This window comes from Rattus norvegicus, chromosome 18 (genome assembly GCF_036323735.1).
Source record: "Rattus norvegicus strain BN/NHsdMcwi chromosome 18, GRCr8, whole genome shotgun sequence".
Lineage (NCBI taxonomy): Eukaryota > Metazoa > Chordata > Mammalia > Rodentia > Muridae > Rattus > Rattus norvegicus.
Genome location: NC_086036.1, coordinates 51665426 through 51809604, shown reverse-complemented (window position 1 = coordinate 51809604; position 144179 = coordinate 51665426). Strand labels below are relative to the sequence as shown.

The 144179-nt window shown below is 40.1% G+C and overlaps 2 long non-coding RNA genes across 2 annotated transcripts; both read left to right on the top strand.

Annotated features, from left to right (window-relative positions):
* Nucleotides 2647-16612, top strand: LOC120098226 (uncharacterized). Its single transcript, XR_005496340.2, has 3 exons — nucleotides 2647-3428; nucleotides 9203-9423; nucleotides 13273-16612. It is a non-coding gene; the product is annotated as an uncharacterized LOC120098226 (long non-coding RNA).
* A 12754-nt stretch (nucleotides 16613-29366) lies between these two features.
* On the top strand, nucleotides 29367-97013 carry LOC108348854 (uncharacterized). Its single transcript, XR_001842197.3, has 7 exons — nucleotides 29367-30535; nucleotides 66872-66948; nucleotides 67032-67106; nucleotides 70056-70139; nucleotides 85284-85321; nucleotides 88375-91035; nucleotides 92106-97013. It is a non-coding gene; the product is annotated as an uncharacterized LOC108348854 (long non-coding RNA).
* The last annotated feature ends 47166 nt before the right edge of the window (nucleotides 97014-144179 follow it).

Sequence of the window (144179 nt, the reverse complement as noted above, 5' to 3'; positions counted from 1 at the left end):
AAATTATCTCTTGGTGGCATGCAGTTGTCACCCCAAGATAACTAGAATATCTGCTATCTTCAGTTCCATAAATCCCATTAATGTGATATTATAAGAGAACCAAAAGAGTATAATGTCCTGTGAAGCCACGAGGTGAAGGCTTTGCCAACAGTTATCACTGGGAGGCAGAGGACTGCCAGAAGACTGATGTCATGTATGGCCGTTTCTTTAAGTTGCTTCCCCATCATGACTACTAGCTGTAAGTGACATTCTAGGGCTTGGGTCATTTGCCCCAGTAGAATTCTGATTTTCTTGCATAGCAAACTAGAGTTATGCAATAATCTGTTACAAATTTTCACCCTTTATATTCACAGAGTCATGATTGGATTTAATCCCCCAGCTTGCTTTATTAAGCTTGACTTGCATCACCTAACAGGAGATGCTAAGAGGAGAGGCCAATCCTATGCTTGTGACGTCTATCTTTTTTTTCTCCATCTTTATTAAATTGGGTATTTCTTATTTACAACTCAATTGTTATTCCCTTTCCTGGCCTCCAGGTCAACATTCCCCTAACCCCTTCCCCTCTCCTTTTATATAGGTGTTCCCCTCCCCATCCTCCCCCCATTACCGCCCTCCCCCCAACAATCACGTTCACTGGGTGTTCAGTCTTGGCAGGACCCAGGGCTTCCCCTTCCACTGGTGCTCTTACTAGGATATTCATTGCTACCTATGAGGTCAGAGCCCAGGGTCAGTCCATGTATAGTCTTTAGGTAGTGGCTTAGTCCCTGGAAGCTCTGGTTGGTTGGCATTGTTGTTCATATGGGGTCTCAAGCCCCTTCAAGCTCTTTCAGTCCTTTCTATGAATCCTTCAACGGGGGTTCCGTTCTCAGTTCAGTGGTTTGCTGCTGGCATTCACCTATGTATTTGCTGTATTCTGGCTGTGTCTCTCAGGAGAGATCTACATTCGGCTCCTGTCAGCCTGCACTTCTTTGCTTCATCCATCTTATCTAGTTTGGTTGCTGTATATGTATGGGCCACATGTGGGGCAGGCTCTGAATGGGTGTTCCTTCAGCCTCTGTTCTACACTTTGCCTCCCTATCCCCTCCCAAGGGTATTCTTGTTTGTGACGTCTATCTTGTTCTCTAGGTTGTCAATTCATTCATTGTTACCATTGGCCAATACTGTGTTTCTCATATAAAGAATGTGTAGAAGCACAACCAAAATGGCTTAAATATAAGCAACTCTCCTTTTTCTTACATTTAATTAAACACAAATTTTGCTGGGCCTTCATAGTTGTTGACTCTTCAGGGTTAGAGATCTCAGTGTCCAAGGTGTGGAGTAGAAACTGGAATTCAGTAATTTTAGGGTCTCAAATTCTTATGCCCAATAACTGTGAAGTACAAATATCTGATATTCAAGTTTCTGATATTCTGGTATCAGAAGGATACCAGAAACAGTAAATTGTAAGTAAAGACTGGTGGGAAGCAATATAGAGTTGGCATTCAGGAAATGACAGCCTAGCAGCACAAAAGAAAGTATTACTCCTACTGCCCAACAGAATAGTCCCATAGAGCATGGGTTCTCCACATAATGCACTAACTGGCAGGACCTATATATGTATGTAAAGGGTGCCGTAGTGTGTTTTGAAATTAAGTAGCATGATACCCTCCACTTAATCTTTTTTTCTTAAAATTGTTGACATTTTAATTAAAATATAACTATGTAACGTTTCCCCTTCTCTTCCCTTCCTCCAATCCCTCTAGTGTCCCTTTGTTTAACATTGTTTTGGCTCTTTGAATTTCTGTGGTTGTGTACAAATGATAGGCCTGAGTTTAATATCACTGAAAATTTGCCGTTCAAAGTGTGGTAGAGGCTGTCTTAGTTCTGTAGATTACTTCAAATAGCACGGTGATAACAATAACCATGCTTCTAATCAATGAATTCAGGGCAGCTTTCCATTTGTGACTTCAATTTTTCTCTCATCAATGTTTCATAGCTTTAATTATGCACATCTGCTATCTCCTTTAATAAATTTACTCCATTTTATTTTACTTTATATCTTTATGCTATTATTAATGAGGTTTTGAAATCCCCCCCACAGTCCATTGCTGGTATGTTGAAATATGTATGATTCTTTATCTTAATTTCATATATTCCAACTGTATTGAATTATAAAAGAGTAATACAATCAAAGATAAGTTTACTTATATCGCTCCAATTTTTATGACTTTTATTTCTTTTTCTTGTCTAATTGTTCTTACGAGGACATCTAATAATAAGTTGAATAGATGTTGGAAGAGAGGCTAGTTTAGTTCTTTTTTTTTTTTTTTGGTTCTTTTTTTTTTCGGAGCTGGGGACCGAACCCAGGGCCTTGCGCTTCCTAGGTAAGCGCTCTACCACTGAGCTAAATCCCCAGCCCCTTAGTTCTTAATCTTAGAGGAAAAGATTCCATTGTTGTTGTTTACTACGAAGTTAGCTGGTATTAACATTATTACATTAAGGTATTTCTTGTATATAATGTACTGGTGGAATGTTGAATTTGCCAAACATTTGTTTTTTATTTACTGAGATAATATGATTTCTATTCTTTATTCTGTTAATACTGGTTGTCCCGTTTATAAGTGTGTCTCTATGGAAACATCTTCACATTGCAGAGAAAAAGTCTTATTTGGTCACGGGACATGGTGATTTTCATATATTGGGTTTAGCCTTCTAGAATTTTATTGAGAATTTTAATGTTTATGCTCATACGTTATGCTATAAGAATCAAAATGGCATGGTGCCAATGCTAAAGCAGATCTGTTATCCATCCATCCGTCCATTCATCCATCCATCCATCCATCCATCCATCCATGAATCATCGATATCTACCTACCTTCTATCTCTTATCTATCTCAAACCTGTTTATCATCAATATAATTATTGTAATTCTAATAAACTAGAGGATGATAAGAATTACAAAAATCTTACACAAGGTTTCCTGTATTTATATTTTAGTTGTTAAAAGATATAAAACAAACATTTATAATTTGTGTATACTCATAAGCCCAAATGAAGTTATATGTATTTCTATCGTGTCTTATGTCAAAGAAGAGTGAGACAGTTTCAGTTTTTTTCAAGAAAAACTTTTTAAAAATATTTTTGAACTTTAAGGGATTTCTAAATTTGGAAACATGCTACGTGAAAGAATTCATTGTTTTTATTCATCATTCAAATAGTGATAAAGATGCATATGTATAGGAGGGTATGGATTAGAGATAGTTGTACATAAAAGAGACAAAAGAAAGATTCCATCAAGTCCAGCATGGAAATGAGTTTATTTTGGTTACTTACAGGAGCATACGAGACTCAAGGCCAGTTATACCACTGAAAAGTCTCAATCCACAGTCAACCTTCCTTCTCTCGCATAATCTAAATCCAGGATACTGGAGTGGCGACTGGAAACTCATGTGAGGCTCTTAGGACTTTTCCTTCCATAATTCCACAAGGGAATAGTCATGAATGTGATATGGTAGAAACATACATGAACATGTGTGTGTCTTTTCACAACGGAAACTTCACATAATATGCTGGTTTCATTGACAGTCATTTGCCAGGTGGTTCTGTTTCCTTGATAACCCTGACCAATATGAGCATGGTTTCTTTTATTATAATGTTAATTACTAATGTAAACTTTTTACACTTCACACAATAAATATGTCTGTATCAACTTAGCATCTATCCATCTATCTGTCTGTCTATCATCTTTCTATCTAATCTATCATCTATCAATCTATCACCAATCTATCTATTGCCAATCTATCAACTGTCTTTCTGTCTGTGATGATTAAAGCATGGCTGCAAACATTTTTGGTGAACTGTGAAGCAGGGAGAGTGATAAAGATGTAAATAGAGTCCATTGTTATGCAAATAAAACCAGTCAGGACATCTGCTAGGAAGGCTGTGATTGGCTGAGAGTTGAACTGAAGAGCTGAGTCCGACTGCAGGGACAAATGAGAATGGGTAGTCCTGAGTCCAGATGAATGAATGGATGGATGAATGAATGAATAAATGAATGGGAGTCCAGATGAATGAATGATGAGTGAGTGAGTGAATAAATGAATGGGAGTCTGAATGAATGAATGGGAGTCCAAAGGAATGAATGAATGAATGGGAGTCCAGATGAATGAATGATGGGTGAGTGGATGAATAAATGAATGGGAGTCCAAATGAATGGATGAATGGGAGTCCAGATGAATGAATAATGGGTGAATGGATGAATAAATGAATGGGAGTCCAAATGAATGGATGAATGGGTGTCCAAAGGAATGAATGAATGATTGGGAGTCCAGATGAATGAATGATGGGTGAGTGGATGAATAAATGAATGGGAGTCCAAATGAATGATGAATGGGAGTCCAAGGATGAATGAATGAATGAATGGGAGTCCGAATGAATGAATGAATGAATGGGAGTCCAGATGAATGAATAAGTTACTGGATGGGTGACAGGTCTAGATGTGTGAACACAGGCAATGGCAATTAGAGTAGGCTGTGACAATACTGATAGCAAGCTGAACTGAATGTTCTGGGAAACAAGCTGGGAAATCACTGCCTGTTGGTCCCTTGACACACCCATTGGATGGACAGATCAGTGACGACATCTTCATTGCAGTGTTGGGCATCCACCTCTTTATGTGGTGGGTCTAGGTGAGGAACCATTTCCTTCGTCTGGTGTGTTTCTAAGCTCTCAGGCCTGCTTTTCCTGATTGGACTGTATTACACTGCTGTGTTCCCACAGTCCATTTCCACTTGGAGGAATAAGTTGCTTATCAGCCTGCCTCATGCCAGTGGTACCAGACAGTGCCTTTTGCATGTCCACTCAGTGCAGACTCATCCTCTGTCTTCAAAATGCAATCCAAAGCTGCCCTTGTGATGGAATCTCCCAGGGCAAAGCATGATTCTAAAAGCCACTGTTTTACTTAGTAGGGAGTAGTTGAATCAGGGCAGGGCTTGATTTCCAAACTGACATGAAGATTTTCATTACTAGGCTGGGAGATAGCTTAGTGCTTAAAGGTGCTTCGTGCTGAGGGCCTGGATTTGATTCCCAGCATCCACATGGTGGCTCACAGCTGTCTGTAACTTCAGTCCCAGGGGATCAGATGTCATTTCTGCCCTCCAAGGGCACCAGGCATGCATAGGGTATACGGACATATATACAGGCAAAATACATACATACATACATACATACATACATACATACATACATACATACGTGTGTGTACACTTGAAAATATATTTACAATACAGAAAATTATCATTTGTATTATCCTACCTATTTCATTGCTATGGCTGCTGGCCAAGCTCTTCCACAGGCTGTCACAGCTGCTCTGCCTCATGATGCTTGTGCCAAGTCCAGAGTACATGTGCAGTCTTCCTTCATGCTAGATGAAGGAGATATAGATAATTCTAGGATGCTTTTAAGAAATTGCAAAATACAGGGATGTAAGTCTTTTAGGCTATAGGTTTGGCTCCTGTGATGGAAATATAAATTTCTATGCTATTTAGTATAGGCGTTAATGCAGGACACCTATGTTACACAACAGGATTTATTTCTCTTATGCAAGCTCTTATGGCTATATCATTCTCAAACTCTGTGCTCATCCTTGCTTTGTTCTCCCATTAGAGCAGAGAATTAGAATGATGCTTCAATGGTTTTATTCTCATCCATGTTTCCCTAAATAATATTCACCTTTCCTAACATATGTAGCCTAGAGAATGGCCTATTCTCATTTATATGCCCTGGTCCTACCTACCTGCTAATGACATTGGGAGATGCAGTGTTTCTTTTGGGGTCTTCTTATGCCCCACAGAAACACAGGAGTTCTGTTGTGTTAGGAGCTTGGAACCAATTAAATCTAAAAGAGTTTTATTTGTACAAAGACTGATAGATGACTAGGAAACACTCAGGATCAGAAGTGGTTTAGAGAGCGCTACCCAGGAGCAGTAGCAAGAAAGCCTCTATGTGTATACTGCATGTGGATCAAAGAGAAACCACACAATGGGCTACAGGTACTGTGTGCTTGAGTTGTGCACGAGCTGGTTGTTGGGGTTTAAATCTTGGCTTGTGTCCAGATAGAACACACCAAACCAACTAGTTTCACGTGGAAAGGTTTAATGAGAGAAGAAGAGTAGAAGAAGAGAGGAAAGCCTGGCCATGAGCACGTGGAGGGGAGGGGAGGGGTATAGGAAGAGAAGGGACAGGGAAGAGGGCAAGAAAGGAAGAGCAAAGAGCAAGAGAAAGAGGAGGGGCAAGCAGCCCCTTTTATAGTCAGGCATACTTCGCTGTTGCCAGGCAACTGTGGGGCGGAGCATGCCTGTCTGTTGCCAGGTAGTTGTGGGGGTGGAGCTTAGACAGAATACCAACACTGGTCAGTTGGATTCCTATGAATGAAACTTGGATATTTATCACAGTGTATACACCTAAGTTTAGCTTCTGTTTGTATACTAAATATGGCTATGATTTGCTATATAGGAACTCAGAGCATAAAGCCAACTCTTTAGAAATAACTGATCTCATGCATATTCAATTTAATTGTTCTTATGAAAGGAAAACAGAAAATTAGGTATTTGAGGATGCTCAGAAGTCTATTCTGTAATTATTATGGCCCTAGGTCCTACCTGCCAAGACAAAGGGCCCATGAGCTAGAACTTGAATGAATGAAGTCACATTTCAGTCTAAAGAATCTGCAAGAGGTGTGGGGGGTGCTGACAGGTCAGTGTCATGATCTGGGAGCAGGGAATAAAGTAGTATTGTAGAAAAGTCATAGGGTGGGATTGAAAGACCAAAGTGGAAAAACAACTGGATTTGTGAGAGTGATTGCAAGCAGACGAAAAGGTGCCTTCCCAGCTCTTGGTAGTACTGTACTTTACAAGTGCACCAAGGGTAGCTGCAGAAAATGCCTCAGCAAATTTCGTCCTCAGCTATGTATGCCTTGGTGTGCACAGGCTGAGGAGCGATCAAATCTTCCGTCTTCCAGGAGCACCACAGTAGTTCAAGGATGAGCTGAGAGGGCTCTGAGTTTAGAACTGGCTGGAAGAGAAAGGAGGTGTGTTATTCTGTGTAAAGAGCTGGTAGGCCTTAGTCATGGTTCCTTGTATGGCGGCAAATGAAGTACCAGAGTCTTAGATGCCTCCAGGGTTTTAAGTCTCCTTGGGTGTAGAGAGAGAAGACTGGAGGGAAGCCAGGTTTTGCGAGTTTTCAGTTTTGGTTTGAAATGAGAGTGCATTGTACAAGCAGGAACGTCAAGAAGGAAATTGGGGATTCAGGGCAGGAGAGGTGCAGGAAACTTGAAAACCATAAGATGATCCCAGCGTTAATTAGATGAACTGGAATAACTGTCTCGAATAGAAACCTGAATGGCAGTGAGCATGTTCAATCCCCACAGTTCTTGTGATTCTCTTCACAAGTTTCTGTGCTTGGGGACAAACACTTAAATGAAGACGTTTGTAGACAGAAGGGAAGAGCAAATTATAGCTAGATGGGAAGAGGCAGGATCTCGAAGGCAGTTAGGGTAGAGGGAGAGGGGAACAAAGTCATTACCACCTCTAGTTTCCTTTCCTCGCCACACCCTAGGGGTGGAGGAATCCGAACTCTGCTCAGTACCGCTCTCCCTGACTGATTCGAGAGGAGCAGCAGGAAGAAGCTGGGTTCCCAACCTTCGTCTTGGGCTTCGGCATGTGCATGGGTCTAGGACCGTGACTAGGATGTAGAAAAGCTTTAAAATACCCCCTTTCCCTTCAGAAGGGAATTTTAGTTCCTAAAATAACCTGTAGACACCTTGATTAATGGGGACCAAACATAACAATGCACAAAGAGAAGGCATGCTACAAACATGAAGACCCCGAGGAGTTACAGAGGATACAGACTACACCGAGCTGAAGAAAGGGATAGGGACTTGGGCTTATGGGAGAAAGGGAAGTGGCTGCAGAAAAGGGAAGACTGAGCATGCTTACTGCTGCCAGACCTACCTTGCTATACTGTGAAGTGTTTTAGGGGAAGGCCACCTATGTTAATCCCTGTCCGGGCAAAGTATTAGAGCCGCCATTTTGTCTTCCTTAGAAAGGATCTTTTCTAGTTAGAAGGGAAGCTACAGGGCAGTGAAATCCGTTAGCATCTTCTCAGTATCTGCTGGAGTAGATTTCCATTGCCATTATAAATTTCACTTGCAAAAGGACAGCCTTACAGAATTAATTCTGTCTGCAGTGTCTCTGAATAGCAGTTTCGAGAGGTGACAAGAAGATACATAGAGGGGTCACGGTGTCCCAAGAGATAGATTGCTCACTTACACATCGTCTCTTCATACTTTTCCTCCCTGAATGGAAACATTTGACACATGTGTTATAAACCAGGAAATTTTGCTAGAGAAAATGACTCAGCAACCAGTTGTCAATCATCCCAGTCTAAGACTGATACTGAAACATTTATAGTCAAAACCCCTTTGCTTTTGAGTCCTAAAAATAAAAAAGCCAAAACAAAACAACAAAATACACAAACAAATAAACCAAAATGGAAAAAAATCTAGAATTGTTGCAAACTTAGTTTTTGGAAATTTATGACCAGAACTCTTGTTGGGGTATTTACCATCATTTCCATATTTATAAATCAAAATTTGTCCAAATGTTGCTATATTGTATAAATAAAACATAATGTCACTGTAGAACCCAATGGTAATGGTGTCTATATCTGAACATCTGTATTGTATTATATCTTGAAATTCCTGAAATAAATCTTAATACTTAACTATTTCTGTCTTTGGGGATGTTGGAAGAAGATGTTGTTTTGTACATATGATCATGATTCATTGGTGTTGCTTGGTGAGTGCTTTGGTATTTTCGAAACACTGAAGGATATAAATGCATGTGTATGAGTCTGCTGATGTATATATGTATGTGTAGGTAGATAGATGATGATGGACAGATGGATGGATGGATATCTTGAGACTAAGAGCTCTCCTGTTGAATTCTAGAGAAGACGATCCAGCAAACCCATTCCCGAAGCCAATCCAAGGCTTGCAGAATCACTAGGGACATTCATAAACTGATTATATACAACCTTACATCATGAGGACAAAGTTACTGGGTCTCTAAAAGAGCGTTTTTTGATCATAGAAAAACTATCCACAATCTGAGAACTGATGTGATCTTATAAGTTACCCACACTTACTATTCTTTTTTACTTCCAGGGCTCAAGGTGTCCTTGGATGCAATGTTTAGGTTCTTTGTGTCTTGAACAATGAACTGGACAAGACTCACGCGCACATACACACCAGCAGTCATACCAAAAGTAAAGATTACTGAAGGCGAGGAAGAAAGCAGAGTGCACGTGCCACAGGACAGGACCAGAGGTCCAGGAGGAAGGATGTGGCTCGAACCTTGAGGTTGTCCCCCCAACCCCCTCCCACAGGTGAGGGTGTTAGGGAGTTCTTTTATGAATTTGGGTGAAGAGAAGAACCAATCCCCAGAAGTATGGATAGGATAGACCCTTAACTTGACTGACATCTGGAAAAGGATGTACATCACATACTTTTAAGCACACGGACAACCCATTGCATATATATGAGATGTTAAATAGGCTTTTCCTGGTAAGTCACTTTAAGGACAAATTGGCAAGCACCGCATTTGCACTGAACATCATTTAAACTGGCCTTGTTAGTCTCCACTTTCACCAGGAAGTGCCTGATAAAATTCCTCACAGGAGGGATTTATAAAGCCAAGAGCAGGTTCCTGGACACTAGGCTATCCCTGGGATTTCCTCAATGCCATTATACAATACCCAGTGTCTCACACTCTTCTTCTGTGCTCTGCTTTTCTCTTGCCCTTGAGAATTTATTTTAATTAGCTTACTTATATTAACTTTAAGATACTTAATTGATCCTTATTTTAAATTTTATGTATTAGCACGGAATGAATGCTCGTTCATTATGGCCTCATAGAAATCAACCTGCTATTCTGAGAAATTTTGGAAGGGGTAAGACAGTGCTTGCCCTAAGTGCTGAAACCTATGGTTGTAATGACCATACAATGAGATCTGTGGAGAATAATAAGTTCTGATGTAAGTAAAAGCTGATGCGGAGCGAAATTTAAGAAACGAGATTACTTAGTTGTTCAGAGTTCTCATTCTGAAGAAATTTTTTGTTCACAAACTGGTTTTCACAAGTCTTCTGCCAGCGCCTGACTTCAGGGTTTCTATAGCTGCATATACACACATTCACGCCTATTGCGTCTCTGAGAATCCTACATGAAGAGCATGCGCGAATGTCTGGTAATAACCAATACGGTTAAGTAGCCAGTGACTGTAAAGAATAAAGCTTATCTTGCAAATTCTCCCTTCTGTAATTCTCCCTGACCCTGAAACCACACAAATGCTGGATTTGCCAGAGATGAAGCAATGCGGGCACCATGTGTTCTGGTAACATCGGAAGAGAACTCTGCTCAGCCTGGCATTCTCTTAACATATCAACATACAGGCTTAGGCTTTCTGTGGCTGGAAGTGTTTGGAGTAATGACTTGATATTGCCGAGGGGGAGACATACCCGGAATTGAGCGGAAGGTTTAACTTCACTACTTACACAGCCACACATGGTAGAGCAGACACTTATCCTAGGCGGAGGGCCACTCTGCTCTCTGTGAGTGGCTTACACTCGACTTTCTAGACGATGCCGGCAAGAACACCGCCACGGCTCATACTTCAGTAGTCAGATTCCCTGATGCATTAGGGCTACGCAAGGGGTGTGCTACGCTGTCTGCCTGCAGTGTGCCTGGTGCTGCTCTTTGTGTCGTTCGTCACTCTTCTGGTGCATGTTACATTTCATAAGCACAGCAGCCCGTTCAGACCCGCATGATGACTCTTTATAGGCCTGGTTAGGTGAGGTTTAAATTCAAGTCCCTGCAGCAGTCTGAAATACACTGTTTGCTCCGTCCCTAGCTTAGGCCTGCTTCCCTGGCAGTTCAACCTGATGTATTATTACAACCACCGAGAGTCATAAATTTTCTGACATCAAGACAGGAAGAGCTTTCTATCCTCTTGTTTTGTTGAGCCAGCAGAGTCTACAAGAAAGGCTTAGGGAGGGGATAGAAAAATCCCCCCATCTTAATATCCCGATTCATTTTTCGATCCAAAGCATTTGGCTCCTGATGTCCTAGGCTCATCAAGCAGCTGTGCTGTGTAGGGGGTGAATAAATTAAGACTGGTTGTGGACTTGACCATGAACTAAACATGAGAAAAGTTTCTGCCTTAAAATGTTCTTGGATAATAAGGATTTTGCTCAGAGAACCTATCTCCCTGTACATTTTTTAAAACTACAAATGGGCTATTTGAAACAAAAAGATTTCTACAAATTGACTAATTGAAACAGAAAATGATTTCAAATGACATAATTAATATTTAACTTACTTTCAACTACTTCAACTAACCTCCCTAATTTTTGTGGAATCATATTATTAAAATTTAATACAAGGAATATACTATTTTTTCTCACAACAAATATTAGCTCTGAGAGGATGTGTGTCTCTACATCCTTTAAAATGTTGACAAATGACTGATTTCTTATTAAAATTTTCAATTCATTTAAAAGTTTATTTGTTTAGCATTATATGTACATAAATATAGAGGGAAGAATCTTTAATCATTTCCTTTTAATTTTTATGTCAGTGCACACACACGCACTCGTGTGAGTGTGTGTGTGTGTGTGTGTGTGTGTGTGTGTCATGCATGTGTATTTGTGTGTGGGGTATATGTATGTGCATGTGTGTCTATGTAGTGTATGCGGTGTGTGTGGTATGTGTATGTATGTATAATGAATTATGTATGTATGTATGTATGTATGTATGTATGTATGCATGCATATATGTATGTAACTCACAGATATACAGTTGCCTGTAGAGGTCAGAAGAAGGCATTGGCTTCCCTGTAACTTAGAGTTGCAGGTTGTTATGAGCTGCCTGATGTGAGGTCTCGGAACTGAACTAGGGTCCTCTGAAACTGTAGAACGAGCTCCTAACCTGAGTCAGCACTCCAGTTTTCTTAAATAGTTTCTTGAAAAATGTTTACGTCTAATTATTTCACAGACTCCAAATATGAAGGTACTTTTCTCTTCTCTCTCTCTCTCTCTCTCTCTCTCTCTCTCTTTCTCTCTCTCTTCCCCCCGCTCTCCCTCCCTCCTTCTCTTCCTCTCTTACCAGGATAGTGCAGAAAATTATCTGATTTCCAACCTATTTTTAGTTTAACTCTAAAGCCCCACCAGACCCACTTGACTTCAACGTTTGACCGCAAGCGATTATGCCAAGGCCCTACAACGCTTGCAGCTTTACAATCCTGTCCCATTGCTCTGCTAAAAGCCTTAGCGGCTTGGTTGTCCTCAAGTAGAGATTCAGATTCTCTGACATTCAGCATGTCCCCAGGGAAAAGAGTTGCAGATGACGAGTTCCACATCTAGAACTTTCCACTCACACCGAGCTTAGTCCTTGATTTCTTCTTGTTTCTCTAGCCAAGAGGCCCATCAACAGGCATAGGGATATACCTACAAGTTCACTGGTCGTTTTTGTAGAGTGCATTTCTGCTGGACACCGTTCCATCTTTCCCTTAAGCTTTTCACTTAAACCAAAATAGTCTTCCTAGTTTACAATATACTTCCATACCCAACTATTGTATGATTACTATGGGAAACTTCAAAATGTAAATAAGAAAACTAGAGAAGTATGTTTGCTATAATAAACAAATTATTTTGTTTATCTATAACTATATATCCAATTAACTTTAACCTCACAGACTTGAAAACCATTTTTCTTCAACTCACAATTTTGTGGGTCTAAAGTATCAGGTTTGGGTTTTTTTAAATGGTGGTCTATTGTCATTCCCAAGGGAATCTATGTCATTTTCTTCTCTCTCCAAGCTAATTCTTTTGTGAGACTTGTTTTCTCTCTTTCTTTGTTTCTTTTTTTTGTTTGTTTTACTATGTGGTACCTCACAATCTCAGGATTTTAGTGACGTGAATTTCTGACAGTGTGGCAGCATATATAGAGAGTTGTTTCCCTTGCGTAGCAACACAGGGCTCCATCAGACAAAGGAGGAGGCTGACCATTGTTGGCTTAGAGTTTTCCAAACCTACTTTAATAAGGGAACTTAAATGCTTTACCCTCCCTTCTAGCCCACCACTCACCAGAATTAGTGAAAAGAAAAGGTTAACAAGGCAAAGGAGAATGTGGACCTGTTTAGGAAAAGTACATTTAGGGTAAATCCAATTTTTATCATCAGGATATCAGCAGTGACATCTCAGGCCACTTGCGAACACCATTCTTGAATCAGCAATGGCAACTCTATTCAGAAGAGTCTTTCTGTTTATGAAGTCACAACCAGGAAACAATGACCAGTGAAGAAGGCAAGACAAACCAATGCTACAGTGTCATCATCCAAGCCCAATGAAGACCAGCAAAGCGTGGTAAGGCGAACCAATTCCACATAGCATTGTTCATTGTCTGTTCTACCCTTTCCAAACATCATGTGTTCTCTCAAGTGTCTACTCTAGCAAAATGACACATACTCGTTTTCCACGAAGCTTCCAGAAAAACGCCACATGTCTGTTAACAAAACATCCTCTAATAAGGCAGTTTCCAGAAAAAAAAAATCACATGACACAACTGAGTCTCCACTGAAACCAAATATTTCTACTTTAGACTATCCCTTTAAAGACTGGTCTCAGAAATAGAGGATGCACTCATGGGTCAGCCTGTTTAGTAAGAAGGGGAAGAGTCAGCTTTTTCATTAGAGGAGTATCAGCTTTCAATTGCCTTTAATCTGCTGTGCATAGTTTAGAGAATTAATTTTAATCTCTTGGCATTAGTACAACAAAGTGCCTCTGATGGGCTAAATTTACAAAGAAAAACCAGTTCATTTAGCTTAGGATTCTAGAGATTGCATGGCATATCCCTTAAGAATCTATTCCCTGAAGCACCACATACTTGAATCATAGAATGTGGAGAAATATTCTGGAAAGAAGCTTCATCTCAATGTGTAGATTTACAGTGCTAACAGGCACATTCAGGCCATCAGAGAAGAAAAGCAACCATCACTATCACCCAGCCATGAAGCCACAATAATTACTGGCCTGACAAGACATGCTTACTCATGCAGTAGCATCATGGATGTTATGGAAGTACCAACCACTTTCTGATCGGACTTCAGTCTCACTCCACAATTTTAAGCCCATGCTCAACACCACAATTGGGTCATGAAATCTGTGCTTTGACAGGTCCTAGGCCCTAGGGGAGAAGGTAAAACTATTATTTTATTAAATGGACATAGTATTAAACTAACTCCTAGTGACTTATAATTTTACCTATAGATAATGAATCTCTCAACCCTGATCAGAAAAGCTTCTACTTACAACATTTGGTGATTAGTTTAGCACAGAGACTCACAACTGATGAACATGCAAAGAATAAGAGAATGGAGAAAGATCAACCCTAAATCGAGCAATACATTCCATTCTTTCCTCCAAAGGCTTGGGGACCATCGTAGAAGAGTGAGTGAAAAGAGAATAGAGACAAGATGGTAGTTGACTACAAGGGACCAGCACTCCTGTACACAGCAGGGCAGCTGCTCATATGAATTCACTGTGGTAGCATGCACATCTGTGCAAGCTCATGCCAGACGAAAGCCAAGCAAGATGTGAGCTGGTCACACAATCCCTTCTCTAGCTGTGCACTTATTGACAATTGTTATTTGCTTAGAGAGGAAGTGTCTATTTTCTATAAGAGCCTGGCCTCAGGTTAGACAATTGTGTCTCATTGTAAGGCCACATGTCTAACAATAGTTGAGAAGCACAAATTAAAGTTGATCAGAAAACAAAACAAAAAGTGCAAAGTTGGGTGACGAGGTAAGGCAGCTGGATCTAGGGAAAGTTAGGAAAAAGGATAAATAAGATTAAGACACAAATTCTCAAAGAACTAGCAATAAGAAAAAGAAGGGAGGCATGGGATTATAATAGCAGCCTTTTGTGTAGGAAGAGGTCAAGGCCAGAGAATGACTTAGAATCTAGACTCATTAGCTTCTTTCCCTGGTGCTGTGATAAAATACTCTGACAAGGGCAGTTTCAAAGAGACAGGGTTTATTCGGCTTATAATTTAAATTTCAGTCCATTGTTGTAGTGAAGTCAAGATGGCAGAAACTTGAATCAATAAGTCTTTTCCATAATTAAGAGCAGAGTGGGAGAGTGAGAGAGCACAAGAGCGAGATACACACACACACACACACAAACACACAAACACACACACACAGATACACACACACACAAACACACACAGAGAGAGATACACACACACACACACACATACAGAGAGAGAGAGAGAGAGAGAGAGAGAGAGAGAGAGAGAGAGAGAATACACTCACACCAGTGCTCAGCTTCTGTTCTCTGCTCTTAGAGAGTCCAGTAGCCTCTGCCAGTGAAATAGTGCTGCCCACAGTGAATATATTAAAGTATTAAAAATCAGCTTCCACAGACATGCCAACAGGTCAACCCAACGGAGATGACTTTCAACAAGATTCCTTTCCCAGTTAATTTCTAGATTTTCAAGGTGACAATTTAAAATAACCATGGCAGGTTTCTTATAACACTTGTCATGAGAATTGGAGGCCCCATGACAATTACCATTGAAGGGAAGCACTCTAAATGACCTAACAACTTTCCACCAGACCCCTTCTTTCAAAGTGCACTGGGGATCAAGCTAAATCACAGAAAGCCTTGGAGAAGAAACTACACTCAAACCATCACAGTCATTATAACATTGCAAGACAAGGTCCATATGAATATAACAAATAGTTTCTTTAACACATTGCTCAGTTTTTAAACATATATTCATTTAATTATGCACACGAAACACAAATACATGTTTGTTAGAGGAGAAGTGAATATACAAAAAAAATAAAACTTCTTCTAGGACCCCTTTTCCAATTGCTCTACTTTCTGGGATCAAAAATAGAGGTGGGATGGGATAGGGGGTTTGCAAAGGGGAAACTGAGAAAGGAGATAACATTTGAAATGTACATAAATAAAATATCTAATAAAAATTATTAGTACACTACTGTGTATCCATCTGCAGCTTACATGTGAATTTACATGTCTGCATATCTCTTACCGTGTTACATTTGGTTCTGATATATTTGGTACTAGATGCATGCAGAAAACATGTACAAAAAAAATGACAGTAGGAATGTCCACTCTGTTCCCAGTTACTCCTATTTGTTATCATTTTTTTGTTTCAGAAAAATATTAATTTTCCAACTGTAAATTGATGAAATATAAATGCTTCAAGCTTCCATTTCCTAAAGACCATTTTGCTTATCACCAGTCATAGGTTTATACTGCATGACAGAAATGTAGATAGGTGATGGGTCTGTAATAACATGAATGTCAACAAGCTCGATTTCACTTTAAATGCCATTTGTAAGCATTTAGTGCTAAATATTTCCCTCAAAACAAGTGATTCCTAGTTTTTAAAACTTTAATAAAAGTCTTATGATTTCTATATAAAATGATTTTGTTTTTAAAATTTTCATATATATATATATATATGAATGAAACACATAGAAGAAAGCAAAATTGTTAATAACGGTACTTATTTGGGGTGGGGGTAAGAAGTTTGCACAGATTCAATAAGTATGTGACATTCTGGTCAAAAGAGAATTGTCTTTGCCACGCTCAAGAATAAGAACTGTATCTCTATCTCTTTGTGTCAAACATAAAGTCTAGACAAGAAAAATGGCTTCCGTTTTCTCAGCAGTCATTAACTGAAAAGGTCTAATGAAAGAATGGTGGGCCTGTGTGAGTTCTTCCGAAATCCATGCTGGGTGTCAAAAGGCTTGTCTTGTACCCATTACCATAGCTGACCACTTCGACAAGAAGCTTCTCTGAAAAGGCTGAGATCCACACATATATAAACATATTCAGAAGAAAGTTTGACACATCCTTTTTGGTAAAACACTAGTAGGCTCACCTCTAGACCCGTAGGCTTTGGCCCAGGTTTACAGTAACCAGCATGAATTCTGTGGAGTGAGCCCAAATTAAGTCGGAAAGTCTTGGTTATCCTCCTAACAGAATACCCACTATTGTACTAGTGGGAATATCTTGCTTGGCAAATTGGAGATTGTAGTACAGAAGTTACACTACTGAGTAAGACCACTGATGGTCCCCTGATCCTCACTGAATTGCATAGCAATTTCAGGCACCGTGAAAGCCAGCCCACAGGGACATAGCTTGTGGTTCCCTTTTAGTTTGATGTCTTTATATTCTGCATTAAAAGTGTTGCATCTCAGCAAGTGGGATTTGCTATCTAGTTATGAGAGGCCAGCACGAGCAATGGCAATGACCTGTATGTCTTCTCTTGCTGGGACCCCCCCCCCCCCCAGGGCTTAGTGAATATCAGGCAAGTATTCTACCAACTGAGACACACTCTGTTCTCCAGAACTGTTCTTCACCACAAAGGCACACTGTGATGACTCTTCCTCAAGTCACATACATCTTTCCTAACACTTGGCCACGTATCTTCCCTCCATTACTGTGATTTTATAATATGATGGGTCTTTCACATCCTATGTGCCGTCGCTTTAGATCAGTTTGTTTCCTTAATATCATATCCTTAATATCGTATCCTTAAGTTCCACTCTTGTTACTTCATGTATCGGTAGCTTTCTATTTTGTTCCGAGTAATATTCCATCCCAGGATATGCATTATTTAAACATTTACCAATGGAAGGACATCCTTGTGGTTTCTAGGTTTTAGCTGTTTCATACATAGCTGCCATGGCCTGTCAAATCCAGGCTCTTATGTGGGTGTAAGGTTTTACTTCTCTAGAATGAACGTCATACGATTCATTTTCCAATTCTGTCATCAAGCTATGAAGTGGAAACTTCTGGTTTCTTTAGAAAGTTAGGTACAACAAATGATGTTTTGCTGGGGCACACAGGTAAAAGGGTGGTTTGCTGAAGCAGGCACAGGAGAAAGGATGGTATGCTATAGCAGACACAGGAAAGGACACGTGATGTTTAGCATGAATATAAATACAACCCCACAGACAGTGGCAGTGTGAGCATTGGTCTGCCTTGCTTCTCCTCACTAGTCTTCAATGACTACATGAATGTATTGGTTCACTTTACATCGTGTTGAGATTTGCTTGTGGTGACATCATATAGAAAAACTCGCCCAAGAACTTCATGAGAGGTTCTGTGGCCTCTTGCTGCTCCTGTGGTCTACACCATTGGCAAGCCTCAAAATGTCTTCTGGATTGAGCTGCCCATGCTGACTCATGTGTGGCGTCTGCTGAGTGAACTGGACTAACAATAGAGATTGGAAATGCTCCAAAGAACTATTTCTAAATAGGTCCCATTTAGGATACAGTCCTCCCATATTCTAATAACTTTTCTTTCCCACTGCCTTTGGTGGGTGGTGGGTTAGATGGGAGGCCAAAGCCTTACTGAAATCATAAAAATAATATATGCTTACAAAGTTGCTTGCTTTACTGCTGTCAAATATTAAGATTCAAAAATATATTATTAGTGTATTAATTACACTGTTATGATCAAACATTTGGACTAAAATCTCAAGGAAAGAGGTTTTTTTTTTAGCATATCGATAGATATGAAACAGCCAGGGTCCCTCATAGCAGGGAAGGCATTGATTGTATGGATGCAGAAGCAGATTTGCTGATTCCATTTTCCATCTAGTTATGAGAGAGAAAGAGGTGGGAGGATGAAGCTCTAAATTCCCAAAGCCTGCTTTTCCTGCAGTGGAAGACTCCTTCTGCAAGGTGTCCTTTCAGCTGTAACCTCTCCAAACACCTCCACCAATTTGGAGACCAAGTGTTCAAATACTTGAGCAAACGGAGGACATCTTCTATTCAAACCACCATAGCTGGCATCAGCCCTATCTCCGACACTTGTCAGGATATTGCTGCTACTTGATAGCTTATATATTTAACCACAGCACATGGTATTTGATAAGGTAAAGCTCATAAATTTTGATGAAGTCTAATATATGATTTTCTTTTATTGCTAGTATTTTGATTGGAGCTCCCTCTGTCCTGACAATTTTTCTGCTGTATTGTCCTCTAGTAGCCTTGTGTTTTACATGTATAACCTATGCTTTTAACTGGATATGTATGAAATATGAGGTTGAGATAAAAACGTTCAGTTACGCATTTTCAAAGATAAGTGTCCTTATCTAATGGCTTTCTTCCTTTCCCATCCAACGTCTCTTGGACAGAGTTGTGTGGCTCCCCATTCTGTTCCATTGGCACATGTGTGTCAGCAAGTTCACCACACTGTCTTGATTACTATAGATACACAGTAGAGCAGATCCTTAGTATTAAACATGTCATACATATATTAGACAGTTGTTTGCTGATGATCTGAAATTTAATTCCAGTTTGGCATCTGTATTAGTTTCATTTCTGTTACTGGGTAAAACACTCTGGCAAAAGCAACTTAAAGGGGGAGTTTATTTTCATTACAGTGCCAGAGAGGTTAGAGTTCATCCTGGCAGAAGGCATCGCGGCAGGAACATAAGACCAGCCAATTACATTACACCAGCAGCCTTGAAGCAGGGTGATGCTTCAAGGAACAGGAAGTGATGTCAGATATAATGTCTTAGGGCCCACCTCCCCAGTGATGTATTTTCTCTAATAATGATTCCCTTCCATCATCATTCCAACAACACCATCACCTGGAGACTACATGTGCAAACCCATGAGCCGATGGGGATATTTCACATGTAAACACAACATCACATGGTTTACATGGTATTCCTTTTTGTGTAGTAGGAGAGAAGAAATCCATTTACCTGGATGATGCACAGAAATCTTATTCCATTGTGTTTATTATTGCCACCTTCCTACGTTTAGCTTTATGTCTTTGGAACTTAAGCTGAGAGTTTGGAATTAGCTTTGTGGTGGCTCAAATGAGAACTGAACCCTGTAACTTGGACATTTAGTCCCCCATTGGTGGTGCTGTTGGGGGTGACAGTGCAGCCATGCTGGAGGATGTTCATCCCTGAAGGTTGGCTGTGGGAATTTATAGCCTCACCCAACTTCCAGTTTGTTCTCTCTGCTTCATGTGGTTGAACATGTGATTGCTCGGTTTCCTGCTTCTCTCAACATTCCTGCCATCTGCTCCCATGCATCCTGCCAAAACCCACCCTTTCAGTTGTTTATGCCATGGTGTTTTATCACAGCCACACAAGGGTAAATGCTGCAGTCTTCAACTGCCGTCTCCTCTCTTTTCTCTCTATCCATTGTTAGCATTTTCTCAATTCTCACAATCTCTCTTACAAGTGACATTCTGTCCTACAGAGTTTCTCTCCTCTAGGTTTCTTGGGATTGTTACTCAAGGTATAGATCTTGGAGTCTCTTACTCTAGGGAATTCAGCGTATATTTCTCATGGTCCAAAATTATCTTTCCTCATTTTCTCTTGCTAAATTATTTCAGAGTTACTCTTTGTGGTAGTGCAAGGACAACAAGCATGCTTGGGCTTGTGATCGAAGACTAATAGATGAATTTAAATATCAAGGGAGGATGGCTAGTTCTGTAATGGCGGTTAGTGGGGGCTGGGCGTTCTTTCAGTTTATCAGCCTTGGGACAGTGAAAATGAAGCATATACATGTGAATAGCAATAAAGTGGAATCTCTAGGCAAAAGTCCCATGATATTACAGTAATCAACACCCATAGGAATGTTGGTATAGCATGAAGCATGCTTCATGATTAATTTAGCATGCTGGCAACAGCAAAAGCATGCAGCAGTAATGAGCAGAAGACAGCCAAGACTCATAGTATAGGTCATCATGTTGCAGTTGCTTTCACTTCCCTGTTGTCTGCCTTTACCAAATTGTGTTTCCTGTTTCTGTGTCCATTTGTTTGTTTGTATCGAGCTTTTTATGTGGGTTCTGGGGACCTGAACTTGAAAGAATAAAAAATGCAGCTAAGAAGTCAGAAGTTTAAAAAAGCCCTAAATACCTCAAATTCCAGACCCTGCCCTCTACCTGTACTAGCTGACCATAAAGTTAGATTAAAATCTTAAAGAATAATCTTGAGAAGCAGGAAGCTACTCCCAGGAACTGATGGACCATAAAGTAAATAATCTTGAGAAACAGGAAGCTCCTCCTTGTGATATTTCACTGGTATTCTCGACACTTTCCAATGACGCCCTCCCTACCCGCTTGGGTTGAGGTTTCTTCCTTTAAATTCCCCTTGTCTTAGTTACTGGGGGTCGAACTCCACTGCCCCTGCGTGGGATATAAGTCTTGACCCCAGTGCACTGGTTCCTATCAATAAACCTCATGTTTATTACAGCAAGGACGGTCTCACGTGAGTTCTTGGGGGGTCGCATCATCCTGAGACTTGAGTGAGGGTCTCCCCCCTCCGGGGGTCTTTCATTTGGGGGCTCGTCCGGGATGAGCGACCACCCTTGTCTCCGAAGACCCACTTGGAGGTGAGATAGCATCTGTGTCTTTGTCTGTGTCCTTGTGTTTTGTGCCGGCTAAACTCTGGGTCTGTATTTGCTACTCTGGGTCTGTATTTGCTCTCGAGTTCTGGATTTCTGGTTTTGCAGTCGTTCCCGTCTGGGGCTGAGAAGGGAGGCTCGTGTCTCAGAAGAGACACGAGTGTGAGCGGTAGACGTGCCAGGGGCTCACCAATTGTGCTGCCCTGGGAGACGTCCCAGGAGGTCTGGAGGAACCCCAGGGACACCTGGGAGATTCCCATCTGGGTGCCGGTGAGGACTTGGTGATTCTCCTGTACTGGAGAAGAGACTCGTCCTCCCAGCTGTCTGTATTTCTAAAGTGGTCTTTGTCTGTGTGTTTTAGGTCTTTGTTTTGTGTTACTTGTGACTTTGACGATGGGACTCCTGAGTTTGACTTTAGACCACTGGACTGCTAGAGCACACAATTTATACCGTGACAGACTTTTTGCTCCTTGGAGTGGCCAGCGTTTGATATTGGCTGGCCTCCAGAAGGCACCTTTGACTTAACTATTATTTTTGCCTTCATTTGTCTTTGGTGTCCCCTTGGGAAGGAGGAGTGAAGTGGAATCTGCTCTCCTTCATCTGACTGTGGTTGAGAAGGAAGAAGTGAGGGTCTCCCCGCTCCGGGGGTCTTTAAAACTCTGATTCTCTTGCTGATATGGCAGTGACTTTACCAATCGAGAGCCATTTCCCTAGCCTATTTCCTGTTTGTTGTCAATGTCATTTTTGAGACAGAATCTGGTATATATCCTGGACTGGCCTGGAACTTGCTTTGTAGACCAGGCTGGCCTCAAAGTCACAGAGATCTGTTTGCTTCTGCCTTTTCAATGCTGAGCTTAAAGGCATTGACCACCACACCCAGCTTCTGTGTTAATAAAAGAACAAACTCTGGGTCTGGTGAGGCAACTTAGTCGTGCAGGCATCCCAAAGCATGTGGTGCTCAGGGCCTAATCCCAGCACTAGGGCAAATAATGAACTATTTATGTCTTGATGACGTTACTAGTATGTGAATATATTCATTAATCAAATTATGTAAATGGATGGAGGTGATCTGCACCTACAAGGACTATAGTTCACACATGAATCCTGCTGAGCCCAATACCCATCCTGATAACCTGGGTTAGAATCATCAATAACTCCAATTGAGCATGCCATGTCCCTGGGGGTGACTTAGCATTACTAATTATATCTTTCTTGTGTGAGTACTTATAATAACCTATTTGCTCAAACAGAATGCTGGTCACATATATTTTTGTGCATGGAGATGTTATTTGTCACTAGAATTCTACTAAGAAGATTCATCCCCAGCCTCCCTGCAATGTGTGTATGTGTTATATGTGTATGCACATGTGTGAGACTGGGCATGAAGGTAGATGATGGGTATTTATTGCTCTTCACCTCATGTGAGACAGTCTCTTCATTGAATCTTACCAAATCGGGAAGACTGTCTGGCCAGTAAACTGGAAAATTTCCTATCTCTGCTTCTGTGTACGAGGATAACAGATGTTCTGAGTTGCACATGCATCTGTGCATGTTGGGATCTAAACTAAAGTCCTCATGATTTTTATACAGCTACTTAGCTCACCAAGCCATCTCTCCAGCCAGGTTTTGCCAACATAGCCCCTTTATGATAATCTTTCCTACTTTTCCTCTTTCAAGCTGCTCTACCTGGCTGATGTACACCAAGACAAGGATTTACACAAATAAAAATTCCACTGCAAACAGAGAAAATGTAGCATGTATTGTACCTTCCTATCTTTCTCCATATTTCCATTTATCAAACTCAGTAAGGGATAATTTACCTGCTTTCTCTTTGTATGGAGGGTTAAGCATATCTGGTCATGTACAGACACTTGTAAAAAGTAAGAGAGTTTCTTTCTTCCTATGTGATAATTTCTGTTCTCAGTGCTATAATTCAGAACTCTTGGAAGAGAATATGCTGACTCATTGAATAGCCACACAGATGTTCACTGCAGGGGAGAGAGAACATACATATCCGTAGGGAAGAACAATGTGTGTAGTAAGGTGGATTTGGTGACAACCTTTCTTTACCAGAGACAGACATTGACGTTGAGCCCATTCCTGTTACATTTCACTCACTTGTCTTTGGATCAACTTCATACAAATATGCTTGGATGTTGGGAAAGAGAATGGTGGAAACTAATTGCAAGGGGAGGACAATGAACTCAGAAACATTACTGAGGATCCAGTTCTCTTGTCTGTGTCTAATAACAAGGTAAAAAGTTAAGCAGTCCCAAGCATTCTCATGGCTCTCAAAATCTGAGTGTTCAGTCTCCTCACTGGAAAGAAACAGTGTGACCATGGAAGTGACCGTTTCTGAAGAAGCAGTAGGGGGGCTGAGCCAACTGACTGAGACAATAGCAAATAAAGTCCTGGCTTGGAAAACACTGAGGGAGTTGGAGAACTGGTGAAAGGAGCTGGGATGGTTGGCTGGTACCTGTAGCATCTGTCACAGTAGCTTGGCTGCATGGGGAGGGGTTGGAATGTCTTTATGTATATTTGAAGCACCCTGTGGAACCCCCAGGAGGAACTGCATGGAGGAGTAGTGCTTCTTTTTATGAACTTGGGTTTCCTTGTATTTGAAGGATAGATGATAAGAATTACCATGTCCTCTAGGTCAACGTCTCCTTTGAGGAGTGTATAGTGTCCTTCCCTAGCTCTGTGGATTAGTCTTGGTTTGAAGTGTATTTTGTCAGACATTAAAATGGTCACAAAGGCTTGCTTCTTAGGTTCATTAGCTCATATTTATATTTTTTTCATCATTTTACCATGAGGTGATGTCTAGCCTTGATATTAAGGAGTGTTTCTCGGATGCAATAGGAAGATGGATCCTAATTTTTACATCCATTCTATTAATTTGTGTTTATTTATTGGGTATTTGAGACCATTAATGTTGGGTGTTATTAATGATCAGTGTTTATTGATTCACATTATTTTGTTGTTGTGTTGTGTGTTTTTCCCCCTCTTTTAATTTGCTGATCTGAAATTATTCCTTGTGTTTTTTTTTTTTTTTGGTTAGGATAACCTCTTCAGGTTGAAACTTTCTTCCTAGCACCTTCTGTAGTGCTGGATTTGTCTAAACAGATACTTTGGTATTATTGTAGAATGTCCTTTTTTCCCCTCTATCTACTGTTATTGAACATTTTGCTGGGTATAGTAGTCTGGGCTGGCATCTGTGTTCTGTGTTCTCTTAGAGTTTGTAGAACAGCCTGTCCAGACCCTTGTTGATTTTAGTCTCCATTGAAAAGTCAGGTTTTTTTTTTTTGGTGTTGCTTTAACATTTTTTTCTTTGTCCTGACCATTTAGTGTATTGATTCTTATGTGCTTTGGGAAATTTCTTTTTTGGCCCAGTCTATTTGATTTTCTGTATATTTCTTATACTTTAATAGACATCTCCTTCTAGGTTAGGGAAACTTTCTTCTATGATTTTATTGAAAATTTTCTCTTTGCCTTTGATCTGCTGGGTTTTCCCCCTTTCTCTATTTCAATTATTCATAGATATGGTCTTTTTTATAGTGATCAAGATTTCCTGGGTGTTTTGTAAATGGATTATTTTTTAGATTTAACATTTTCTTTGATCAAGGTATCTATATCTTCTATATTATCTTCAATGTCCTAGACTCACTATCTCTTGTATTCTGTTGGTGAGGCTTATCTATGAGGTTCCTATTTTCACTCCTAAATTTTTCATTTCTAGGTTTTCCTCAGTTTGTTTGTTTTTAATGATTTTGTTTCCATTTTTCATATCTTGCACAGTTTTCTTCATTTCATTCGTTTGCTTGTTTGTGCTTTCATTAATGGATTTCTTCATATTCTCTCTAAGGTTCTTGAACATATTCATAATAGATATTTTGAAGTCTTTATCTTGTGATTCAGCTGCGTGGCCATTCTTAAGTCTACTGTTGCATGGTTACTGAGGGAGAGGTAAAGATCTGCAGTTAGCTTACCCAACTCACTGACTGGAGTGGCTTGTGTTTGCCCAGGAAATGCCTGCTTGAGTTGAGAGCAAGCACAAAGCAATGTGTGGAGGGAAAGAAGTTTGGAAGGAAAGATCTGTGGGATTCCCTGATTTTGAGGGCATGAGGGGACAGGAAAGGAGGCTCAGCAGGCACTCTGCTATGGATGAGGATGGGTGATGTTTGGACTTGCCTGGAGAAGTGAAGATCTGCAGTTAGCTCACCCGTTTCCATGGCCACAGAGCTAGCTCTTAAATTACATTTAATCAACAAGGGCATTAATATTACTTATATGGCCCCCTTTGGTTTTTTCTTGAGACAGAGTTTTACTATGAAACCATGGATCTCTATAAAGAGATTCATAGAGATTTTTATGTAGACTGAATTACATTTATAAAATACCATGATGACCACAGAGAAGTAATTTGTCAGGAATTACATTTTCTTCAACCTTAGGGTAGGTATTATGTAGCAATACTACACAACAGAATTGAGTCCATAATAAATCCTTTTTGGCTACTTAGACAATTGTTCATATATATATACACACACACACACATACACACACATGTACACACACACACACACACAAACACACACATATTGATTACCACATGCTTTTGTACATGAAAAGATCTGGAGGCCACATAAATTTGACTAGAGCAAATTTTATGCTTGTTCAAAGCACTGTAAAAATAAAGGGGTGATTGGGATGAACATCTGTCCACATAGATTTTACTCTGTGTCCAAATAACATGGTATACATTGGGTCATGTTTAATATTCATCTGCTTATGTTCAGAACAATGCCTTTCCTCTGTTATACAAATCTCCCCACCATGTACACACTTTGTAGGTGCACACTTTGATTCACCTTAAAAAAATGACCAATTCCTATGAAGGTATCATAAAATAGATTTCCATTTTTATCAAGTTTTTTCCCATCACCTTTTTATCATTCAATCTATAGACTGACATAGGAAAGAGCAAGCGTCACTACTTAGTATGTGTTCATAGGCTTGATATGCTGTTTTCCTAGTTTTCAGGGAGAAGTTCCAGAGGACATAAAATTTATTGACCTAAGGAAAAAGTGGCATTTGTGTTCATATTTTCTACTTACATGCATGCAATTGACTAACTTTTTTGTACTGATAATCTGAAGACAAAAAGGTATGTAAAAATATGTCTTATTTTCAGTAGACATTAAAGACATTCTGTAATAGTTGAACAATATAATGCTGACCTAAGTAGATACAAAAGCTGTGTGGGACAGAGTAAGAAACCCAGAAATAAATTCAAGCAATGAAAACATATTATTAGCTAGGTTTTAAACTCACTGGGGAAATTTTTCTATGTTGACAGTTTCACTAGGTAGTCATCTGTTGGGAGGACAGATGCAGGGCTCTCAAAGTAAGAGAAATACTAGAAGGATCAAATAAAATGAAAATGATAATAATCATAGGAGAAAATGTAATATGATTTAAAAATATAATTCTAAATTTAATAGAAAACTCTAAATCTAGAAAAGATTTAGACATAAGGTCAACTATAGAAAAATTCTACAGCATAATTTACCACTAAAAACATGTACTTTTTTTTATAAAAGTACTTCACATTAGTAAATAATACTGCTTTCAGAAGATGGATTATTAAGCTAAAATCTCAGTGCTAGTCTATGGCTACTCTCTGAAGAGTTATTGGGCAGGGAGGCCTCAGAGGCACCCATAGCAACACAGGCTATTGGCATTATAAGTGGTTAGCCATAATAAATATATAGTAAGACCCGATTGCCAGAGATATCTACATACATTAGTTAGAGAAAAATACATAGAAATACATTTTGAACTAAACAGAAAATTCTACGTACTAGCTAGCTTTTGTAATGCTAGAAAGTGCTTTGCAGACCTCTGGCACAGAAAAGACATCAGGGGTATTAAACAGTAAGCTACCAAACAAGATGTGCCCACTGCTGTACTAGCGGCATCACTGTTTATGGGTACACCTACCCGCTCTTTTGATTGTAGTTTGAGGCCTCCTACACAAGAACGAGTTCATACCTGGTATCATAAATGTGATAAAATCCTTGGCTAGGGAAATCATAGATCCTTTGGGAGAACTTACTGATATTGGCTTTCCAAATGATTATTGTCAAATTGCATTATAAATACTTTTATATTCATGGATTATGCTGCTCTCAACATTGGTCAGAATTTGTATTGCAGTTGATGGTGGTTAGTGAAGAGATACATGATTATTTAAAGTGTTTAAAATAAGCAACTGTAAATGTTCAGCCATAGATGGAGCATTTACATACATCCCCTTTCCCCAAGACTCAGGGCATGCAGAAGAAGAGAGGATGAAAAAGTATAACAGTGGGTGATGGGGAGACCTGCTGTGACATGGCCTCATCTGGACATGACGCTGCTGCAGCCCACATGAACTCACAGCAGCAGTGGTTACCTACACAAAACCTATACAGAACCACGCTAGTTAAGAATTCAAGCATGGAGGAAGAAGAGAATTGTGAAACTCTACCCCTAGCTGAAGAATTCCTGGCAATTGATAGCTTCTGAGGAAGGAAGAATGATCTTTCTTTTCGAATGTGTCCACAGATAGGTCCTTCATGTCTCAGATGATCTCAAGCCATGATCACATGGACAACACTAGTTGGACTGAGTGGCTTTAAAATAAATTAGTATAAACATTATATAAGGATGGTGTGAAGTTTGGAGGAGATATGGTGGGGGCCTCTACAGGAGAGGTTGGAGGGAGTGACACATGGAATAATGACATTATTTTGTATACGTGATGTAATTTTCAAATAAAAACACGAGCATAGTCATGGGGAAAGAAATTTGTAATGTATATTACAAAGGGAGAATTTGATTAATGCTGATCTACCTCTTAAAAATCCAAAAAGGTATGTAACTGAAAAATGGTCAAAGATTAAAATTAAGAAGAGAACTGGCAGGTACATGCAAGTATATGAAGTATCAGTTATAATGCGAGAGGTAAAACTTTAAACAGAAACTTACTACATAGCAAGTTTGTAACGGGTTTGTCAATCCACAGTGTTGAAACAGTTGTAGTCATCTGGTAAGTGGGGGTATACACAGACACACACAGACACACACACAGACACAGACACACACAGACACAGACACAGACACAGACACACATAGACACACACACAGTCACACAACAGACATACACACAGACACACAGACACACACACAGACACACACACACAGACACACACACACACACACACCTGGTCATCAATTTAATAGCACCCAACTAAAATATACAGTGTTTGTATCTTTTCATGAGAGCTGCTGCTTTTACGTAGAAATAAAGTTATAATCATAAAGATTATACACATAGAATCAGAAAGATTATATTGCTTTATGTACTCAGCAATGCTGATAACGAAAGACTGAAAACAATTTAAATACTTTTAACAAGAATTTGGGTTTAAATGTTCACTTGTGAATTGTGGAATACCATGTAGCAATTGAAAATGATGAGTCAGCTGTATTATATCTCCAAAGATGTGTGATTAGAGAGAAAGCCAGGATTCAGTATGATATGCCATTTATGCTTGTACATGTTTTAATAACCTACATGCAAATTTGTTTCTTTAGGACTATTCTTAGAACTCCACAGAATATCTTGGAAAATTGCCCAAGAATCTTGTATGGGGGCATAAAGTAGATAGGATAGGAATGGTAGAAAGGCTTTTTATGTTTTCTCTCATATATATATATATATAAAGTATATATATATATATATATATAAAGTATATATATATACTTTATATTCAAGTCTTCAGTTGTTTATTCTAAATTATAAGTTTTTTAAACATGTAAACAATGAACCCACTTCTTGACCACTTGAGCCAGGAGTTTATGTCTCATTCCCCACTTACATTATAGGCTACTGGGCAGGCTTTTCTGTTATGATTTCTTGGCTGGTATCTACTTAAGAAAGGTCATTTAGACCTTCTACTATTATAGAAGCTCCCTAAAATATAAACATATATGAACGGGATCTAAATGGAGTCACCAAATAATAGGGGTGAAGATGTCCCAACTAGACAGACATCCTATGCCACCAGAAAAAGCTTCCAATGTTAAGAATAGGTTATATCTTGTTGAGCTATTGGCACAATGGGGAACCATTTAACCCATAAACATCATAGGCCTTTGCCAATGCTACTGGCTGTTCTCTACAATCTGGTGGCAAGGTATTGCTGAAGACATCACTTACATATGTTGAACACAGAATAGTTAAGCAGTTACCTAACTAGACGCTTCACCCTACTGACTAATGTTTATAGTACTGGAAAGTACTCTGAATGCTTCTAGAGGTAAAAAGTAATCATCAATGTCTCCCAGCTACAAATACTGTAACCTAAAACAGGGTCCTGCCTTCAAGACATGCTGTGTACTAGTGGTATAAACATTATGGAAGAAACCAATCCCTCTCTGCTTGAATTTAAGGTCCACTCCATGAGATGGAAGCCATATCTGACACTGCAAAAGTGGCCAAGAACCTGAAATTTGTCATAGTTCTAGGGAAAAAAACTACTACTATTAGGCTCCTAAAATGAGCTTAGTCACAAAATGACTTCTAAATAACAGTTTTATACATAGTGGTCAGTGCCTTGCCTGGCCTTTATTAGAGAAACTTACAGTACATGGGGATTTAACCCAAAGTCTCATAACTGGACAATGTGCCAAGAGTGAGACAGCTTTTGGAGCACTCAGTCCTAAGAGGGATGTCCTTGTTAAACCCATCCAGTCAAGGATCAGGGAACTGTGTGGAAGAGCAGATGGAAAGACTCTACGAGCCAGAGATGATGTGACTCCAGAAACTGGTGTGTTCTAGGCATAAGACTGATGCGCACATGATTTTACAGAGAGACTTTTTGTGTACAAGGCCTGCACAGTTTGAAGCCAGACAGTGTCCCAGCACGGAGAGGAAAAAGTGGATAAAGCCCCCCTGCCCTAACCAAGAAGCTGTCTGCAATTGGTAAGTACCAGCAAAGGAAAAACTAGTTTTTTCAATGGAATCTCACTGGGTACATTAACCACACTTCAGGACAGGCCTTATACCCATAGTATTTGGCTAACACAATTAACTCAATGGTACTTTTGTAAAGTTTTCAAAAAAGATCCTATTGTGCTTAATATGAGGTGGTTTTTTGGTGATTTTATTTTCAATGTGTTTTCCTAATTTTTAAAACTTATTTTGTGTTTGTGTGTATTTATGTAAGGAGGATGACATAAATTTGGGTAGGTAGTGAGGTGGGGAAAGAGCTGTGAGGAATTGGGGGAAGGGAAGGCATGATCCAAATGCATCTTATGAAAAAGATTTTTCAAAATAAAAAGGATATGTCTAACGTTTTTGTTCTTGGTGCTCAGTAAAAGATAATAACTAAGATCGACAGAATGCTTAGAGAAAACATTCCATATATTGTAGGAATTAATTAGAACATAAGACGATATGTTTAATTGTTGTATTATGCATGCAAATGGAGGAGCATCTCTCAATCTGTTTTTTGTTTGATATTTTGAGTTGGATCGTTATGAGGATGAAGACTATTGCCAGCAATTGTAGCAGCTCTCAGAGCTTCGTTCTGCAAAGTTTCTCCACGCCTTGCTAAGTGTCTCTGCATTTCTCTTTCTCCAGTTATTGAGAATTACTAAACTAGAATCGATATGTGTTTAGACACTGTCTGCATATACAAGGCCAAGAGCTAGACTTTCTGAAACCTTGCTCCTATTTTCTCCCTACTCCCTTCTTTTGTTTAATGCTTCAAGAAACAATATTGGGCAGCTTCATTCCGAGATAAGCTTTGTTTATACTTTGGTGGGAATAGTCATTCTTCTGGATACTTGGTCTGCAAATGAATGGCTATATATAATATTTTAAAAATAATTTTTTTACATAAGGATATACTACAGTGTTGTAGAGGTGTTAAAAGATATAATTTTAAACTGAGGACTAGGTTGATTGAAATAAAGCTAGATGCAGAATGGCAAACATTGTATGACATCACTCATGGTTAAAATAAAAAACTGTCAAGCTCTTCAAATTTAAGAGCTGAATGGCCATTTCAGGCAGCAGAGAAGTGTAGGGAATGGTGTATCCTTGGTATTAAATTTCATTTAGCTCTAAGCAAGATGTTCAGGTGTGCTGTTCTATAACAGGGTAGGTATAGATAACAACAATATTCTGTAGATTTAAAAAAGCTGGGCTGGAAGGAAGGAATATTTCTTTTTTTTTTTTATTAACTTGAGTATTTCTTATATACATTTCAAGTGTTATTCCCTTTCCCGGTTTCCGGGCAAACATCCCCCTCCCCCCTCCCCTTCCTTATGGGTGTCCCCCTCCCAACCCTCCCCCCATTGCCGCCCTCCCCCCATAGTCTAGTTCACTGGGGGTTCAGTCTTAGCAGGACCCAGGGCTTCCCCTTCCACTGGTGCTCTTACTAGGATATTCATTGCTACCTATGGGGTCAGAGTCCAGGGTCAGTCCATGTATAGTATTTAGGTAGTGGCTTAGTCCCTGGAAGCTCTGGTTGCTTGACATTGTTGTTCATATGGGGTCTTGAGCCCCTTCAAGCTCTTCCATTTCTTTCTCTGATTCCTTCAACGGGGGACCTATTCTCAGTTCAGTGGTTTGCTGCTGGCATTCGCCTCTGTATTTGCTGTATTCTGGCTGTGTCTCTCAGGAGCGATCTACATCCGGCTCCTGTCGGTCTGCACTTCTTTGCTTCATCCATCTTGTCATATTGGGTGGCTGTATATGTATGGGCCACCTGTGGGGCAGGCTCTGAATGGGTGTTCCTTCAGTCTCTGTTTTAATCTTTGCCTCTCCCTTCCCTGCCAAGGGTATTCTTTTTCCTCATTTAAAGAAGGAGTGAAGCATTCACATTTTGATCATCCGTCTTCAGTTTCGTTTGTTCTAGGGATCTAGGGTAATTCAAGCATTTGGGCTAATAGCCACTTATCAATGAGTGCATACCATGTATGTCTTTCTGTGATTGGGTTAGCTCACTCAGGATGATATTTTCCAGTTCCAACCATTTGCCTATGAATTTCATAAAGTCGTTGTTTTTGATAGCTGAGTAATATTCCATTGTGTAGATGTACCACATTTTCTGTATCCATTCCTCTGTTGAAGGGGATCTGGGTTCTTTCCAGTTTCTGGCTATTATAAATAAGGCTGCGATGAACATAGTGGAGCACGTGTCTCTTTTATATGTTGAGGCATCTTTTGGGTATATGCCCAAGAGAGGTATAGCTGGATCCTCAGGCAGTTCAATGTCCAATTTTCTGAGGAACCTCCAGACTGATTTCCAGAATGGTTTTACCAGTCTGCAATCCCACCAACAATGGAGGAGTGTTCCTCTTTCTCCACATCCTCGCCAGCATCTGCTGTCACCTGAGTTTTTGATCTTAGCCATTCTCACTGGTGTGAGGTGAAATCTCAGGGTTGTTTTGATTTGCATTTCCCTTATGACTAAAGATGTTGAACATTTCTTTAGGTGTTTCTAAGCCATTCGGCATTCCTCAGCTGTGAATTCTTTGTTTAGCTCTGAACCCCATTTTTAATAGGGTTATTTGTTTCCCTGCGGTCTAACTTCTTGAGTTCTTTGTATATTTTGGATATAAGGCCTCTATCTGTTGTAGGATTGGTAAAGATCTTTTCCCAATCTGTTGGTTGCCGTTTTGTCCTAACCACAGTGTCCTTTGCCTTACAGAAGCTTTGCAGTTTTATGAGATCCCATTTGTCGATTCTTGATCTTAGAGCATAAGCCATTGGTGTTTTGTTCAGGAAATTTTTTCCAGTGCCCATGTGTTCCAGATGCTTCCCTAGTTTTTCTTCTATTAGTTTGAGTGTGTCTGGTTTGATGTGGAGGTCCTTGATCCACTTGGACTTAAGCTTTGTACAGGGTGATAAGGATGGATCGATCTGCATTCTTCTACATGTTGACCTCCAGTTGAACCAGCACCATTTGCTGAAAATGCTATCTTTTTTCCATTGGATGGTTTTGGCTCCTTTGTCAAAAATCAAGTGACCATAGGTGTGTGGGTTCATTTCTGGGTCTTCAATTCTATTCCATTGGTCTATCTGTCTGTCTCTGTACCAATACCATGCAGTTTTTATCACTATTGCTCTGTAATACTGCTTGAGTTCAGGGATAGTGATTCCCCCTGAAGTCCTTTTATTGTTGAGGATAGCTTTAGCTATCCTGGGTTTTTTGTTATTCCAGATGAATTTGCAAATTGTTCTGTCTAACTCTTTGAAGAATTGGATTGGTATTTTGATGGGGATTGCATTGAATCTGTAGATCGCTTTTGGTAAAATGGCCATTTTTACTATATTAATCCTGCCAATCCATGAGCATGGGAGATCTTTCCATCTTCTGAGGTCTTCTTCAATTTCTTTCTTCAGTGTCTTGAAGTTCTTATTGTATAAATCTTTTACTTGCTTGGTTAAAGTCACACCGAGGTACTTTATATTATTTGGGTCTATTATGAAGGGTGTCGTTTCCCTAATTTCTTTCTCAGCTTGTTTCTCTTTTGTGTAGAGTAAGGCAACTGATTTATTTGAGTTAATTTTATACCCAGCCACTTTGCTGAAGTTGTTTATCAGCTTTAGTAGTTCTCTGGTGGAACTTTTGGGATCACTTAAATATACTATCATGTCATCTGCAAATAGTGATATTTTGACCTCTTCTTTTCCGATCTGTATCCCCTTGATCTCCATTTGTTGTCTGATTGCTCTGGCTAGAACTTCAAGAACTATATTGAATAAGTAGGGAGAGAGTGGGCAGCCTTGTCTAGTCCCTGATTTTAGTGGGATTGCTTCAAGTTTCTCTCCATTTAGTTTAATGTTAGCAACTGGTTTGCTGTATATGGCTTTTACTATGTTTAGGTATGGGCCTTGAATTCCTATTCTTTCCAGGACTGTTATCATGAAGGGGTGTTGAATTTTGTCAAATGCTTTCTCAGCATCTAATGAAATGATCATGTGGTTCTGTTCTTTCAGTTTGTTTATATAATGGATCACGTTGATGGTTTTCCGTATATTAAACCATCCCTGCATGCCTGGGATGAAGCCTACTTGATCATGGTGGATGATTGTTTTGATGTGCTCTTGAATTCGGTTTGCCAGAATTTTATTGAGTATTTTTGCGTCGATATTCATAAGGGAAATTGGTCTGAAGTTCTCTTTCTTTGTTGTGTCTTTGTGTGGTTTAGGTATAAGAGTAATTGTGGCTTCGTAGAAGGTATTCGGTAGTGATCCATCTGTTTCAATTTTGTGGAATAGTTTGGATAATATTGGTATGAGGTCTTCTATGAAGGTCTGATAGAATTCTGCACTAAACCCGTCTGGACCTGGGCTCTTTTTGGTTGGGAGACCTTTAATGACTGCTTCTATTTCCTTAGGAGTTATGGGGTTGTTTAACTGGTTTATCTGTTCCTGATTTAACTTCGATACCTGGTATCTGTCTAGGAAATTGTCCATTTCCTGAAGATTTTCAAGTTTTGTTGAATATAGGTTTTTATAGTAAGATCTGATGATTTTTTGAATTTCCTCTGAATCTGTAGTTATGTCTCCCTTTTCATTTCTGATTTTGTTAATTTGGACGCACTCTCTGTGTCTTTTCGTTAGTCTGGCTAAGGGTTTATCTATCTTGTTGATTCTCTCAAAGAACCAACTTTTGGTTCTGTTGATTCTTTCTATGGTCCTTTTTGTTTCTACTTGGTTGATTTCAGCTCTGAGTTTGATTATTTCCTGCCTTCTACTCCTCCTGGGTGTATTTGCTTCTTTTTGTTCTAGAGCTTTTAGGTGTGCTGTCAAGCTGCTGACATATGCTCTTTCCTGTTTCTTTCTGCAGGCACTCAGCGCTATGAGTTTTCCTCTTAGCACAGCTTTCATTGTGTCCCATAAGTTTGGGTATGTTGTATCTTCATTTTCATTAAATTCTAAAAAGTTTTTAATTTCTTTCTTTATTTCTTCCTTGACCAGGTTATCATTGAGTAGAGCATTGTTCAATTTCCACGTATATGTGGGCATTCTTCCCTTATTGTTATTGAAGACCAGTTTTAGGCCGTGGTGGTCCGATAGCACGCATGGTATTATTTCTATCTTTCTGTACCTGTTGAGGCCCGTTTTTTGACCAGTTATATGGTCAATTTTGGAGAAAGTACCATGAGGAGCTGAGAAGAAAGTATATCCTTTTGCTTTAGGATAGAATGTTCTATAAATATCCGTTAAGTCCATTTGGCTCATGACTTCTCTTAGTCTGTCGACATCACTGTTTAATTTCTGTTTCCATGATCTGTCCATTGCTGAGAGTGGTGTGTTGAAATCTCCCACTATTATTGTGTGAGGTGCAATGTGTGCTTTGAGCTTTAGTAAGGTTTCTTTTACGTACATAGGTGCCCTTGTATTTGGGGCATAGATATTTAGGATTGAGAGTTCATCTTGGTGGATTTTTCCTTATGAATATGAAGTGTCCTTCCTTATCTTTTTTGATGACTTTTAGTTGGAAATTGATTTTATTTGATATTAGAATGGCTACTCCAGCTTGCTTCTTCTGACCATTTGCTTGGAAAGTTGTTTTCCAGCCTTTCACTCTGAGGTAGTGTCTGTCTTTGTCTCTGAGGTGTGTTTCCTGTAGGCAGCAGAATGCAGGGTCCTCGTTGTGTATCCAGTTTGTTAATCTATGTCCTGTTATTGGGGAGTTGAGGCCATTGATATTGAGAGATATTAAGGAATAGTGATTATTGCTTCCCGTTATATTCATATTTGGATGTGAGGTTATGTTTGTGTGCTTTCATTCTCTTTGTTTTGTTGCCAAGACGATTAGTTTCTTGCTTCTTCTAGGGTATAGCTTGCCTCCTTATGTTGGGCTTTACCATTTATTATCCTTTGTAGTGCTGGATTTGTGGAAAGATATTGTGTAAATTTGGTTTTGTCATGGAATATCTTGGTTTCTCCATCAATGTTAATTGAGAGTTTTGCTGGATACAGTAACCTGGGCTGGCATTTGTGTTCTCTTAGGGGCTGTATAACATCAGTCCAGGATCTTCTGGCCTTCATAGTTTCTGGCGAGAAGTCTGGTGTGATTCTGATAGGTCTCCCCTTATATGTTACTTGACCTTTTTCCCTTACTGCTTTTAATATTCTTTCTTTATTTTGTGCGTTTGGTGTTTTGACAATTATGTGACGGGAGGTGTTTCTTTTCTGGTCCAATCTATTTGGAGTTCTGTAGGCTTCTTGTATGTCTATGGGTATCTCTTTTTTTAGGTTAGGGAAGTTTTCTTCTATGATTTTGTTGAAGATATTTACTGGTCCTTTGAGCTGGGAGTCTTCATTCTCTTCTATACCTATTATCCTTAGGTTTGATCTTCTCATTGAGTCCTGGATTTCCTGTATGTTTTGGACCAGTAGCTTTTTCCGCTTTACATTATCTTTGACAGTTGAATCAATGATTTCTATGGAATCTTCTGCTCCTGAGATTCTCTCTTCCATCTCTTGTATTCGGTTGGTGAAGCTTGTATCTACAGCTCCTTGTCTCTTCTTTTGGTTTTCTATATCCAGGGTTGTTTCCATGTGTTCTTTCTTGATTGCTTCTATTTCCATTTTTAATTCCTTCAACTGTTTGATTGTGTTTTCCTGGAATTCTTTCAGGGATATTTGTGTCTCCTTTCTATGGGCTTCTACTTGTTTATTTATGTTTTCCTGGAATTCTTTCAGGGATTTTTGTGTCTCCTCTCTATGGGCTTCTACTTGTTTATTTATGTTTTCCTGGAATTCTTTCAGGGATTTTTGTGTCTCCTCTCTATGGGCTTCTACTTGTTTATTTATGTTTTCCTGGAATTCTTTCAGGGATTTTTGCGATTCTTTCAGGCATTTTTGCGATTCCTCTCTGTAGGCTTCTACTTGTTCTCTAAGGGAGTTCTTCATGTCTTTCTTGAAGTCCTCCAGCATCATGATCAAAAATGATTTTGGAACTAGATCTTGCTTTTCTGGTGTGTTTGGATATTCCATGTTTGTTTTGATGGGAGAATTGGGCTCCGATGGTGCCATGTAGTCTTGGTTTCTGTTGCTTGGGTTCCTGCGCTTGCCTCTCGCCATCAGATTATCTCTAGTGTTACTTTGTTCTGCTATTTCTGACAGTGGCTAGACTGTCCTATAAGCCTGTGTGTCAGGAGTGCTGTAGACCTGTTTTCCTCTCTTTCAGTCAGTTATGGGGACAGAGTGTTCTGCTTTCCGGCATGTGGTTTTTCCTCTCTACAGGTCTTCAGCTGTTCCTGTGGGCCTGTGTCTTGAGTTCACCAGGCAGCTTTCTTGCAGCAGAAAATTTGGTCTTACCTGTGGTCCCGAGGCTCAAGTTCGCTCGTGGGGTGCTACCCACAGGCTCTCTGCAGCGTCAGTAACCAGGAAGACCTGTGCCGCCGTTTCCGGGAGCTTCAGTGCACCAGGGTTCCAGATGGTCTTTGGCTTTTTCCTCTGGCGTCCGAGATGTGTGTGCAGAGAGCAGTCTCTTCTGGTTTCCCAGGCTTGTCTGCCTCTCTGAAGGTTCAGCTCTCCCTCCCACGGGATTTGGGTGCAGAGAACTGTTTATCCCGTCTGTTTCCTTCTGGTTCTGGTGGTGTCTCAGGCACAGGGGTCCTGCCGCTCCTGGGCCCTCCCCCACGGGAGCCCAGAGGCCTTATACAGTTTCCTCTTGGGCCAGGGATGTGGGCAGGGGTGAGCAGTGTTGGTGGTCTCTTCCGCTCTGCAGCCTCAGGAGTGCCCACCTGACCAGGCTGTTGGGTCTCTCTCTCACAGGGTCTGGGGGCAGAGAGCTGCTCGGGCCGGGATCCGCGGGTGTGGGACTTCCGGTAAACACAGAACGTGCCCGGTCCTACAGGAATTCTGCTTCCGTGTGTCCCAAGCTCACCAGGCAGCTTTCTTGCAGCAGAAAAGTTGGTCTTACCTGTGGTCCCGGGGCTCAAGTTCGCTCGTGGGGTGCTGCCCACGGGCTCTCTGCAGCGGCAGCAACCAGGAAGCTGGAAGGAATATTTCAAAGGCTGTTGCAAAATATTAGAGGCATGTTTCGCATAATTTATGTGTATGTATACGTGTATATATACATATACATATATAGCATATATCACACTCACATGTTGTATGACACTCCATTAGTATGTGTAGCCTTTATGTTCATGTGTATCCATTTAGAAAAAAGATGAACGGAGTGTAAGTACTAATGAGGAGTGAATGCAGACAAGAAATGCTGTCCCATGGGGTTAATATAATACGCCAGTGCAATGTTAGGTTGTGATTCTGATGCACAGATTTGCAAATAAGCTAAGTGTTGGCATTGCCCTTAAATTTTTAACTTCTCTAAACTATATGGAAAATATATTCCCAGCGAATATAAAATATAAACTATATGGAAAATAATGCCCAGTGAAATAAATACATCGAATAGATGAAACAAAAATAATCATTTCAATCAACACTGTCAAACTCTTTTGCCAGACTTTGGGGAGAGCAGACCCAGTGTTGGCTCACTGGATCATGTTACTTTTACAGTGTTAATCATAACACATTCTCTGAGCATCATCAAATAATACATTTTCACAAAAATATATTTCACATAATTTATACATATTTTCTTATTTTACGTGGCAAAAATACCTTCAGTCATTCCAACGTGATTATTCCTGGAACCTGATATTTGGCCCTGGACTGTAATTATTAGAGAAGTCTTTGAATATAGTTTCAGCTTTAATTTGAAGTAGCATTTTACATTTCCAGCTAAAAGGGATCTGATTTGTTCCTTCTCTTACAAACCAGATGTCTTATTAACAGAAAAAGATGTCTTTGGTGACATGCTTCATTAAACTTCATCTTCAGATGTGTGGTTAATCCTCATGACTCTTTAGATAAACTGTCTCATGACTCTGTAGTCATTGGCAGTCCTGACCTGCCTGTATATATCCAGAGGCAGCCCCATCCATTAGAATTAGTGTTTTTGAAGGGAGCTGTATCGGCAGGCAGCACCCCTTGCCTTACCTCTTTTGAGAGGTATTATAGAATCTTTATTACCCACCCTGACTGCCTAAGCTGCAGATCCTCAGTCTTCGAATATCATCTGCAGAACAGGAATTGGTAAATTTCTCTGAGATTGAATGTCCTTTTTCACCAGAGTCCCCAGTCTCCTTTTCTTTCTTTCTCGGCTTCATTAATGAAGGAGAGTCTTCGTGCATAGAATGTGCTCATTACATACAAATTAGAGTTAAAACAGTGGCTTCTCAACCCTGGAATTGTAAGTGCTAATGAACACAAAGAGGGTCGCCCATGAAAAATAACTCGGGCGAGCTATAGCTTCATGCCACTGTTTGCAGCACTCTGGGAAAAGGTTCTAATATTAATGCCTCTTGTCAGAACACCCTTACAACCACTATTAAATCATCGTCTCTATCGATGGTGCTGTAGTTATAAATAGTCTCACAATGAATTCTGAATTCCCTACATGTAAATCACGCCACAGACCATTATCTGATATCCTTGAATTAGATATGCATGGCCTTGGGGGCAGTAAAGGATAGGTCGATGCAGCCAGCTGTCTCCTTTAGTGGTAACTGCTCGGCACTGAAGGCGAACAGCCAGACAGTAAATAACATTTTCAAATACGCATCTAGACTTTGAGTGGGAGAGAAATGAATAATGATTGTCTTTCGCTAGATTGGACTTAAGCAAAAGGTCAAAAGGGCAAACTTTTCTGTAAAAAGGAGCTGCAGCTGTGAGGTTCAGTTAATCATAGACAAATGCGTATCAATCGGGGAGCAGGGTAATTATCATGTCTCCCAGCATACCCCACTGTACCATCTGAATCTCGAAAACCTTATTTTCTTTCACCCCTGTTGCCAGCTTCTACCCCCTTTAAAGGAAGGTGACAGGTTAACGGATTAAATCCAGTTTAGAACACGAAGAAACTTGAATGGAAATCATATGTGAATGTTGCATTTAGATTAATCAAGTATATCTTTTCAGTGCAGATGAGGCCTATGTTTATGCATTCTCCTGAGTTAATTATTATAGTGTGTGTGTGTGTGTGTGTGTGTGTGTGTGTGTGTGTGTGTATGCTGTTGCATTTGCCCATGTGTGCACATGTGGAATCCAGAAGTTGATGGCAGGTGTCTTCCACTATGGCCCTCCAGATTAGTATTTGAAATAAGGTTTCACTAAATCCAGAGTTCACTAATTAAAACCGACTAGCTGGCCAGCAAGCCCCAGGGCTGAGATTACAGATGTGTAACACACTCAGCTTTTACATGAGTATTGGGGGTTAAACGTAGGTCCTCATTCTTGTACAATGACTGAGCCATCCTCCCCAGCCGTGCAGTATACACTTTCACAAGTGTAATGCAAGATCTGAGACCATTTGCGTATCTTCTATGAGGCCATATTTAGTAGAAAAGACATAGGAAAAAAGAAATAATGTTCTTAAATTAATAATGGGATAAATTGCTATGAAAACCCTGCTGTGCGATTTTCATTTTCTTCCTCTGCATAGTTCTGAAAATATCAACTCCATCAGAAGGTTGAAGGCATATTACTGTTGATTTTATGAGAGGAGAGGCCTGATGAACTGTAGTTTATTCGGGGATGATATTTATATTATTACTTTATTGGTATGTTTTCCCCCTTCCCCTGTGTTGTGTGTGTGTGTGTGTGTGTGTGTGTGTGTATGTGAAAGTTTGTGTGCTCATGTGTGGTGTGTGTTTGCGTGTGTGTATGTGAATGTGTGTGCGTATGTGTATGTGTGTGCTCCTATGTGTGATGTGTGTGTGTGTGTGTGTATGTGAGAGTGTGTGTGCTCCTATGTGGGGTGTGTGTGTGTGTGTGTGTGTGCGCACATGTGCTCATGTGCACATGTGTGTGAACTGTTTTAATTAGCTGTGGTAACAGATCTCAGCTTCTAAATATATATTTTGTTTTATGCGATAAATAACCACAGACTTCGAACTGTTCCCTCCCTCAGCCTCCTCTTAGCTTGGTTTCCGAGAGAGCAGAACAAGTACATCCCAGCTGCATTCCCCTTTTGGGAGGGTGTTTTTCAGCAGTGATACAAATATTGTTGTTTTTGCTGGTGAGTAATTCACCAGCGGCTCATTTCCATCAGCTTTTGCTTCACAGCAATTGTAAAGTAAACTACTTGGAGCGCACGCTGGTAATGTCTGGTCCCTGGGGTGTGACTGATGTTTCCTGGAATGGGTCATGTGCAAGCTAAAGTGTGCATTAAAAAAGGGGGAAATTAATAGCACCACCACAGATTCCAGCTCCTTGATAGTCAGTGGGCAGAGTCCTCCGTTTAATAGTATCCCAACGTTCCGAGCAGTTGGAAAGCCCACGTCTGAATCACAAGTTCTGCTTCCACAGAACTTCATAGAAAGGGTTATTCCATCATGCATGGCAACGGGTAATCTCAATGCTGGAATATAAAGGTAAAAGCTGATAACCTGTTTTTAAAAAATTATAAGCTGATTCTTAGAATACAGACCACACAGTGGCCAAGTCTGTATGACACATTTCATGCTATTTTTAGATGAACAGTGTTTTATCCTATCCACAGTAAGGAAGAAGTCCATGTCAATTCAATTATCTTTTTAAAATGTTCTTACCACTTTTTAGGCACAGTCAGTGTCTCGCTGTCAGCTTGCCCCCATGATGGCTAGATGGCATAATGTTTATCTTTGAGACGAACATATTGTACTGAGGAGAGCATTTGATAACATAGATTCATGGTGGAATTGCCTGCCAGACTCATGCTCTGGCGAGGAACTTTCACCTCATATAGAACTCATCCTTACACCATCACCTAGGAGCAGAAGCCTTGGCAACATAGAAAGCAAACCCACCCTTTCCACTAATGTATACTTCTTTCTCCATTCAAAGATGGGTGTATGTACAGGGTTAACACATTTTATTGTAGATATTTCAAAGTTACTTTGAACTCCAACTTAAGAAATACAGAATTATTGATTCTAGGAGCAAGGAGTAAGTTCTAGGAGCCTATAGTAAAGTTTTAGCCAGATGACCAAGGTATAACCTTGTTTCATGTGTGTTTGTTGGAAGATGCCTTTAAAAAGCACACGTTGTTCATTCCTTAACGTTGAGCTCAGAAACAGCAGGGTATGAAATCTTGTTTGAATGGTGTTCTCATCTATGGTGCAGAGCCCAGCCTTATGTGATTAGGAACACTAGACAGCACTTCGGCACTGTGCCTGGAGGTCATAAACAATAATTTTAAGTAGTGGCACAACTAGCAAAACTCACAAGTATGCAAAATGCAGGCGTTCATTTGCTGCGTGAGAGAGAAGCAAGGATGAACACCACCTTGCTCAATCTCAGCAGGGAGTGTTTGCTTCAGGCAATGCAAATCGTTCACCGGTCCCTGAGCACGTCTGCCATTGGCTGAAAAGGCCTCTCATAATGATTTTGGTGTTGTAAAACCTGTTTCAGCAAGCGTGTGAATTTCAGATTTGGAGCCTAGGAATAATGATGATCAGCTGCGTTCAAAGATGTGGCAAGCAAACGTAGGGAAAGTATTGGGAAGGGCTGAGGAGGGGAAGGGGCATGTCAGAGCCCTGGGAAACACTTGAAATTAGATCCCCATGTTGCCTATAAAAAAATCTATTAAGTTTTACAGCCCTGTCACTGAATCAGCTTTTTCTCCAAGTCTCCTGTTCTGACTTCTCTCCTCAGTTTGGTTTTTGTTTCCACACTGCCTTTCTGTTCTTCCTCCTGGCTCTTTTCTTCACTGCTCCCTTGAAGCCATTGAAATCCCTGTGTGATTTCTTTTCAGAGGTTAACCTATCCGTACTCTCTGATTCTGGTCCTGCAGTTGGGTGTGGACAGGCTGACAACAGAGACACTGATGTTGTAGAATTCTAGAAATTTTATTGTTGTCCAACAGACTTTTGCCTCTATTTCCATGAGGCATAAGAGCTTAGCTGGCGAGTTGGGGAATTGGCTCAGTGGTTAAGGGCATTTGTTGTCCTCAGAGAGGACCTATCTTGACTTCTTAGCACTTAGATGGTGGTTCACAACTACCTGTAACTCCTGTTCCTGGAAATCTGTGGGCACCAGGCATGAACATGGTACAAATAGATACACATATATAGGCAAAATATACACATAGAATAATAAAATAAATAAATGTATTACATATATTAGTTTGTAACTCAGGGAGGAGAACATGCCACTCATGTTGTCTTTGTTAACTTAGAAAGGCACGAAGAAATTGTTCTGATTCCAACTTTGAATTTCAGGACATCATTTCTCCACAGAGCTTTTGTGTGTGTGTGTGTGTGTGTGTGTGTGTGTGTGTGTGTGTGTGTGTGTGTTTTAGTGTATATGCCTGAGTATGTATCTGTATATGTGTGTGGGTATTTGTGTATATATATGTGTTCACTTTTAAGTTTCCATATATGACAGTGTCCTCACAGTTTATGGAGGCTAGGTGAGCATAGCCTCTGTGTCTGACTCAGGCAGGATGCGCCTCTCAAGAGATGGAAACAGGAAGCTGAAAGCCACTGGATTGGGCTGCTTGCTCTTCCTTTTTATACCTTAGCCTGTGGCCACTCCCCCCACTGGTTATTTTATTTATTTACATTTCAAATGTTGTTTCCCCTTCCTGGCTTCCCCTTGGCAACCCCCTATCCAATTCCCCTTCCCTGCTTCTCTGAGGGTCCTCCTCCACCCATCCACTCCTACCTCACCCCTCTACCATTGCTCTACTCTGGGGCATCAAGGACCAAGGGCCTCCTCTCCCATTGATGCCAGATAAGGCCATCCTCTGCTACATATGTAGTTGGAGCCATGGATCCCTCCATGTATATACTGTTTGGTTGGTGGTTTATTTCCTGGGAGTTCTAGAGGATCTGGCTGGTTGATATAGTTCTTCCTGTGGGGTTGCAAACCCCTTCAGCTCCTTCAGTCCTTCCCCTAACTTCTCCCTGGGGATCCCCAGGCTTAGTCTGATGGTCAGCTGTGAGTATCTGTGTCTGTCTTAGTCAGGTGCTGGCAGAGTCTCTCAGGGGACAGTTATACCAGGCTCCTGTCAGTAAGCACTTCTTGGCATCAGCAATAGTGCTGGGGTTTGGTGTCTGCAGATCAGATGGATTCCTAGGTGGGGCAGTCTCTGGAGGGCCTTTTCCTTCAATTTCTACTCCACATTTTTGTCCCTGCATTTTCTTTAGACAGAAACAGTTGTGGGTTAAAAATTTTGAGATGGTTGGGTGGGCCCATCCTTCTACTGTGGGCTGTGCCTGTCTACTGGAGGTGGTCTCTACAAGTTCTTTCCTTTGTAACAGTAGGGGTGGGGAACTGGGAATAGCCACTAGAAAGTCCCAGACGCCAGGAAAGTGAGAGCTTCTCAAGAGCCAATGGGGATGACATTAGCAGAAATACTGTGGCTACTTTCTTGTCCTAAGCCTTTCTTTTTTCCCTGTCATTGTGCTCACTAGCTGTAGTCGGAGAGGCTGGTTGGTTCCTTGATCTTTAGCTCCATGCTAGCTAATGACTGCCCTCAGCCCAGTGAGCAGGCAGTGCTGTTGATTAACTTCCTCATTCTAGGGTTCTGGCATTTTTATTTGTGCTGTTCATTTATTAAATAATTTGTTTCCTAGGTAAAGGTAGGCCACTATCTCATAAATTCTGCTATCCCTGCTTCTTTCTTTTGAGCTATTATTATTAAAACACAGACCCTAGGGGTTGGGGATTTAGCTCAGTGGTAGAGCGCTTGCCTAGCAAGCGCAAGGCCCTGGGTTCGGTCCTCAACTCCAGGAAAAACAAAACAAAACAAAACAAAAAAACCCACAGAGCCTAATAAAAGGTTCTTTTTGACTTACCTTCTTCAGTGCATCTTCTCCAGAAATGGAAGATGCTTTCACTACTGTTTCCTGATAATTATTGTCCTTCATGAAATCATGAGGCATGGCTCCATGCTGTCCTTGGCAACGCCGCTCCAGTGGGCTGCTGTGGTGAGCCCGCTCTGTGCCATGTGAACACCGGGTGCAGAGGTGGGACCCCTTGGATTTTTGACTCTTCCTGTAGTGTCTAAAAACCGACACAGACACAGAGGAGAAGCTCACCTAGTGCCACTGAGCTGCAATCAGTGTTAAAATTTGGAGAGATAAAGAGAGTAGCCTCAAAATGTTCACAGTCGCACGAGGGGAAACGACAAGTTAACCGTTATAATTAGGCTGGAAAGTGTTTTAATTGACAGGTGTAAAATTGGTAGGGAAGCAGATATTAGGGGTGATTAATTCTGCCTAAGGGGTCCAGCGACATTTGAAATGCTTATAACCCTGAAGGTCCAGCATTTAACATGGAACCTTTGCTTCTTATCTGCCGGATGCACTTCTGCAGAACTCTGACTCCCTCTTCAAAAGGAGGTAGTGCTCTGTCAGAATACGTAGATCCGGTTATTGATTGGCAAACATCTCAGAGTTAACTAAATATATCAATGTCTGGGTGACTCATGTGTAGTCTGCAGTTTGGCTTATAGGCCTTGAATTATTCACTTGGTTCATGTTTCAACTGGATTCATTTCTTTCTCCATGCATTTCCCAGAGAAAGACAAATGATGCTGTGCTGAGTGTGCATGAAAAAATGGTCCTGCTTCCTCAATTCATCTTGTCGGAGGCACGTTGGCGAAAGGCCCGTCATCTGTTTTTAGGAAAATTATCTGTAAAACCATCTCCTGAAAATGTCACCATCCTAACTGTTTACTTGAGAAACCAGGTCCAGAAAAGAGAATTCAAATCCCACAGACCATCTTGTTAATGGATGGTAATGTTTTATACCTCTGAGAAGAATTCAGGGATCCTTTCACATATGAAAAATAATCGCTAGGTGTATACATTTTAGAGAATAATACCATTTGAAGCAGTGCTAACTGTCCACAGTATTTTTAATGGCTGAGGTAGTAAGAGATATTGATTCCTTCCAATACAATGCCACATGCCCAAATGTAAGAGAAACAGCATACTAAATTGCAGCCGTCAGAGTCAACGATAAAGGCGATTTGTTGCTGAATTCCACGATGTTGTCAAAAGCTTAGATATGTTTCATTCCAGTTGTATTTTTGTTACAGTTGTGTCTTTGGATTTGTGCAGACTTGCACAAGTCAGATTGTTATTTTTTTTCATATGGCCTTCCGTGCACTCTATGGAGAACCAGAACCAGATGGAAGGCATTTGGTTCCCATCAACTCCCTTCTCCCCTTACTTCCACCCATTGCTTTAAACTGAACTTTCATTCCTTTAACAATCTGCTGGTTTTACTTTGCTCAGAGAGAAAAGCCACAAAAGCATTATGAGCTCTAAGTGATGGGCTGCAAGACAGGGTCTCTCAAAGCCAAGCCTATAGGCTGCATGTTGTTCTCTTTCAGTCAGTGGCCTGCTGTAGACTATGAGGCCAACTCTTGACAATCTGTTTCCTTTCATCTCATTCGTAGGATTCTTCCAGCAGGGTTTCTCTCTCTCTCTCTCTCTCTCTCTCTCTCTCTCTCTCTCTCGGTCTATAAAGAACAGATGGAAAGATTCCCTTTGCAGCCCTGTTATTAGGATGACCACACCCCCCAGCCTGGAATTTGCTTTTCAAAGAGTATGGATGTTTTATAGGAGAAACGCTTCTTAGGAGATTTTCCGAGATTAAACTCCAGTGGATAGTCCTTTTAAAATGATATCAAGACTTCCCTGTAAAGACTGTAGATAGGCCAACACAATTATGTGCTAACCACTGAATGGATGTGTGTGTAGCAGGGGGTAAGGGACAGATATCAAAGACTTTCATCATGAAGAATTTCGAGACTGGGAAGGGGTATAATGACAGCTACATCTGAGCTTCTAGTTTCCTGTTACTATAAATCTTTCTCCTTCCTTGTCTGGCCCATCTGGTTTTCCTCAGAAAAAACACTAAAAGAAGCAATACGAATGTTACCCCTCTCTCTGCAGGAATGCTAATCAACATGTGTATTGCAACAGAGAGCCAGGCAAGCATCCGTTCTAACCAGGAGGTCAATTATCATTTGCTCCAAGAATTGAAAATAACCTTGTACTGGAGGAATTTTATAAGAGAGACAGAATCTGTCAAGTGGATGGGATTTTAATTTCAGTCAACATTCTGTCATTTAAAAATGGCATTATGAGTAAATGCATAGTTAAAAGGTAGCTTCCACTTAAAGTGCCTTAAGTAATGTAGGTGACTTCCGTTAAATGACAGCTTCCTTCATAATGCAGTGAAAGGATTATATAAGGCTGTCACTTAGAGGTTCTGTTTTTAAACGATTGCATAGCGATACTTTCTTATAGCACATTTATTTCTTTGATAGAACTTGGTAGGTTAGGAAATTCTTTTTGGGGGTGGGGGTGGGTAAATTCATATCTTGCTCAGTTTTAACATTCATGACAGCACTCCATCCCTTGCCTTCTACTTAAATGCCAGAGGTCACATTTTCTATGAAAATTCTACTTACAAAAGCTTTGGTTTGTGGAATTACAAGTGGATCCTCAATTTATCCGACATTAATTGTAACATTTAAGGTCCTGGAGATGCTTCCAGTATTTAAAAAGAATCTCATTCTTTTCTGGTTGTGGAAAAGTGTATTTAAGTGGTGTGGCCAAGTGTTTCTTCCTTCTCCATTCTCTGTCTTGTATTGTAGCAGTACAGGACAATTGTCTTCTGCCTAGCTCAGTTCTCATTTCTCTATGTTACCTTCATCTGACCTGAGCTTTCTGTTGTCTGATCCCCAGCTCATCGCTGTGATGAGATCTCTTGGCTTGAAGCCGGCATGGCTTTCACAGTGTACAGTGGCGTGTTTTGTTATTAGTAAGTCTACACCTTGTCTCTGTACTTTAAATATCCTGAATGGCCCTCTGTTAGGGTTACTAGAAATGTGAACGTTTAAATAATTAGACCTCACAGCAAGGATAATCTGACTGGCATGGCTTGAATTATAGTTCTGCCAATGTGTATGTGTATAATTTAATTGCTAACTAACCAGACTAATCTTGGAGTCTGGGAATATGAGACTATCCATTAAAATGGGGAATAACAAAAGGCCAGGGCACTTTTTTTTCCTTACTTGAAAATGATTGGGTATCAAGGGGGAATACTATAAATGACGTTCAACAATTGTCTAACTTAGGAAAGTTGCTCTGGCACTAGGATAGAGCCGATACAAACATTTAAGTGCTTGCGATTGTGACTTTCTTTATAAATGAGAATATTTTCTTTTAATTACAACTTATTTCATTAAAAGATATACTACTCTTAAAAAATTTAAAAGACATAGTTAGGATCCAACACTTCTGGTCTCTGTGGACACCTACACTTAAATGCACATACCCATCTGTCATACAGTATGCATAATTAAGAAATATAAATAAATGTAGAAACTTAAACCATTTTATACCACCAGTCACACAATTGGTATTAAGAAAATTAAGTGGTAAATTCAAGTGCATTAATTATATCGTTAAATTAGCATGTGGCATATGACTGAGGTACATTACTCTAACAATGGCTTTTCTCTTTAATGGGTTATAGTAAAAGCTTGTATGCAGACGCTGAATATTATAGTGATACCCCATGTCATTGTTCCATGGCGTAAACCAAATAAGTATAGTCAGAGCAACAAAGGATAACTGTTTCCATAAAAGTGGAAGTGTGTATGTGTGTGTGTATGTGTATGTGTATGTGTGAATGTGTGTATGTGTGTGTATGTGTATGTGTGAATGTGTGTATGTGTGTGTGTATGCGTGTATGTGTGTGTGTGTTTGTGTGTGTGTATGTGTGTGTGTGTTTGTGTGTGTGTGTGTGTGTGTGTGTGTGTGTGTGTGTGTGTGTGGTGTTCGGGATGTCACATTTGAAATCCAGACACACTGCACTAGAGAAAGCAGGGCAGCTTGGTTGCATGTGCTGAAAACAATCTGCAGTGTCTATGAGTGCTCATGTCAGCTTAGTAATTACCACAACTGAGATAAAGCCTGTGCTAAATGTCACCTGCCACTGACAAGCACAGGAAGTCAAGCACAGCTAAATGAGTCCGTTACTCTGAGAGTGCCTGGATCCCTTTGCGGGCTAAAAGCATTTGTCTTGTGTATACAAGGGAAAAATAGACACAATGCATGAAAAACATCAGAAGCCCATTGATAATGAAAGCCTAACGGAGGTTCTCCATCACCTGTTTAGAAGGGCAGTGGGAAGATGGCTCGCAGATGCAGTCAGGTAGAAGGGGAGACTGCAAAGTGTTGACAAACATTTCCGAGACTGGCGGTGTCTAGTTTCTGCCACAAATTGCTCATTAGTCAGTTCAGTGCGGTTTCCCACAGTCTAAAACGATACCCCGAAGATAGCTGAGAGTTTTACTGACATCAACTAACCAGTAACGCATCAGAAATGCTTCCCGTTGTCTGCACGTAAAGCCTATGGACACAAAATGAATTTTTAAAACCCTTTAATAGATGGGAGTTTGCTGGTTTTAGTAAATGTTAAGGTAGAAGCCAGCATGAGGAAAATGGCAGTCTTCTATTTTTTCATCTTAAAAAGCCAATTTTCTTAGCCATAATTTTAGCCATTTTCTGCAACATTCTGATTACCTTCTCACTTGCTCACCAATCCCATCTCAACTCTTAAGTGGAGATGTCACTCAAACAAAGGATTGGGGCTGGTTGTACATCTATCCCAAAGTTGGTTATGGAGATAGGCGAGACTGCTTAGCAGCCACATGGAGGGGACACGGAACTGTCACAGGCTTAAGGGGAGCCCCCTCCCCCGCCTGCAATGGACACTCCCATTCTCCTGCTGAATCTCCAGTATTCAGCCTTTGGCCTGAGAATCTTTTCCAACACCATAGGAGGCTTCAGCTATTGGGATGTGCTTTCAGGACTCAGGTTAGGCTGCCAAAATGAATACTTGGAATCCTGTGGTAGGATTTTAAACCTAAAGCTATTAAAATAGGCGCAGACAGCAGAGAAGCCACATTGTTGTTAGAAGATATCTGATGAAGAGGATAACAATCAGGAGACTTAGGCGAATGAAGCATTTATCTTCAGTGCCCTCACTATTGAGCTGGTCTTGCTAGGGGTGTGGGAATATTGTAGACACACATCTGTTTTGACAGTAGGAGGACACATAAATAGAACAAAGGCATTGTAAACTATTAATAATCTATCATTTATTGAACTATTATCAATTAGTTACCTGTTCCATAGTCCATATCTTTTAGCTCCTATGCATGCCACGTGACAGCACTAGGACTTTGCCTCCAGGGTTGGGCTATAGACTTTATGTCTCCATCATGAAGAGCTGTGGGGGGAAACTCAGTAATTATCCCAACGTAGCAAGCAAATTTATCCCAAGCGGCATTCATCTTCATTTTAATCAGTCACTTACGAATTGGTACATACAAGGACCATTAATTTTCGACAAGTTAGACACAATCTTTTTGGTCGAATGCTTAGTGGAAGTAAGTTGTATATCTTCCAAAGTTGAGATCAAAATCTACGCTCACCTGTGTTTGTGTACTTGTGAGCTAAGAATGGCTTTTTTTAAAAAAAATTTTATGTGATTGCAAAAATGTTAAAGGGAATTCTATGTTGGAACGCACACCCATAATACAAATTCAAATTTCAGTGTTTATAAATGTATTTTTGAAAGCACAGTCATATTCATTTAGATGTCATTTGTAGTTGTTTTTGTGTTACAGTGGCAGATTGAGTAGATGTGACATAGATCATAGTATCTGCGCAGCACAGGATGATTTATTATTGAACATTTTGGAGAAAATTCCTGTCAATTTCTTATTTAAAGGGGTGGTATTTTTTTGTTTTTTTTTCTGTCCAAGTACATTTATTGGGATCGATGACAGTAAATAAAAGCCTTAGATCTTATCTAATTATAGAATGGTTTATTTATTATGAAATTGGGATACTCTATAGGAGGCCATTGAACTGGTTACATGTGTTTCGTAGTTCTAGCAGATGGCTATAAATATTTCAATCATGAACTCAGAAGTGGCAATCGATTTTTTTGCTGGAAACTATGTCTAGAGAGTTCAGATGTTTTAATAGGAAGAATTTGAAGACTGATTTTGTTATCATTGTTGTTAAGGTGACTGGACACCTTCTCTCAGCTTTGGTTATGATGAACTCTGAAGTATTGTGTATTTCACCTTGTGACATTATTTGGATAGGTTTTTAAAACATAGCACAATGTATGGAACTGGAAAAGAGTATTTTTTTTATTAACTTGAGTATTTCTTATTTACATTTCGAATGTTATTCCCTTTCCCGGTTTCCGGGCAAACATCCCCCTAATCCCTCCCCCTTCCCTTCTCTATTGGTGTTTCCCTCCCCATCCTTCCCCCCATTGTCGCCCTCCCCCCAACAATCACCTTCACTGGGGGTTCAGTCTTAGCAGGACCCAGGGATTCCCCTTCCACTGGTGATCTTACTAGGATATTCATTGCTACCTATGAGGTCAGAGACCAGGGTCAGTCCATGTATAGTCTTTAGGTAGTGGCTTAGTCCCTGGAAGCTCTGGTTGCTTGGCATTGTTGTTCATAAGGGGTCTCGAGCCCCTTCAAGCTCTTCCAGTTCTTTCTCTGATTCCTTCAACGGGGGTCCTATTCTCAGTTCAGTGGTTTGCTGCTGGCATTCGCCACTGTATTTGCTGTATTCTGGCTGTGTCTCTCAGGAGCGATCTACATCCGGCTCCTGTCAGCCTGCACTTCTTTGCTTCATCCATCTTGTCTAATTGGGTGGCTGTATATGTATGGGCCACATGTGGGGCAGGCTCTGAATGGGTGTTCCTTCAGTCTCTGTTTTAATCTTTGCCTCCCTATTCCTTGCCAAGGGTATTCTTATCCCCATTTTAAAGAAGGAGTGAAGCATTCACATTTTGATCATCCATCTTGAGTTTCATGTGTTCTATGCATCTGGGGTAATTCAAGCATTTGGGCTAATAGCCACTTATTAATGAGTGCATACCATGTGTGCTTTTCTGTGATTGGGTTACCTCACTCAGGATGATATTTTCCAGTTCCAACCATTTGTCTATGAATTTCATAAAGGCATTATTTTTGATAGCTGAGTAATATTCCATTGTGTAGATGTACCACATTTTCTGTATCCATTCCTCTGTTGAAGGGCATCTTGGTTCTTTCCAGCTTCTGGCTATTATAAATAAGGCTGCGATGAACATAGTGGAGCACGTGCCTTTTTTATATGTTGGGGCATCTTGTGGGTATATGCCCAAGAGAGGTATAGCTGGATCCTCAGGCAGTTCAATGTCCAATTTTCTGAGGAACCTCCAGACTGATTTCCAGAATGGTTGTACCAGTCTGCAATCCCACCAACAATGGAGGAGTGTTCCTCTTTCTCCACATCCTCGCCAGCATTTGCTGTCACCTGAGTTTTTGATCTTAGCCATTCTCACTGGTGTGAGGTGAAATCTCAGGGTTGTTTTGATTTGCATTTCCATTATGACTAAAGATGTTGAACATTTCTTTAGGTGTTTCTCAGCCATTCGGCATTCCTCAGCTGTGAATTCTTTGTTTAGCTCTGAACCCCATTTTTTAATAGGGTTATTTGTCTCCCTGTGGTCTAACTTCTTGAGTTCTTTGTATATTTTGGGTATAAGGCCTCTATCTGTTGTAGGATTGGTAAAGATCTTTTCCCAATCTGTTGGTTGCCGTTTTGTCCTAACCACAGTGTCCTTTGCCTTACAGAAGCTTTGCAGTTTTATGAGATCCCATTTGTCGATTCTTGATCTTAGAGCATAAGCCATTGGTGTTTTGTTCAGGAAAATTTTTCCAGTGCCCATGTGTTCCAGATGTTTCCCTAGTTTTTCTTCTATTAGTTTGAGTGTATCTGGTTTGATATGGAGGTCCTTGATCCACTTGGACTTAAGCTTTGTACAGGGTGATAAGCATGGATCGATCTGCATTCTTCTACATGTTGACCTCCAGTTAAACCAGCACCGTTTGCTGAAAATGCTATCTTTTTTCCATTGAATGGTTTTGGTTCCTTTGTCAAAAATCAAGTGCCCATAGGTGCGTGGGTTCATTTCTGGGTCTTCAATTCTATTCCATTGGTCTATCTGTCTCTGTCTGTCTCTCTACCAATACCATGCAGTGAAAAGAGTATTTTGAATGAGGTAACCCACATCAAGAAGATTCTCACTCTCTTCTATCATTTCCAGCTCCAAATCTTCAGATGTGGATATAGAACCTGGAGTAACCATGGAAACCGGTAAAGTGAAAATGGGCCATCACGTAGAGGGAGCCTTAGAGAGGGCAATACTCAGGAAATGGTAATATGAGGGGGAAACTGGACAATGCTGAGGGGTTTTAAACTGGCGAGAGGGGAGAGAAGCAAATATAGAAGGAAGAAGGGATGAGGGGTAAATAACACATTGGGTATTTGAAAACCCTTAAAGAGTCATATTATTTTACACTCACCTAAAGGTATACTATGTATATGATATATGATATAAATAATATATAATATATACGATTATATAATGTGTATGTATATATATGTGTGTATATATCTTTTAAATCTTATATACATATATACATAATATATACATCATATCTATACATAAACTCATATATTTCATACATATATTGTAAATGAAGTTATGCTACTATTTCTGACAGTTCTTCTCCACAAAAGCCATAAACCATCTAACAAAATCCCTTGCATAAGTCATGAAAAACACTTTTCTCTTGGATGGGCCCTCTAATTGGGCATCCAATACTAACTGATTAACTATGAAACTATATACATATAAACCACATTAAACAGACCTAACAGTATGCGTTTATGCATTTATACATAAATGTATATAAAATACAAAATAAAGTACAAAGACGCCATGAATTTGAATGGGAGTAAAGTAAAGGGGGAAGATGGGAGGGGTTGTAGGTAACAAATTGAAGGGGTGATGGCATCATATTTTAATAACTAAAAACCTTTTAAAATTTTAATATAACACTTATCATAGATCTATCTAATAGATTAAAAATAGAAGAGGTAACTTCTTAGGGATTAAGCCACTGGTAGTCATACTGAGTCTTATTAAAAATTAAAGAATATATTTTATGTGTATGGGTGTTGGCCCTGCTTTGCCCATGCACCAGTTGTATGCCTGGTGCTCTCAGAGGCTAGAAGAGTGTGTCAGTAACTTTCAGTCACTATGTTTCCTTACTACTGAGGGTTGTATATTGGCGATGACAAAGAACTGCATGTTATATTTTTTATATCCAGTTACCTAGTCTTTGTTGTTTACTTAGAAAACTGTATTTCGAGTGGTAATTATAATTATGTGGTTGTATTAAAACTTCTCAATGGTTTCCTTACAATTCAGTCAACTAGAGAGACATGCCTGGATTTAACACAACCTTAAATCCTATAGATTGCAGATGAATATGCTACCTCAAAAAAACCAAAAAAAGTAGAAATATATTTGTGTATACTTTTACTGGTACACATAGCCTATGCTCTTCACTTGAAACAGCAATTTTAGCAGCTCCATAAAGAGTTTATCAAGCTCTTACCTGGAACACTGTGAAGGAAGTTTTGTGCCTTATATAGTTTTAATGTGACTATTGTAATATTCTATGCACTCTGTGTAGCTTGACATTTTTGTTCCACTGCACATCTCACACTTAATGCAGCTAATAAATGTTCTTAAATACACTTAGCAATCTTTCTATACAGGAATGAAATTACTTTTATTTTTTCTTATTACAAACATTTCAATAATAGACAACTTAGCTTCTATCCCCTTGCATATATCAATCATTGTTTCATTAGGGAAGATCTCTGGAGGCAGAGTTGCAGGTAATACTCATTTTAATTTTAATAGATACTTTGTATGGTTTCAAAATGTTGAAAATACCACATTATTGTGAAAGTAATTTGTGAGGGCTCATATTCCTCAGACTATTTTAATCTATGCAAAGTAATATGTAAAAACAATATGCACTGTTTGTTTATAAAGGGCTAAATATGTTTAGTATGTATTATTAAAAATTGAATTTTTCTCTGAATTGCCTGATTATACAGTTTTGTCTATTTTTCTGTTGAGCTTATTTTTTCTACTGTAATTAATATACTTTTTAATATTCTGAATAAAAATATTTTTCTCAGGAATACTTTGCCTATAGAGAGGTGTGTATGGTTTCTTATGAATTTTAGGTCTTTTTCTATTCCTTTGAAGATTGTTGTGGATCTTTTGCTTGCTATTGCATTGTATTTATAAATTGCTTTTGGTAGGACGATCATTTTCACAATATTAATTCTACCTATCCATAAACATAGAAATTCTTTCTCAATCACTTTGACTAAAGATTTGCCGTTTTTATCATAGAGATCTTTCACCTCCTTGGTTAATTTTATTCCGAGATACTTAATTTTATTTGAGAGGCTACTGTAAATGAGGGCGTGTCCAGGGTCTCCTGTGCAATGTGCTTATTGTTGGTATATAGGAAGGCTTCTGACTTTTGTAAGTTGATTTTGTACCCTGGCACTTTACTGAAATTTTTGATTGTTTCTAGAAGTTTTCCGGAGGACATTTTGGGATCTCTTATGGCTAACATATTATTTACAAACAGGGGTGATTTGACTTATTTTTCTATTGGTGACCCCATCAATCTCCTTTCTTGCCTTATTGCTCTGAATGATGCTTTCAGCACTATATTGAAAACTAGTCAGGACAGTGGAGATTTTCTTCATTCAGGATAATGTTCACTGGTTTTTCTCATATGTAGTCTTTATTATGTTGAGGTATACTCCATTCAGTCTTACTTTCTCTAGAACTTTTATCATGAAAGCTTGTTGGGTTTGTCAGAGGACTTTTCAGCATCTGTTGACATTATCCAAGCTTGATCTAGTCTGGAAGCCTTCTTCTTGTGGTCTAGCTTTTGTGTTGTAAGAAAATATTATGCAATCCGCCAAAGGAGGAAAACATTTAATAGTAGTATCAGCTAAAATGCCTATGAACCACAGTGATGATCAGAATGGCAAGATACCTGCAAAGGAGTGATAAGTGGCACTCACATGGTGGGAACCAATGACTGTCTAATTGAACTTTGGTCCCATTCAACGGGAATAATATCTGCCTGGTACTAGAATGTTAGCAAATATTCCCAGGACTAGTGAGGCTATGAGCCTTAGAAAAGAACTACTTTGCTAAGCACAATTCCTTGCTATAGTCTAAATCTTCACCTTATATCCGCCGATAGCTACCACCCTTCACTAAAGAGGCTTCTCTTGAAAGCAAATTGATATCATTACAGAAAGCCATACCTGGACACAATGCAAGGATTAGTGTATTGTAGAGATCTTAGCCCCAATGAATACATCTGCATCACAGTTCCTGCATCCATGGCTTAGGGAATATCATGGATGACTGTAAGAGTCAGAATACCGGAAGTCTGGTATGAAATAGACTGTCCTAAAGAGTGACTGTGTAAGGTTTCAGTCTGAGCCCGGAGATGACCCTGTGGTACTGCTGTCTGGACCCAGATCCTGCTGGGAGAGAGCTGCTCTCCCAGGAGTGCTGACACACCTGAGAGCACAGGTAAGACCACCACTTCTGCTCAGAGCACTCAAGATACAGGAACCAAGGAGCAGTCTGGGACAGGATCCTTCTTTGTTTCTGTCTGCGCCAAGAGGTGAAGCAGTGCCACAGCTCTCTGTACCCAAATCCTGCCAGGAGAGAGCTCTTCTCAGAGGAGAGCTGACCAACAGGCTTACAGGAGGGTCAAGCCACTGTCAGAGACAGCAAGACCAGCAAACACCAGAGATAAGCAGATGGCGAGAAGCAAGTGCAAGAACCTAAACAACAGAAACCAAGGCCACTTGGCATCATCAGGACCCAGTTCTCCCACTGCAGCCAGTCCTGGATACCCCAACACAACGGAGAAGCAAGATTCTGATTTAAAATCACATCTCATGATGATGTTAGAGGACTTTAAGAAGTACATAAATAACTGCCTTAAAGAGATACAGGACAGCACAGGTAAACAGGTAGAAGCCCTTAAAGAGGAAAGACAAAAATCCCTTAAAGAATAACAGGAAAACACAAACAGGTGAAAGAATTTAACAAAACCATCCAGGATCTAAAAGTGGAAATAGAAACAAAGGAAAAAGGAAACAAAAGACAACTCTGGAGAAAACCTGGGAAAAAGATCAGGAGTCATAGATGTAAGCATCACCAACAGAATACAAGAGATAGAAGAGAGAATCTCAGGGGCAGAAGATACCAAAGAACACGTTGACAGAACAATCAAAAATGCAAAATGCAAAAGTTTCATAACCCAAAACATCCAGGAAATTCAGGACACAATGAGAAGATCAAACCTAAGGATAATAGGTGTAGAAGAGAGCAAAGATACCCAACTTAAAGGGCCAGTAAATATCTTCAACAAAATTATAAGCAGAAAACTTCCCTAACCCAAAGAAAGAGATGCCCATAAACATACAAGAAGTCTACAGAATCCAAATAGATTGGACCAGAAAAGAAATTCCTCCCATCACATAATAGTCAAAACACCAAATGCACAAAAGAAAGAAAGAATATTAATAACAGCAAGGTAAAAAGGTCAAGTAACATATACAGGCAGACCTGTCAGAATTACACCAGACTTCTCAAGAGAGACTATGAAAACTAGAAGATCCTGGGCAGATGTCATACAGACTCTAGGAGAATACAAATGTCAGCCCAGGCTACTATATCCAGCAAAACTCTCAATTAACATAGATGGAGAAACCAAGATATTCCATGACAAACCAAATTTACACAATATCTTTCTACAAATCCAGCCCTACAAAGGATAATAGATGGAAAACTCCAACACAACTAGGGAAACTGCACCCTAGAAAAAGTAAGAAAGTAATCTTCTTTCAACTAACCCAAAAGAAAGACAGCCACACAAACATAATTTCATCTCTAACAACAAAAATAACAGGAAACAACAAACACTATTCCTTAATATCTCCTAACATCAATGGACTCAATTCCCCAATAAAAAGACACAGATTAACAGACTGGCTACATAAAGAGGACCCAGCATTTTGCTGCATACAGGAACTACACCTCAGTGACAAAGATAGACACTATTAAAGTAAAAGGCTGGGAAATAATTTTCCAAGAAAATGGTCTCAAGAAACAAGCTGGAGTAGCCATTCTAATATCGAATAAAATAGACTTTCAATCAAAACAGACATTTTTTATCAAGTCATCAAAAAAGATAAAGAACACCTATTACTTGTCAAAGGAAAAATCCACTAAGATGAACTCTTTATTCTGAACATGTATGCTCCAAATGCAAGGACACCCACATTCATAAAAGAAACTTAACTAAAGCTCAAAGCACACATTGCACTACACAATAATGATAGGTGACTTTAACACCCCACCTTCATCAATGAACAGATCATGGAAACAGAAACTAAACAGAGACACAGTGAACTACCACAAGTTATGAACCAGATGGATTTAACAAACATCTATAGGACATTTCATCCTAAAACAAAAGAATATAACTTCTTCTCAGCTCCTCATGGTTCTTCTCCAAAATTGACCATATAATTGGTCCCAAAACAGGCCTCGATCGATACAAGAAGATTGAAATAATCCCATGCATCCTATCAGATCATCATGGACTAAGGCTGGTCTTCAATAGCAAAAGTGACAGAAAGCCCATATACACATGGAAGTTGAACAATGCTCTACTCAATGGTAACCTGGTCAAGGAAGAAATAAAGAAAGAAATTAAAGACTTTTAATAATTTAATGAAAATGAAGGCACAACATACCCCAACTTATGGGATACAATGAAAGCAGTGCTAAGAGGAAAACTCATAGCTCTGAGTGCCTCCAAAAAGAGAGAGAATACACTAGCAGTGTGACAGTACACTTGAAAACTCTAGAACAAAAAGAAACAAATATACCCAAAAGGAGTAGAAGGCAGGAAATAATCAAACTCAGGGCTGAAATCAACCAAGTAGAAACAAAAAGAACTATACAAAGAATCAACAAAACCAGGGGCTGGTTCTTTGAGAAAATCATCAAGTCAGATGCAACCTTAGCCAGACTAACCAGAGGGCACAGAAACAGTAACCAAATTAACAAAATTAGAAATGAAAGGGGAGACATAGCAACAGAAACTGAGGAAATTAAAAAAAATCATCAGATCCTATTATAAAAGCCTATAATCAACAAAGGTGGAAAATCTGGGTGAAATGGACAATTTTCTAGACACATACAAAGTACCAAAGTTAAATCAGGATCAGATAAGTCATCTAAACAGCTCTATAACCCCTAAAGAAGTAGAAGCATTCATTAAAAGTCTTCCAACCAGCTAACCCAATCACAGAAAGACATACATGGTATGCACTCATTGATAAGTGGCTATTAGCCAAAATGCTGGAATTACCCTAGATGCCTAGAAAAAATGAAACTCAAGACGGATGATCAAAATGTGAATGCTTCACTCCTTCTCTAAAAGGGGAACAAGAATACCCTTGGCAGGGAATAGAGAGGCAAAGATTAAAACAGAGACTGAAGGAACACCCATTCAGAGCCTGCCCCACATGTGGCCCATACATATACAGCCACCCAATTAGACAAGATGGATGAAGCAAAGAAGTGCAGGCCGACAGGAGCCGGATGTAGATCGCTCCTGAGAGACACAGCCAGAATACAGCGAATACAGAGGCGAATGCCAGCAGCAAACCACTGAACTGAGAATAGGACCCCCGTTGAAGGAATCAGAGAAAGAACTGGAAGAGCTTGAAGGGGCTCGAGACCCCATATGTACAACAATGCCAAGCAACCAGAGCTTCCAGGGACTAAGCCACTACCTAAAGACTATACATGGACTGACCCTGGACTCTGACCTCATAGGTAGCAATGAATATCCTAGTAAGAGCACCAGTGGAAGGGGAAGCCCTGGGTCCTGCTAAGACTGAACCCCCAGTGAACTAGTCTGTTGGGGGGAGGGCGGCAATGGGGGGAGGGTGGGGAGGGGAACACCCATAAGGAAGGGGAGGGGGGAGGGGAGGGGGATGTTTGCCCGGAAACCGGGAAAGGGAATAACACTCGAAATGTATATAAGAAATACTCAAGTTAATTAAAAAAAAAAGTCTTCCAACCAAAAAAGTCTCAGGTCAGATGGTTTTAGAGTTCTATCAGATCTTCATAGAAGACCTCATACCAATACTCTCCAAACAATTCTACAAAATAGAAACAGAAGGAACACTACCCAATTCATTCTATGAAGCTTATACCAAAACCATACAAAGATCCAGCAATGAAAGAGAACTTCAGACCAATTTCCCTTATGAATATTGATGCTAAAATACTCAATAAAATTCTCTGAAACTGAATTCAAGAGCACATCAAAATGATCATCCATCATGATCAAGTAGGTTCCATCCCAGGAACCCAGTTGATTACCATCAACGTAATCCACTATATAAACCAACTCAAAGAAAAGAACCACATGATCATCTCATTAGATGCTAAGAAAGCATTTGACAAAATTCAACACCCCTTCATGGTAAAAGCCATGGAAAGATAAGGCATTCAAGGCACACACCTAAACATTTTAAAAGCAATATATAGCAAACCAGTAGCCAACATCAAACTTCAAGAGAGAAACTTGAAGCAATCCCACTAAAATCAGGGTCAAGACAAGGCTGCCCACTTTCTCCCTACCTATTCAGTATAGTACTTGAAGTCCTAGCCCAAACAATCAGACAACAACAGGAGGTCAAAGAGATTCAAATTGGAAAGGAAGAAGTCAAAACATCACTATTTGCAGATGATATGATAGTACACTTAAGTGACCCCAAAAGTTCCACCAGAGAACTACTAAACCTGATCAACAACTTCAGCAAAGTGTCAGGATATAAAATTAACTCAAACAAATCAGTAGCCTTCCTCTACTCAAGGGCTAAACAGACTGAGAAAGAAATTAGGGAAACTACACCCTTCACAATAGTCACAAATAAGACAAAATATCTTCGTGTGACTCAGCAAGTGAAAGATCTGTATGACAAGAACTTCAAGTCTCTGAGGAAAGAAATTGCAGAAGATCTCAGAAGTTGGAAAGATCTGCCATGCTCATGGATCGGCAGGATTAATGTAGTAAAAAATGGCCATCTTGCCAAAAGCAATCTACAGATTCAATGCAATCCCCATCAAAATTCCAACTCAATTCTTCACAGAGATAGAAAGAGCAATTCTCAAATTTATCTGGAATAACAAAAAACCCAGGATAGCAAAAACTATTCTCAACAATAAAAGGACTTCTGGTGGAATCACCACCCCTCACGTCCCCCTGTATTACAAAGCAATAGTGATAAAACTGTGTGATATTGGTACAGAGACAGGCAGGTAGATCAGTGGAATAGAATTGAAGACCCAGAAATGAACCCTCACACCTTGGTCACTTGATCTTTGACAAAGGTGTTAAACCATCCAATAGAAAAAGGACAGCATTTTCAAAAAAAATGGTGCTGGTTCAACTGGAGGTCAGCATGTAGAAGAATGCAAATTGATTCATTATTATTGCCCTATACAAAGCTCAAGCCCAAGTGGATCAAGCAACTTCACATAAACCAGATACACTGAAACTAATGGAAGAGGAAGTCAGTAAGCACCTCGAACACATGGGCACAGGGAAATCAAATGCTAAAGGCTTATGCTCTTAGATCAAGAATCAATAAAGGGGATGCATAAAATTGCAAAGCTTCTGTATGGCAAAGGACAATGTCATTAGGACAAAACAGCAACTAACCAATTGGGAAAAGATCCTTACCAATCCTACATCAGATAGAGGGCTAATATCCAATATACACAGAGAACTCAAGAAGTTAAACTCCAGAGAATCAAATAACCCTATGAAAAAATTGGGTACAGATCTAAACAAAGAATTCCCAGCTGAGGAATATCGAATGGCTGAGAAGTACCTAATGAAATGTTCAGCATCTTTAGTCATCAGGGAAATGCAAATCAAAACAACCCCAAGATACCACCTCACACCAGTCAGAATGGCTAAGATCTGACAACAGATGCTGGCAAGGATGTGAAGAAAGAGGAACATTCCTCCATTATTGGTAGGATTGCAAGCTGGTACAACCACTCTGGAAATCAGTCTGGTGGTTCCTCAGAAAATTGGATATAGTACTACCTGCGGACCTAGCTATACCTCTCCTGGGCATACACCCAAAAGATGCTCCAATGTATAACAAGGACACATTCTCCACTATGCTCGTAGTAACCTTATTTATAATAGCCAGAAGCTGGAACATACCCAGATGCCCTTCAACAGATGAATGGGTACAGAAAATGTGGGACATTTGTTCATCTATTAAAAACAATGACTACGTGAAGTTCATAGGCAAATGGATGGAACTAGAAAATATCCTGAGTGAGGTAAAGAACTTTCATAAAAGAACATACACGGCGTGCCTTCATTGATAAGTAGGTATTAGCCCAAAAGCTCAGAATACTCAAGATACAACTCACAGACCACATGAAGCTCAAGAAGAAGGAAGAACAAAGTGTGGATGCTTCAGTTCTTAGAAGGGGGAACAAAAACACTCACAATAAGAAATATGGAGACAAAGTGTGGAGCAGATACTGAAGGAAAGGTCATCCAGAGACTGCCCCCCTGGGGATCCAGCCCATATACATACAGCCGCCAATACCAGACAATATTGTGTATGCCAAGAAGTTCATGCTGATAGGAGTCTGATATAGCTGTCTCCTGGGAGACCCTGCCAGAGCCTGACAAATACAGAGACAGGTGCTTGCAGCCAACCATTGAACTGAGAAGGGGGTCCCCAATGGAGGAGCTGAAGAAAGAACTGAAGGAGCTGAAGATGTTTACAACCCCATAAGAAGAACAATGATATCAACCAACCAGACCCCCAGAGCTCCCAGGGACTAAACCATCATCCCAAGAGTACACAGGGATGGGACTTATGGCTCTATCTGTATATGTAGTAGAGGGTGGCTTTGTCGGGCATCAGTGGGAGGAAAGGCCCTTGGTCCTGTCAATGTACTGCTCCAGTGTAGGGGAATGTCAGGATGGGGAGGTGGGTGGGAGTGGTTGGGTTGGGGGACCTTATAGAGTTAGGGGGAGGGGAGATAGGCTAACGGGTTTGTGGTGGGGAATCCTGGAAAGGGGATAACATTTGAAATGTTTTAAATATATATATATACATATATATATATATATACATATATGTGTGTGTGTGTGTGTGTGTGTGTGTGTGTGTGTGTGTAAACAAGCTGAAACAATGACCACAATATCAGTAGTCATGCTAAGATGACTTTTTTTTTTGGTCCTGTCCCTAGAGAAGGAACTATATATGACTAAAGACTGTTGGGGGAAGGAGAATTTTCCTCTCTTTGGGTGATTCCACCTATTGATTACCAAACACGGACTGGCCAGCCCTGTAACCATAAACACGGAGCCAATAAAAGTAGACTCAGCAGATTGTATTTATACACTTGTGTATACATATGTATGTGTATATATGTATGTAACAATGAGGGTCAGAAGACACGAGGGTATGAATTTGAGAGTGAAGGTCATGAGTAAGGTTGGACGGAGGGTACTTCGAAGGGGTTGGAGGAAAGAAGAGGGAGGAGCAAAATGACATGATGCTGTTTTAATTAAAATATGTTAAAAATAAAAATAAACACAATGAAATGAAAACAAAATGTCTGATATTGCTGAAACACATTCTTATTTGAACCATAGCTTCACCAGGCTGTTCTGTATTTGTCAGAGTACTAATTAAGTAAAAGTAGTTCTCATCAATACTGTAGGATCAATTATGATATTGAAGGATATTCATCTCTCATGTGTCTTTATTGACAGTTTAAGCCCACCTGTACCCCTAGTGCACCAAGAAAAAGAACAGTGTCTCCTCTTGCTTGATGAGAATAGACTTCCCTTCATCATAGAAGCTCACTTTAACATTAAGTGCTATTCCCATTATACCTAAACCTCTGTAAACAAGCAAGTAGATGTGAGGAGTTAGATCCCAGCAGGACCCAGGGGTCCAAATGTAAAATGAAACCTGGGGAGAAGGGAAAGGTTGATAAAGGAAAGGAAATTTTATTGATTTATAGGAACAGAGATGCAAGAAATGTGCATGAAATTGAATTCTCAAACTTCATATCCAAGTTGTAAGAAAAATCCCTCTTAGATAAGGTTGAGTTTAACAGTATAGACCAACACCTAACAACCAGATAATAGAGGCGGGGGCATTTGTTAGGCTCGGTGATTGGACCCTTGGCTCACTTGTCTTCACTCTCAAGGAGATTGTCAGTTATAGTTTTTTTTTTAATGAAATTTTGAAAATCTGTTATTTTACATCATAATTAAGATTCTACTTAACTCTTTGGCCATACATGTCTTGAGTGCTTAATGAAAATACTTATTGAAGTTATGGACACAGGATTTTGAAAACGTAAACCCCATTATTCTTGGTAAGGAAAGATTAAGACATTGCTTGCAAGCCCTTCATAATGGGATTTAATTTTAAGGGCTGGAGGGATCTCAACAGTTAAGAACACGTCCTGGGCTGGAGAGATGGCTCAGTGGTTAAGAGCACCCGACTGCTCTTCCAGAGGTCATGAGTTCAATTCCCAGCAACCACATGGTGGCTCACAACCATCTGTAAAGAGATCCGATTCCCTCTTCTGGTGTATCTGAAGACAGCTACAGTGTACTTATATATAATAAATGAATAAATCTTAAAAAAAAAAAAGAACACGTCCTGATCCTGCTCTTGGTTAGGTCCTGGATTCATTTCCCAGCACCCATACGGTACAGAATACAACTGCTTGTAGCTCCAAGGGTTCTGATCCCTCTGCCTCTATGGTTACTCACGCTCATGGGCATATATTCACACTCATATAAATATAGTTGAAAGGGAGATTAAATATTTTAAAAAGTTAAGTGTTAAGGCATACCCATTCTTCAGTTATCAACAAGGTCAGATTTTTTTCATGTGTTGACAGAAAAGAAATAAACTTATGTTTTAGTATTCAGGGGTTTGTTTTAACAGTTACATTCTAAGGCATATGCTATGCTACTTTCTACATTATATTTGGTGTGTAAATTACATTTGTTAGAATATCTGATAAAAATTCCATCATGGATAGGGGAAGGGCCCATGAGTCTCTACTCTTAGCCTAGGACCTATTGGCACTTGGTAGCTGCTAGGGAGAGAAAGTCTGTGTACTTCAGGGGGTGTGAACCCTGGTAATTGACCATGCTTTAATGGAAGGTTCTGCGCTCACGCACGTAGGGGCGGTAGCAATTGGGTTCATGTGGCGCCTCACATATATGGAATAAAAGTAGGAGGGCAATGTATATGGGGGGATCTGGATCTGTGAGAAGCTGGAGGGGAGCAACAGAGAATGAATGAGATCAAAATTGATTTTATATGTCCATGAAATTCTCAACAAACCAGTAAAAATAGTGTATTATGAAAGAATCTTTAGGGAAAACAAAATATTAGTGTTTCTTCCATTCTCAATCAAAGTAGATTAAATTTGTTCCTTACCAACTTGGAGAAGGCTGACCTCCTGGACTCTATATACTGATAGTATATAAAATAAATTGATACATGATTGTAGCAGTTTAGTTTTGAAACACCGCTGAAATGTTTTTTGTCTACTTTGCTTGTGGGATGTAGTGTGTTTCCCCTCTCACCTTCAGGAAGGCCTTGTTAATTATACATGGATGAGATCATTTGTGCAGAGAGCCATGCTGGCTTTCTTCACTGTGGACACACTGGGGAGAAATGCTGGGGCTTACATGGGCTGCATGATTTTGATAGAAATGGAATATTCCAGGCATGAAAAGATCAGGAGGCACACTAGTTAATCGTTTATTTAACTATTAAAAACGAAGAAGACAAGTTACTGTGAATGGCAAAACCAATCTGGTAAATTGCACCAACCGAATCTCTAATTGCACCTAATGGGAACCACAGACGAATTGAGAAACAATAGGTATCCACTGTATTCTACTATTCAGATTATGATTTACACAAAATAGACTTTTGTGTTAAGCTCATTTCCAGCAGACATAGCTGGGTCCCCAATTTTGTATACTTCTCTGGAGTCTGAAGACAGAGCTAGAGTCATAGCTGTAGGGTCTTCGGGGTTTCACATCACATTCTAATGGCCTCATCAAGGACTTAAGACATTTATCTTTCTTTTTTCATCTTCTAGAAGACTAAATGAGGTCTCATGTATCTGTGAAAGAACTGGCCCTTTGAAAGATCCTGTGCAGTTAACAAAGATGGCAGGTAGTACCTCAATTCAGGGGTGGATAAATGTACTGGAAGACTTTGTCTCATTTCTGGTGACTTTTCTTCTCTTGGTGAAATAGGATCTAAATTCAGTAAGAAGAATTATAAAGGAAACTTCAAATACAAAACAGCAAGTCACAAATGGAACCGTCTAGGTGAGTGGGGGGAGTGAAAGATCTTGCAAAATATATTCAAATTGTTCTGTAGTATAATGGGCCTATTTGGTGTGCTTACAAATTTAAATTTAGTCAGCCTACTTGCAGTAGTATTGTGGTGTGTGTATGTGACATGTGTGATTGTTTTTTTAAATCTAATTCAAGTAGTTGGGTGCAGGTATAAAGGAGGCAGGAAATAGAAACTTCCCTAAGGTTTTTGTTTATTTGAGACAGTAAGAGGGAAAGCAGGAAAGAACTGAAGGTAAACACAGTTGATGCATTTTGATGCAGTTGATTTAAGTTTCATATGCAGGGAAATAAATACATAAGGAAGTGAGAGAAAAAGATTAGGTAGCCGGAACTATAATTCTTAGGCAGTGATGATTGGTGTGATTGAAGAGACAATGGGTATGACTTGGAAAGAGAAGAGAGTTGAGGGACTGAAGTGGCAGAGAAGAGGGGTTAATATTTGGTAGTGACAGTGCTCCAGGATGTGATCGTTGGCTATAGAACAATGCCATTAGATTGAAAATATATGTAAAGGAAGGTCGGTGGTTGGAAGGAGCACCTGTTTGCTTTCAGTAATTGTGGGCAACTTGATTTATTACCTAAACTGGAATACCTATGAGAGTATACTACAGACCTAACAAAAGTGATCACAAAGCAAGTAGCATCAGGACTGCGGCTATGTAAGAAGGAGGGGGTGCTCATGAGGAGCAGGTGGGATCTCCAAATCCTGAGAAGAGCAGCCTTCCGGTTATCGGAAGATCAGAGAGTGCAAGGTCCAACAGTGACTTGTGATCTGCCGAGGAGAGTGTCTTGAGATTAGAAACAGAAGCAAGGAGGAGGGCCACTTTATTTCTGAGATGAGTAATGCGAAGCTTTTGAGAAACAGCGAGTAGCTGCCATTTGAAAGGGTGAATGGAAGGCACTGTTCTTACAGATAAGCTAGATTTCGCAAGAAGTCACTGTGAACGTTTGGAGGAGCCGCAGATACATCGAGGTCACTCAGGACTTTTAGTTATGTTCTAAACGTTCAATGGAGTATTCCTGGAAGTGAGAAGAGAAGAGATGAAGGCAGAGAAGCCTTGGGGATTTTGAGCACTGGAAGAAGCCTGTGGATATTTGTCTGTTTGATGATAGAAATGAACAGTGATGCAGTATTTGGTGCGTGCAGTAGTGGAAAAGATTTGCTAATGAACTCGAAAGACCCCCTGAAGGCTGAGGCTTCTTGGGGATGTAGTATACACTGTGTCCATCCACCCTGTATAGGGTAGCCCACATCCATTAACTAGTATCTTCCTTTCCAGATTAGGTGTTTTAAAGATGCGACAACAGTGCATGGCAAAATAAGGGGAAATGAAAAATGCTCAATGTGGTTTGACAGGGATTTGCCTTTAAGACTCATGACACAAAGAGAAAGTGAAAATGTGCAAAAAACAAACAAACAAACAAACAAACAAACAAAAAACAACAGACAAAACCCATCACATTAAGTTGCCCATTCATAACATACTATAATTATCAGGTTCTGGAAACAGGAGATTCTATATAACGATTTCCTTTGTGTCTTCTGTCATTAACTGTACCAAAGTACGGAGGCAGATGAAACTTCCAGGTGCATTATGGGAAGCACCTCGCTGCCTTACACAGCAGGTTGGCGCATGTTATTGTTTGACTCAGAAGGAGACCTCATTCTTTTGTGGGAATAAAGGAGCCTAGTGCTGGTAGCATACTAAGAATCCCGAAGCAAATCCTTTTATAATATGTAAATAAATGAAAATCATTTGCTCTCTGTCACTCCCGTTTCTCTCCATCTTTCATATCTACCCATGAGGTTCCCGGCATACATTTAACCACCAAATAAGCGGAACTGCAAATAAGTGTACCTGGGGGGAAACCTTGCACATCTGTGGCAAGCATCCCCCAATGGGATATTAATGTATTTATTTAAATGTAAACCCCATGCCAAATTTTGAGGAGGCTCAAATTTTTAAAAGAATTTTATTTTTCATTTTTTTCCTGTTTGTTTTGAAGAACAAATCAGGTAAAAAGAATAAGGTTTTGAGTGACGTGTAAGGCTTTTTCTTGAAGAATATTTAATGCCTCAGCAAGTGGCAGGGTGAACACATATCCAAGATCATTTTGAAGTACCACTATTTCCTCCTTTGCTAGGTTGGGATCTAATTGTCCTCCAAACCTCAGGTATTTATCAGTTCTTCAACGTCCCAGGTATAAGTGGTTTTCTGGTCCAAACCTTTCATTGCCCTACTTCCCAGTGCTCCCTCTCATACACATTGAAGTAGACACTACTTCTTCTTTATGTAGGAAATGCTATTCATTTTATGTGATCTGTGAGCTATGCTCAGGAAATGTTAGTTTAATTAAAATGTATAGAACACAACTTCACTCTTTCTCTCCTTGTCCATACTGTGTTGCACAGACACAGTTGTCCACTGTAGTGGCAATTTTATTTGCAAATCCTGTTTCATATTGCAAATCTCTTCTTATTTTTTTTTTCTTTTTCGCAGCTAGGGACGGAACCCAGGGCCTTGCGCTTGCTAGGCAAACGCTCTACCACTGAGCTAAATCCCCAACCCCCAAAACTCTTCTTATAAGTAGAAAGTAACTTAAGTTCAGAGAGAACTGCACAGTGCTACAATATGCATGAACTAATGTTCAAACGTATCCTAGGCAAAACAAGAGGAACCAGAAGACTTTGAAAGTCTTGGTAAAGCTGCAAATAGTGGACCTCAGATTCTGATAATGATGTACTCATACCCTCCTTAAATGCCCTCAATTGCTACTTCTCCTTCAAGTGGATATAAAGAGGCATCTCCCTCTAAAATCATGCCATACCAAGCATTACATTGTTTTCCCAATGGCGTTTTATTATCCTTACTAAGACCCGCCACTACTTCATGTTGCTTCCTGATGATCTCTTCACAGGTTACCTTCAAGTGGCAGCCCGACAATGATACATTTTCCCCTTCTTGTGGATCCATGTCTGTGCAAACATAATATATTCTGTAGGTAAGATCTAGCTATGGCAGTCATGTTTCCAATTGACCTCCATTGACACTTGCTTCTAGTGAAAGGGTAGGTGGAAAGGATCCAGACCAAAAGTTATGCCTGAAATGTCAAGGATACCAGGCTATAAAACAATCATTAATGTTTTTCTAATCCCGAATGAACCAAATAATCCTCCTTTTCCTGCTTCTGTGTTTATTATTGAGTGAGATCATATGACTTAGGAAAGTGAATAGGTTCTTATTTCAGGTTAATTGTTCATGGTCTCAACTGGTCTTCAAGTTGTCTAGTGGTTTTACTTAATTCCTCTAAAGCTCAAGGCTTGAGAAAAAGATCAATATTTCTTATTAATGATGATGACCAAGTCCAGAAGGGATGATAGTGAGAGGCAAGACACCGATGTGAAAATGAGTGCTACATAATGAGTTACCGTGCTGTGTACTTGCTTCATGATTGATTGTGAAATGGCACAGTAGGTCACTCAGCAAACAATCACTCAAGAGTTTTGATGGCTGCATACTAATATCTATAACTCAAGTAATCTGTGAAATGAAAAGGGGGTAGAATGTTACAATAAGTTTTTTTCAAATTTTTATGCATTTGGGGGTACATTTTTTCTCACTTCATATACATTTTCATATATGTGCATATATATGTATATGTGTGTGTGTGTGTGTGTGTGTGTGTGTGTGTTTATGTGCTATTCATTTAACTTTGGCAAGTCAAACACCTCTGGGAATTTAGTTATTTCTTTTCCAGATTTTTAGGAATATAAAAACTCAAGCTATTTCCTCATAATTTTCTGGGTTTAATTGCTGTTTGTCATGTTCTCCTTTCGTGTATAACTTTATTAATTTAGGTCGTTTCTCTTTTGATTTAGTTAGCTAAGGCTCTGTCCAAGCTTATTAATCTTTCCAAAGAACATTGCTTTATTTAGTTCAACTTTTTTCTTGCATCGTTCTCTCAATCTTCGTTTTATTCAATTACTCCATGACTCTAATTCTTTCCTTTCTCATATTGACATTGGATTTTACTTGTTTGTATTTTTGTAAGACTTTTGTGTGTTATCAAGAAGTCATTGGGATACCTGTTTTTTTCAAGGAAAGCACCCATAGCTATAAAGGTTGCCTTAACTTCCTTTGATGCTCTGATAAGATATGCTCAAGTCTGCATTTGATTCTATGAATATCTCGTTTCTTCCATGGTCTCTTCTCATTCAAGTCTTATAAACCTATGTTCTGTGTCTATTAATTTCAAGTTTTATTCTACTATGACATGATAAGATGTAAGAGAATATATATATATATATATATATATATATATATATATATATATATATATATGGAGAGAGAGAGAGAGAGAAAGAGAGAGAGATTTGATTTATACCCTAACATTTGACTTGTTTCTTAAGAAAGTTCCATGAACTGCTATGAAGACTATATGCTCCACTGCTATTAAATGGAACATCGTATAGATTTACATTAATTCTCTTTGATCTGTGATATAGTTTGGCTATGAAATTTATTTTAATTTTTAATCTAGATGATCTCTGTTGATAAGAGTAGGGTATTAGAGCCACCCACACATACTGTATCTTAGCCTCTGTTTTTTGTGTCTCATAGTCTCTCACGAAGTGAGAGTGAGTGTCCTAACATTTAGTGCAGTTTTATACTACACTTACGATCCTATTTCTGATGAATCATTTCCTTTATTAATATGTAGTGACTTTTCACATGTTGGCTTGTGTGATACGCTGTCAGTTATGAGTATAGCTATTCCTGCTTGGTTTTGGCTTCTACTTCCATGGTTTATCTTTTTCCTTTGTATCTGCTCATGTTGTTGAGGGGACAGATTTTCATAGACCACAAACAGGTGGTCTTGCTTTAAAAACCAAACCAAGGGGCTGGGGATTTAGCTCAGTGGTTAGAGCGCTTACCTAGGAAGCGCAAGGCCCTGGGTTTGGTCCCCAGCTCTGAAAAAAAAGAACCAAAAAAAAAAAAAAAAAAACCAAACCAAACCAAACCAAAACAACAATAGCCTCAAGTTCTTGTCATACAGATGCTTTTGTAAGCAGGTCGAGAAAGTTCCTAAATATGCAGGTTCATCTGTCCAACCAATAGGATACTGGGCTTCTGGTTATCTTCCCCATGCCCTGAGTCTTTAGTTCTTTCATTCTGAAGCCTCCAGTTACTTCCTATAAAGCCGCTCAGTTTCTCTACCTGCCTGAGTTATTGCAAATGAACATAATGTTTGCAACCTTATCTCACCCCGTGAATCTTGGGATATCCTTAATATTTCCATAACATTTTGTAATTTTGTAGGGTTTTTGTTTGTTTATTTGTTTGTTCGAGACAGGGTTTCATAGCACTGGTTGTCCTGGAACTCACTTTGTAGACCAGGCTGGCCTCAAACGCAGAAAGCTGTCAGCCTCTACCTCTGAGTGCTAAGATTAAAGGCATGGGCCACTGTTGCCCAGCTTGCATTTTGTTTTTGATTCAAAGTACGACCACATATTTTGACTTCGTTAGACTTTTTAAATATAAACATTGGAATGATGGGAAAGCTGAGTGTATGAAAGCATATAAAATATGAATGAAAGTAAGCACTATTATAGGATGATTAAGAAACAGTGTAGTTAAAACATGTACTCTTTTCCTTGAGTAACTGCCTACCGCTGTCACCTACACTGCGTCAAGAGTGAAAAAGAGCAATGCTTTATTGAATTTTATTTTTAGGTCAGGTTCTTGTTGTGTAGCTCAGGCTAGACTATATTTCCCAATTCTTTTGTGTTACTCTCTCAATTGCAGGGGTTATAGGCATATGTCACTACGTCCGGCTGGTAAATGCCACCATTACCCTTAAAACTGGAATGCAATTCTGCTCTTGAGTTTGTATAAGCAGAACAGTATACACACATTCTTGTTTCTGGCTCCTTGTAGTTAAATTGATGTGAGTCATTTACACTGTTATTTGCGAATGTGTGTGTGTGCGTGTATGTGCGCGCGTGTGTGTATGTGAATATGAATATATATACATATATATATATATATATATATATATGTGTGTGTGTGTGTGTGTGTGTGGTATGTATATCCCATGGCCTTCATAGTCTGTATGAATATAAGACCATTATTTATTCATTTTATTTATTTTTTTTATTAACTTGAGTATTTCTTATTTACATTTCGAGTGTTATTCCCTTTCCCGGTTTCCGGGCAAACATCCCCCTAATCCCTCCCCCTCCCCTTCTTTATGTGTGTTCCCCTCCCCATCCTCCCCCCATTGCCGCCCTCCCCTCAACAATCTAGTTCACTGGGGGTCCAGTCTTAGCAGGACCCAGGGCTTCCCCTTCCACTGGTGCTCTTACTAGGATATTCATTGCTTCCTATGAGGTTAGAGTCCAGGGTCAGCCCATGTATAGTCTTTAGGTAGTGGCTTAGTCCCTGGAAGCTCTGGTTGCTTGGCATTGTTGTTCATAAGGGTCTCGAGCCCCTTCGAGCTCTTCCACTTCTTTCTCTGATTCCTTCAACAGGGGTCCTATTCTCAGTTCAGTGGTTTGCTGCTGGCATTCGCCTCTGTATTCGCTGTATTCTGGCTGTGTCTCTCAGGAGAGATCTACGTCCGGTTCTTGTCAGCCTGCCCTTCTTTGCTTCATCCATCTTGTCTAATTGGATGGCTGTATATGTATGGGCCACATGTGGGGCAGGCTCTGAATGGGTGTTCCTTCTGTGTCTGTTTTAATCTTTGCCTCTCTATTCCCTGCCAAGGGTATTCTTGTTCCCCTTTTAAAGAAGGAGTGAAGCATTCACATTTTGATCATCCGTCTTGAGTTTCATTTGTTCTAGGCATCTAGGGTAATTCAAGCATTTGGGCTAATAGCCACTTATCAATGAGTGCATACCATGTGTGTTTTTCTGTGATTGGGTTACCTCACTCAGGATGATATTTTCCAGTTCCAACCATTTGCCTACAAATTTAATAAAGTCATTGTTTTTGATAGCTGAGTAATATTCCATTGTGTAGATGTACCACATTTTCTGTATCCATCCCTCTGTTGAAGGGCATCTGGGTTCTTTCCAGCTTCTGGCTATTATAAATAAGGCTGCGATGAACATAGTGGAGCATGTGTCAAAAAAGATGTTGGGGCATCTTTTGGGTATATGCCCAAGAGAGGTATAGCTGGATCCTCAGGCAGTTCAATGTTCAGTTTTCTGAGGAACCTCCAGACTGATTTCCAGAATGGTTGTACCAGTCTGCAATCCCACCAACAATGGAGGAGTGTTCCTCTTTCTCCACATCCTCGCCAGCATTTGCTGTCACCTGAGTTTTTGATCTTAGCCATTCTCACTGGTGTGAGGTGAAATCTCAGGATTGTTTTGATTTGCATTTCCGTTATGACTAAGGATGTTGAACATTTCTTTAGGTGCTTCTCAGCCATTCGGCATTCCTCAGCTGTGAATTCTTTGTTTAGCTCTGAACCCCATTTTTAATAGGGTTATTTGTCTCCCTGCGGTCTAACTTCTTGAGTTCTTTGTATATTTTGGATATAAGGCCTCTATCGGTTGTAGGATTGGTAAAGATCTTTTCCCAATCTGTTGGTTGCCGTTTTGTCCTAACCACAGTGTCCTTTGCCTTACAGAAGCTTTGCAGTTTTATGAGATCCCATTTGTCGATTCTTGATCTTAGAGCATAAGCCATTGGTGTTTTGTTCAGGAAATTTTTTCCAGTGCCCATGTGTTCCAGATGCTTCCCTAGTTTTTCTTCTATTAGTTTGAGTATATCTGGTTTGATGTGGAGGTCCTTGATCCGCTTGAACTTAAGCTTTGTACAGAGTGATAAGCATGGATCGATCTGCATTCTTCTACATGTTGACCTCCAGTTGAACCAGCACCATTTGCTGAAAATGCTATCTTTTTTCCATTGGATGGTTTTGGCTCCTTTGTCAAAAATCAAGTGCCCATAGGTGTGTGGGTTCATTTCTGGGTCTTCAATTCTGTTCCACTGCTCTATCTGTCTGTCTCTGTACCAATACCATGCAGTTTTTATCACTATTGCTCTGTAATACTGCTTGAATTCAGGGATAGTGATTCCCCCTGAAGTCCTCTTATTGTTGAGGATAGCTTTAGCTATCCTGGGTTTTTTGTTATTCCAGATGAATTTGCAAATTGTTCTGTCTAACTCTTTGAAGAATTGGATTGGTATTTTGATGGGGATTGCATTGAATCTGTAGATTGCTTTTGGTAAAATGGCCATTTTTACTATATTAATCCTGCCAATCCATGAGCATGGGAGATCTTTCCATCTTCTGAGGTCTTCTTCAATTTCTTTCTTCAGAGTCTTGAAGTTCTTGTCTGATCTTTTACTTGCTTGGTGAAAGTCACACCGAGGTACTTTATATTATTTGGGTCTATTATGAAGGATGTCATTTCCCTAATTTCTTTCTCGGCTTGTTTCTCTTTTGTGTAGAGGAAGGCTACTGATTTATTTGAGTTAATTTTATACCCAGCCACTTTGCTGAAGTTGTTTATCAGCTTTAGTAGTTCTCTGGTGGAACTTTTGGGATCACTTAAATATACTATCATGTCATCTGCAAATAGTGATATTTTGACTTCTTCTTTTCCGATCTGTATCCCTTTAACCTCCTTTTGTTGTCTGATTGCTCTGGCTAGAACTTCAAGAACTATATTGAGTAAGTATGGAGAGAGTGGGCAGCCTTGTCTAGTCCCTGATTTTAGTGGGATTGCTTCAAGTTTCTCTCCATTTAGTTTAATGTTAGCAACTGGTTTGCTGTATATGGCTTTTACTATGTTTAGGTATGGGCCTTGAATTCCTATTCTTTCCAGGCCTTTTATCATGAAGGGGTGCTGAATTTTGTCAAATGCTTTCTCAGCATCTAATGAAATGATCATGTGGTTTTGTTCTTTCAGTTTGTTTATATAATGGATCACGGTGATGGTTTTCCGTATATTAAACCATCCCTGCATGCCTGGGATGAAGCCTACTTGATCATGGTGGATGATTGTTTTGATGTGCTCTTGGATTCGGTTTGCCAGAATTTTATTGAGTATTTTTGCGTCGATATTCATAAGGGAAATTGGTCTGAAGTTCTCTTTCTTTGTTGGGTCTTCGTGTGGTTTAGGTATAAGAGTAATTGTGGCTTCATAGAAGGTATTCGGTAGTGATCCATCTGTTTCAATTTTGTGGAATAGTTTGGATAATATTGGTATGAGGTCTTCTATCAAGGTCTGATAGAATTCTGCACTAAACCCGTCTGGACCTGGGCTCTTTTTGGTTGGGAGACCTTTAATGACTGCTTCTATTTCCTTAGGAGTTATGGGGTTGTTTAACTGGTTTATCTGTTTCTGATTTAACTTCGGTACCTGGTATCTGTCTAGGAAATTGTCCATTTCCTGAAGATTTTCAAGTTTTGTTGAATATAGACTTTTATAGTAAGATCTGATGATTATTTGAATTTCCTCTGAATCTGTAGTTATGTCTCCCTTTTCATTTCTGATTTTGTTAATTTGGACACACTCTCTGTGTCCTCTGGTTAGTCTGGCTAAGGGTTTATCTATCTTGTTGATTTTCTCAAAGAACCAACTTTTGGTTCTGTTGATTCTTTCTATGGTCCTTTTTGTTTCTACTTGGTTGATTTCAGCTCTGAGTTTGATTATTTCCTGCCTTCTACTCCTCCTGCGTGTGTTTGCTTCTTTTTGTTCTAGAGATTTTAGGTGTGCTGTCAAGCTGGTGACATACGCTCTTTCCTGTTTCCCTCTGCAGGCACTCAGCGCTATGAGTTTTCCTCTTAGCACAGCTTTCATTGTGTCCCATAAGTTTGGGTCTGTTGTACCTTCATTTTCATTAAATTCTAAAAAGTCTTTAATTTCTTTCTTTATTTCTTCCTTGACCAGGTTATCATTGAGTAGAGCATTGTTCAATTTCCACGTATATGTGGGTATTCTTCCCTTATTGTTATTGAAGACCAGCGTTAGGCCGTGGTGGTCTGATAGAACGCATGGGATTATTTCTATCTTTCTCTACCTGTTGAGGCCCATTTTTTGACCAATTATATGGTCAATTTTGGAGAAAGTACCATGAGGAGCTGAGAAGAAGGTATATACTTTTGCTTTAGGATAGAATGTTCTATAAATATCCGTTAAGTCCATTTGGCTCATGACTTCTCTTAGTCTGTCTATGTCTCTGTTTAATTTCTGTTTCCATGATCTGTCCATTGCTGAGAGTGGGGTGTTGAAATCTCTTACTATTATTGTGTGAGGTTCAATGTGTGTTTTGAGCTTTAGTAAGGTTTCTTTTACGTATGTAGGTGCCCTTGTATTTGGGGCATAGATATTTAGGATTGAGAGTTCATCTTGGTGGATTTTTCCTTTGATGAATATGAAGTATCCTTCCTTATCTTTTTTGATGACTTTTAGTTGAAAGTTGATTTTATTTGATATTAGAATGGCTACTCCAGCTTGCTTCTTCTGACCATTTGCTTGGAAAGTTGTTTTCCAGCCTTTCACTCTGAGGTAGTGTCTGTCTTTGTCTCTGAGGTGTGTTTCCTGTAGGCAGCAGAATGCAGGGTCCTCGTTGCGTATCCAGTTTGTTAATCTATGTCCTTTTATTGGGGAGTTGAGGCCATTGATGTTGAGAGATATTAAGGAATAGTGATTATTGCTTCCTGTTATATTCATATTTGGATATGAGGTTATGTTTGTGTGCTTTTCTTCTCTTTGTTTTGTTGCCAAGACGATTAGTTTCTTGCTTCTTCTAGGGTATAGCTTGCCTCCTTATGTTGGGCTTTACCATTTATTATCCTTTGTAGTGCTGCATTTGTAGAAAGATATTGTGTAAATTTGGTTTTGTCATGGAATATCTTGGTTTCTCCATCTATGTTAATAGAGAGTTTTGCTGGATACAGTAACCTGGGCTGGCATTTGTGTTCTCTTAGGGTCTGTATGACTTCTGTCCAGGATCTTCTGGCTTTCATATTTTCTGGCGAAAAGTCTGGTGTGATTCTGATAGGTCTGCCTTTATATGTTACTTGACCTTTTTCCCTTACTGCTTTTAATATTCTTTCTTTATTTTGTGCGTTTGGTGTTTTGACTATTATGTGACGGGAGGAGTTTCTTTTCTGGTCCAATCTATTTGGAGTTCTGTAGGCTTCTTTTATGCTTATGGGTATCTCTTTCTTTAGGTTAGGCAAGTTTTCTTGTATGATTTTGTTGAAGATATTTACTGGTCCTTTGAGCTGGTAGTCTTCATTCTCTTCTATACCTATTATCCTTAGGTTTGATCTTCTCATTGAGTCCTGGATTTCCTGTATGTTTTTGACCAGTAGCTTTTTCTGCTTTACATTATCTTTGACAGTTGAGTCGATGATTTCTATGGAATCTTCTGCTCCTGAGATTCTCTCTTCCATCTCTTGTATACTGTTGGTGAAGCTTGTATCTACAGCTCCTTGTCTCTTCTTTTGGTTTTCTATATCCAGGGTTGTTTCCATGTGTTCTTTCTTGATTGCTTCTATTTCCATTTTTAATTCCTTCAACTGTTTGATTGTGTTTTCCTGGAATTCTTTCAGGGATTTTTGTGTCTCCTCTCTATGGGCTTCTACTTGTTTATTTATGTTTTCCTGGAATTCTTTTAGGGATTTTTGCGATTCCTCTCTGTAGGCTTCTACTTGTTCTCTAAGGGAGTTCTTCACATCTTTCTTGAAGTCCTCCAGCATCATGATCAAATATGATTTTGAAACTAGATCTTGCTTTTCTGGTGTGTTTGGATATTCCGTGTTTGCTTTTGTAGGAGAATTGGGCTCCGATGATGCCATGTAGTCTTGGTTTCTGTTGCTTGGGTTCCTGTGCTTGCCTCTCGCCATCAGATTATCTCTAGTGTTCTGCTATTTCTGACAGTGGCTAGACTGTCCTATAAGCCTGTGTGTCAGGAGTGCTGTAGACCTGTTTTCCTGTTTTCTTTCAGCCAGTTATTGGGACAGAGTGTTCTGCTTTCGGGCGTGTAGTTTTTCCTCTCTACAGGTCTTCAGCTATTCCTGTGGGCCTGTGTCTTGCATTCACCAGGCAGGTCGCTTGCAGCAGAAAAGTTGGTCTTACCTGTGGTCCCGAGGCTCAAGTTTGCTTGTGTGGTGTTGCTTATGAGCTCTCTGCCGCGCAGCCACCAGGAAGATCTGCGCTACCCTTTCCGGGAGCTTCAGTGCACCAGGGTTCCAGATGGCATTTGGTGTTTTCCTCTGGAATCAGTAATGTGTGCAGAGTGCAGTCTCTTCTGGTTTCCCAGGCGTGTCTGCCTCTCTGAAGGTTTAGCTCTCCTTCCCACGGGATTTGGGTGCAGAGAACTGTTTATCTGGTCAGTCCCTTCAGGTTCCGGCGTTGTCTCAGACGCAGTGGACCTGCTCTCCTGGGCCCTCCTCTACGGGAACCCATAGGCCGTATACAGTTTCCTCTTGGGCCAGGGATGTGGGCAGGGGTGGGCAGTGTTGGTTGTCTCTTCTGCTCTGCAGTCTCAGGAGTGTCCACCTGACCAGGCGGAGAGGGCTCTCTCCCATGGGGTTTGGGAGCAACGAGCTGTTGCGGGCAGGGATCCGCGGGTTTGGGACTCCCGCTAAATCTATTCAGTTTATTTTTAAGATAGAACTTAAACTTCAGGAGATTGAGTTTCCGTCAATACCAGTATTTCTATCTTTCTTTTCTTTATTGCCACAAAATATGTAACACTGGTCAGAACTATGTTCACATTAATCAGGTGCACATGTTTGATGACTGTTACATGTACATATTATACGTTTTATGCACAGTGAGCAGCAGAGATTGTCAAATCCGGTTGTGATTTTTAACACAATGATATTGCTATAAGGGGGCTTATAAGTGGGAAACATGTTTTACAGTATAAACCAAATTAGGATTAAAATAATTTATTTGCTTCCTTTGTTTCACAATTGTTATTATTATTATTATTATTATTATTATTATTATTATTATTATTACTTATTACATCTTGTTATTAGCGCTCATTTTTTTTAGAAGATTGAATGGGACTGGAGAGATGGTTTGGCACATTTGAGTGTTCACTCCTCTTGCAGAGGAGTTGAATTTGGTTCCCAGAACACAGGTAAGGCACAGCACAACCATCTTTAATTCCTGTTCCAGGGGACCTAGCACCCTCTTCTGGTCTTCACAGGTATCCATATAAATGTTCACACATATCCACATTCACACACATACGTATGTACACGCACACACACACATACACAGACACAGACACAGACACAGACACGGAGACAGAGAGACAAACACATCATGAAATAATTATTTAACAAAGAATTAAAATAATACTGTTTCTTTTAGGGAGTTACTTTTTTTAAAAACATGTTTCCCTACCACAGAATATTTAAGAAACTAATTAATATAAGTCCACTGCTTGTCTTTTTCTCAGGTTTGAGGAAATTTTGGGAATATTAATTTGATTTTGCAATAATGTATTTTTAAAAGTAAATCAAGTGTGAGTCAAATGAATTTGCACTATGTAACAATTTTAAATCAATTTAAATTTAATTATTTAATTATTTATTAAACGATTTATTACATTTATTGAATGATTAAATAATTTATGAGTTATTTAAAATGTAATTAAAATTACAACAGTGTAGCAATTATAAAGTTAAATGTGATTTTTATCACTTTATTATTACTATTATGGGTTACTTAACTATGATGATTATTTTTATATCGTTTTACCAAAGAAATCCCTCGTTATGATATTCCTATCATATGTGGAAGTAGCAGACATTGGATGGGCTAGTGCTCCCATGAATGAAATTCCAAAATGTGGAAGTCTACAACAAGAGAATTATGACCTTGAGGCCAGCCTGGGTTATACAGTTAAGATAAGTTCTCAATAAATCAAAACCAGAAAAAAAAAAGAGCAGGGTCTTAACAAATAGTAATTTTGATGACACTGGTTCAAAGTACTCTCTCCTCAGTATACACAGATGTAGTATAAGATGTTCTTCCAGTGGTTGTCATTCTTCTCTGTCTCTCATGTTAGAGGCAAGTTGTTTTTAAATGTATTAATCAATCAGGGAATTAGTATGTTTCTTCAACAGGAAAGACGCCTATAGCTTTTTATTCTAGGCCTTCCACACAGGGATCGGGCTGTACTTTAGACATTGTTCGTTTCGGATTCTCTCTTTGTGTTTATAGGTGGATTACCTTTTATGGGCTAATGGTTCTTTAAAAGCCTATAAACACCCTGTATATTTGCAGCTTTCTTGATAACAAAGCCAAAAGAGCTATGACAGACCTCTGACTGAAGCTCTTAATAACACTAGTAATCTGTAAGTCATTAGAAGAGCGGAGTTGTGTTGCCGTCAGTTTGAAATGTTATTTTTGGTTAGTATTACATGCAAATATAATGAGTTTCTTTGATAATCATTTTATGAAAACAAGACTTACTGGAAATTTGACCTGAATAGGCTAAAGAGACTTTGCACACAGCATTATGGGTAAAATTCTTACAGAGTGTTCTTTTTCTTGCTCTGGCTGACTACTGGCTTCTGCCTTAAAATCATTCTTCTGGGACACTTTATTATAAGATTGATTTTAACTATAGTCACCATGCCACACTCTTTTTAATTTCATAGGGCCTCTGACTCTGTTTGCTTTCAGGAGTGGAATTTGAACCAGATGCACTGACTGCTGATGGGAAATGTTTTATGCTTCACTTAGAGCCCCCATCAATGTTTCATTGTTTGTCATTATTATCCTTATGGCCTTTAGGGAAGGAATAAGAGAGGCACTGACAGTGGGGCATCTTAATGTAAAGACTTTGGGAATGTTCCTTTGCTTGTGTGTGTGCATGTGTGTATGTGTGCATGTACATGCGTGTGCGTGTGTGTTGTGTGTGTGCATGCACATGCGTGTGCGTGTGTGTGTGTGTGCACATGCATGTGTGTGCATGTGAAACCCTCAGATCTATAAATTTCTCAGTGGGTAATGAGAGATTAGCAATTTAAATCCAAATCGATGTGTTGCATTGCAGCAGAATCTGGAGAGGAAACTACTGATTCAGCACAAATCCCACTTTCGGAATCTGCAGAGAAGAGAATTCACAGTGACCACTTCTGGGTTTAAGTCCCATTAGCATAGATCTCTCCTGGAAGAATTGGAGCCCGAGTACATAGCCTGTGGGCTGATCTTCTGTTACCACGAGTCTCACTTTTCTGGGCAGCTGGCTGGTTGCTTTGTGGATGTCTGCTGGGATGTCAGCCAGCTGGAAGACAAAGCCACGGCTCTGAGTGCTTGCCTGGATAATAGACGCAAACAGCCTCTCATTCCCTCTGAAAGCAATTCCATATAAAATGAAATAATACTCAATTCATTCTCCCCCACCCCATTGCTCATCAGCAAATAGCAATAATGTGTGAAAATGATGTTGCTCCATTGATGCTCTGGAAAAATACTTTCATGAATTAGAACTCAGTCAGCATTTGGATTTTGTCTCCTCCTGTGCTTTAAAATCCAGCCATCTGCAAGAGCCTTGCCTAACACTCTTGCGGACCTCTCACAGGTGGTACCTGATGCTGTATGTCACCCTCATATGTTGAGGTTTGTCTGTCCAAGTCAGCTTGAATCTGATAATATCCTGTCAATTAAACCAAAGCCTGTTCCCAAAGCCAAATATCACAAGTGCCTCAGGCACCTGCGAAAAACCCAGGCACGCAGCCTCGGATGGATAGTTAGGTGTTCAATTGCTTGATTTATACGCATGTGTGTTTCTGAAATTACAGCTGCAGGGTTTCATGGTCTCTGTGGGGGTGTGAACAGCTTTGCTGGCAAGCCCATTATGCCTTACTTTGGAAATTTGGCTCCCAACACAAACTCCCCCTCCCATAACTGGTGCTGTACAAAGTCTGTGAGTCACTTTTCCATTTGCTTGCCGCGATGTTTCCCAGAGACAACAATTCACTTCGCTGTCCTAGTGGGGGTTGCTCATTCATCGCTCAAGTCTAACCATCCTCAGTTCTCACTATGTAAATGGCAGATAATGACACTGTGGATGAAGAACAAACTGGCAAGATCAGACTCTCGGGCCCCGTCTCCGACCCTACTTCTTGTAAAGTTGCTCCAGGGAACACATTTCTTCCCACAGAATTTTATTTCCTCAAAGGAAGGGTTTGAAATGGAGGCATTCATTCCAAAGGAGGCTCTGTTGCGCTTTTGGTCTTTCAGCTTTTGAAAAACAATGCTTTCCTTGAAATTTCATGTATACTTTACCCTTTGGGCTTAGCTGTGGAAAAGCTTATGATTGAAGCATCCCCAGTCACTCACGATAGTACAACCCCAGAGACCTTATCACTGTGCTGTCTAATTGAGTAAGGTAGATGTGCAGTCTGGTGGAATTGTCTGTTATAGGGTGGCAGCCATGGCCCTCTTCCCTTTGAATCACTCCAGCATTTGAAACTTTGTATCAGGGTGAAGAGAGTATACAAAATCAAATATTGATGAGCAAACTTAGACTATGAAGGTTTGTGTATTGGGAGAAGACAAGGGCATGGAAGGATTCTGCTGTCCAAGCAGAAGAAAATGGTTCTAACATGTATAACTTTGTAGCTTTGCCACTATAAGATGTTGCTATTATTAGATATCCTGTTCAGGAGGAAATTAAGCAAGGTCATTTCAGTAACACTTCAAGAACTCACACTTTCTACAGAACCCCCATCTCCTCCAGGGACTAATAGAAACTCAATATGGGAAGAAAACCTACTCTTTTTCATCTCTCCTCAGAATCATTTCAGAGGATCATAACTGCTAGAGATTGAAAAGGCCCATTCAGCTTTCAGCCGCAGCCTCTGGGGATCAGGGTAGCAGTTTCTCCTCACACTGTGGAAATTTCCTACTGTTTTGTATGGCTTTATTTTAATGGCCTCAACATTTTTCTCCACTTCATTGGAAAACATAGTCTAGGTTGCAGCCAATCTCGCCAAAAGAATTACGTTTTTTAAAATAAAAATTAAAAGGTATCTCTCTTTGTGTAATAACTTACTAGATATTTAATTTAGACTGAGTGATTTAGCAGGTTTAAATTAATGTAAGACTCGAGATTGTGGAAATCCCATTTTTTGAACTGAGATCTTACACTGTAGTTCAGGCTAGCCTTGAACTTGAGATGGTCTTTCTTCCTCACTCTCACTAGTTCTGGGATTATAGGTTTGTGCTGCCATGCCTCACACAAAGGCTTTGCTTTTATGTCCCAGTTGAAACAGTAAAATACTTAAGGGACAGTCGTTCAACAGCACATAGATTTCAATTAAGTAGTAGGTGTGTGTGTGTGTGTGTGTGTGTGTGTGTGTGTGTGTGTGTGTGTGTAAATGTCTTTTGATCAATGATGACTGGAACAAAACATTGCTATAACAAAGAGAGCAAAGGCTCATTTGACCTCTGTTTTAGTTTGCTTTTCTGTCATAAACACCATGATCAAAAGTAAGTTGGTCAGCAGGAAGGGTTAATTGAAATTTACAGGTCCATGATTGAGGTTGAATCATTGGATGTTGTCCACCATCCAAGATAGGAACTCAAGGCAGAAACTTAAGCAGAAACCATAGAGCATCATGCTTAGTGTTTTCTTCCTGGCTCATGTTCAGCTATATTGTTTTATAGCCCAGGTTCATTTGCCTAGGCATGTTACCACCAACGTTGGGCTGAGTCCTCCTACAATGTAGGACTTACATAAATCAAGACAATGTTCAACAGGTATGCTCACAGGTCAACCTGATCCAGGTGGTTATCAATTGTGGTTTTTCTCCTCCCAGTTGGTTCTAGTTTGTAGCCATCAAAATAATGCCTTCATGGGACTGGAGAGGTAGCTGGGAGGTTAACAACAGTGTATGGACATAGGGCTGGAGAGGTGACTGGGAGGTTACCAGTGTGTAGATATGGGGCTGGCTGCCTATTGGCTCTTGCTTCTGATATGATGGAGATGGGGTCTTTACTACTCAGACTGATCCTAGTATTCAGGCTCTTCATTATGACACATACTGTATCTTTTATTTAGAATATAAATGGCTAAACAGAGATACAGGTAAATGGACGTAACCGATCTACAGTCACTATATTGCACTTTCCCCCCATGTTCCAGGGAAGGATACTATGTTCCAGACATTCACTCTTATACCAGTGAGTACTTGCCATAAAAATTACTTGACCTTGCTCGAAAGCCTTTACCTCCTGCATCGTTTTTCTATTGAGTTGTCAATGCTGATAATAATAAATAATGAATGCTGATAAAATTAAATAATAAAATGCTGAGAATAAATGAGAGTTTCTTGCTGAGTTCTAAATAGGACATGTATACCACCACTCTAAAGATCAGGATCATTGTAGAAGAAGGAGGTAAAAGAATGCAGAAGCTGAAAGATAAGAAGAAGAGATATGAAATGTTGTTTTCTGGTTAGAGCCAATACAGCCATGACCTTATATAGCTTTGCAGATGATACCCGAAATGGCCCTATGGGACATACCCCTTCCTAATGAACTATTGCCCATTAGTAAATTGTAGGGGAGAGCAATCTCTATCTTCAGTTATATATTCACTCAAAAGACAACCAGGTTGCAATGCATAGTTACACATATGATCCAGGTTAAACTCAATGGGTATAAAAAAGAGACATGAATGTAAGAAAAGAACTTGTAGGAGGGGTAATAGAGGTGGGAAGGAGAATATAGAAAGGGAGGAGGTTAAGTAACCAAACACACACACACACACACACACACACACACACACACACACATATATATATGGTATTTAAAGGTACTTTATTTACAGAACTTTCATTTACTTTGTAACATAGAACAGTAATTCAGGAGTGGAATAGATCTGTTGGTAATTACATTATCAACTCATATATTAATATGGAATTCCATAATAATTTTATGCACTAATTTTATTTATTAATATGTATATTAATTTATCAGTTATATATAATCTATTAATTCATATATTAATATAGAAATCACTTTTCTGTATACTTGATCACAAACTATTACAACAATCAACTTCTACTTTCAAAATCTGAGTTTTAAAAATAGTAATAACAGAGATTTCAAACACTATGAGAACCAAGGGAGCAGAGCTGATCTGTAGTAAATAGATTCATTCTTTGTAAGAATCCATTCTGTTATTTCAGAGATAGATCTATCTTCCCTCTAGGCTCAAAACCCTCCTCTAAATTGCTAACTATTTTTGAGCAGTTGCTTTTAGTTAACTCTGGTAGGGATTTCTTTATTAAATATTCTGGTTCCTGCTTGTTCACAGATTTTGGATTCACTTTAGCCATGTTGAATATCACGGGCTATATTTTTCTTGTAGCATACATGAATCCTTCCCTGTGATCAAATGTTGAACACACAGAACTGCTTCTCTCTACTCTTAGACTTGTATCATTTCCTGTCTAAATTCCACTTCATAAAGGATCCTAAGACTATTGAGAAGTATTTCCTTACAGGGAGCATTGTTGGTATCTATTATTAATCTATAATCTCTATTGATTTGTAGATGAAATTTGACACTGATGCTAAGAATATTTTTTATGAGACTGGGTTTTTCTGAAAAAACAAAGATTGACCTTGAACTCATGACCTACCAACCTCAACTTTCTGAGTGCTGGGAATACACACACACACACACACACACACACACACACACACACACATAGTACAACACCATGTGTAGCTCAGTCTTAGAAATTTAGTTAGATTGTGATTTTGTATGAGGTTTATAATTTTGATTGAAGAAAATATGTATGTAATCTTCTGATGCAAAGTTTACCAGTGCCTGTTTTCGTAGTCTAGGAGTAGCACATTTGTCTTGCTTTTACCAGTTGCTGTTAATAATCCCTGATTATTATTGTTGATTGATGCATTTCTTGTAGTTTTGTCAGTAAGTATATATGATCTTCCATGACATTAGATACATAAGTTCATAGAAATATATTGCACAATCGTAATTGGGTATGTTCATTTCTTTACTCACAATAATTTTTAACTTCCAATTGTTGGTCTGCTTCCAGGTTCCTTTGACTTTATCTAATATAACCCTCCTCTTTCCTTTTTCATGCCTCATGCATTTTGCTTTTAGTACTTAGGGATATTAAAAAAACATATCAGAGAAACTTTTAATAAATGATCTTGACTATTGTAATATTTCCTTTTATTAGGTTGACATTTTTACCAACATTGTATTTTTGAAATGTAGAGTTCTTGGTTTCTCTCAAATTTTTTGTAGTATCTACTGAAATTCCTTTGACTGGTTTGAGAAGTACTTACTCTTTATGAAAATTCATGCTAAAGCTTAGTTTTTCTGGTGACTTTAAGTGGAACATTATCTATAATTTCTAGTTGAGTAAATCAAGTCATTCCTGTTTAGAATTCTGAGCTTCAATTCTAAGTTGCTGTAAATATTCACTCCTTTTTAGCTCTCCCCTTTCCATTTGGTCTTTGCTTTTTTTTAAGCAATGAAATATTTCCCAAGGTATTTCCTTGTCCTTTATTCTCCTGTGTTTGCACTGCATGTGTTTTCCTCATGTGTTGTACAGTTGTTGCAGAACATGCCTTGGTGGGCTTTGAATGATAAGCTTTTTGAAGCCCTACGTGGCTAACAGGGTTTATATTTCATAATCAGAGTTAAAGAAAATGTTCAGATACAAAATGAATTCTGGTTTAATGTGGTTTTCTTTCCACAATAAAATAAAGGTTCACAGTCTTCTTAAATAGAAAATTATACTTGAAAAGTTTACTGTCAATGTGGTTTTAAGATTCGTATGATTAGATTTTCTTCCTTGAGCCCTCAGGGAATTTTTATTTTTATTTTATTTTATTTTTTTAGTGTTCTTGCATGCTAACATGTCTCAGGATGGAATTCTTCTTATCTGTCCAGTTTGTAATTATGCATTAGTTCTGACAAATTTAAGTTGTCACTTATCCTAAAATCTCTTGACCTTACTTATAGCTTTTCCACTATAAAATTTTATGTGTTGCTGACTTTTGCAGTCTTTGTATCCTTTTATTCTTCCTATCCCTTGGTTTTCTCATTATAATCTTGGGGACAGTGCTTTTTTAAATCTAGTTGTAGGCAAAATTGCTGTTCCATGAAACAGCCACTTCCATGTCTTTTTTATTTGCTTTGCATGCCATGTACACAGACTTACAGAATCTATCAATATTGATCTAAGGAATTGAAGACAAATTAATTGAGCCCCTGGAAGCTTCAACAGAGTTCAGAGGGGAAGGATGAAAGATGGACTTGTCTGACAATGCTTCATTGGTTAAAGTATGATGGAATGAACTGTAATGTCACAAGAGAACCATCTACTGAAGTTCAAGGTACTCTGCTCATTTCCTGAGACCAAGAACATGGAAACGAGGGGAGCTCATATTGCCAATGGTGCCTTTCTTGTTGTTAGTGGCAAATAGAATTTTGGGATCAAGATTAGATTAGATTTCAGAAATTTAAAAGGAATGCATCTTGTACCTCACACCCAACACTGAATAGGTCATTTCTATCAAGCAATATGAGTACATTACTTTATGTTTTCTCAGTTCTTAAAACTGCGTGGATAGCTTGAGAAGAGATGGATGCTGAATTTTAATTGCTTTTGAAACTATTCCTGCTATGCTGAGTAGAACTCCATTACATACCTGTTGGCTGAGCAGGTGAAATGAGAGGAACTCAGAGACGTAAACCGGTGTCATTGCACACATGTGACTTTCAGACCTGCTTTCACAGGATTGAAGACTCTATGATTCGGTTCTCCTAAGGGATGAAAGAGTACACATTCATTTATAAGGATAACTTTGGTTTTATGACATTGAAGTCACTGTTAATACAGAGAAATTATATGGCCTTGTGGAGAATGTTATCATCATAAAGGAATGTGTTCCTTAACTGAGGCTGCCTTTTTGCTTGTGTGTATAAATATGTTGTGCTGTGTGTGTGAAAGAGAGATGTTAGTAAATTTCAAGCCTGTAATTCACAATTCATTAAAAAGGTATTTATCCTCATTTTGATTTTACTACATTTTCATTTTATGATATTGCTTCCAATTAAGGGAAGATTTTTAAATTTCATATTTTCACATATTTAGATTTTCAGCATTTTGTTACTGGGTGTACTATAGGAGGGCTATACACACCACTTAATTAATATCACCTCAGATTATTACTATCTTTGGATAATAGTCTCAGTAAGTATCCTACATGCTTTTCAGATTTCTCTTGAAAAGAATGCAATTCAATGTTTGTTTGCCAGGGCTCAATAGCTCGTTGATTACAAGGAAGTTAGCTATCGCTTCCCTTTCAACTAGTACTTATGCTACCAAATTATTGTGATAATAAGTCAAATAATTAAAGTTACTTGTGACTTACTGTAGTTTTTTTGAGACAGGGTCTTACTATGTAGCTGGGCTGGTTTGTAACACCCTGTGTGGACCAGACTGCCTAAAACTCAGAGATTCTCCTGCTTCTACCTTCTAAGGGATGAGGTTAAAGGCATGCCCCACTACACCTGACTACTTGTGTTTTCAAAAGTGTATCCGCCTACCTTTTCTCTATTAGTGAAAGAATATGGATTTAATTAATTCAGTGCATTTGGAGGGATAGGGAAAGATATGTCTTAGTCTTAGTGGTTTTGGATATTGTGTAACCTAACATCCCAACAGTGACTTCATATTTGTTTCTAAAATATATGGCAGCAATGTATCATCTGTGTTCTCGAACTGCCTGGAAGCCTATCTCACAAGTGAATTCCTTTCAATTAGGGATAGGAGCCCAGTGCTCAACACTTATGTATGGTGATTAATGCATAAGGCAGCGTTCAAGCTCTTTCAGAGAATGTATTTGAAATAAGCAGCTTGATTTTCTATCATATTTAGCTCATTAAAAAATATACCTAATGAAAATACTCTGCCTGCTGCAAGACAGGACTGTAGATGGTTTTCTTAGTTAATCTTCTATTACTCATAGTGTGCGGACAGTCCTAATGATTCCATTAGAGTTTAAATAACAGAATTCAGCACAAATACATGTTTTTACCGAACAGGAGAAGCATCATTTCTCTGCGACTGCAGCTGCTGTAGTTGGAGATGAGGCCTTACTATCCCTTGGGGAGATTACTGTCTCTGCCAGCTGACTTAGTTTTTATACAGCCAGCGATTTATTAGATTGCTTTGCTCTTAAGTGTGATAATAGGCCTTATGCTTAGTATGGTTCAGAGACTTCCAGTGCATTAATATTTTATGGCAATGACAGGCAAGACACATTTTGTTTACCTAACAAGACAAGTCAAGCCAGTGCTGATATGTACCAGAGATTAGCGCTTTTAACTTACAGGAGCCCTGCCAATTATATATTTAGGACTTTGCAAAGGCTCTTGTGATTGTGATTCAATCAGTTTCTTATTTTTCTCATAGCCACTGTGAGCAAAAGAAGTCATCACAGCCTCACAGTCTGGCCCCTAGTATTCATTGACTAATGTCAGCTATATAACGACAAGTAGCTTTTTTTTTCCCATTAAAGATTGTGTTATACTTGGAAATCACTCAACCATGTGCTAAGGCTTAGATGGATGAATGTGCCTTTCATTTCATTCAGAAGACAGTCTCGATTCATTTAAATTACCCATTAGGAGAAATTGTGTGTGTCGTACTGCTCTTGTTTTCTGGAATTTTGTTGTTTCCCAGGTCTCTAGAGAATACAGATACAAATAAAACATCAAAGATAAAAAAAAAATGTTGGAATGGACACAAGAGTTCCTGATGGACCACTTTGGCTCTCTCATTAACAAGGTCATCAACTTCTTTTATTGAACAGGAATCATATCTCACTGAATAGGAAAGGTTAGAATATTGATTTTCTTTAATTCCACATCTTTCACTACATCAAGGTCAAATACATGCTTTTGAATTGTACATGCAACATTTCTTTAATGCTTTAACGGATTGTGGGTATTGCAGATGACATTTTGAATCCTTATTTTAGAGCTGGAATTTGTATGTTGGTACAGTTGTAGAACTGATTGTAAATGCTCTAAGTCTAGTTTAAATAGGCAGTTGAGTTAAAAATTACTCAGGGTATCTTCTGAACCTTCGGGGTGATCGGAAACAACACGTGCTGCGGCTCAAAGGCTTCGTTTAGAAGGGAGCAGCAAAATAGGTGCAGGAAACCGGCTCTAGTCCAACTTTAGAGAAAGAGGTCGGGGGTTTGGGGAGAGGCAGCTGCAGATTTAGAACCTGGAGACAGAACACCGAAAGGGAAGAAGCTGAGATACACTGAGAAGTAAGTAGGGACATGTGCAGACCCCAAAGACACATTGATTTAGCCAAGTTGCTACTACCCGTAGCCTTGCAGTGGGGCATAAAGACAAAGCCCAGTGTACCCTGCGGGGTCTAACTGTGGGCTCAATACTTTCCCAGCGTTGCCAGCCTCAGAGGAAAAGAGTTAGCTTCCACATGTTGGGGTCCCCGTGGTTTCTCTGTGGCTGGCTCCAGGCCTGCACTGGAGGAAATCTGCTGATGTTTCAGAGAGGCCAATCAATCTGTAAAACATTAGGAATGGGTTTGCAGACTGCTTTCTCTCTTCAAGCAGGAGTGGGAAATCTAAGCAGGATATGAATGTAAATTTTCAACGGGATTAAAACCCGGAGAGTTCCAAACATACAATAAAATAAAAACAATCGCTGTGTTACACAAACTTTCGCTGGTTTCCCCCCTTTTTTTTAACGTTTTGGAAGGGTTTGGCAGGATGATACCTAGTTTCTGATGATCAGAAAGGGTAACCTCACCTCTTCAGAGCTCCTTTGCTCCCTTTGCGAGTGTCTGGAGAAGGTTGACTCAAATGCTAGTTACTTGAGTTTTAGTAAGGACCAATGCAATCAGATTTATCTCAGTCTCCTCTGTTCCTAATTTAGATTTCATGCAACACTTTCTGATTGCAAACCCTGTGGAAGAAAAACCCTGTGGTGATGAAAGAAGGGAACGGAGATCGAGCTGAGCTTCATCCACCAGGAAATACAGCAAGAACCGAGTAGCGAGGTACGGCCATGTGCTGTGCCCAAGCATAACAGTGTGGCTATGTCCTCTGCTTTATTAATGTGTTCAAACAATATTTTTTCTGTCTTGCTTTTCTCCCCAAGGCTCTAAGGTTCTCTGAGCCTGAGAGAAAGCTCAAAATACCACATTGTTGGGAAAGAGCTGACTCTGGCTTTCTTCAGGGAATTTAGAGACTCAGTGATTTGGAGAAAATTGCATGGCTGGTGATTGGCTGTGCCTCTGTTTTTATAAGTGATTAAAAAGAAAACCACTTCAATAATCCTCAGACCCTTGCTCTCTGACTGGGAGCTCCTCCAACTAGGCCTCGTTGGCGGAGCCCTTGGGAGGAGGAACACACATGAACTGTGGGCCAAAAAATTAGAAAAAGCAACAACGACATTGGAACCAGAAACATCAATGTGGGCCAGAATTCAAGGGCAATAACTTTTTTTTTTCCCAATTGGTTAGAGCCTCATATTCAAGACACCCTTTCAGTTTGTACATCATGAATACCTAGCTTTCTGGGGCTTCAGCAAACCTTGTAGCATTCACGTTATGTACGCTCGCTTTGAAAATGGAGGCAGCCTGGCTCTGCCTGATTGGTAGAAAGCACAGCAATAACGGAAGAGTGAGGAAGGCTCGACAGCATAGGATTTCCAGAGCAACGGTGCTGAGTTGTAGGGAAGTGAGGATATGGTTCCACTCAGGGTGAGCGCCCGTAAGTGAATTTTAATTTTAATTTCCCAAATAAGTACGTATTATAGTTCTTACATAATAAAAATTTAGATTCATATAGTTTTCTCACATTAATTTGTAATCATTTCAATGAAGCAGCAATGGACGGGTTATTAAATCAAAATCAATCACCTGTAAGTGGGGAAGGTGGCTTCAACCATCTTTAGAAGCTTGGGTGCCCATGATAGAGGACTCATTCCTCTAGCTCTTGGCCAGATTTCTTTGTTTATGATCTCGAGTAGACAGCTTTCTTGACCCTCTTTCTTTCCCAGAATGATTCTCCCTCTCAGCAACTGTCCACTGCCAACAGTCCCTCATGATGTGGCAGGGCCTGTAGATCATCTATCCCACTGATGTTTGGGATTTTGTTAGCTCTTAAGCAGCTAACCACCAATGCTGTGAGCTCACGAGTACAATTGGTATGTCAAAGCCAGAAGACAAAATCTCACAGGATCCTCCCACCCTCTGGTTCTTATGTTCTTTCTGCAGTTCCTTGAGCACTGGTGGTGGTGAGGTTCATGAAGTTGCTCCATTTAGAGCTATGCACTCATTTTTTTTTTAAAATTCTCCATGCTTTGGCTAATAACACGTCTCTTCATTGACTGCACTGAGAGAGAGAGAGAGAGAGAGAGAGAGAGAGAGAGAGAGAGAGAGAGAGAGAGACTGACTCTAAAGAAGCTTCTCGACAAAGATTGAGAACATCCCAGATCTATGGTTCTATGCACAAATATTTTGAGGGATATTTGATAGGATGATCATTTGAGAATCTATGCAAAATATTTTAATACAATATCTGCAACATAGAGAGTATTTAATAAAATTACTGTTACGGTTAGGACATGGAAACTGCCTTATGTATTTTTGTAGGATTTTTTAATTTTTTTTTTTGAAGAGAAGGAGAACTGAACGTAGGGGCTGAAGAGATAGTTCAGTGGTCGAGAGCACTGGCTGCTCTTTCAGAGGATCAGGTTTCAATTACCAGCATTCACATGTCAGTTCACAATGGTCTATAACTCCGTCTCTAGGGGATCTGATGCCATCACACAGACATATGTGCAGGCAAAACACCAATGTGCAGACAATAAAAATAAACAAATCATTTGGAGGGACACACGGTGAGGGAGAAGAAAAAGAGATGGGGAAAAGCTAGTACTTATGAAATGGGTTGAGTTTTGATCATTTCCTCTATATCCTATTTTACTTCAGAGGCAGATATCAAAATTGCTGAGCCATTTTATAAACTGAGATGGGAAGACTGATTGTAGCATGGTTTTCTTTCTATAAATCATTAAAATCCCAGGCAGTTGTCCATCCTAGAGTCCTACTGGCTTTATTGTGCTTGAGAACTAGAGTCCTTTTATTTTGTTTTTGGCCATAGAGATGCAAAAAAAAACTGTAAAGAAGATCAGTTAAGGTGCTCTGCATGTGTAGAACCAGTTCATTTAATAAAGACGTCTTAGGCTGCCTTAAACCTTCAGTGCATTGCTATTTGGTTTTTATTGATAATATCTTGGTGAAAAGAAAATCCAGCAGTAATTACATGAATTCTTTTCCTAAAACTTGCTACTTTGTTTTATTCTGTTAACTACTTAATTCTACGTGCATTTATGTAATGGTCAAAACATAGAAATAATTAGTCTAAATGTGTTTTATACTCGACAGAAACCACTTGAACTCTAAAAGATCTAAATATTTAACGAGCTTTTTGAAAACCACAATTACAGCTTTTTATAGAAAAGAAACTTTACCTCGGAGACCTGAAAAAAATACCTATTTACTGTATCGAGAAAGGCTTTTTTACATTTTTAACATACAATTTAATAAGAATTATACCATTCCACTCTTACAACCCATAACTTGAGAAGAATAACAGAGAAAGTCATGCAGGAAAATATTTTTGAAGGGTAACACCCATTTAATTTTTAGGAAGAGGTCCAAAGTATACAGAAGGCAGAAATCTTACTCAGACCGTTTTAGTTTATTGACTTTTCTGTGCCTTGGAAATCATAGCCTTATTCTCCAGAGACACCCACTGGGATGTATTACATCATAAAGTACACCACGGATGGTAACCTGTGTTATTAAACTGTCAACATACATTATAATACAATTTGTCCTCGGTCCAAGGCAACTAAAAGGCACATTGTTGGCAGGAAGTTTAAAACATAAGACTCTATGGTAATCATCTAAAGCCCGCGGTACGTTGGGGGAAAAGGCTGTAATGGTCGCTCTGCTTCTCCCAAGCAGCGCTTACGAATTTCATTGGATTTGTACAGCTTTTACAAGGAGGGCTTCAGAAGGATTACCCCTTAAAGGCCTTTTGCTAAGTATCCTGGAGACGTCTCGTTCCACAGCATATTAATAATGGTTTTGTGTAATATCAGGGAGAAACAAATCTGGAGAGCTGGAATTGAAATCATGTTTAATTTCCCCACAGATATTTAACATGATTTCTGACATGGTAGTATCTAGGACAATATTACCTTCACAATGATGGGAAGTCAGTGCCAGTTTTTAAATCTAGCTTGATGGTAGGCAATTCCACAGGAGCTGGGACAAGGGTAGGTGCTGACAGATATTTTTCTGGAACACTTTGCTTTCGAAGGACAGAAGTACCAGGCGGTGGTGGTGGCGGCAGCGGCCGCAGCACAGCACGAGCCTTTAATCCCAAGACTTGAGAAGCAGAGGCAGATGGATCGCTGAGTTCAAAACCAGCCTGCCCTATAGACCTAGTTTTAGGACAGCCAGGGATACACAAAGAAACCCTGTCTCAAACCAAACAAACAAAACAAGCAAAAGCAAATAAAGAACTTCATTTAAAAAAAAAGAAGAGAAGATGCAGCGAAGTGACCTCAAATGAAGAATTAGCCAATGGAGGGGAAAGTTCCTGGCTAGAGGGAGTAAGAGCTTTGTCCTCATATATGACCTCTGTCGGCTCAGCAATTCTCAGGTGCTTAACCTGGAAGTTTTCAAGGTTGGAATTAAAAAAGGCATTCATCAGTAGAACACGCTATTTGTTGTTGTTGTTGTTTAAAATACCATTTTGGAGGGGAATAGGTGAGCACTGAAACAGACAAGACTTTCTGTAGCCTGGGCCATGTCTGTCCGGTGTAGGAAGACTGCCAGCACATGTGCTCTCTCGGGCCATTTGAAAGCATCAGGTTACTTACAAAAGAGATGCCCCATCTCTGATGTGAGGCTGTCTAATAACAAGAACTTCTGTGTCATATGAAACTTGATAATAAAAACATCGATTTGCATAATTAAACCGAAAGGAAACCCTATCTGGGAGAGGGCAAATGGTCCCTGGGTGTTCCCGTGTGGTTTTCTGCAAATCCTCCATTTTTGTGCATCTCCATTCTGAGTGCTTCATGAGAGCAGAGCGATCTTCCTCAAATACAAATCTAGTAAAGTCTGTATTCTCTTGTGGCTTTTCCCTTGCAAATGGAAATTCATAAAATAGTTTATAGACATTGCATAATCAGCGTTCTGCTGGTGGATCTAATTTCATTTCATTTTAAACCACCAATGCCTTGCTCTCTTTTTTACTTAATTTTTCATTTTTATTGGTTATTTTTTTATTTACATTTCAAGTGTTATCCCCCTTCCCCTCTACAAACCCCTATCCCATCCCCTCTCCCTTGCCTCTATGAAGGTGCTCCCCCACCCACCTACTCACTCCAGCCTCAGCACTCTAGCATTCCCCTACATTGGGTCATCCAGCCTCCACAGGACGGAGGACCTCCCCTCCAATATGCCTGATAAGGCCATCCTCTGCTACATATCCATCTGGAGTCATGGTCCCTTCATGTGAATTCTTTGGTTGGTGGTTTAGTCCCTGGGAGCTTTGGCTGGAGGGTGTCTGGTTAGTTGATATTGTTGTTCTTCCTGTGGGGTTGCAAATCCCGTCAGCTTCTTTAGTCCTTTGCTCTAACCCCTCCATTGGGGTCCCCACACTCAGTCTGATGTTCAGCTATGTGCATCCACATCTGCATTGGTCAGGTTCTGGCAGGTTCAGGGGACAGCTATACCAGGCTCCTGTCAGCAAGTGCTTCTTGGCATCAGAAATAGTGTCTGGGTTTGGTGTCTGCAGATGGGATGAATCCCTAGGTGGGGCAGTCTCTGGATGGTCTTTCCTTCAGTCTCTGCTCCACTCTTTGATCCTAAATTTCCTTTTGACAGGAGAAATTCTGGATTAATATTTTTAAGTTGGGTGGGTGGCCCTATTACTCAACCAGGAGTCTATCCACTGGATATGGTCTCTACAGGTTCTATCTCCGTTTTTGGGGTATTTTGGCTAATGTCCTCCCTGTTGGGTCCTGGGAACCTCTTGGGTCCCCGGCATCTGGGATTTTCTAGTAGCTATCGCCAGTTCCTCCTACCCCACTGCTACAAAACTCCTTTCAAAATCCTGACCCTCTGTACTTACTTCTCCCTAATCTCCTCCTGCATCTGAATGGATCCCCTTTTCCCTCCCCCTCCTCTCTCCCTCTCAGATGCTTCTTTTCCTTCCCGAGATTATTTTCTTCCCCCTTCTGAGTTAAGACTCTAGCATCCATACTTTAGTGTGGCCTTCTTTCTTCTTGAGTTTCATATAGTCTGTGAGTTGTATCATGGGTGTTCCCAGCTTCTTTTTGGCTAATATCCACTTATCAGTGACTGCATACCATGTGTGGGTTTTTTTTTGTGACTGGGTTACCTCACTTGGGATGATATTTTCAAGTTTCACTCATTTACCTGCGAACTTCATGAAGTCATTGTTTAATTGTGTAGATGTACATTTTCTGTATCCATTCCTCTATTGAAGGGCATCTGGGTTCTGTCCAGCTTCTGGCTATTATAAATAAGACTGCTGTGAACATAGTGGAGCACGTGTCTTTTTTATATGTTGGAGCATCATTTGGGTATATGCCCAGGTGTGATATAACTGGGTCCTCAGGTAGAACCTTGCTTTCTATACCCCCACTGTGGCCTTTGTTTCTAGCTTCAGGGACTAGTTCACTCTGACATCATAAACTAAAACCACCAACCTAGAAAGCTCTTTCTCTATCAGCACAGTATAGTCCCACACATGTGTGCATTCATCACGAGGCCTTCCACTGCTCCACTTTATGTATTTATGCTAGCATTTGTTGATCTGTCTCCTGGACCAAAACTATCAATACAGTGAAGGACTAGGTTTTGTTGAGAAGGTTTTCTTTGCTTTCAAATATTATCTCCCTAGCATGAAGCATTGTTTGGCTTACAGTGGTACCCATTAAATGCTCTTTAATAATTGAGTTGTAAGCAGTTCTTCATAAGTTAAATTTAAGAATCTGGATGAGTCAACGTTTTGGGTTTTTTTCGGGTAGCATATAGGAAAGAACTGCTGATCTAATACATGCTAGCTTCCCGTATGTAAATGTGTAATGACTTGGAATTGGGGCAAGGCACAGAAACGTGGAGATTGGTCCGATGGGAGAATCTGAAGGTTTCTGGTTTTGCTGTCATGGGAGTCTGCCGTGGAACAGCCCTCAGCTCAGGAGACACTTTTAAACGTTACTTCATAGAGCAGAGCCTCCTTGCTCAGAGAGTGCCTTTGGGATGATGTCAGAGTTATTTACCTGCATTGGCATCATCTGTCTACATGGCGCTATTGGGAAAAGGGTCAATTACCACTCTGATCCTTGTCTCTAATTAGTGATGTTCATCTTCAGTTATCTCTAGTCTCCTGGCTTGAAAACGTATTATATGAGGTTGAAAAAGATTTAAGGGGAAAATAAGAGTGTGTCGGAGTGCCTGCTGCACGAGTGTCACAGTCCTACAGTTCATCTGCCCATCACTTACAGTGGTCCAGCTGGCGTTTGTCACCTGGATAAATGACTCATGTCCTAGGATTTCCTAGATTGCATCAGCATGTTTGTGGTCTATGGAAACAATACCGTGATTGGCCCTTTTCTGTGTGTAATGCATTTTCTTTTGCCATGGTTTCTGGACTATCACAGACACAGGATCATGGCTCTCTGGGTGTGTCTTTATTTGTCTGTGGACATTCCAAGCCATCTATTCATCGCACTTTATCATGGCCTGAGAAGTCAGGTATGCAAGTGTTCATGGCACGAGATTTCCAAAACAGTAAGACTTCCTAAAAATGGTACTTCTCTGAGAAGGCAAACTCCTTTCCCAGGTGTGTCTAGATCCTGTCAAACTGACCATCAATATAAAGCATCCCAGGTCCTGAGATTTGCAATGCTTCTGGTTTTAAAATAACTCCCATTTGAGTTTAGCCATCTTACATCACTTTATAATGATATTAGTAAACAATCATATACAATTTAATTACTTCATATCAATATTTTCTTATTTAAGCAATATTTAAGCAATATCATAAAGTTTTCATTTTACTTTTTCTTCAAATAAATACAATTATAATGTATTTGTTAATTTTCTTATTTATTATTTTTTTCATCTTTTTTAAAATTTTTTTCCATCTTTATTAACTTGAGTACTTATTTACATTTCAATAGTTATTCCCCTTCCTGGTTTCAGGGCCAACATGACCCTAACCCCTACACCTCCCCTTCTGTATGGGTGTTCCCCTCCCCACCCTCCCCCCATTACTGCCCTCCCCCCAATAATCACATTCACTGGGGGTTCAGTCTTGGGAGGACCAAGGGCTCCCCCTTCCACTGGTGCTCTTATTAGGATATTCATTGCTACCTATGAGGTTAGAGTCCAGGGTCAGTCCATGTATAGTCTTTGGGTAGTGGCTTAGTCCCTGGAAGCTCTGGTTGGTTGGCATTGTTGTTCATATGCGGTCTCAAGCCCCTTCTGGGTGTGTCTCTCAGGAGAGATCTACATCCGGTTCCTGTCGGCCTGCACTTCTTTGCTTCATCCATCTTATCTACTTTGCTGGCAGTATACGTATGGGCCACATGTGAGGCAGGCTCTGAATGGGTGTTCCTTCAGCCTCAGTTCTAAATTTTGCCTCCCTATTCCCTCCCAAGGGTATTCTTGTTCCCCTTTTAAAGAAAGAGTGAAGCATCGGCATTTTGGTCATCTCTCTTGAGTTTCATGTGTTCTGTGCATCTAGGGTAATTCGAGCATGTGGGCTAATATCCACTTATCAATGAGTGCATACCATGTATGTTTTTCTATGATTGGGTTACCTCACTCAAGGATGATATTTTTTTTTTTTTTTTTTTTTTTTTTTTTTCTTTTTTTCTCTTTTTTTTCCCGGTTTCCGGGCAAACATCCCCCTCCCCCCTCCCCTTCCTTATGGGTGTTCCCCTCCCAACCCTCCCCCCATTGCCGCCCTCCCCCCAACAGTCTAGTTCACTGGGGGGTTCAGTCTTAGCAGGACCCAGGGCTTCCCCTTCCACTGGTGCTCTTACTAGGATATTCATTGCTACCTATGGGGTCAGAGTCCAGGGTCAGTCCATGTATAGTCTTTAGGTAGTGGCTTAGTCCCTGGAAGCTCTGGTTGCTTGGCATTGTTGTACTTTTGGGGTCTCGAGCCCCTTCAAGCTCTTCCAGTTCTTTCTCTGATTCCTTCAATAGGGGACCTATTCTCAGTTCAGTGGTTTGCTGCTGGCATTCGCCTCTGTATTTGCTGTATTCTGGCTGTGTCTCTCAGGAGCGATCTACATCCGGCTCCTGTCGGTCTGCACTTCTTTGCTTCATCCATCTAGTCCAATTGGGTGGCTGTATATGTATGGGCCAAATGTGGGACAGGCTCTGAATGGGTGTTCCTTCAGTCTCTGTTTTAATCTTTGCCTCTCCCTTCCCTGCCAAGGGTATTCTTTTTCCTCATTTAAAGAAGGAGTGAAGCATTCACATTTTGATCATCCGTCTTGAGTTTCGTTTGTTCTAGGGATCTAGGGTAATTCAAGCATTTGGGCTAATAGCCACTTATCAATGAGTGCATACCATGTATGTCTTTCTGTGATTGGGTTAGTTCACTCAGGATGATATTTTCCAGTTCCAACCATTTGCCTACGAATTTCATAAACTCGTTGTTTTTGATAGCTGAGTAGTATTCCATTGTGTAGATGTACCACATTTTCTGTATCCATTCCTCTGTTGAAGGGCATCTGGGTTCTTTCCATTTTCTGGCTATTATAAATAAGGCTGCGATGAACATAGTGGAGCACGTGTCTCTTTTATATGTTGAGGCATCTTTTGGGTATATGCCCAAGAGAGGTATAGCTGGATCCTCAGGCAGTTCAATGTCCAATTTTCTGAGGAACCTCCAGACTGATTTCCAGAATGGTTTTACCAGTCTGCAATCCCACCAACAATGGAGGAGTGTTCCTCTTTCTCCACATCCTCGCCAGCATCTGCTGTCACCTGAGTTTTTGATCTTAGCCATTCTCACTGGTGTGAGGTGAAATCTCAGGGTTGTTTTGATTTGCATTTCCCTTATGACTAAAGATGTTGAACATTTCTTTAGGTGTTTCTCAGCCATTCGGCATTCCTCAGCTGTGAATTCTTTGTTTAGCTCTGAACCCCATTTTTTAATAGGGTTATTTGTTTCCCTGCGGTCTAACTTCTTGAGTTCTTTGTATATTTTGGATATAAGGCCTCTATCTGTTGTAGGGTTGGTAAAGATCTTTTCCCAATCTGTTGGTTGCCGTTTTGTCCTAACCACAGTGTCCTTTGCCTTACAGAAGCTTTGCAGTTTTATGAGATCCCATTTGTCAATTCTTGATCTTAGAGCATAAGCCATTGGTGTTTTGTTCAGGAAATTTTTTCCAGTGCCCATGTGTTCCAGATGCTTCCCTAGTTTTTCTTCTATTAGTTTGAGTGTGTCTGGTTTGATGTGGAGGTCCTTGATCCACTTGGACTTAAGCTTTGTACAGGGTGATAAGGATGGATCGATCTGCATTCTTCTACATGTTGCCCTCCAGTTGAACCAGCACCATTTGCTGAAAATGCTATCTTTTTTCCATTGGATGGTTTTGGCTCCTTTGTCAAAAATCAAGTGACCATAGGTGTGTGGGTTCATTTCTGGGTCTTCAATTCTATTCCATTGGTCTATCTGTCTGTCTCTGTACCAATACCATGCAGTTTTTATCACTATTGCTCTGTAATACTGCTTGAGTTCAGGGATAGTGATTCCCCCTGAAGTCCTTTTATTGTTGAGGATAGCTTTAGCTATCCTGGGTTTTTTGTTATTCCAGATGAATTTGCAAATTGTTCTGTCTAACTCTTTGAAGAATTGGATTGGTATTTTGATGGGGATTGCATTGAATCTGTAGATTGCTTTTGGTAAAATGGCCATTTTTACTATATTAATCCTGCCAATCCATGAGCATGGGAGATCTTTCCATCTTCTGAGGTCTTCTTCAATTTCTTTCTTCAGTGTCTTGAAGTTCTTATTGTACAGATCTTTTACTTGCTTGGTTAAAGTCACACCGAGGTACTTTATATTATTTGGGTCTATTATGAAGGGTGTCGTTTCCCTAATTTCTTTCTCGGCTTGTTTCTCTTTTGTATAGAGGAAGGCAACTGATTTATTTGAGTTAATTTTATACCCAGCCACTTTGCTGAAGTTGTTTATCAGCTTTAGTAGTTCTCTGGTGGAACTTTTGGGATCACTTAAATATACTATCATATCATCTGCAAATAGTGATATTTTGACCTCTTCTTTTCCGATCTGTATCCCTTTGATCTCCTTTTGTTGTCTGATTGCTCTGGCTAGAACTTCAAGAACTATATTGAATAAGTAGGGAGAGAGTGGGCAGCCTTGTCTAGTCCCTGATTTTAGTGGGATTGCTTCAAGTTTCTCTCCATTTAGTTTAATGTTAGCAACTGGTTTGCTGTATATGGCTTTTACTATGTTTAGGTATGGGCCTTGAATTCCTATTCTTTCCAGGACTTTTATCATGAAGGGGTGTTGAATTTTGTCAAATGCTTTCTCAGCATCTAATGAAATGATCATGTGGTTCTGTTCTTTCAGTTTGTTTATATAATGGATCACGTTGATGGTTTTCCGTATATTAAACCATCCCTGCATGCCTGGGATGAAGCCTACTTGATCATGGTGGATGATTGTTTTGATGTGCTCTTGAATTCGGTTTGCCAGAATTTTATTGAGTATTTTTGCGTCGATATTCATAAGGGAAATTGGTCTGAAGTTCTCTTTCTTTGTTGTGTCTTTGTGTGGTTTAGGTATAAGAGTAATTGTAGATTCGTAGAAGGAATTCGGTAGGGCTCCATCTGTTTCAATTTTGTGGAATAGTTTGGATAATATTGGTATGAGGTCTTCTATGAAGGTTTGATAGAATTCTGCACTAAACCCATCTGGACCTGGGCTCTTTTTGGTTGGGAGACCTTTAATGACTGCTTCTATTTCCTTAGGAGTTATGGGGTTGTTTAACTGGTTTATCTGTTCCTGATTTAACTTTGATACCTGGTATCTGTCTAGGAAATTGTCCATTTCCTGAAGATTTTCAAATTTTGTTGAATATAGGTTTTTATAGTAAGATCTGATGATTTTTTGAATTTCCTCTGAATCTGTAGTTATGTCTCCCTTTTCATTTCTGATTTTGTTAATTTGGACGCACTCTCTGTGTCCTCTCGTTAGTCTGGCTAAGGGTTTATCTATCTTGTTGATTTTCTCAAAGAACCAACTTTTGGTCCTGTTGATTCTTTCTATGGTCCTTTTTGTTTCTACTTGGTTGATTTCAGCTCTGAGTTTGATTATTTCCTGCCTTCTACTCCTCCTGGGTGTATTTGCTTCTTTTTGTTCTAGAGCTTTTAGGTGTGCTGTCAAGCTGCTGACATATGCTCTTTCCTGTTTCTTTCTGCAGGCACTCAGCGCTATGAGTTTTCCTCTTAGCACAGCTTTCATTGTGTCCCATAAGTTTGAGTATGTTGTATCTTCATTTTCATTAAATTCTAAAAAGTTTTTAATTTCTTTCTTTATTTCTTCCTTGACCAGGTTATCATTGAGTAGAGCATTGTTCAATTTCCACGTATATGTGGGCATTCTTCCCTTATTGTTATTGAAGACCAGTTTTAGGCCGTGGTGGTCCGATAGCACGCATGGGATTATTTCTATCTTTCTGTACCTGTTGAGGCCCGTTTTTTGACCAATTATATGGTCAATTTTGGAGAAAGTACCATGAGGAGCTGAGAAGAAGGTATATCCTTTTGCTTTAGGATAGAATGTTCTATAAATATCCGTTAAGTCCATTTGGCTCATGACTTCTCTTAGTCTGTCGACATCACTGTTTAATTTCTGTTTCCATGATCTGTCCATTGATGAGAGTGGGGTGTTGAAATCTCCCACTATTATTGTGTGAGGTGCAATGTGTGTTTTGAGCTTTAGTAAGGTTTCTTTTACGTATGTAGGTGCCCTTGTATTTGGGGCATAGATATTTAGGATTGAGAGTTCATCTTGGTGGATTTTTCCTTTGATGAATATGAAGTGTCCTTCCTTATCTTTTTTGATGACTTTTAGTTGGAAATTGATTTTATTTGATATTAGAATGGCTACTCCAGCTTGCTTCTTCTGACCATTTGCTTGGAAAGTTGTTTTCCAGCCTTTCACTCTGAGGTAGTGTCTGTCTTTGTCTCTGAGGTGTGTTTCCTGTAGGCAGCAGAATGCAGGGTCCTCGTTGCGTATCCAGTTTGTTAATCTATGTCTTTTTATTGGGGAGTTGAGGCCATTGATATTGAGAGATATTAAGGAATAGTGATTATTGTTTCCCTTTATATTCATATTTGGATGTGAGGTTATGTTTGTGTGCTTTCATTCTCTTTGTTTTGTTGCCAAGACGATTAGTTTCTTGCTTCTTCTAGGGTATAGCTTGCCTCCTTATGTTGGGCTTTACCATTTATTATCCTTTGTAGTGCTGGATTTGTAGAAAGATATTGTGTAAATTTGGTTTTGTCATGGAATATCTTGGTTTCTCCATCAATGTTAATTGAGAGTTTTGCTGGATACAGTAACCTGGGCTGGCATTTGTGTTCTCTTAGGGTCTGGATGACATCAGTCCAGGATCTTCTGGCCTTCATAGTTTCTGGCGAGAAGTCTGGTGTGATTCTGATAGGTCTCCCTTTATATGTTACTTGACCTTTTTCCCTTACTGCTTTTAATATTCTTTCTTTATTTTGTGCGTTTGGTGTTTTGACAATTATGTGACGGGAGGTGTTTCTTTTCTGGTCCAATCTATTTGGAGTTCTGTAGGCTTCTTGTATGCCTATGGGTATCTCTTTTTTTAGGTTAGGGAAGTTTTCTTCTATGATTTTGTTGAAGATATTTACTGGTCCTTTGAGCTGGGAGTCTTCACTCTCTTCTATACCTATTATCCTTAGGTTTGATCTTCTCATTGAGTCCTGGATTTCCTGTATGTTTTGGACCAGTAGCTTTTTCCGCTTTACATTATCTTTGACAGTTGAGTCAATGATTTCTATGGAATCTTCTGCTCCTGAGATTCTCTCTTCCATCTCTTGTATTCTGTTGGTGAAGCTTGTATCTACAGCTCCTTGTCTCTTCTTTTGGTTTTCTATATCCAGGGTTGTTTCCATGTGTTCTTTCTTAATTGCTTCTATTTCCATTTTTAATTCCTTCATCTGTTTGATTGTGTTTTCCTGGAATTCTTTCAGGGATTTTTGCCATTCCTCTCTGTAGGCCTCTACTTGTTTATTAATGATTTCCTGTGTTTCCCTAAGTGTGTTCATGTCTTTCTTGAAGTCCTCCAGCATCATGATCAAATATGATTTTGAAACTAGATCTTGCTTTTCTGGTGTGTTTGGATATTCCATGTTTGTTTTGGCGGGAGAATTGGGCTCCGATGATGGCATGCAGTCTTGGTTTCTGTTGCTTGGGTTCCTGCGCTTGCCTCTCGCCATCAGATTATCTCTAGTGTTACTTTGTTCTGCTATTTCTGACAGTGGCTAGACTGACCTATAAGCCTGTGTGTCAGGAGTGCTGTAGACCTGTTTTCCTCTCTTTCAGTCAGTTATGGGGACAGTGTGTTCTGCTTTCCGGCGTGTAGTTTTTCCTCTCTACAGGTCTTCAGCTGTTCCTGTGGGCCTGTGTCTTGAGTTCACCAGGCAGCTTTCTTGCAGCAGAAAATTTGGTCTTACCTGTGGTCCCGAAGCTCAGGTTCGCTCGTGGGGTGCTGCCCAGGGGCTCTCTGCAGCGGCAGCAACCAGGAAGACCTGTGCCGCCCCTTCCGGGAGCTTCAGTGCACCAGGGTTCCAGATGGTCTTTGGCTTTTCCCTCTGGCGTCCGAGATGTGTGTGCAGGGAGCAGTCTCTTCTGGTTTCCCAGGCTTGTCTGCCTCTCTGAAGGTTTAGCTCTCCCTCCCACGGGATTTGGGTGCAGAGAACTGTTTATCCGGTCTGTTTCTTTCAGGTTCCGGCGGTGTCTCAGGCGCAGAAGTCCTGCCGCTCCTGGGCCCTCCCCCACGGGAGCCCAGAGGCCTTATACAGTTTCCTCTTGGGCCAGGGATGTGGGCAGGGGTGAGCAGTGTTGGTGGTCTCTTCCGCTCTGCAGCCTCAGGAGTGCCCACCTGACCAGGCAGTTGGGTCTCTCTCTCACCAGGTCTGGGAGCAGAGAGCTGCTGCGGGCCGGGATCCGCGGGTGTGGGACTTCCGGTAAACACAGACCGTGCCTCCTAGAGAAATTCTGCTTCCGTGTCCCAAGCTCACCAGGCAGCTTTCTTGCAGCAGAAAATTTGGTCTTACCTGTGGTCCCGAGGCTCAGGTTCGCTCGTGGGGTGCTGCCCAGGGGCTCTCTGCAGCGGCAGCAACCAGGGAGACCTGTGCCGCCCCTTCCGGGAGCTTCAGTGCACCAGGGTTCCAGATGGTCTTTGGCTTTTTCCTCTGGCGTCCGAGATGTGTGTGCAGGGAGCAGTCTCTTCTGGTTTCCCAGGCTTGTCTGCCTCTCTGAAGGTTTAGCTCTCCCTCCCACGGGATTTGGGTGCAGAGAACTGTTTATCCGGTCTGTTTCTTTCAGGTTCCGGTGGTGTCTCAGGCGCAGAAGTCCTGCCGCTCCTGGGCCCTCCCCCACGGGAGCCCAGAGGCCTTATACAGTTTCCTCTTGGGCCAGGGATGTGGGCAGGGGTGAGCAGTGTTGGTGGTCTCTTCCTCTCTGCAGCCTCAGGAGTGCCCACCTGACCAGGCAGTTGGGTCTCTCTCTCACCGGGTCTGGGAGCAGAGAGCTGCTGCGGGCCGGGATCCGCGGGTCAAGGATGATATTTTCCAGTTCCATCCATTTGCCTATGAATTTCATAAAGTCATTGTTTTTGATAGCTAAGTAGTAGTCCATTGTGTAGATGTACCACATTTTCTGTATCCATTCCTCTGTTGAAGGGCATCTGGGTTCTTTCCAGCTTCTGGCTATTATATATAAGGCTGCTATGAACATACTGGACCATGTGTCTCTGTTATATGTTGGGGCATCTTTTGGGTATATGCCCAAGAGAGACATAGCTTGGGTCCTCAGGTAGTTCAATGTCCAATTTTCTGAGGAACCTCCAGACTGATTTCCAGAATGGCTCTACCAGTCTGCAATCCCACCAACAATGGAGGAGTGTTCCTCTTTCTCCACATCCTCACCACCATTTGCTGTCACCTGAGTTTTTGATCTTAGCCATTCTCCCTGGTGAGAGGTGAAATCTCAGGGTTGTTTTGATTTGCATTTCCCTTATGACTAAAGATGTTGAACATTTCTTTAGGTGTTTCTCAGCCATTCGGCATTCCTCAGCTGTGAATTCTTTGTTTAGCTCTGAACTCCATTTTTTAATAGGGTTATTTGTCTCCCTGTGGTCTAACATCTTGAGTTCTTTGTATATTTTGGAAATAAGCCCTCTATCCATTGTAGGATTGGTAAAGATCTTTTCCCAATCTGTTGGTTGTCGTTTTGTCCTAACAACAGTGTCCTTTGCCTTACAGAAGCTTTGCAGTTTTATGAGATCCCATTTGTCAATTCTTGATCTTAGAGCATAAGCCATTGGTGTTCTGTTCAGGAAATTTTCTCCAGTGCCCATGTGTTCCAGATTCTTCTCCACTTTTTGTCCTATTAGTTTGAGTGTATCTGGTTCATTGTGGAGGTCCTTGATCCACTTGGACTTAAGATTTGTACAGGGTGATAAGCATGGATCGATCTGCATTCTTCTACATGTTGACCTCCAGTTGAACCAGCACCATTTGCTGAAAGTGCTATCTTTTTTCCATTGGATTGTTTTGGCTCCTTTGTCAAAAATCAAGTGACCATAGGTGTGTGGGTTCATTTCTGGGTCTTCAATTCTATTCCACAGGTCTATCTGTCTGTCTCTGTACCAATACCATGCAGTTTTTTTATCACTATTGCTCTGTAATACTGCTTGAGTTCAGGGATACTGATTCCCCGGGAAGACCTTTTATTGTTGAGGATAGTTTTAGCTATCTTGGGTTTTTCGTTATTCCAGATGAATTTGCAAATTTTTCTGTCTAATTCTCTGAAGAATTGGATTGGTATTTTGATGGGGATTGCATTGAATCTGTAGATCGCTTTTGGAAAAATGGCCATTTTTTACTATATTAATCCTGCCAATCCATGAGCATGGGAGATCTTTCCATCTTCTGAGGTCTTCTTCAGTTTCTTTCTTCAGAGTCTTGAAGTTCTTATCATACAGATCTTTCACTTGCTTGGTTAAAGTCACACCGAGGTATTTTATATTATTTGGGACTATTATTACAGTTGTCGTTTCCCTAATTTCTTTCTCGGCTTGTTTCTCTTTTGTGTAGAGGAAGGCTACTGATTTATTTGAGTTAATTTTATACCCAGGCAATTTGCTGAAGGTGTTAATCAGGTTTAGTAGTTCTCTGGTGGAACTGTTGGGATCACTTAAATATACTATCATGTCATCTGCAAATAGTGATATTTTGACTTCTTCTTTTCCAATCTATATCCCTTTGATCTCCTTTTGTTGTCTGATTGCTCTGGCTAGAACTTCAAGAACTATATTGAATAAGTAGGGAGAGAGTGGGCAGCCTTGTCTAGTCCCTGATTTTAGTGGGATTGCTTCAAGTTTCTCTCCATTTAGTTTGTTAGTGACTGGTTTGCTGTATATGGCTTTTACTATGTTTAGGTATGGGCCTTGAATTCCTATTCTTTTCAAGCCTTTTATCATGAAGGGGTGTTGAATTTTGTCAAATGCTTTCTCAGAATCTAATGAAATGATCATGTGGCTTTTTTCTTTCAGTTTGTTTATATAGTGGATTGCATAGATGGTTTTCCATATATTAAACCATCCTTGCATGCCTGGGATGAAGCCTACTTGATCATGGTGGATGATTGTTTTGATGTGCTCTTGGATTCGGTTTGCAAGAATTTTATTGAGTATTTTTCATTGATATTCATAAGGGAAATTGGTCTGAATTTCTCTTTCTTTGTTGGGTTTTTGTGTGGTTTAGGTATAAGAGTAATTGTGGCTTCATAGAAGGAATTGAGTAGCACTCCATCTGTTTCGATTTTGTGGAATAGTTTGGACAGTGTTGGTATGAGGTCTTCTATGAAGGTCTGATAGAATTCTGCACTGAACCCCTCTGGACCTGGGCTCCTTTTGGTTGGGAGACCTTTAATGACTGCTTCTATTTCCTTAGGAGTTATGGGCTTGTTTAAATGATTTATCTGTTCCTGATTTAACTTTGGTACCTGGTATCTGTCTAGGAAATTGTCCATTTCCTGCAGATTTTCAAGTTTTGTTGAATTAGGCTTTTGTAGTAGGATCTGATGATTTTTTGAATTTCCTCTGAATCTGTAGTTATGTCTCCCTTTTCATTTCTGATTTTGTTAATTTGGACACACTCTCTGTGTCCTCTGGTTAGTCTGGCTAAGGGTTTATCTATCTTGTTGATTTTCTCAAAGAACCAACTTTTGGTTCTGTTGATTCTTTCTATGGTCCTTTTTGTTTCTACTTGGTTGATTTCAGCTCTGAGTTTGATTATTTCCTGCCTTCTACTCCTCCTGCGTGTGTTTGCTTCTTTTTGTTCTAGAGATTTTAGGTGTGCTGTCAAGCTGGTGACATACGCTCTTTCCTGTTTCCCTCTGCAGGCACTCAGCGCTATGAGTTTTCCTCTTAGCACAGCTTTCATTGTGTCCCATAAGTTTGAGTATGTTGTATCTTCATTTTCATTAAATTCTAAAAAGTCTTTAATTTCTTTCTTTATTTCTTCCTTGACCAGGTTATCATTGAGTAGAGCATTGTTCAATTTCCACGTATATGTGGGTATTCTTCCCTTATTGTTATTGAAGACCAGCGTTAGGCCGTGGTGGTCTGATAGAACGCATGGGATTATTTCTATCTTTCTCTACCTGTTGAGGCCCATTTTTTGACCAATTATATGGTCAATTTTGGAGAAAGTACCATGAGGAGCTGAGAAGAAGGTATATACTTTTGCTTTAGGATAGAATGTTCTATAAATATCCGTTAAGTCCATTTGGCTCATGACTTCTCTTAGTCTGTCTATGTCTCTGTTTAATTTCTGTTTCCATGATCTGTCCATTGATGAGAGTGGGGTGTTGAAATCTCTTACTATTATTGTGTGAGGTTCAATGTGTGTTTTGAGCTTTAGTAAGGTTTCTTTTACGTATGTAGGTGCCCTTGTATTTGGGGCATAGATATTTAGGATTGAGAGTTCATCTTGGTGGATTTTTCCTTTGATGAATATGAAGTATCCTTCCTTATCTTTTTTGATGACTTTTAGTTGAAAGTTGATTTTATTTGATATTAGAATGGCTACTCCAGCTTGCTTCTTCTGACCATTTGCTTGGAAAGTTGTTTTCCAGCCTTTCACTCTGAGGTAGTGTCTGTCTTTGTCTCTGAGGTGTGTTTCCTGTAGGCAGCAGAATGCAGGGTCCTCGTTGCGTATCCAGTTTGTTAATCTATGTCCTTTTATTGGGGAGTTGAGGCCATTGATGTTGAGAGATATTAAGGAATAGTGATTATTGCTTCCTGTTATATTCATATTTGGATATGAGGTTATGTTTGTGTGCTTTTCTTCTCTTTGTTTTGTTGCCAAGACGATTAGTTTCTTGCTTCTTCTAGGGTATAGCTTGCCTCCTTATGTTGGGCTTTACCATTTATTATCCTTTGTAGTGCTGCATTTGTAGAAAGATATTGTGTAAATTTGGTTTTGTCATGGAATATCTTGGTTTCTCCATCTATGTTTATTGAGAGTTTTGCTGAATACCGTAACCTGGGCTGGCATTTGTGTTCTCTTAGTGTCGGTATGACATCTGTCCAGAATCTTCTGGCTTTCATAGTCTCTGGTGAGAAGTCCTGTGTGATTCTGATAGGTCTGCCTTTATATGTTACTTGACATTTTTCCCTTACCGCTTTTAATATTCTTTCTTTGTTTTGTGCATTTGGTGTTTTGACTATTATGTGATGGGAGGAGTTTCTTTTCTGGTCCATTCTATTTGGAGTTCTGTAGGCTTCTTCTATGTTTATGGGCATCTCTTTCTTTAGGTTAGGGAAGTTTTCTTCTATGATTTTGTTGAAGATCTTTACTGGTCCTTTGAGCTGGGAGTCTTCACTCTCTCCTACGCCTATGAACCTTAGGTTTGGTCTTCTCATTGAGTCCTGAATTTCCTATATGTTTTGGACCAGTAGCTTTTTCTGTTTTACATTGTCTTAGACAGTTGTGTCGATGATTTCTATGGTATCTTCTGCTCCTGAGATTCTCTCTTCTATCTCTTGTATTCTGTTAGTGATGCTTGTATCTAAGGCTCCTTGTCTTTTCCTTTGGTTTTCGATATCCTGGGTTGTCTCCCTTTGTGCTTTCTTTATTGCTTCTATTTTCATTTTTAATTCCTTCTCCTGTTTGATTCTGTTTTCCTGGAATTCTTTCAGGGATTTTTTGTGATTCCTCTCTATAGGTTTCTACTTGTTTATTTATTTTTTCCTGTGTTTCTCTAAGGGAGTTTTTTATGTCTTTCTTGAAGTCCTCCATCATCATGATCAAATGTGATTTTACATCTATATCTTGCTTTTCTGGTGTGTTTGGATAGTCAGTGTTTGTTTGGTGGGAGAATTGGGCTCCAGTGATGCCATGTAGTCTTGGTTCCTGTTGCTTGCGTTCCTATGCTTGCCTCTCACCATCAGGTTGTCTCTGGTGTTACCTTGTTCTGCTATTTCTGACAGTGGCTAGACTGTCCTATAGGCCTGTGTGTCAGGAGTGCTGTAGATCTGTTTTCCTGTTTTCTTTCAGCCAGTTATGGGAACAGAGTGTTCTGCTTTCAGGTGTGTAGTCTTTCCTGTCTACTGGTCTTGAACTGTTCCTGTGGGCGTGTGTCCTTTTTCCACCATGCAAGACTTGGAGCAGAATAGTTGGTCTTACCTCTGGTCCCCGGGTTGAAGTTGGTCCTGGGGGGCTGCTTTTGAGCTCTCCGTGAGGGTGGGAACCAGAAGGGCCTGCCCCACCTTTTCCTGGGAACCCAGTGCACCAGGGTCTCAGATGGCGTTAGGTGTTTTCCTCTGGAGTCAGAAATGTGGGCAGAGTGTAGTCTCTTCTCTTTTTATTTCTTATTTATGTATTTCATATATACACATATATATCAAATATATATGATATAAAATATCAGGGATAATATATATGTACATATATATATTATATATATAAAGTTAATAAGAAACAACATGAAATTCTATGCCTTTGTAGCCTAGAGCCCTGGTCAATCCTTTGGGGGATTATGGTTTGTGTCTTCTTTCCTTTGTTCAATGCTCACAGCTGACTTAGCTTCCAGTCTATTGTTAAGAATATGTTTCTTCTTTGCTGTGAAACTTTACTTGTTACTTGTGAATGTGAGGATTACCTCTAAGCTATTCATTTTTATATTCAAAATAAATCACTCAGTCATGTTATTCAATGCATGCCCTTAAAAGGGACTAGAGCCCGTTTTGTGAGTTAGTGGCATCTCTCCTTGTAGCACAGTTTGCTCTTTGCAGATGTGTGTGCGCAGCTGTCTCTCCACGGGCTTTCTCTCTGTGGAGGCAGAGGCCAATTTTTATTCCCAGGTTATATCACTTATTTGAAAATGACTTTTATTTTGTCTTTCAAGTATTAGGGTTTTATTGGGTATACAAGTTGTGATGAATGGATATCAGTAAGTTCATTTACAATTATATTGCCCTAGTTAGGACTTGATATTTTTAAATTTTTAACTATTTTATTTATTCACATCCCAAAGCTGACCATCCTTCTGGTCCTCCCTCACAGTTTTTACCCCCCATCTGCTTCTCTTTTGCCTCTGAGACTTGCCCTCCCCCTGCCAGGTATCCCCTTTCCCTGGGGCATCAAGTCTCTATAGGATTAGGCATATCCTCTTGCACTGAGCCCAGACACAGCAGTCCTCTGCTACATATGTGCCAGGGACCTCAGACCAACCCCTGTGTGCTCTTTGGTTGGTGGTCTCTGGGAGCTCCCAGGGGTCTAGGTTAGTTGACACTGTTGGTCTTCCTGTGTGGTTGACATCTCCTTCAGTTTCTTCAATCCTTCCCCTGTCTCTTCCAACTGAAGTCCCCAACCTCAATCAATCACTTGATTTTTCTTTTTGAAGATAGGTTTAGTTTCAACATGAGTTCATTTTCTTTTTTTTTTTTCGTGTTCTTTTTTTTTTTTATTAACTTGAGTATTTCTTATATACATTTCGAGTGTTATTCCCTTTCCCGGTTTCCGGGCAAACATCCCCCTCCCCCCTCCCCTTCCTTATGGGTGTTCCCCTCCCAACCCTCCCCCCATTGCCGCCCTCCCCCCATAGACTAGTTCACTGGGGGTTCAGTCTTAGCAGGACCCAGGGCTTCCCCTTCCACTGGTGCTCTTACTAGGATATTCATTGCTACCTATGAGGTCAGAGTCCAGGGTCAGTCCATGTATAGTCTTTAGGTAGTGGCTTAGTCCCTGGAAGCTCTGGTTGCTTGGCATTGTTGTACTTTTGGGGTCTCGAGCCCCTCCAGCTCTTCCAATTCTTTCTCTGATTCCTTCAATAGGGGACCTATTCTCAGTTCAGTGGTTTGCTGCTGGCATTCGCCTCTGTATTTGCTGTATTCTGGCTGTGTCTCTCAGGAGCGATCTACATCCGGCTCCTGTCGGTCTGCACTTCTTTGCTTCATCCATCTTGTCTAATTGGGTGGCTGTATATGTATGGGCCACATGTGGGGCAGGCTCTAAATGGGTGTTCCTTAAGTCTCTGTTTTAATCTTTGCCTCTCCCTTCCCTGCCAAGGGTATTCTTTTTCCTCATTTAAAGAAGGAGTGAAGCATTCACATTTTGATCATCCGTCTTGAGTTTCGTTTGTTCTAGGGATCTAGGGTAATTCAAGCATTTGGGCTAATAGCCACTTATCAATGAGTGCATACCATGTATGTCTTTCTGTGATTGGGTTAGCTCACTCAGGATGATATTTTCCAGTTCCAACCATTTGCCTACGAATTTCATAAACTCGTTGTTTTTGATAGCTGAGTAATATTCCATTGTGTAGATGTACCACATTTTCTGTATCCATTCCTCTGTTGAAGGGCATCTGGGTTCTTTCCAGCTTCTGGCTATTATAAATAAGGCTGCGATGAACATAGTGGAGCACGTGTCTCTTTTATATGTTGAGGCATCTTTTGGGTATATGCCCAAGAGAGGTATAGCTGGATCCTCAGGCAGTTCAATGTCCAATTTTCTGAGGAACCTCCAGACTGATTTCCAGATGAGTTCATTTTCATATCTGCATTCAGACCACTTAAAAATTAGTGAAGTGTATGAATTGATTTTTTGTTTCTCTTTTTTTGGAATTAGGAATTTTATTAAATACCATTCTTAGAAACTAGAAAAATTTTTAACAAGGACATTGAGGTGCAAAATGAATTTATCTGAAGTTAGACACACTATCTGTAAATCAGAGAACATACTGGAAAGTACAGTCTGGAGGATTATGTGAAGAATAGGCCTAGATGACTATGTTTGAGAAATACTTGGACATTATATTCAATGCCATGATTCCTATTAATGATTATATTATATTTATATTGTGGAGGACTGTATATTTGCCTGTAATCCCTAATAAATTAGTCTAGATATAGTATTCCTGAGGACATTTTAATAAATGAGATCATAGTGCTTGGTTGAAGATGCTTATTCTTTTTGGACCCTGCTTGGGTAGGGTACATGTAATAACTTTGAATTGGGGACTTACCGGACTCTAGAGGGCTACACAAGTTATTCCTTTAGCTCGGAGCACTGATGCAAAGTGATTTTGGTGTGTGTATAATGTTGCACATAGACTCATGCTCTTCTGGATGTTTGTAAGTACTCAGATTCAGAATTCTAGAAAACAGAAAGTCTTTGTTCCTTCTGATCATCATCATTGTCTTACTTGGAAACAATCTGAGTTCCTTTATATGATGCTCGAAATACCATTTGAAGTAGAAGGTATATCATTATTAACTGTCAAAGTAGATGATCAGAAATATGAAATGCAATGGCCAACACGATCTAGTGAGGAAGTGGATGAGTCAAGACTTGAATTCAGGACCCTGAATTTAGGGTTTAAACCTTTTCCATGGAGAGTTTACTTCTCACACTAGATTGAGAAAGATTGATAGTTGGAATAGCTGTTGATACTGCTATATGTATCCACATTAAAAATGGATTCTAAGATATCATCGACATGTTTTATTGCTTAGAAATGGAAAGTAGAATGCAGTGTTTGACAAGGTCCTGGGTAGTATATTCACTCAAAGTATTTGTTAGCACATAAAATTTGAGGTGCGGAATACAGAGATTCCATGTTAATCTGCATTGTAATTGATTGTAAAATGATATTAGCCCAAGTTAAAATGAAAATGAATGTGTGCCACATTTAAAATCTGTAATGCTTATAAATTATTTACTAAAACACAGCTAAAATGCTAGGAATACGCTTCATTGCATCTTTAAATCTTCAATTTTGTAAAGAGATAAAATGTCACTTGAGTTGGGTCATTGAATATAATTCTTTTCTTTTTACTTCTAGATTTTATTTGTTTGTTTGTTTGTTTGTTTATGAGAGATGGCTTAGCAGTTAAGAGCACTGGCTATCCTTCTGGAGAATTGAGGTTTGATTCCCAGCATCTACAGGGCAGCTTACAACTGTTTGTTTCAGGGAATCTGATGCCCTCATACAGACACACATGCAGGGAAAACACCAATGAATATAATCCTTTCCAAAGATGTACTATAGTCCAGAGCTCCAAGGGACTCTGAGTTTGGGTTCACTGCAAAGTGTGCTACCAGGAACTTAAGCTAAGAAATCAATCGTCATCATCAGCGCAGAAACTTCATGAGTGGTGCGTGCTCTTAGTGAACCATTGTTGCAAAACGGAGGGAGCCAGAGAAGTCAATTCCACTCCCTGCACTGTGTATTTTCCCTTCACATAACCAGGCAATCTGGTACCCAGGCATGAAAGTTTTATTGATTCCGAGTCTTCACATGGTAAGCTTTAAAAGGGCGGCATCTTCCAGAGGTCAGAAAGTGACATGGGTGTAAAAAGTCATTTTCATTTTCAATTTTCTAAAATGCATCTCCATTCGAGAGAGCTTCAAAAAAACAAAAACAAAAACAAACAAACAAACAAAAAAAAAGGTCATAACCTACTTGTCTGGCTCAGGGACGCAGTCAATGAAAACTGTGCACAGGTAACAATGTTGCCATTGCCAGTGTCTACTGAGTGGAACACCTTTCTAAAACTTCATTTGCATCTTCAAACTTCCAAGTCCTTGTTTCTACTTTAGTTGAATGGCACACGTTTGTCATCAGAACTGATTTTTCAGTATTTAATTGCAAAGGAGGAACATTCATATTTGAAAAGAAAACTGATTTTTTTCCAACCTATGACACAAATTGCCAAGGAGGCTGTTTAATAAGATATCTTAAATTCATTTGTGGACATAGATTAAGGCTTTATTCTGTAGCATCCTATACAGGGTAAGTAAGCACCACTGACTGCTGCCTTCACAGAATAGGAAGCACCGTTACACACTTACTGAGCATGATCCTTTTTTTTAAAAATGGTGTATATATGTCTTCTTTTATTGCAATATTGGTAGTCCTTTACAATATTTCATGTCTCTTACATGGAAGGAAAATTAAGACTACAAGATATACTTAAACCTTTAAAATGTTAAAACAGGACACGTTGCAAATTAGCCTAGAACTCCACATACACCTACTTGGTAGCCTGAAGAATGACGAAGAAACAATCATGTAAAACTCAGCCTGGGCTCTGAGAGCCACCATAGCAAGAGCTACAGAGAAGCTGAGTCTCACACTGACACAGATTAGCTGTGGTACTAGGATGAGTCACTGACCCCTGTCTCTGTGGGACAGGAGGCTGCTCACTCCGCCTTTCCCATTATGAGGATGCAGAGCCCTGACGGTGAGAAGGGCCTTCCCTCCAGTTTCTGTTTACTGTGTGATCTGTGTGTTTCTTTTATATCTGGTGTGCAACTGTGGACTCCAGATCTCTGAAGACTTGGAAGAAATGAACAATTATATGTAGAAAGTTTGAACTTCCACCTGGGCACAGGGGAAAATTTCCTGAACAAAACACCAATGACTTATGCCGTAAGATCAAGAATCGACAAATGGGACTTCATAAAATTGCAAAGCTTCTGTAAGGCAAAGGATACTGTCATTAGGACAAAACAGCAACCAACAACTGGGAAAAGATCTTTACCAGTCCTATATCTAATAGAGGGCTAATATCCAATATATTCAAAGAACTCAAAAGTTAGACTCCAGAGAATCAAATAACTCTATTAAAAATTGGGCTACAGAGCTAAACAAAGAATTCTCAACTAAGAAATATTGAATGGCTGAGAAGCACCTAAAAAACATCCTAGTCATCAGGGAAATACAAATCAAAACAGCCCTGAGATTCCACCTCACACCAGTCAGAATGGCTAAGATCAAAAACTCAGGTGACAACAGATCTGGCAAAGTGTGAAGAAAGAGGAACATTTCTCCATTGTTGGTGGAATTGCAAAGTGGTACAACCACTCTGGAAATCAGTCTGGAGGTTCCTCAGAAAATTGGACACAGGGTTGGAGAGAAAAAAAGAAGAAAATTGGACATAGTACTAACTGAGGACCCAATAGACCACTCCTGTACATATACCCAAAAGATGCTCCAACATATAACAAAGACACATGCTCTGCTATGTTCATAGCAGCCTTATTTGTAATAGCCAGAAGCTGAAAAGAACCCAGATGCCCTTCAACAGAGGAATGGGTACAGAAAGTGTGGTACATCTACACAATGGACTACTACTTAGCTATTAAAAACAATGACTTCATGAAATTCGTAGGCAAATTGATGGAACTAGAAAATATCCTGAGTGAGGTAACCCAATCACAGAAAAACACACATGGTATGCACTCACTCATAAGTGGATGTTAGCCCCAAAGCTCTGATTACCCAAAATACAATCCACAGACCACATGAAGCTCAAGAAGAAGGATGACCAAAGTGAGGATGCTTCAGTCTTTTTAGAAGGGGGAACAAAAATATTCATAGGAGGGGATATGGAGACAAAGTTTGGAGCAGAGACTGAAGAAAAGGCCATCCAGAGACTGCTCCACCTGGGGATCCAGACCATAAACATACAGCCAGCAAACCTAGACAATATTGCTGATGCCAAGAAGTGCATGCTGACGAGAGCCTGATATAGCTTTCTCCTGAGAGGCTCTGCCAGAGCATGACAAATACAGAGGCAAATGCTAGCAGCAAACCATTTAACTGAGAACGGGGTCCTCGTTGGTGGAGTTAGAGAAAGGACTGAAGGAGCTAAAGGGGATTACAACCCCATAAGAACAACAATACCAACCAATCAGAGCTCCCAGGGACTAAACCACCATCCAAAGAGTACACATGGACAGACTCCTGGCTCCAGCTTCATAGATAGCAGAGGATGGTCTTGTTGGGCACCAATGGGAGGAGAAGCCCTTGGTCCTGCCAAGGCTGGATCCCCTGCTCCAGTGTAGGGGAATGTCAGGGTGGGGAGGCGGGAAGGGGTGGGTTGATGGGTGGGGGAGCACCCTCATTGAAGAAGGGGAAGGAGGGATGTTATGGGGGTTTGTGTATGGGAAACCAGGAAAGGGGGTAACATTTGAAATTTAAATAAAAATATTTGATAAAAATATAATAATAATTTTTGGTTGTGAGCCTAGCCTTTAATGGCTGATCCATCTAGCATGGCTGTCCTGTGAGAGACCTGACAAGCAGCTGACTGAGACAGAGGCAGATACTTAAACCCAACCAATGGACTGAAGTCAGGGGCCCCTGTGGTTGAATTAGGGAAAGGCCGGAAGAAGCTGAGGAGGAGGGCGACCCCATAGGAAGACTCAACTAATCTGGACCCCTGAGATCACTCAAACACTGAGCCACCAACCAGGCAGCACATACCAGCTGATCTGAGGCCTCCCCCAGCCCCCACATACACATACAGCAAAGGCCTGCCTGGTCTCCCCTCAGTGAGAGAAGATGCATCTAACCCTTGAGAGACTTGAGGCCTCAGGGAGTAGGGAGGCCTGGCAGTCAGTGTGTGTGTGTGTGTGTGTGTGTGTGTGTGTGTGTGTGTGTGTGTGTGTGTGTGTGTGTTTGTGTGTGTGTGTGTTGGGGGGGAGGTGGGAGGTGGGAGGGAGGGTCGAAGAGACATCCTCTTGGAGACAGGAGGGAGGAGGAATGGGATGAAGAATTGATGTTGGGTGGACCTGGAGGGGGATAATGACTGGACTGTAAAAAAAAAGTAATAAAGAATGATAAAAAAGAAGCAAATGGAAAAATACAATAATAAATAACTTAAAAATCAAAAAAAGAGAAGGTTCGAACTTAGACTGTGAAAAAAGCTATTTATAGGCTTGTGAACTATTAACTTCAACAAGGCATATCTATTTATGGCATATCAATGTACGTGAGTGTGAACGCACACAGGTATACACATATATGCATATGAATGATACATGATATTGTATAGGTGGCTAGCTCTTAGAATTCACTATCAGCACTCCATTGAGATCCTAATACCTTCCAAGATGTCTGTAAGGTTAGGCTTTCCTCCTAATAGTGCCTGTTGACTTTTTCTCTGGTTCTATAGTAGCATTTCCTAGAGGACATTTGGCTTTGCAGGGCACTGGACACGGAGCAGACAGGATGATCCAATTGTCTTCTTGAAAGTTTCTGGAGTTGCAAAGTTGGAAACATCACTAAGCTCACAGAATTTTTGTGAAGATCTAAAAGACATTCTTTTTTCAGTTTCTTTTTTAAAAATACTTTTAGTGGTTTTTTATTTATTTAAATTTCAAAAGGCTTTTCCCCTTCCTGGTTTCTCCTCCTCAAGCCCCACATCTTCTCCCCTCCCCCTGCTTCTATGATGATGCTTCCCCACCTACCCACCCACTCCCACTTTACCCCCTGGCATTCCCCTACACTGGGTCATCAAGCCTTCACAGGACCGAAGGCCTCCCCTCCCACTGATGACACATAAGGCCATCCTATGCTACATATGCAGCTGGAGCCATGAGTCCCTCCGTGTGTACTCTTTGGTTTGTGGTTTAGTCCCTGGCAGCTCTGGGGAGGGGGAACTCTGGTTGGTTGATATTGTGGTTCTTCCTATGAGGTTGCAAACCCCTTCAGCTCCTTCATCCTCACTCTAACTTCTCCATTGGGTTCCCCTCACTCAGTCCCATGTTTGGTTGCATCCACATCTGTGTCGGTTAGGTTCTGGCAGAAACTTCGGGGGGACAGCTATAACAGGTTCCCGTCAGGAAGCACTTCTTGGCATCAGCAATAGTGACTGGGTTTGGTGGCTGCACGTGGGATGGATCCCCAGGTGGGGCAGTCTCTAGATGGCCTTCCCTCTGTCCCTGCTATACTCTTTGTCCCTGTATTTCCTTTAGACAGTAGCAATTCTGGGTTAAAATTTTGAGAAGGGTGGGTGGCCCCATCCCCTAACCGGGGGGCCTTGCCTAACCTCTGGATATGGTCTCTACAGGTTTTCCCTCTCCTTTGTTGTGTGTTTAAGCTAATGTCATCCCTGTTGGGTCCTGGGAGCCTCTTACTTTCCTGGCGTCTGGGGTCTGGGACGTTCTGGTGGCCACTCCTAGTTCTCTATCCCCCATTGCTACACACCTCTGTTCAATTTCCTGACCCTCAGTACATCTCCCTGATCTCCTTCCCCTCCCTGATCCTGCCCCCCTTTTCCTCTCCCTCTCCTCTCTTCCACCCAAGTCCCCCCCACTCTCTACCACTCACAATTATTTTGTTCCTCTGCACCTCAGTACATGCGGTCCATGCAAACAAAAATGTTCTGAGGATTTTAAATCTTTTTGTTGGTGTTGTTACTGTTTTGAGATAGGGGCCCAATATGTAGCTCTGGAAGTTCTGGAACTCATTACGTAGACCAAGCTGGCCTTGAACTCACTCACAGAGAGCTGTCTGAATCTAGCTTCTCAGTGCTAGAATTAAAGGTGTGCGAGACCTCCAGCACACATGGATAGGAGATATTACTACGATAATTTTTCATTCAAAATATTTTGATCCTGTTCTCCCCTTCTAAATCCTCCCAGACCCTACCCCTATCCTACTACCTACACAACTTCATGTTCTTTTTCTCTCTCAAAGACAAACAAAGCTCCAGGAAAACAAAAACAAAGCAAAACCACCAAACAAGAAGATGTTAAACACACCAAACTATAACAAAAGAAAGCACATAAAATTTGGGAGTCCGATTTGTGCTGGCCAACTACTCCTGAGCCTGCCCAGGTTGTAGTATCCAGTGACACATCATTGGAGAAAATTGATTTCGTCTCTGCAGTAGGTATCAATTGAAAATAGCTTCTTGGTTAGGGGAGCAACATTGTATCAACTTTCCCTTCCCCATGTTGGGACTTTTCCCTGGTTTAAACTTGTGGAAGTTTGTAGTGCGCTGCCTCAGTTTCTGTGAGTTTATCTGTGTCCTGAAGCATCTGGAAGACTGAAGCAGCTGTCTACTTAGTCACCCATCTCCCCTGCTTCCTCTTCTGCATTGAGGACTGTGGTGAAAACATCCCATTTAAGGCCTAGTGCTCTAAGCGCTCACACTATCTGCCCTTTGTGGGTCTCTGTATTAATTAGCATGCATTGCAAGAAGAACGTTCTCTGGTGAGGCCAGTGCACTGATCTATGGGTACAGCAATGTCATTAGGAGCTGAGAATCTTAATTATTTTTAAAAGGTAAAGAGCTTTTGAGAATGAAGTTTGAAACCACTAAGTCTGTTTATAGTTTGTCCTTAACAAGGAGCTGGAAGAATTGAACTTCTGGTTATGAGTGTTTGTTTTCCATTCTGGTGTGGAATACTACTGTAGTCCTGTGTGGAGCACCACTATAGTCCTGTGTGGAGCACCACTATAGTCCTGTGTGGAGCACCACTATAGTCCTATGTGGAGCACCACTATAGTCCTGTGTGGAGCACCACTATAGTCCTGTGTGGAGCACAGTATAGTCCTGTGTGGAGCACCACTATAGTCCTGTGTGGAGCACCACTATAGTCCTGTGTGGAGCACACTATTGTCTTATGTGGAGCACTACTATAGTCCTGTGTGGAGCACAGTATAGTCCTGTGTAGAACACCACTATAGTCCTGTGTGGAGCACCACTATAGTCCTGTGTGGAGCACCACTATAGTCCTGTGTGGAGCATCACTATAGTCCTGTGTGGAGCACACTATTGTCTTATGTGCAGCACACTATTGTCTTATGTGCAGCACACTGTTGTCTTATGTGGAGCTCTATTATAGTCCTGTCTGGAGTACCACTATAGTGATTCTACATTACTTTTAGATGTTTTGAGCATCATTTTGATCTATGTTGGCAATGTTTACCTCTTCCTACTGGAAGGTCCTAGAACATATAAAGTGTTTTAGTTAGAAAATTGAGAACTGGTTTCGTGAAGTGTGTGTGTGTGTGTGTGTGTGTGTGTGTGTGTGTGTGTAAATGCATACATGTGTACATGCTGGTGTATTTGCCTGCCTGCTTGTCTATGTTGTATGTGTGTGGTGTTTGTGCATGTATAAGGTGTTTGTGCATGTACTTGTATATAAGTGTCTCAAGGCCAGAGGAGGATGTCTGATGTTCTGTTTATCACTCTTTGTCTTTTCGCTTGAGGCAGCTTCTCTCAGTGAATCCACAGCTATGCTGGTGCCCTGTGTGCTCCAGCTTTTCTGTTTCCTCTCCACAGTGGTGAATTTGCAGGAGAATGTGGAGCTGTGTTCACCTCTTAAAAACCATATATTTATTACTTCCAATTGTATGTATGCTGTGTGCACGAGTATAGGAGCCAATAGAAGCCAAAGTTCTTGATTCTTTGGAGTTACAGTCAGTTAGAACAGCCTAACATGGGGTGCTGGGAATCAAACTTTGGTCTCCTACAGAAACAGTGGGTACTTTTAACCACTGAACCATCTCTCCCAATGCATCACTTTTTAAAAAATGTGCTCCTAGGTCTTCATGCTTGCACAGCAAAAGCTTTTACCCTCTGAACCATTTCTCCAGCTTGTATTAAAAAAATGTCGTCAGGTTTGAAGATTCAGTGTAACTTTGAAATATGTTTAACAGCACGGGAAAATTTTTAGCAAATGAAAGAGACAGTTTATGACGAAAAGCCTGAGAAAAAGATGGTTCAGTTTAATGTCTTCCTGAATTTGCATCTCAAATGGAAAGCTTCCTTGTCTGTCTCCCGCAGAGCAGTAATCTTCAATGACAAGTACTTCTTGAAAAATATCTGGCTGTGAATCGTTTTAGAAGACACACTGTATGGTGAAGCAGATCCTCTTGAGCACACATGGCCTCCAGGACCCAGGAAAACAAATATCTCATTTTTTTCTTCTACTCATTTTGCTCATTGTTGTCTCTTCCAAATTTCCTGTGGCTAAACCAGGAGCTTTAGAACTATGAAATGCGAAGGGAATAGAGGTGTGAACACATTGACGCAATATAGAGCTGACATTACATCTTAAACGTGTTTGAGCAGTCTGTCTCCCTAGGTACACACAAGGCAAATGTGCTATGTGAAGAAATGGTACTCGAAGAGAGTCTCAAAGGGCAGATTACAAAGAAATGACTGCAGTCTTTTCTGTTTTAGTAGCTCCAGGGAATGAACTTATTCCAAAGAGCTCACCCAGCACCATGCTGACTTTTCTTGAACACCCCCATCAGTTGTTGAAGTTATGGCTGTGTGGTTTTCATACAGAACCAACTTCTAGATTCATCACAAATTGGCTATTCTTAGGATAAAGTTCTGAGTTTTGTTTCAGATCCCTGAGTAGAAAACTGGGTTAAAAATACACATTTTATAGGAAATTGGAACTATGAATCAACCAATTCTCATAGTATGTCACAAATTTAACAGGCCGAGGTAGCTGAACTTGGTTACTTCTCTGGTTGAATCTGGTATTTTATTCAGGGACTGTGCCCAAACCAATTTGATATTTGTCCTATCTTAAATGAGATGCTGAAACATTACTTTTCTTTCTTTTTGTTTTTTTTAAATCAATCATTTAAAACATACTCCAAATGCAGTTTTTAAAAATATTTTTATGTGTGTGGTGTACAAAAAATATTTTTATGGGTGCATGTGTGCATGTGTGTGTGCATGTGCACGTGTGTGTGTGTGTGTGTGTGTGTGTGTGTGTGTGTAGGTCACAGATGTACCTTACACATGGTTCCTTAGGCACTGTACATATAAATTTTTGAGCTAGGGGCCCTTACTGGTTTGGAGCTCAAGCTGGAAGTGTACTAGTTTGATCTCTGTTGCTGTGATTTAAAGCATCATCGAGAAGGAAGGCAGTTCTGTCTTCCACTTCCAGGTCACAATCTATCATGGAGGGATAGCAGGTCAGGGACTCCAGAAAGGAACCATGGAGGGACAATGTTTACTGAGGTGCTTTCTGGCTTATTTTTAGCTAGCTTTCATACATGTCACAGGATTATCTGCCCAGGAAATGGCACTGCCTATGGTGGGTTGGTCTTCCCCACTCCATTAATCAAGACAGTTCTTCCCAAATAGGTTCACAGACCACCGTGATGAAGTGTATTACTCAAGTATGACTCTTTTTCATTGATTTTTCCTGTGCCAAGTTGACAGTTGTGGGTAGCTAGGACAGACAGGCCAGCTGGCCAGGAGGCTCCAGGGATCTGCTGGAATTTGACATTAATTCTGGGGACTGGACTCAGATCCTCATGCTTTTTACAATAAGCACTTGCTGATTGAACAATTTCTCCACTCCCAAATGCAGTATTTTACACCAACACTCCCTTCTTTTTCTTTCCTTTTTGCCTTCCCTCTCTCCCTCCTTCTCTCCCTGCCTTCATCCTTGTCTTTATCCCCATTCCCTCCTTTCTTCTTCCCATTTGTATGTCTTCCTTCTGTCTAAATTTTACACTCCAGGAGTTCTAATGGCTTACATTTTTAAAACATGTAAACAAGTGGTTTATAATAAGCGCTCGCTAATATGAATAGTAACATTTTGAAAGACTTTCTCTAGAAGGGGCACTGCAGGGAACTATTTACTCTGCACATTTTTACTTTCATGGCTCTTACTGGTTAACATCCTTTAGAATTGGATACCTAGATGTATGGAGGTATACCAGTTGGTTATCTGGGCTAAACTGTTATAAGTGAGTGGTACCCAGGGAGCTTCATAGACATGTGACACAAGGCAAGGCTTCACAACTCCTCAGGGCTCCCATTTATACAAGGTCTCTATTCCAGTTCTTGTTATTGGTTAAATTTGTGTTGAACATGTTTTAATCTCCATTTCATGTCCTCTTTCTTACAAGACAAGAATTAATTTATAGTCACTTAATCAGTTTCTTTTCAGGAAAATATTTTCTTTTTAGATAACCTTGATGAGTTCGAAACACAGAAGCTGTATGTGCACCAGTATTCTTTACCCGAAGATTATTAGGCGTGCATTTGAAAAGCATCAGTGCAATGAAACAAATAGCTTTGTCCTACAAGCATCTTGAACGCTTTATTACGCTTTTAGGTCACGAAAACTCCAAATATGTTTTGTCAAACAGCCTTTCTCCAACTTTGAAACCCATGTGGATAGCCAGGGAGAAACAATGCGTATGTTTCTAATTAATTTAAACTTAACTCATCACAATGTTGTTTTCTGAGAACTATTTGATGTACAAGACCCCTCATGAGCCTTTCAAATGCGGCTTCTAAGCATTTTTCCTTTGAACCAGAAAGCCACTTTTTTTTCCTTCCCTGAAGCAAATGGAATTTAAGTCTCAAAGGCTTAGCTTGGTTCAAAAAATTGTCAGACCCACACAATCTGACAAAACCTGTTCTCTTACTTAAATGGATTATCTCGTGCAGCAAGCAGTAGGAATTATGGGGTATTTCATATCATTAAGTAAAGATTTACTTAAAGTGACCACGGTGTTAATGAAATTTTTGTTTACCAAGGTTCTTAGAGAAAATCATGTCAATTACACACACGTGAGTGGGCATAGGTAGCACTGCATGATAATGCAAAGGAATTAAACCGTTTTATCTGAAATGTGCACAGAAGTCTTTACAGTGGCCATGCGAAAGCTTTATTCTAGTGTTATCTCCATGGTTTCAGTATTGAAGTCAATGCTGTACACAGGAGGCTCAGATTGGCATCACGTATAATTGCTTTGCTCGCCCTTTATGCAGGGATCCTGAAGGCACTGATTATTGCTGAAAAGCCCACTGACAACCCAGAGCTTAACCTAACCCCTGAAAAATATCTGAGGCATGCCATGCTTCATTATGCTTGCACAGTGCTAGCATGTATGCAATTATCATTTCATATGAATTCTGCCCCGATATTATTCTTACACAGTGCATTTGCTCTTTCTATATAATAGCCATATAGTTTGAAAAATCCATGATGATTTTCAAATCCACTGTCTCATGATTGTCTGACTTTTTACCTATGTAGCGAACGTAATATTTGTTTAGATGCTCAATGTCACCTCAAATACCACATAAAATTGATTTGGCTTTCCCTTAACAACATTTCTATCTCTAATATGCATGAATTATTAGAAATGCTTTTGTGTGTCCTTCTAGCATTTATACACTGAATTTTTTCCCCTCAACCCGAGGCGAATACACATTTAACATTCCCTAATATCTTCTGGCTACTGATCACGTGTATGGAGATTTAAAAAGATTATCTTTATTTAAAAATGTTTTGATGTATTTATTTTTCCTAGTACTTTGCTCACATATATGTTTGTGCACCACACATACATGCCTGATGTCTATGGAAGTTCTCCGGAGGTCCTAGGTCCAGGTCTCTTGAAGCTGGAGTTAAGGATGGTTGTGAGTCACCATGTGTGGGCAGGGAACTTAACCTAGATCCTCTGTTAGAGAAGCATGCAATATTGTTTTCCTGGAAAATCCATTTTGTTTTCAAACATGAATATGTGAATAAGTTTGCATTACTGCCATGGAATGGCTCAGATGACTATATCTCACGATGGTATACCTAATCATGGATTCCATAGGATGTTTATACCTTGTCTAAATATTACCAGGACAGTTTTCCTTTAGCGCCCTTTCCCAGGTTAAGTTCTTGTTGATAGTATCCTGGAAACTAAGGCACCATGAGAAGAAGCTGCAGAGAAACACAACTTCCCGTAATTAAAATGCTGCTGTGTAGAGGATGGAATTCTGTAATCCCTGCAGCTTTGACACACTAATTAGAGCTCAAACCCGTGTTTCTCAGATTATTTTCAGGAGCCAGTAACAAAAACAGTAATTCAGGTTTCAACATATGCATATACTTTTAAGGATTTATTTCATTTGTTTGTGCGTGTGTATGCCCACGTGTATCTGTTTGTATATGTATAAGAGTGTGTGTGCACATGTCTGTATGTGTGCGCACACACACACCTGTGCGCTTGTGTCGGGGGCCTTGTCTTTGGAGGCCAGGAGAGGGCACAGAATCACTGGGAGCACAAGTTACAGGATTTTGTAAGCTGCCTGATGGATTCTCCAGTCCTCATGACTGGGCAGAATATGTTCTTAACCACTGTGTCATCTCTCCATATCCAACATCAATATTTTAAAGTGGAAAACCTTTGACTCCATTGTTGTTTCTTCATGAAGACATTGGATACCTCTGTAGAGAGACTCAAAGAGAGTTTGGGTGGTGAGTGATTCCGTCCTTGGTGACTTGATAATCCAAATGCAAGTTCAACTTCTTCCTTAACAGGGCCATAGTCATTTCTCAATTTCATGGTTTGTGTTCAATGTCTCATCCCTGAAATGAAGTTAGAACTGACATCACAACACTCCTCTAGATGGATGTTCCTTAATTTCCAGATGCCCTTGCATGTCTCTTATTAGAAGAAGTTGCTACAAAAGTAAACACTTTAAAGATATCACAGCAATTTGCAGATAGCTTCAGCAGAGAGAGAGAGGAGGTGGCAATCCTATCTCAAAGCTGAGGAACTGTAATCTATGAGCACACTCCCTGATGGGAACTACAACAGATACCTCCTATGAACCTTTTGTGGTAAGTTACAGTTGGGAAACTCTCTAAGGCCATTTCTGTGTTTTGAACATATTAGGATCAGTTGTCCAAGATGATAAAATGCCAAGCATCATCAAAGAACAAAGGAGTATCAAATTAGATACCTTCTACTAGGTTTAGTAAAACTGTAGTTTTAGAGTTGAGCAAAATCAAACATAGGTGAGTCAAGACAAAGTGGATAGGATGTAGGGTTGGGATTTAGCTCAGTGGTAGAGCGCTTGCCTAGCACGCGCAAGGCCCTGGGTTCGGTCCCAGCTCCGAAAAAAAAAAAAGTGGATAGGATGTGACTTTCCAACATAATAAGGTAAAAGGAAAAACCTTTTCTTAGTAGCTTCTACGAGATTTTATAGTTAATTCCCTAGCTATGAGAGTTGTCATGCTTTAGAAAGGCAAGAGGATGACCGAAATAAGTTTTTAAATCATGTAGCTCATACGCAAACATGCTAAATGGATTTATTCCACATGAGGATTAAAAACCCATTTGCTGAGGAGATAATCTATTTGTGGTAGGATCAATCCAGAATTCTCTGTGATTTTTGAAATGGAAAAGATAAGATTTCATAAGACCAAAGCATCAGAGAAACTAGCCTATCTTAAGGCTACATGTGAATTACATGCAGGAATGACAGAAGACGCAGGCTGGGAGGATATATTTATAATGTGCTTTGGTCCTGTTGTTTTTTCTCAAGGGTAGACAGGAGAGCTTTGCTGGCTCGTGTGCTATCTTTCAGGTCAGTGGTGTCATCAGATGAGATGACAGAGTTCATGCTATTTTTCTCAAGTAGCACGAGAGTTGCACTTGGCCAAGAATGCTAACTGGCTTGGCATCCTTTTAGATGTAGATGTGTTACATTCCCCAACTATAATGGACTGCAGTTTATTTTAAAGTTGGAATATTTTCAAATATGAGTAGCTGCTAAAGTTTCTTGGCATAAAATTTTTAATAATATATTTTATTCAATACATTTATTTAAGATAAATGTTTTAAAATAGTCTGGTGTTTGTTTAACTAAAGGTAAGGAACTCTTCAGTGCAGGATGGCGATGTCGTGTCCCAAATTGAAAGGGTAAATTGCTGTCTTATCACGTAAGTGACTTTTGTAGGTTGGAAGTAAAGAATCCTTTTTAATTTAAAAGTGAATTTGGAGATCTGGACATGCCTACTGTACATCACTTTAGAATTATTAAAGTGGCCTGATTCAATAGAGTGTGCCATTCGGGGCTGAGAAGTACTTCACTTTCTACCGTTATAAGCTCAAATGTTAGAACCTGATCACTTCCCAGATGAAGAGCTTATAAAAAATGTGAAGTACTCTAATAATTTTAAATTACCCTATATTGCACATTTTCAGGTCTCTGATCACCTCCAAATTCAAGTGCTTATAAAACTGCTCCCATAATTTTAAATTGCTATGTGCATGGTGATTGAAAATTGTGAGAGTGCTTCAAAGTTTTTTAATAAATGTTTTAATTTAGAAGCAAGATTGAGCAACATCCTAGGATAACCTCAAGAAATTATTAAACTGATAGGAAAATGTATCCTCTAGAAGGAAAATTACATTGTAGATCAAGGGTTATGGGCTGTGAGTGAGTGTGTCTGGGTCAAAGGAAGCAAGCACTCAGGCATGATCAGTCAAAGGATCTAACAGGTCCCAGGAGATGGGAGTCACGTATACTTTCTGAAGCTCTAGCTGGTCTATGGCTTCCTTGAGAGTAAAAGAAAAATCACATTCGGAGGTTTCTGCTCTCAATTCACAGCATCATTAGGGGGGTCAGGACATCTGTTTCACAATTTCAGGGAAGAGACACTCTTAGGTGATACACTGTTCGTTAGAGAAAGGGGATGCAGGGAAGGAAGGAGGGCTAGTTTTAGTCAACTTGAGACAAGTCAGATTCAGCACAGAGAGAAAATGCCTTACTAAGACTAGGCTGTGGATAAACCTGTAGGGCTTTTTTTTAATTAGTGATTGATGGGGAAGGGCCCAGTCTATTGTAGGGCAGGGCCGTCCCTGAGCAGATAGTCCTTAATTCTATTAAGAAAGCAGGCTGAGCAGGCCGTAGGAGCCAGCCAGTAAGCAGCTCTCAGACATGGCCTCTGCACCAGCTCCTGCCTCCAGGTTCCTGTACCGCTTCAGTTTGAGTTGCTGTCCTGACTTCCTTCAGTGATGAACGGTGCTGTGGGAACCTAAGCCAAATCGACCCTTTCCTTTCCGAGTTGCTTTGGTCACGGTGTTTCATTACAGCGATGGTAACTTTAAGTAGGGCAGAGGTGTCCTGGTGAGGAGGCTTTCCTCCATATCCTGTTAATAAGAAAGAAGGCTGGGCATCCCTGTCTAGTGAGTTTCTGTTTTCAGGGATAAGTATGGTCTTCTGTCAATGCGCTCAGGATGAATGAACTTGTTAACATTCATAAGTACTTTAAAGGCTCTTCCCCAGGGAATGCTGATGCTATTTTCTGACATCTTTTTCAATACAATACACTAGTCAATTTGATTCTAAACATCTCCTTGTCATCCCACAATGCTAGAGGAACAAAGTACCCTGTGAAGCATCGCTGCCACCTCCTGTTTTCCATCTTTTCTCCAGGTTACCACCGTCCCTTGTCTTTTTCTTTGCTTGGGCAGTCATGTGGCTGGTGTAGGCACATTCCCTAATATACGTACGGCATACCACAGTTTCATAGGAACAAGGCCTCTGATTGGCTGAGTTAGGTTAAATTATACCAAATGGAGATATAAATGGATCCATAGTACTTGGGGAGTCTTTCTTTGGTTTCGAGTTTTTCCTTCACTGTTTACAGCCTTGCAACTATAGGAAAGACGTTTTACATTTTGCCAAGGTGTGAAAAAAATAAAAGGAAACTGGTGATTTGTTGTGGCAGCTTATGTTTCAGTGTGGGAAATGATACATACTGTGGAATTCTAAGTCCCAATATGTGAATGCAAGTTGCTATTAAATCCTTTGCTATAAATGTTATCCCTGTGTTGAAACATTCAAAATAGTTCTTACCTCTGTTTTCGGCTTATATAAATATTCCTTGCATATATCCCGTCTTCCTCTATTTCTCAAATGTTAGAGATAGATGACTATTATTAGATGAACATATAGCTTCCGAAACATAACATCATCGCATCTACAATGCAGAAGAGACATAGACTTAGGATAATTTGTCACTCACCCCGTGTCTCAGCTTTCTAGAATTTCTCTAGAACTTTTGTAATGAATGGAATTCTTTGGCCTCAGAGCAATCATCTATGAACTGGAAATGTAGTGGCCCTATGGTAGAGGCCCAGGGCAAGACAGGATTCCTACGTCCCTCAATGTGGTTGTTTCCATCACTGGCAGAGTCTAGTGTAATTTCAGGTTATAGTTTTTCCAATCTTCCTGACATGATTTGTTTCCATTTCTCTGATCTTAACAGACACTCTTAACTCCTCAGCCATTTTACTCTGACGACTTAGCAGGATTGGCTCTCTCTGTCTCTCTCTGTCTCTGTCTCTGTCTCTCCCTCTCTCTCTCTCTCTCTCTGTCTCTGTCTCTCTCACCCCCCCTCTCTCTCTGTCTCTGTCTCTGTCTCTCTCTCTCTCTCTCTCTGTCTCTCTCCCTCTTTCTCTCTCTCTCTGTGTATGTATGTGTGTGTGTGTGTGTGTGTGTGTGTGTGTGTGTGTGTGTGTGTGTGGTGTTGTGATGTCAGGGAGGTGAAGGGAAAAAGGAGTCTCTTTATCTGCGTCATATCGGGGCAGTGAATAAGATATAGCTGCCTTGCTGTTGTCAATGAGAGGGCATCTCTTTACCTGCCCGCATTATTAGTCATCTGCATTGCCTTAAGACATGACCCCCCCAAATCAATACCCTGATTTCCTTTCCATCTGCTTAGACCTAAGATAATTAGGCTCTTTACTTTGTTTTGTATATAATGAGGGAGGCAACATGGTGCTAGCAGGGAAAAAAGGCTATCTCCCTGTGGTAAATATATTGACATTCGCAGACACCAACGGAGCGCAACATGGAGAGAGTAATGAGAAATTTGCCTGCTTCCCCCTCTTTCTCTGTTCTCTTTTCGAGCTGTGCATCCCACAGTGAATTACAAGCTACAAAGAGAAGGGACTGCTTAGGGACTGACAATTGAGAACATTTACAATTAGCTGAATTGATTAACCTTTACAAATGCTGTTACTTTATGAGGTGTTTTTCTCAGCCCTGGTTTGAGCACTGTGCCTTATTGATTCAACATACTCCATAACAGAAGCCCTGATTTGTCCGTGACTCCGCCAGTCAAAATGGCTGCCCATAATCACTTCTGCACGTTCTTGGGAAAATAGCCCTGGAGTCGGATTGACATTATGGAAATAGGGGTACTGCTCCCTCTGTGTATGGGGTGGGGCAGGCAGAAGTCTGGGAGCAGACCTGCCTCCTACCTGCAGCCCGCAGAGCAGGCTTGCCTCTGTGATTGCAAACTGCTTTGCACCAAGCTTATGTTTGTTATTGAGATTCCTTTAAAGTGTGCTCTCTCTCTCTCTCTCTCTCTCTCTCTCTCTCTCTCTCTCTGTGTGTGTGTGTGTGTGTGTGTCTGTGTGTGTGTGTAAAAGGAATATGTGGTACAAAATGTTGGCAAATAAATTCTGTGCTTAAAAACAGCGAATCATACCTAGAAATGGCTGCCTTCTATTCCTTCCCCTAAAGCAACACAAACTCAAAAGGAAATACTCTTTGTGTTCCTTCCTAAGTGTTTCCTTCCACCTCTTCTATACTTCAAGTGGTAAATTTTTGTGATTGTAAACAGACCAAGATAACTGACCAATTAAATATATGAGCAAACGCATTGCTGTCCCACCCACACCCCTCAGTGTCTCTGTACCCAGTGCCTTTCTGGGCAGGAGGCACTGACTGTGTGACTGGCTTTCCTTCTATCTTTGATGCTGCCTTTTTGTATTTTTATTTTGTTTTTATTTTTAATGAAAAGATTGAAGGAGGCACAGGCCCCAGACAGAGGATATTTGTTTTCTTTGCCAATTCAGGCTTAAACTTCCTTAATCTTGAGACTGGTTTATCCTGGATCACGCTGAAGTGCATATGTTTCTTTCTCGAACTGTGGCTTAGATAAGACTGAACCCAGAGTGCCAACCCTGCTGACATCTTTTGCATAGCAAGCAAACCAAAACCAGATCCGAGAGACTTAGAGAGCCCTTGTATCCATGCCAGAGCTGTTGAGTCTCGATGTACATCTTTATGCCTCCGGCTCCGGCTGAAGGAGGTTTGGAGGGCTTTGTATGATTGAACTGCATATTTGGCTCGACATACATGCAAATATATGTGCATCTAGACTAATCTACATATTCAAATGTATGAGGTCTTTTTTTATATGTGTGTACATAAAAATCGAGTTTATGGTATTCTCAGGCACAGTTGAATAATCATGAAAGATGGCAATTTTTTTTTAAATTAAGGTTTTTTTTTCCTTATAAGAATAATCCAGGAAGCTTCTCTAATGTCTGCGGCACTCACTGCCAAACAAACCAGAAAACAGCAGATGCAGCACAAATTAAGATGTATTTAGCACAGCAGCCCATCAGATGCGTGAATGTCTTTTGTAACTCAGCATTGCAAGGTTGATGCATTGCGCTTCAGACAGTTGATAATGAACCCTCCCAGCAATTAGAAGTGGAAATCCTGAGGAGTCAAAATTATGCTGTTCCCAGTAGGCTTAAAAAAAAACAGGCAGGGAGAGTGAGGAAAAAAAAACCCAAACCTCTGCGTAAAATGTGTGTGTGTGTGTGTGTGTGTGTGTGTGTGTGTGTGTGTGTGTGTATACGCACGCTTGGAAAACAAAGAAAATGTTTCAATTTATGTACTGCCATGCTTGGCTTTGGCTTTTAAAAATTCCTACTTCATTTTAATTACCACCCAATTTCTAAAGTGCCATTAAATAAGTATGAATTCTTTCGCAGTTACACGCGTTTTATGGCCAAGGCAATGCCTTCCGTTTATGGGGTGCATTATTTAGTAATCTTACATTAACACAGTAACTTCAATCATGATGCCTTCAAATGGTGGTGAGCATGGTAATGGCTTTGTGGAGCTGCTTCCTGACTCCATCTTTTTTTTGTTGTGGTGGTTGTTCTGTCTTTGCTGTTCGTGGCCTGCTCTCACTTTTGTTCAGAGCTTATTTCTATGTGGTGTTTCTCACAGACTCGTGATTTCCGTTTTCTGAGACTGGACTCACCTGAGCATATGAAACCCAGCATTGCAGTCCAGCCCTTCGGCAGGGCAGTGGTTCTCAGCCTTCCTAATGCGGTGGCACTTTAATACATTTCCTCACGCTGTGGAGGAGACCCACGACTGTAAAATTGCCACCTTGCTACTTCATAACTGTAATTTTGCTACTGTCAGGAATCAAAATGTAAATATCTGAAATGCAGGATAGCTGATATCCAGTCTTAAAGGGGTAGCCACCATAGGTTGAGAAACAATATCTTAGCCACACTTCCCATCCAACCCGTTGCAGAGAACTTGTGTGTTGTTGATTGTCGATATAAAATTTCTTTTTAGAATACTCAATTTAAGCAACTCTATCCCTTCGTCACTTTAAGCTTGTCCATTTTTCCTCCAGAAAGAAGTACATATCAGTAGAATGTTGTCACTGTAGAACCACTGGAGGTCCAGCAAGTATGGCCTTTAACAAACATAGAGACCTTGAAAGAATTCATGGGGAACCACATAAAGGATGGAGAATAAAGGATGGAAAATAGTAAGAGATAAGACAAGGAGGTCTAATGGGTGCATTCGGCTCAGGAAAGCAAGGTTTCACAGGTAGTACACAGCCTCACTCTCCAAGGAGAATCTCAGCTCAGGCATTTACGGTGCCTGAGGCACCATTTCTACTCGCATCAGTTCGCTGCCACCCTGCATCCTTAATCCTGGCCTTCCAAAGATAACCTCCATCCTGGAGTTCTCAGTAAGTCGATGGGGTCACAGGGAAGAATTCAAACATCACACTCCAATTCTGTGAGACAAATAAAATTGCCACAGTGCATGCAGCGCTCAGGTACTTCGTGAACCCAAAGAGTAGAACTTCACAAGGTTGAAGTCTTCTCAGTCTACCCAGATAGGACTCCACGCAGTGATGTCGAAACATCTGGGGTGTCCATTTCTTTTAGTAGGAAAGGATTCCCTCCCATTTCTGGGAGCAATGACCACTTCTGCTTTCAAATGGTTTGAATCCTCTCTATTAATCCAGTCTCCCTGCCTGTGGACTCTTCCTCGAATAGCCTACTATCTACTGCTTCTCATCCTCTATACAGAGTTTCTTTGAAGACCCAAGCAGACCTTACACTACTGATAAGTAAGGACCTATGATGCCTCTCCACACCTTAGGGACGTTTGTGCTAATGGCCCCAGATGTTCTCAGCATCACCATTTATGAAGCCAAAGAGATAAGTCAGGAATTTTTTTCAAAACAAAACATTCTGTTATTCATTATCTATTGCTGTTTGTATAACCAGATGCAAAGATTAAAAATCATAAGAGGAGATTTGTGGTGGAAATGTGTAAGAACAGCTAGAAGGAGGCAGAGAACAGTTGGACTCCATTTCCAAGTGGAGACTTGGAATTCACTTAATCCTTAACGTAAAAATCATAATTCTCCACATCTGCCCAGTGCCTGGTGAATTATAGACTCTTGTCACATACAATTTTTTAGTCCATTTTATAAAGCTCTTCTATAGGAAAGGACATGAATAAGAGGTGATAGACAATTCCATTTTAGATGTGTGGATAAATTAAGGTCTTATGTTTTTATCTAATGGCTACATGATTCCATTTTCGATCAAGGATCTGGACCCCTATAAGGGTAAAAAAAACCCATTCCTTATCTGCTGGGATCTGTTTCAAGCTGCCATTGAGTTAGAGACACTCTAGATATCAAATCCCACATGCGCTTCTGCCCTCATACATACATACTCATGGTGAGATCTAATTAGGCAGGGTAAAAGACTCAGAACAATAACAAAATAGAACCACCTGACAATGTGCCATGAAAGTAACGTGAATATCGTTGCTTTCAGAACATCTTATTGTGCTGAACTCATCTTTTCATAATGGTGGGACATACAGTGCCTGCAGGAGATGAAGATTTGAATGACAGCTTCGAGATGCAGTGCCTCACAAGTACACAAGGTTGCTTGAATGTAAGCACCATGATGCCTTAACGAATGAGTATATTGTCATAGGAACATTGTCCGTTTCTGCTGATCTTTCTTGTCTTGATATGAGTAGCAGACTTGACTCTTCAGCTCTTGAAAGATGAGAATTCAGTCAAGATGGGGGAGCACGTTCAGCCAGTAGTGTTATTTGAGTAAGCAAGGAAGCAGAAACATATTGTTTTGTGCTTGTGTGTATGTGTGTGCAGAGGCTAGAGGCTCATGTTGGATGTCATCCGCTGTTGTTCTCCTCCTCCTCCTTCTAGGTGGGATCTCTCACTGACTCTGTAGTTTGCAGTTTCAGCTCACAGCTACAGCAGGCCGCCAGAGGCTCCTGTTCTGCAGAACCAGGATTGCAAGCGTGTATAGCCACACACTGGTTTTTTACGTAGGTGCTAGAAATCCAAGCTCTGCTCCTGTCTTAGTTTGGGTTTTAGTGCTGTGAACAGACACCATGACCGAAGCATCTCTTATAAGGACAGCATTTAATGGGGTCTAGCTTACAGGTTCAGAGACTCAGTGGGGGGGCTGGGGATTTAGCTCAGTGGCAGAGCGCTTACCTAGGAAGCGCAAGGCCCTGGGTTCGGTCCCCAGCTCCGGAAAAAAAAAAAAAAAAGAACCAGAGACTCAGTGGGAGCATGGCAGCATCCAGGCAGGCATGGTGCAAGAGAGAGGAGCTGAAATTTCTGCCTCTTAAGGCAGTTAGGAAAAGACTGGCTTCCAGACAGCTAGGGTGAGGGTCTTAAAACCCATCTCACAGTGACACACCTACTCCAACAAGGCCATACCTCCTAATATCACCACTCCCTGGGCCAAACATGCACAAAACATCACAGCTCCTTATGCTATCACAGTAAGCACTTTACCCAGTGAACCCCCAGAATTATATACTTTAGGAAGAGTGCAGATGAGCCCAGTAGGAGGAGCCATCTATTCCTCTCCTTCCCTATGCCTCTCCCAGAAGCAATTTCAGTAGCATACCAACCCAGCTAGAGGCATCCACTACTACCCACTGATCATTAAGGCCAGAATGGGGTCCCATGTTTGTTCAGTCTTCTTAAAGTTAGTCCCCTGTCTAACAATATTGAAATGGCCGCTCAGTAATTAACAAGCAGAGGGTCCTTACAGCATGGATACACTGGATAAGGAGAGTGTCCAGTTCTGGGAGGGGGACATACGATCAGATGTGCAGCTTCTTTGCTGTGTCCAGAAGATGGTGTTTCCTTGTAACTATCACTGTCTTTGGTTCTTATGTTCTCTCTTCTCCCTCTTCTGCAATGACCCCTGAGCACAATGGCAGCTGGGGGCCTCTATGTAATTGCTTCCTAGTCAAAATAGATGCTTCCCTGATATGTGACCCCTGTGAAAGGATTGGTTGGCCCCCAAAGGGGTCATAACCCACAGGTTGAGAACCTGCCTTAAGGCCTATATCTCATCTGGAAAAAGGTCCTTGGCCCAGATAACAGTGCCAGGTATGTGTTCCGTCTTGTGATAGTTCTTTTTGAATATGCAAAAACAATCAGTGTTAGGTAATTTAACCATTGTGAAAGTCTTGATCTGTTCTGGAAAATTCTTTGAGGAGATGAAAGCAATTGTTTCAGGATTGATTTTATGATGACAGTCCACAGTGTACCAAGCCCAACAACATTATACACTGGAAAGAAAGAAGCCCAACGAGGACCGAAAGATCACATTATTGGACTCTAGAAGACATACTGCAGCCTGCTGTGTGTTTGGGCAACATGCTTTTAAAGTGTTGTTTTTTTTTTAAGCAAGCAAATTTTTCTCTGTTAAAAGCTAGTCCTATTCTTTGCCTTACTTAACATTCAGACTATAGAATTTGACCTTCCTTTTCATGCTGGGTAATATTGGTAGTTATTAGCAGTTATCATCTGATGTGATAGTTTTTAAATTAGACAAGATTGTCAGCCCCAGTACTCTGATTGCTTCTAATCAGGAGAAAGGCAAGGTTTTCTCTGAGCAGATGAGGTTGCCTTTTAGGCTTCTAAAAGGCAAAGGGAACCTGGGTGCTTTGCTGTCTGTGGTTTTGAGTTTCAGGTGATTTTCCTTTCTTAGCACCTCTCTGGTTTAAGAGATTATTAGCGAATAGTGTCCAATAAAACAAAGCATAAAATACAACTGCATTTTATTTAATGGGGAAGGTCCTCTATCTAGACATGGAGTCACTTCTAGATAAAGGCCACGTTATTTGTCACAATGGGTTGTGACAAACCCATTGAGCTCATTCTGGGTTTTGCTTTTTCTTCTAAATTTATTCTCTATTACCTGGGATTAAGTGGGATTCCAGTCAGTGGTTTTCAAATCTTCCTAATGCTGTGACCCTTTAATATAGTCCTCTTGTTGTAGGGCCCCCGATGATAAAATTATTTTTATTGCTATTCTGTTACTGCAATTTTGCTATGGTTACAAATCGTAATGCAAATATCTGTGTTTTCTTATGTTCTTAGGTGACCCATATGAAAAGGTCCTTTGACTAACAAAGGGGTTTTGACCCATAGCTTGAGAACCACTGTTCTAGGTTGAACAGACAATGGCGTTGACAGAGAACATTTGTTAGGATTTTAGAGAATCTCTTCCTTCTCAGGAGTGCTGGGGTAATTTAAAATGGGGATTCGCCCTGTCAGTTTTATATTATGATGATTTTTAAAAACAAATGGTAATTTTTCTCTACACTTACAGATGGATCTTCTACAAGAATTATTTCTAGTATTTGCATAACATTTTAATGTTCATGAAAAGTGAATAAATTATTTCATTATCACATTGGCCCTGTGAATTGAATATTACTACTATTCCTATTTTATAGGTAGAAACCCAAGGGTTAGGTATATTGTATAATTTATTATTAAACATCTAGTTAGCGGTGACACTAATACCTGAATGTCAAATGCCAAGGCAGAAATACTGATGGCAGATGTGACTTTTTGTGAATCTTTGTATTAAAAGCCTGTTATCTACTTTCAATTCAAGCTTAGTGTTTGAATGTACCTCTCCTTTGTTTGAAAAGACCACCATAATTCTAAATATTCCTTCTGTTCCATTTTTGTCTTCCCAAACTGCCTTTACTTGATTTTATACAGGAAAGGCATGATTCTGAAGACTTAGTCTGTTTGTATATGGTTAAAAAAATTCCATTTCCTGTTTCTAATATAGTTCTTAAATGCTTTCTTTTGAGGAAAAAGGTTCATACTCACAAGGCAACAAGAATTGAAAGGACCTTTGAAAGAGGTAAGGCCTCATTTCACCCAGACAATAAAATCACATCATAGAGGTTTTGTCAACTATTGTTGGAAACTAGAAGCTGTTGCCTGAAAAGTCTGAAGACCTATAATGCTGAAGGAGATTACAAGGAGACGACCGTGGAGGAGTCTCTGCCATCCTCTTATTTGTCTAGAACTAGGATGTAGATTTACAGAGACAAAAGTTATCTAAATCATCCTCTACCTCCATTGGCTGCACCACTCCAAGTGCTGCCCAGAGAATCTTAAAATCCTGCCCATTTATCTTGTCATGTCTTTGAAAATTTGCTGTTCTCTCTACATTGGCTGCTGTTGTTTGGATGTAAATGTCTCCCCCAAACCTATGGTCTTGGGTAGCAGCACTCTTGGAAGGTGGGTGAGTCTTCATGAGTGGGGCTGGTGGGAAGCCATAGCTTTTTGAGGATGGGTTTTCAAAGTCATATACTTAGCTCCAGTCTCGTCTTTCTCTTTCTCCACGACTTATGATGTAAGCACACTTGCTAGGTTCCACAGTCCCACCACAATGTGCTGACATTCCAGGGGCGAGTCCTTCATAGACTACAGCTTCCAACACTATAAGCCAAAATAAACCCTTCTCTTCATATATTTATTAGCTTGTGTGTTTTGCTATTGTCTTCTACTCCAATGGTAAGTCTAAGGGTTTTTCACCCATCTAGACATCATAAATCGATACAAGGTACATTCTTCTATTTATCTATCTTAGAATTTTTTCCCTTTTTTATATAATTGTAAAGTTGCTTAGTTATTGTTTTCCAAACAATCAAATGAACCAAATCAACAGCCTTAAGGTTTTGTTGTTCAAAGCATATAAAGTACAAATATGCTAGAAATTACATCTTTGTCAGATAATTATATTTATAATAACAATATATTATGTATGGCAATAGCCAAGAATAGACTAATGCCATAATTCAGGAAAAATTTAGAGACACACTTAATTGTCATCAATTAAGTTTAACAGGTCACTGTTTAGAATGGGGGCATATCAGTATAAGGGAGCAAAGGTCTTTTTTTTTTTTTTTGGAAAGTTGCTTCTATGACAACTGGCAAACTCACCAAAATCTGCCACACTGAGGTATCAGAAACTCATCCCTCATTGTTTGAGTGATGTCATCGGGTCATTTTATCTACTAAAATCTTGTGTTGCCATGTATTTGAATTGAAAAAAAATCTGCTATGATACCAGAGAAAGCTTCCATGCAGAGAAATGTCTCAACACTGGAATCCCTAGCAGATAGGAAATGGTTTTCTGTAATTTTAAGTCAATCAGAGATGGGCTGGAGAGATTTTGGCATGGCATCACGAGCTTCTTTGTACCAGTCACTCTCCACAGTGCATCCTGTCTGCTCATGACACCTGCCAGGTATAGCTGACCACAGTCTATAAACTGACACAGGACAGGAGTATGTTAAAGTATACAGTTGTCACAATGGTTTAATTCCAGGACTGTGATAAATACATATCATGTCCTAACTTTCCTATCCAAGGCCGATACCCAGATCTGTGTACAGTGAGCCTATCTGTTGGTCTTGATTTCTTATCTAGAAAACAACCCAATGTCACTCTCGAAGTGTCAGTGTCTATCTTACCTTGTGTGTCCTATACACCATGCCTGTGCCTGATACAGGCTCACATTTATGTTTATAAACAAGTCTTGCATACGTGCTATTTGAAGTCTTGTGGGAAGAATTCTGAAGCCAAGCTGCAAGATAAAAATTTGTGTCAACCTGGAGTCAGCCCTTTTATGAACCAGGCCCAAGGCTTCTCTTACAAGGCTGAGTGAGCTGAGGAAGATGCCTCCATATAGGAAAATCGGGCAATATTATAATCTGGTCCATTTGTTTGTAGAGATGATCAGTGTCTGCTTAGATATAATCCTAAACCATACTATTGTCATGAAGTTCTTACTGAGATTTTGACTGAATGTATTTGATATTGTTGCATGGGGAGCAGCAATACCCACTGACAGCTTAGCAACAGAGGTCTTAAAAGCTATTTAATATTTCCCATTTGACTGTCTCTTTTACAGCTTAACAGTTGGGATATGAATGATTACTCAGACAGCAACTATCTTCTGCAACAGACATTATAGCCTTCCTTTGTACCATGAAAGGGCTCCATCCCTGTAATGAAGGAGTAGTCTCTAGTTTCTTCGACAGTAAGGCAGTTTTCTCGTCTCATATAATCTCTTTGAGATGTCCACATCACCTGGGTTATTCAGTACTTGAAGTAAATATGTCATTTTATTTTTCCAATGCAGCAATTCTGCTTCTCCATTTATTTAGTCATCTGAATCAAGAATTAATGAAGAGAAATAACTGGTCAAGTTAAGAAGATATATGGAGAAGACTCTGTACAGTCTCTAGTCAACTAGTCTCTGACAGTGACACGAGTCATTTCTAACCATCTCAAGCATTCGTGTTACATAAAGTCGTAACCATACCCACTACATTGTACCCATCTCAGGTCTTGGGTGTTGCTCCTTCCCTATATTGGCCCCATTTTCCACAATTATTGTTTACTACAGTTTGGTCAGATGTTTCTAGCTGCACTACCTTTACTGTCAAATACTGCTGTATGTTGTTTGGGGACACAGCTTGCCCTCTAAATGCCTTATAAAAATGTGTTTTGGAGTATAACTTTCTCTACATGTCCTGAGTAGATGGTTCATTCACTGACCCTAACCTTGTCTTTCTTCACAACTTCTAAAGCAGCCATAAATCTGTTCAGTGTCACATTCATTTCTCCTACACTCCTGTCTTGCAAACATTAGGGGACAAGTTTGTTTTCCCTGCCATCTGCACCTGGTCCTCATCCAAACTGGAGAAGAGCTTTGGAGATTTTGATTCTACTTTTTTCAATCTTAATTAACCAAGTTGCTTTTCATTGCTACTTTGTTTTCCATAGAACAAAGACAGTTTTATCAGATTGCCTAGTTCTGAAAATGTAGTGATTTCCGAGGATCCATTGAGTGCTCTATTTAATTTTCTCAACATCTCTCCCCTTGTATACGTGTGCGTTTTTCCTGAGGGCAGATATCAAGTAAAGTGGTTGGGTCACAGGGTGTGTATGCTTATATTTTTAAGGAGTTATGGGCAAGAAGTTCTTCAAAATCTTGTTCTTACCTTGAACTAAATGACCATTGAGTCAGTGGAATCAGAGAAGCATGAGCTACAATTATACAAGGCTCGGAATGTCCACTGAAATGTGGAAGGAGAAGCCTCCTGTATGGTCTTCAGCACCTGTGAGCCTGGTGAAGGACTTATAGATGTCTACAATAAACAGGCACCTGTCTTTTTATAGTCACGGTAAGGAAAGTGGAATGTTTTACAGGCAACAGTGACACCAGAGACACTCATTCAGCTGCTTTTCTCCATGCAAGATTAGACATTCAAGCCATGGAAAGACAAACAGCTGTTCTCGCTATTTGCTGCTTGGAAATTTTAATTAATTTTTGTCTTATTTTAAAAAGAGTGCTATCAGTCCGTTGAGCTGTGTCTCATTACCCTTTGCACTGGCTGAGTTCCAGTGAAACTGTGCAAGGGGCTTGCACAACATGCCAAAAGGTGAATGCAGTCAGGAATTCTTCATGTCACCTGGGTTGACCTTAGCCAGGAATCTCTAGTGGTGATGTATTATTTTGTAATAGGTAATACACTGCCTTTCTGCATTTATTTTGTTAATCTCTGAACACGTTGTGTACTATAAAGGGATTGCCAAGCCACTAACTAATACTAGAAAGCTCAGGAAGTCACAAGCAGTGTTTATGCTGTAACCTAAGGTGATGTACACGAGAAAGGCTGTGCTTTCAGTAAACTGGTTGGCATAGTGCCAACTGTGGAACTTCTTTGGCCTTTGGCTTCTGACTCTGAATGTTAACTGTGCTGACCACATAAGAGCTTAAATCCCATCCTGTTATTATATGCCATGGCTACGATTTTCCTTGTCATGCATTCCTTCCCAAGGTATTAGAAACAGGCATCCTGCTCAATTTCAGTGACTCAGAAATCCAGGAAAGCACCAGTTTTATCTGTATTAAACGTGACATCGGCAAATTGATTATACCCCAGTAATTCAGGACTAAGATTTATGGAGATGAGATGTCTTTAAGCAAAGCAATATATAATCATAATTCTAGACAGTTTCCTGACAAGGAAATCGAAACACAAATAACATGA